The sequence below is a fragment of the Anabrus simplex genome, chromosome 5 (assembly GCF_040414725.1).
Source record: "Anabrus simplex isolate iqAnaSimp1 chromosome 5, ASM4041472v1, whole genome shotgun sequence".
In the NCBI taxonomy this organism is placed as follows: domain Eukaryota; kingdom Metazoa; phylum Arthropoda; class Insecta; order Orthoptera; family Tettigoniidae; genus Anabrus; species Anabrus simplex.
The window spans coordinates 207,774,697-207,918,875 of record NC_090269.1 but is presented as its reverse complement, the minus strand read 5'-3'; positions in this window follow the sequence as shown (position 1 = coordinate 207,918,875).

Here is a 144,179-nt window from a genome sequence, read left to right as displayed (position 1 = left end):
GTTAAATTTAACAGATTTACATACCGGTTTCTCCTGTACTGTCCAAGATCCTGTAATAAAACGAAATTTTGATAGGATATTCATATCTAATACGTTTACTGATCTACTTTATTAGTTCTATCTTTATTAGAAATCAAGATATGGATTTTTAAAATCTTGTGTTCTTAAAGTTTTAAACTTATTTATTTTCAAATAATATTTAAGATCGAACAATTGAAGATCGAACCATTGATAATCCATACATAAAAATAATAACGCGGTTAATTCCCTCTCGTGGAATTCCAAGATCAGACATTGTAATACAGTAGTCAAGCCTGAAGCCCTTTATGCTACAGAAACTTTATCTATAACTATGCATGGTCCAATGGAAAAATTGGAAATAAAGGAAAGGAAAATATTACGAAAAATTCTAGGCCCCAAATAACGAAATTTCACACATCAGCAATGAAACCCTGTATAGGAAATCAGAAAGGATTTCCGACACAATAAGGAGAATTGACTTCTATGGCCACATCCTAAGAATGGATCCGAAAAGGATAACTACAAGAATCTTCGACTATGTCCGTAATAAGAAAACCAAGCCGAACTGGTTTAAGGAAACTGAGAAGGACCTACGAGAATTTCAAATTACAGGAGAGATGCTTGTTGATGGATCTGCAAAGAAAATAACCAAAGATAAAATAAAGAGGTTCCAGGTCAGGGTGAAGCCCAAACGACTATGCAGAATTTCTGAAGAAGAGAGGAAGGCAAGATCTGAAAGAATGAAGAAGTACTGGGAGGACAGGAAAACACGACTCACTAACCATTGATAGATCTATCGTACACCAAAGAGGGTGAAACGGACAAGAAAAAGAGAGGTAAAAATCTCAGAACTCTAGCATAAATAATTTTTCAGAGATCACACTTGAAAATGTAATGCTACCATGTTTTTTACCACATTAACACCAGATAGTAAGTGATATAGTAACCAATGTAGCCAACTTATGCAGCAGGATTACTATAAATCAACAAAAATAACTGCCTTATAGATCAAATAGTTCCCGAAATATCTTGTTTTAACTGAACAAATGCTCACGAAATATGGATAAATGGCTTGTGCACTAACATATTTTTTTTTAACTTATGAACACATGCAGCCATCCAAAATCAAGGAAACATGAAATTAACGAGGAAAGTCCAAGTAACAATTTTCCATATAAAGCAAAAATCTTCTCCTAATACCACCTTTTGTACTCCCCTTAAATATCAAAAAGGAAATACCAAACTGGAACAGGTGGATCATCTCGGGTATATAATGTATTCTTCAAGTGTGGAAGTTCCTTAAATAAAATCAAACCAAGCTGTGGCAAAGTTAATCCAGTAAGCTGGAAGTTGCGATCAATAGTATTCTCTAAGAAAGGAATGAGTCTTCCGACGAAATTATTCTTATATTGGTCAATTTTCAGACCAAAACAGCAGCACGGGCGAGAAAGTTGATTGGACTCACGATATTTTACCCACAAGTTGGAAGTAGTAGTAATAATATTAATAATATTAATAATAATTTTACACTAACTACTTTTGCGGTTTTCAAAGACACCGAGGTGCCGAAATTTTGTCCTACAGGAGTTATTTTGCGTGGCAGTAAATCGGACGCCACGAGGTTGATGTATCTGAGCACTTTCAAATACCACCGGACTGAGCCGCGATTCGAATCAGCCAACTTTAGCTCAGAAGGCCAATGCTCTCAGCCCCGCTACGTTGGAAGTAGCAATACTGAAAATAGTGAGAATGATTCCTGATAAGAACAGCTAGGAACAATGGCGGTCAAAACTGAGTGCTCTTGATATCGAATCTTGGGACACATTTGTACTAGTGTCAACTACGTTTCTAGGAAATTATCGAGCTGAAAGTTATGCTGAGCTAGTATATAACATGCTTAGAGCATTTCAGAATCTGGGTTGTCGCATATCTTTCAAAATATATTTTCTCATTCACACCTTGACCTTTCTGTATCAAGTCCCGGCACTGTAATAGATGAGGAATGCATCATGACATATCAACGACGAAATCCAGGTACCACGGTGAATACGGCCCGAGCGTGATGGGCGATTTCTGCCGGTTCCTTCAGCGATCAACCACATGCAAACATAAGCGGAAATGCGAAGGACTCAAACACTTTTAACAGATATTTTAGTGTTTACTACATATTCTAAGTGTATATATTCTTTAAGTGTATTTAAAATAATACATTATAACAATTTCAAAACCTAATTTTACGGTACAGGTATATACTGAATAGTAAGACTTGTAGTATAATTAAAGTTAAAGTCACATAACTAAAACACCTGACGTGCTATCATAAATATGATTACAGATCTGGAATTAAAGCATCATTTTCAGTATAAAACACTCGAAATTTCCTCAGTATCGTACACAATGTATTCTTGTAGACCAGTGTACAGACAGGTGCAATATATGCTTTCATCCAATCAAAAGGTACCTTACTAACATTCCATGCTTCATTATTCTACAAATCCATTTCATCTCCGCCTTCCCACCACATTTCACCATCTATTACTGCTGCTTTATGACAATGTAGTTTATTTACCATGCTTTCTACTTCAAGCGTAATTTCACTAACATCACTGCCCTCCTCCCCATGAGTTCCGTTTCTCTCAGCGACAAAAGGAAGATTTCTTTTTACACTAAGATTTTCAAAATATTCCTCCCACCTGTCCGGTGCTTCCCTGGTGTCTACAACGATGCCATCTGATATATCCTAAACTCCCTCAATTTCCTTTCCAGCTCCTATTCTAAGAGTAGTTGTCCTGAAAGATTTCTCTGCCGACTGACCTATCCTTTCAAGGCTATTACCGAAGACTTCCCATGACTTCTTCTTGGATGCAACAATAATTTTGTTTCGCTCTGTTTCTTTCGTATACGTAGAATTCTGTGTGTATATCTTTTTTTGTTTGTAACCACTTCTGATACGCCACATTTTTATGTTAACAAGCTGCCCTCACTTCAACATTCCATCAGGATGTTATGTTCGCTTTTTCCCTTCATTGTACACAGTGTTTTCTAGACATTCCCTTGCTTTTTCTACTACAGTATACCTGCATGCTAACTATATCCTGAACCTCCTTATTCTACAAAATAAATAGAAAAAGAAAGAAAGAAAGAAAGAAAGAAAGAAAGAAAGAAAGAAAGAAAGAAAGAAAGAAAGAAAGAAAGAAATATGATGATGATGATGATGATGATGATGATGATGATAAAAATGATAATCCAATATCTACTAGTGCCAATGTGACGTTAAACAGGTACGGTTGCTAAAACCAAATCTTGATGCTAGTGGTGATTGTTGTGTTAAGGGAAAGTACAGATGGGCACCAAACACACCTAACTCTAACCAGAAGCGAATAAAGGAAGAGATCCGATCCTTTGAAGATATAAAGGTAAGGGCTATTTAGGACGTGAAAATGAAAACTGTGAAATGAAAAAGTTCCTTGGCCTCACAAATCTAACACTGTCCGGGTTGAAAGCGAAAATAGAGTTAACCAAGAGAGGGCGAATAGGAAAGATGAAACTGAGAAGCTTTGCAGCATTCAGTAGAAGCAATATAAGATTATTCTAGAGGCCTCGTTGTCACCATTCGATGCTCCAAGTCTTAAAAATTCTGGGGGTTAGCTCTTAGGCAGGAGAATAACGTGGAAGTATTCTACCGCCCGCACTCACATGAGATCAAACTATGTACTACATCACACAAATGTATTCAATAGATATTTCAACGTTTGGACTCACAGATGGTTTTCCCTGATTTCCCATTTTCACAATAAAAAATGCTGGGACTGTCAATAAATGAAGGACATGGCTGCTTCCTTCCCAGCCCTTGCCCGGTTTTATCCCATCGTCACTAAGAACGCTGATTTTTTTGGTGCGAGGTTAAACTACCACCAAAAGACATGTTATAATTATATCCAAATTCAGATTACAAATTCTGCAAACAACTCAGTGTACTGTAATCATGAACCACTATTCACAGACAGTATTGTGTATTCTTCTACTTGCATGTAACATTCGCTTCTGTAAAGTAAAGTTGGCCATGACACTGAGAAATATAAGATTTGAGGACCTGGTGTATTATTTTTGCACACAAGACTATTTCTTACCTCACAATGTCAGCATGGAAGGATACACAGCTTAATTTATGTCTAATCAATTAATAAAACGTAACACCACTGGCATTCTTCCGAACATTTCTCGAGTCTATATAACTACCATAACTTACTTGTGGTTTTGGTGAGGATTTTAAGGTCAGATACTGTTTCTCATATCACGTGATATTTCAGTTGAGACTTCCAACCGAAGACCTGGAGAGAGATTAGAAAGTTGACGTTGGGTGGAAAGCCATGAATCACTGCCTCGTAACGCTCAATAATACTGTACGTTTAATTCCTGGATACTCCGTAGCGTAACCCCTTGGGGGTGAAGCGGCAAGGCTTCATAAAATTTTAACCTTGGATAGAAGGGCAAGGCTGGGCTCATTGGAGACTCCTTCTGGTGGATACACATCCACAGAGGGGGAGACCCTGAGCTTACTGCTTGATGCCCACTTTCCAGGTTCGGTAATCACGAATAGTGAGGTAGAATCGAGCGGATCCTTCAGACCCGATAAAAGTGGCTGGAGGGAAGCCGCAGAGATTGTTACCCCAAGAAGGGTTAAGTGGGCATTAGAATCCTTTGCCCCTTACAAAAGCCCAGGTGTGGATGGGATCTTCCCGGCGCTTCTTCAGGAGGCGGGGGGGGGTCCTTATACCATACCTGGTCAGAATCTTTAGAGCCTGTCTCACTATGGGGTACGTGTACTCCTTGTGGCGTCAGGCGAAGGTGGTATTTATACCTAAACCCGGAAGGTCTTCATATACTAGACCTAAGGATTATAGACCCATTAGTCTAACGTCTTTTCTACTTAAGACCTTGGAAAGACTGGTGGATAGACATATCAGGGAGAAAGTATTAAGAGACTTTCCCCTGCATTCTCATCAACATGCATATCAACCAGGGAAGTCGGTTGAGACGGCACTACACCAGCTGGTTTCTAGGCTGGAGAGTGCCTTGGATCAGCAACAACTTGCTATGGTTGTATTCCTAGATATAGAAGGGGCCTTTAACTATACATCTTTGGGCTCCATAGAACGTAGTCTAGAGATAAGAGGAGTGAGCAGTATGCTCATAAAATGGATTATGGCCTCACTGCAGGGCCGTCAAGTTCTGTTTACTCTCAACGCTGTAATGTTGAGAGCTAATATAGACAGGGGGTGTCCACAGGGAGGAGTATTATCACCAACATTATGGTGTCTGGTAGTGGACGAACTACTTACCAGGTTAAATGTTGGAGGAATATACGCCCAAGGCTATGCAGACGACATAAGCCTGATGGCGGTAGGAAATTTCCCCAGTACGGTTTCCGAACTCGTACAGAGCTCTCTACGTAGGGTGGAAAGATGGTGTCACGAGACAGACTTGTCGGTTAATCCCGATAAGACGGAGCTCGTGGTATTTACCAGGAGGAGGAGGCTAGACGGACTGTCAGAGCCTTTCCTATTCGGAAAAAAAATTAGTTAAGACAACCTCGGTTAAGTACCTAGGGGTAATCCTTGAGGCAAGACTGAGTTGGAAGAAACATATAGATCATAAGGTGGATAAGGCTCGCAAGATTATGTGGGCCTGTCGCAGGGCCGTCGGGAAGACTTGGGGCCTAAGACCTAGGGTGGTCCAGTGGCTCTATATCTCCATTGTACGGCCCACGATCACCTATGCATCTATAGTCTGGTGGCCAGGCTCAGAGAGTAAAACTGTGAGCACCAAGTTAAACAGTGTCCAAAGACTTGCGTGTCTAGGAATAACAGGGGCACTGGATACTACACCATTATGTGCAATGGAGGCCATCCTAGGTTTTCCCCCCTTACATTTATATGTTAAGGCAATAGCGGGAATGAGTGCCTATCGCCTTTGGTCACTCGGAGGATGGTCCTTCAAAAACCCGAATAGAGGTCATGCCTCTATTCTTACAAGGCTTCACCAGACTTGCCCTATGACAATGATGATCGGGGATCTGATGAAGCCTAGCTTTAATTTGAATTATAAATTCACAGTGGTGATACCCACAAGGGAGGAGTGGGCCGCGGACGCTGGGGCCCGTCTTAAGTCTGGGGGCTGTACATGGTACACAGATGGCTCGCGGACGGAGGCGGGCACAGGCGCCGGGGTCTGGGGGCCTAAGACAAGGCTCTCCCTTCCTATGGGTAAATATGCTACTGTTTTCCAGGCTGAAGTATACGCAATACTAGCCTGTGCTTTAAATATATGGAAAATGCCTGGACACAGAAGACACATCACTATATGTAGTGATAGCCAGGCAGCGTTAAAAGCACTATGTGCAGTTAAAACAACATCAAAACTGGTATGGGAATGCCAAAGGATGTTAGATCAGCTGTGTGAGCTTAGCTCAGTTACCTTAGTATGGGTTCCTGGGCACACAGGAATCAGTGGAAATGAAGAAGCTGACAAACTAGCGAAACAGGGCTCAATGGGTTCCTTCACAGGACCAGAGCCCTTCCTGGGAGTGTCACTCCGAAGTGTGAGACTGGCAATATCCCAATGGATAAACCAGTCTCACCTAGATATTTGGAAGAGGTTAACCATAGCAAGACAGGCACGTGAACTTATCAAAGGGCCTAGTCAAAGCTATAAAAAGCTCCTAATGAATTTGAATAGGACCAGAATGAGAATGGTAGTTGGACTGTTAACAGGCCACAATACCTTACAGAGACACCTACACATCATGAAAATCACCCAGGATCCGATGTGTAGAAGATGCGGTAAGGAGGAGGAGACCTCCGCGCATGTGTTATGTCAGTGCGAGGCTTTTGCAGGCACTAGACATCGATACCTGGGCTCACATTTTGTGAGCCTGGAGGACATCAGGAACGCCAAAATCCGGACACTGGTATCCTTTATAGGAGCACTAGGTCTGGACTAGGCAAACCCGTTCAAGGGGCACAAAGGGTCTTCATAGACCTACGTGTGGAGCTCTGCGAAAACAGGGCTCACCCATTTCTTATCTATCTATCTATCTAACCCCTTGGGGGTTAAAATCATACATGCAGCTCACCTCCATTGAGGATGTGCCTGAACCGACTTGCACCACCTCAGGACGAGGACACGATTTTGTCCGGCTCAATGGCTAAATGGTTAGCGTGCTTGACTTTAGTCCAAAGGGCCCCCGGTTCGATTCTCTGTCGGGTCGGCGAATTTAAATTTCATTGGTTAATTCCGATGGCTCGGGGGCTGGATGTCTGTGCCATCTTCATCATTAGAATTCATCACAGCTATAGTCCCATCCTCAAAGATGTGCGCAGGTCGCCGATAGGGGTCACCTTGAAAGACCTGCAGCAACCCTTTCCGGAGGCCACACGCCATTATCAGATTATATCGTCGTTGCCGGGACAAAACCTCCTATGTGAAATATTTTAGCTTAGAACTTTGGCCGGTAAGGTTTTGTCATCTAAGGTGCAATGTTGTGTGACAGTTGTCAAGGCATTCTCGCTCTTCATAATGTATGTGCTGCTGGTCAGTATATCTCCAAAAATATTATCACATAGGTGGTTTCGTCCCGGCAACGACGATATGCTACTTTGGCTATAAGATGATCGTTAGGTAGAGCCAAACTGATGGTTATTAACATACACAGGGCATGCAATATCTTGGCATACTATTATGCTCTTTAGCTTTTAATCTCAACGGCTCTTTAATTATTAAAATATTTAAAAAGTTTCTTTCCATTGAATAAAAATACAAACAATTGAAAACAAAAATACGAATAATCACGGATCATAAATCACCATTATAAAAATTATACTGAATAATACACTCGAATAAATAGGTATTATAAACATTACAATAACATTACTGCGATTTTGTTAGATTAAACTGAACACATTCCAATAGGCTAAACTTCAAATGAAATACACATGTTATTGAATCATCCTTGCTGCTTGTTCATGAGTAAGTAGTAAATAGGTTCACTAACCGGCAGTGGATTCAATATATGAAAAAATACCCGAAACTGATGATGATGATGATGTTTGCTTTTTGAAGGCGCCTAACATCGAAGGTCATCCCCCCCCCCCCCCGAAATGATAATCCAGTGCTAGGATGAGAGACATTTCTGTAACATACTTGACAACATTCTTGTATGGACAGAAGAAATACACATACGAGTACAATACAGTCATATCCATATAGGCCATGAAGGCCCTTGGATGAGTGGTAAATAAGGCTTCCACTATTTGTAACCTGGGCACTAACAACGAACACGTCTGGAAGGTATTCGTGGCATCTTTTGATAATGTACGTAAATGATCCACTAGTTGGCAGCAACGCAAATTTTAGCTGCCCATACTAGCTGGTTACAGATAAGCAGGTGCAGGATTGTGAGCGTCTACAGGGGAACTTAGACAATGCTGTAAGATGGACAGCAGGACGGAAAACAGGATGAAAAGTAAAGTTGTAAATTTAACTAAGAAGAAAAGTCCTCTCAGCCGAATTACTGTAAGTAAGTAAGTAGCTAGGTGTTAATATAAGGAATGACCTTTATTGGGGTAAACATAATAACGAGGTTGTTAATAAAGGTTACAGGGCTTTTCAAATGATTATGGGAGTATTTGGGGGTTGTAGTAAGAATGTAAAGGATAGGGCGTATAAGTCTTTGGTATGACCCCAATTAGAGTAGGTTCCAGTGTATGGTTCCAGTGTATGGAACCTACACCAGGATTACTTGATACGAGAACTGGAAAGGATCCAATGGATGGCAGCACGAATTGTTCTGGGGGATTTCTGACGAAGGAGTAGTGTTACTAAATTGTTGCAGAGTTTGGGCTGGGAAGACTTGCAGGCAAGGAAACGAGCTACTCGTCTAAGCGGTATGTTTCGAGCTGTCAGACGAGGGATGGAGTGTAATGACATTAGTAGACGAATAAGCATGAGTGGAATTTTTAAAAATACGAAGTAGGAAAGATATGAAGATAAAGTTGGAATTCAAGAGGATCGCTTCGAGGGTGAATTCGTGTGGGATTTGCGCTTCAGTGTTGCAAAAACTGCACGTGATTTAAGAACGACTTGAGAGCTTGACAGCATCAAACACAAACACAAAATGGCTTTCAGCCAGTGTCACCGTAGCGTATTCGTTATTGCGCGATCCTGTCAGCTCCGAGGTTTGTATTCAAAGCCCTCCCTTGAGGAAGTTTTATTCTTCGTCTAGCGGTCTCATGCCTGTCTTAAGCCATGTGCAGATTAAGCAACACCACCTCACAAAGCCCATTTGAATTCGCCCACGAAGTGAACTGATTGGCTAACTTAAACAGCTGATTAAATGACAACGGTACTAAATATCGAATTACTTGTTTCAAATTACTTATCAGCATGACCAACACCTTAAGGTTTATATCGTCGTTGCCGGGACAAAACCTCCTATGTGATAATATTTTTGGAGATATACTGTCCCGCAGCACATACATTATGAAGAGCGGGAATTCCTTGACCATATTCACACAATATTGCACCTTAGATGACAGAACCTTACCGGCCAAAGTTCTAAGCTAAAATATTTCACATAGGAGGTTTTGTCTCGGTAGCGACGATATACTCGATTCACGTTGTGTCCAACCACCCTGTATACAGTAAAACATATATTATTCAAAATCAGGCAAGTGGAACAAGAGTCTTATTGAACAATGGTGGGATAACTGTCTCCCTTCCAGTGTTGTCTGGTTCTATATACATGATCAATCAATCAGCACAATCTGTTAGTAATTCCAGATAAGCACACACAGGTAAAATCCAATCCTCCCTGTGTAACTTCCCTTGTTGCACTTTTGGCTAGTTACTTTTTTGTCAATGAAAGATATTCGACAAACACTTTCCTTAGAGAGTTTTACTCCAGTATATCGACCTCCAGAGCCGTAACGCTACAATCAGTTCAGTGCTCCCATATTCAATAACATGATTAAGCATGCCTGGACGAAATCTGTCATCCGCAGCATTGGGAATGAATATCACACGTTGTTTAAAGATGAAATATTTATTTTAGTAATCGGGAGGTACACAACCCGCATGGTGGCCATGATCATTAAGGCTATATGGTTTGATACCATGATTAGCCAATTCGAGTCCCGTTGGCCGAAAACATTTTCACCTTCAGAATGTTGGCCAGCAGGGTACGAGAGGTGGTGTTGTACGATTCGTAATCACTAGATTGCGTGCGAGAAGCCTGGATTCAGTTTAACATCTCTCTGCAATGTTCGTGTGGTCCGTTGGATTATGACGTTAAGACTTCAGCAGACCCCTTGGAGTTAATCAACAGGAGTAGGCAATGTGTCTGCAGCGGATTTCACACTATCCCTTCCTACTATCATATACTACATAATTCATTTAATTTTATTAACTCTTGACATGATGTTGACGTCAGGAAGGGCATTCAGTCGTAAAAACTCGCTATGCAGATTCATCTCAACTCATGCCCGACCCCGCAGGGAAAAGGGGAAATGTTTCGATACACTATAGGGAGGAACACAAATGCCCAGTGAGAATGTTTGCATTATTAGCTTCACCTGTAACATACGTAGCGACATTTGCAGCCCAGTTGGAGTGCAATGGTGAACGATAGTCGAAATCTGGAGTTCAAATACCAATTATGCTGTTTCAATTGTCCGTATATTTTAGAAGTACCTACCTTCGTATTTTCTATGCCCACGATAAGGGCTCGATTCCCTGTTAACCTTATTGGTAGTCCTCAACTTGTCTGTTGAATGTGATGCCTTGGATGCTCCTGACAATTTTGTCTGGGATAATGAAGATTCGAGCTGCTCATTTCCCGACTGCACAGATGCATCGTTCACCCAACGTGCTGATTGTCCTTTACATTTATGCTTAACAGATGTGTACATCAAGACACACGAACAAGTTTAAGTATACGTAGTGACAGCTGAAATTCACAGAATAATGATTATTTATATCTAAGTTGCTTTTCGTATTCAGTCTCATACCAAAATCTATCTAGGCTCATAAATATGCATAATTACCACTATGGGCATTTAACATTGTTACAGAAAGCATTGATGGCAGTTGAAATTGCATCGAATTTGATTTCATACCATTATTAGTCAGGCTCTTCTGGTACGCTCGTTGAACTCCTAAGAGGGATAGAGAGGTTAGTTCTATACTCGGCCGGCTTTGCTTCCAGGAATTATCCATTACTTATTTTTTATGTGTAGGTTGAGTTTCCTCTGGGCCATCTGCCGCTCCTTAAGTAGAAATCTCATCTCTTACATTTTTCGACTCCATAACGAGGAATCAAACCCACGTCTTTCCCCCTTTATCACGCCTTTACTACCTCCGCTAGTGAGCCCTTGATACACATCAAGAGGCTGAATAATATCAGTACATTTTCAAGCACTTGTTCCAATGAAACGTAGATGCTATCTGGGATAAGAGATGTTAAAGGACCATCTCTATTGTTATACCCACAATGGTTTAAATCTCCCTCTAATTAATTCCTCAACTCTGAGCATAGTAATCTCCATACTTCTCTTTCGTTTCCGGTTCTCAGATAGATGTAAAGCCTTCGCGAGTGACGTCTCAATTACTGGTTATATAGTGTTCGACCAACATGCAGGAGCACGTCCACGTTCTCCCTGTGTCTATGAGCTTCGATACGATGCCCTTTCTACGTCGGACTATACGGCCACCGCCAACCAGACCAAATTCGTTTTTTGTGTATCTTGGTCAGCCTCGATTTTATGTCAAGCTTCCCTGGAATTGATTTATTTATGCAGAATTCTGTCCACAATTTTCCCTTCACATCTGCAGCATTAGGATGCCACGTTTCTACTCCGTAGATGAATAAAACCTACTGAGAGTACTATAGATCTATTATTTTAGTTTCATCGTGATTACGCGATCCATTTACAAATGAGATAATTGCGTCATGGTGTTCTCAGCTATAACAGTTCTTCTCCTGTTTTCAGGATCACAGTTTACTGCTAGAGATGACTGAACCAGCATTTCTGTACCATCCTCTATTTCCTAGAAAACATCCGTTCTGGTTAACAAATTTTCCCTGTCACGTACAGTTATCTTGTAACGCTACAAATTAATTTGCAATACCATCTTTTTAATAGCATTTTGACTCGAGTTAGAAGTTCTTCAGTCTCCTTTCCATTAATGTTGATAAATGGAGAGTCGTCTGTATACCGAAGATTCGAGATATTTTAACTAATTTAAAATTCGCCATTCTTCCCAGGTCTCAATAGGTGACCAATATCGATAATTAAGAACATTGGAGAGGGTATACGTTGTTAGTGGACATCGTTCAGAAATTTTTACATTAATTCTGATAACTAATTTGTTTCCATGAGAAATATTTTTTTATCAGCCAAATGAGATGGGTAGGTGCTCCGTTTTCTAGCAGGACTTATCACACTTTAGTCCATTGAAAATAATCAAAGGCCTTGCTGTAATCTTAAAAGAGGGTGATTAGCAGAAGCTTAAACTCCCTGATGAATTGTGACTCTTTCAAAATGTGCAGCATGATTAAGTACATAGTCCAGTAGTTTCCACATTGTGTGTGCAAAGATAAATGTGACCCGATCAGTTGGCCTCTTCATTGTCTTCCAATTTCGATTGCAGTCGGTGATTATACTGACTACAATTTCACCCTACTCCTTCAATAATTTAACAGTTATGTTGTCATAGCCTGGTGCTTTGTGGGCCCTTAATCTTATGACTCGTTTTGGTTCTTGGAGCAAGATTTCTGGCCCCTTTCGACGTTTTACCACTGCACTTCCATTGATGGTGCTCTTTAACAATACTATGTCCACCTGTATAATACACTTTCAAAATCGTGTTTTATTTTACCATCACCGCCTCCTATCACGATGAAGACACGAGTTTACTTTGTAGACTTCAGGTTTGGATTTGTTCGGCAGTACCGTTATTTTACAATATAAATCATGTGTCTCATTGAGATGACTTGGAACCTCATTTTCTTCAAATACCCCTGTAAGATAATTCTGACTGTCCTGGCTACAATGCCGTTCAGTTTCATTGGAAATCTTGATGCGATTATTTTTCTTTACATGCTTTCATTGCTGTGTATATGTTCATGTATGATCACTGATCCAGTTCTTACTCAGTGATGAAGTAGTATTACATAGAAATAGTTGTGATGTGGTGTTCCAAAATTTCCCATGCGATCTTAGCATCACTGCTATGATCATTCTTATGGAGAACATTTTGGACTTGGCATTTGGCAATTAGAAAATACCCAGTGTGACAGATTACGACCACACTCTCAGTGTGGTACTTCACTCCCTATGATGTTCTCGTCGTTCGTTGACTATATATATATGAATTTTCCTTCATATGCGGTACCATGTTTTTCCAGTTAGTTCTTCATTGGTGTCATAATTTTTGTTATTATTTTGTTTCTCAGAATGGGATTCAAAGTACCAATGCATACTATCAACAACGTAAAACGTATTCAGTTGGAATAAATATTGTAGTCACAGAGTAACACTTCTATATCAGTAAAGACATTAAATGTAATATTTTGAATTCAATTACTATTTTATCTGGCTTCTTGGCTGAGTTGTCAGCGTCGAGATTTTCGGTTCGAAAGATCCCGGCTTCGATTCTCGGCCAGGCTGCGGAATTTAACCATGTCTGATTAATTTCTATGACTTAGGAACTGGTTGTTTGCCTTTGTTCCAATACACTCCTCTTCGTACCCACGTAATAAATCATACTACCAACTATTACAGAAACACACAATAGACAATATGCTGCACTTCTCCACAAAGGTTTGGCATCAACAAGGACACCTGGAATAAAACCGGTCTAAATCCTCGAATGTCCGACCTATATCGCACACGAGAGTTGTGGAAAAAATTTGGGGACAGAAAAAGACGAAGAATTCACTTTTTAAATGTGATCAGTTAAAACGGTAATTTTTCTGGGATAAATGATACATAGAAATATCCCGAATAATCAGATGAAACTTTAGTTTTCAATTGAAAGGCAGAATTTATGATAAATTTTTTATCCATGCTTGATGATTCTCGATTTAACATTTCTGCATCATGGTTCAGAACATCAAAATATTGCTTCTCATTTTCTCTTATTCTTGCTTCTTCATGTTTATTCATATTACGCTGATTACCTTCGAGTACTTCTCTGTCTGAGAATCTCATGCATATTGAACAATATAGTGTCGTGTTGGTGCATAACTTCCTCATTTAACGATTTTAATTTTATATCGGCGGTTATTTACCTTTTTTATTATTCTTATCAGTAAGTAATTAATATTATTATTTATTCCCATTAATTTAAATACTGTATACATGTAGGAAGTTTAATGAACTGGAGGAGTTCACACGTCAAATTAAGTCAAGGTCTGGCGGGAGAAGTGCGTTCAGGGTGACGGGGTGTCGGCTCAGACCTATGATAGTGGAAATACACTTATCCTCTTATTGGTAAATTTACTGGAATCTAAATGAACTAGCGCAGAGAAATGTTTCCATCATCTCTGCGTTTCCTAAAACCACAAAATAAGTTAGCGGGACGGTAAAAGATTAACAATTACATTTGAAGGTCAAGCATAGAACATTATTTTACCGAGCGTGTTAGCCTTGCCGTTTGGGTCACATCATTCGGGAGATGATGCGTGCGAATTCCAACGTCGGCAGCCCTGAAGGAGTTTCTTTTTAGTGGTTTCTCATTTTCACGCCTGGCTGTATCGTAATTAACGCCACGGCGCTACCTTCCAATACTTACGTCGCCTGAAACCTTCGGTGTCTTAGTGCGATGTTAAACCACCAGCAAAATAAAAACAACATGATCTTGAAAATTTTCCTTAGCCGTCTCAGCCGTGAATACTAGGTTTAATTGACTTATGGCCCTATGTTGTTAACGTTTCGTTAAGAGCTTGCTTCCAATGGTTTCACAAAATTCAAGTTTTACCACGGTACACATTAAGAAGTTATCGGGTCAAGATCAAATATTATATAAAACTTTCTTCACCGAGTGAGTGGTTGCGTGGATTGGATCACGTAGCTGTCAGTTTGCATTCGGGAGGTAATAGGTTCGAAACCCACTGTCGACAGCCTTAAAGATAGTTTTTTCGCATCCGGGAGATAGTGGCTTCGAATCCCACTGTCGGCAGCCCTGAAGATGGTTTACCGTTATTTCCCATTTTCACAGCAGGCAAACTGGGGCTGTACGCTAATTAAGGCCACGGCAAATTCCTTCCAATTCCTAGGCCTTTCCTGTCCCATCGCCGCCATAAGACCTATCTAGGTCGGTGCGACGTAAAGCAATTAGCAAAAAAAGATAGTTTTCCGTGGTTTTCCATTTATACTCTAGTCAAATGCTGGTAATGTACCTTAACCACGGCCATGGTCACTTCCTTTTCACTCCTTGCCCTTTCATATTACATCGTCGCCACAAGACCTCTCTGCGTAGGTGCGACGTAAAGCAAATTGAAGCATAAAATAACAGTTTTCTTCGACTATTCCTAATTATTTCTTGGGTCGCTAGTTGAGCTTGATTCTCACAAAGTTGGTTGAGGTTCGAGTTCTGGGCAATGCACATTGGATATTTGAAATGAAATATCGCGACCTTATAGTTTAGAATTCACATGGATACAATATCATCATTCACGTAAAACAACAAGCTTACTTTTTTCACTTTATCACTGGAGCCACTCTGGCTCATGTTAAGTTTTGACTGGGGTTTTAAGACCAGATATCCTCGGCTGTATATGATTCCTTGGGTGAAAGTGCAACCTAGAATCGACTGAGATTCGAACTCCGGCCGACTGATTGGAAAGCAGTGATCATTGCAATATTTACAATATGTACAGTATTTACGTAGTTTACAGTATACAATGTGTGTCTTCCTCTATGGCAAAAACCAAGGAGTGATTGTATAGAATAACAAAGCGAAGATGTACCGTGCAATTCACTACAGTTTTTGTACTACAAATGTACGCTCTAAGACAGATCTGCATCTGATGACACTAGAGCAATTGTCAGTACTTAGTAACTCTCATAACATACGTAGTTTAAGTGTGAATTGTGGGTGTGGACGAGAATGTTCGTACTGTGGGCAGACTGCTGATGAGCTTGCAGCGTGTATCAGGGTCTACGCTGGGACGGGCGAGTGCATGTGTTATGGGAAAAGGTCGAGCAACGTGGCGGTAGCTCCCGCAGTGGTCCACTTTGACTGACATTGCGCGTTCTCCTCTATCTCCGATAATCCGTAATTGACAAACAGTAGTAATTCACTGAACTATGCTTGTTGGCTTACTATCTTCCTCACCATCGCCCAAGCCATCTCCTTGCCTGTTGCCATAGGGGAGGCAGGCACTCACCCTGTATACTTGTATAAAATATTTCCTTGAACACACCCATTCCCAAATTCAATCCATACATTCATGAAACCTGAATCTGCATTCAATCATTATTTCAGTCACCCACATACAACCTGTGACAATAAAGTTCGGTGAATAGTCCTGTATTATCAAAATAGATTACAATGCACGAGAGTGACCTTCCTGTCCTTCGAAATAGTCTCGTCCCATAACTATGCACTTCTGTGATCGGCGATAAATGTCCTGGAAACTTTGCAAGAAGGATTCCTTCGGGATCGTGTTTAAAAGCCTCGTCACGTTTCGTTGGATATCAGCAATATCGTCAAATCTCTTTCCTTTCACAGCGAGTTTGAGTCGTGGGAATAAGAAGAAGTCTGGAGGATTGAGATCTGGCGACTATGGGGGATGTTCAAGTGGCACAAGAGGAAAACACGTATTCCTCTTCCCTAACTTCTGGGTAACGATTTGTCACACGGATTTACGGTTAATCTGCAGTTCATCTGCTGTCATGCGCACAGTTAATCACCGATCGTTCGTGACTTATGTTCTCACCTTCTCAATGCTTTCGTCATTGACGGCGGTCGCCGGTCTTCCGCTGCGAGGGTTGTCAGAAACTCTTTCCCGGCCTCCTAGAAAACGGGGAAACCACTCGTACACACACTTCCAGGTCAGTGCTTATTCTTCATAAACACGTACCAGCATCGCATGCGTTTCTTTCGGTGTCTTGCCAAGCTTAAAACAAAATTTTACATTGATTTTTGGTCGTTCATGTTCCTGTTCGCAGTTCAGAACCAACGTACTAAACGTGCACTATGTCGAACAGGTCTTACACGGCACACACACGATGCTCAACTGAACAACGTTGGGAGCAGGTGGTCAAACCCTGCTGCTACGCAGGAGCAGCTTTGCCTGTTGCCATTGTTGCCGGATCGACCGTTCTGACTTCATTCACCGAACTTTATTGCCACAGGTTGTATTTTGCAGTTGATTTACATACTATTTTTATTAAGTTAACATCTTGTGATTAAAAGTTCTCACCGTTCATTAAGTGTATCAGTTTGAGAGCTGCCAGTGAGAGTATTTATTAAAGGCAGTAGTAGGAACGAAAAGTGGGAAATATAAATTATTCCTCGCTCTTAACTGAACGGTATTGATGTCCATGAAAGTGTTTTAAATTATCTTAGGGACGGTCATTAGACCTTTTAACTTGTGTAAGTACTGTTAGTAGCACGCATTATTAAGAGATCTAGTAATAATGTACATAGTCAACCAGTAGATCCGGCCAGAATTTATATAATATACTTTGTAAAAGGTAATGAAACACCCGTATCAGAGGAAAGGAATCAGGTAATCTGTAGCTCTACCAAGGAAATGTGACTTTTAACCACAGCTTGATCCATCCAGTTCATTCATAATGTATCATCCTGTCTTTGCTCCCACCTGTTTGCACCAGTAATCATTCTCGCTACATTCATGCCCGTTACTTCTATGTTATGAATACGATATCCTGTGTCCGGTCAAAGTTTAGTCTGAAGACAGATTGCAGTAAAGAAATTTTGTCAGAGACTCATCTCTTTCTTACAGAGAACCGTTATTCACAACTGCGAATAAGCTGTGTTTCCCCTTGAATCGACTTCACTTACCATCTAAGGAGAATACACATCCTAAATACTTGAAATAATCCTCGTGTTTAAGTCTTGTATTCTCGATGTGACATTGAATTATCTTCGACTTATTTCCGACTGCCTTCACTTTAGTCCGGGATAAGCTGCTCACTGCATCTATTTTCAAGCGCAAAGATATTAAATTGCAGTCTTTCTACATAGTTTGCCATTAAGACCAAGACATCGGCATAGGCCACGCTGCTTATTCAATTTTTAACCAGGAATATATGTATTTAATTATTAATTTAGTCTCTAATGTCACTCTGTAACTGTTAGGAATATTTGACACTTCTGGTCTACTTAAGATGTCACGAATTCCCTCTCGCTGGACAGCCGAACATTGTTTGTTCTCCTCCGTCTGCAGCCACTTGGACTGTCGGTTCATTCACGCACCGCACAAAGAGGAAATGTGCTTAATACGTTTTGCGTTTATACTGCTTTATGCGATGTCAAAGAGCTGGTCCATGGCCTGCGGCTGGATGACCTTTCTCCCTCATAACAACCCTTTGTGCTCCCCCAGTATGTGTAATGAGCTTTTTATGTATCTTTGTTGGTCTGTAATGTTCAGGTACCACACACACGGCTCCACCCTCACTGCTATTTCTCACATGAACTGACCGCAATTTTGTTGTGGAATAATGTCTCTTTGATCTGCCAGTCCGTCAATAACGAGTGGTATTCATAATGTCAGTAAGAAGTAAATAGCTTATCACTAGATGACAGCCTTTCCAAAATATTTGCTTTAACGTTAGATATTTGTTCTATGTCTCCAACAAATTGTAGTCCCTATGGCTGGCAAATTTGCTCATAAGTAGCAATAGGCTATATTTTTATGATGTAATGAATTCGAACTTCCTAGAAATATTATTTTTTCTTATTCATTTCCTTCTTTTCTTTTTACAGTTCGCTTTACGTCGCACCGACACAGAGAGGTCTTATGGCGACGATGGGATAGGAAAGGGCTACGAGTGAGAAGAAAGCGGCCGTGGCCTTAATTAAGGTACAGTCCCAATATTTGCCTGGTTTGAAAATGGGAAACAACGGAAAACCATCTTCAGGGCTGCCGACAGTGGGATTCAAACCCATTGCCTCCAGAACGCAAGCTGATAGCTACGTGGCACAAACTGTGCAGCCACTTGCTCGGTTCTACTTTTCTACTACCGCTCCTCACAAAAGTGAAGTAACCATCATGGAATAATTGTTCTTGTTGTTTGAAACAAAAATGTAAACCCTGATGTGCCTTGGTCTACCAAGCGACCACTTCAAATTCCGAAGACTTACAGATGGTGAAGCATGATCAGCGCGGCAAATTCTTGGCTTTCGATATCGGGACCACTCTCTCATCGTCCTATTCTCACGTAGGCTGAGTGAAACCCAAACCAGCTTTCAGATTTGAGTAAAAATCCCTGACCTGGCCAGGAATCGAAACCAGGTTCTCCTCCTAAGACGCAGAATCTCTAACCCTAGACCAGGGCCGACGTTGTTTGTAATAATAATAATAATAATAATAATAATAATAATAATAATAATAATAATAATAATAATTTCAACCTCAAAACCATACTCCCCCCGGTATATTTCATCTAAACTTCACTTCCTCTCTTCCTTCCATAATCGTAACACTCGCTCGGGCTCCACTTTAGCTATTCCTCTTCACCACTCTTCTGTGTATAATAAATCTTTCATTGTAACCGGATCCAGGCTTTGGAATTCCCTGCCAGTAAGTGTCAGGAGCATTGACTCCTTCCTCAAATTTAAAATATCTTGCCGAGACTTCCTGTTGAGAGATACCGATTGAAGTGTGTATTGGTGTGTATTGTGTGCGTGTGATTGGTAATTGTAAAATTAAAAATTGTTTCTGTTAGTTTTATATAATATAAACGTAAGGGTAGTTGATAAGTGTGTACATTGTAAGTGTATGTGCAAGTGTCTGTGTGAGATAGAAAAGAGGACTGAGGTAACGAGCTAATAAGATAATAAGCTGCATATTGTGTGGATGTGTAACTTAAGCTTAATTTAGGAAATAGTATAAGTAGTGTAATTAGTATAATCAGTAATAGGTAACCTTAATATTATTTATTGTATTGTGGTTAAGTGTAAGAGAGGGCCGTGTGCCCTAACTTCGCCACATGAAAGAAGCCATAATAAATAAATAAATAAATAATACTTAAACTACGAGCCCTCAGACAAAAGCCTACAGTATGCACATTTGTAGATTTCAAAAAGGCATATGATTCGATAGACAGACCCTCCCTATTCCAAATTCTAGAAGAGAGAGGACTAGATCCCAAAACCCTAGAACTCATAAGACAAACACTAACGGGCACAAAATCTAAAGTGAAATTTATGGGAGAAATTTCAGAACCCTTCGACATTCAGACAGGTGTGAGACAAGGTGATGGACTCTCTCCAATTCTGTTCAACGTCGTCCTAGACAAGGTTATGGAAGAATGGGAGAAGGAACTCAAGAAACATGAATCTTGGAAACCGATCCGATTGGGCTTTCCCAAAAACAACCTCTACGTACCATACCTTGCATTTGCGGATGATCTGGCGATTTTAACAGAGGATGAGGAGACTGCCATCAAGCAGCTTGAGATACTTAAGGAATCTGCAGAAAAAGTGGGACTACAGATTTCATTTGAGAAAACTAAATTCTTCTGTTCAAAGACAGATATCACGAGCCTGAGAACAAAATACGGTAAAATCGACCGGGTCTCGTACTTTAAATACCTCGGAGAATTCATCGAACCGACAGGCCTTGAGAAGATCTCACAGCAAAACCGTCTCCAAAAAGTCAAGAAGGCATTAGGGTTAGTTCAAGACATCTACAACAAAAAATGCATGTCAAGACAGACAAAAATTCGGCATTACAACACAGTCATAAAACCAACAGACCTTTACGCAAGTGAAACATTGTCACTTAACAGTAAACAAGAATTAGAAGAAATAAAAAAGCAAGAGAGGAAGATCATCAGGAAAATCCTAGGAGCAAGATATACCCAAGATGGTTACAGGCTACAATCAATCAAAACAACAGAAAAAGTTTCAAACATTGAAATTGACATTAAGAAAAGACGAATGAAATTCTTTGGACACCTCACAAGATTACCAGAAAATCGACTGTCAAAAAGAATATTAAATTATGTTAGCTCACTTAAGAATTCAACACCTTGGCTGGATGAACTTCGAAAGGACCTCAAAAATGCAAACATATGTGCAACAGACATTTTAGAAAGAGACACCTTCAGACACAAAGTCAACAAGTGGGAAGTTACATCAGAGCAACCAAAGCAAAAACAGTGCAGACCGAAATGGTCGGAAGAACGTAAACAAGCCTTCTCAGAGAGAATGAAAGCCTATTGGAAGAACAAGAAGAACCCAAAGAAAGCTTGATTGAGTTGTTTGCTTAACGTCTTCCATTATTGGGAGAATACGCTAATAATAATAATAATAATAATAATAATAATAATAATAATAATAATAATAATAATAATAATAATAATAATAATAATAATAATAATAATATAAGCGAGTGAGTTGGTTATGCAGTACATCCGTGTAAGTGTAAGCTTGTACTCGAAAGACAGTAAGTTCCAGTTTCACCGTCGACTGTTCTCACAATAGCTTCTCATGATTTTTAAAGGAAATGCCGGAGCTGTAGTTTAATGAATTCCAGAGCTATACTTTCCCACTCCCAGACCTGTCCTCTTCCATCGACACCGTACACTTGTATGAGACGAAGATATTAAACCCATAGCAAAAGAGCCCTTGAGAAGGAGAGAAACTGTCGAGAAGGTGTTGACGTTATACTTAAATTGTCTAGAAGGACGTGGGCTCGTTTCTTCCTCATTAGGAGGTCGAGAAACTTAGAAACGAGACAATCATTTCTTGAGTTTTCTCGCAGCCTAGAACAAACTTGAGTAGCGAATGTAAACGGAGGTGGCCAGGAAAAGGAGATGTCCATCTTATGCCAGATAACATCAAGGTTAGAGATAATTGGCACTTTCAATTCCTCCAGAAACTTCCGTGTCCTGCCATCCTCACTAACTGAGGCCCATCAGGTACAGTTACATTATCGTCACTGAAAGAACAACGCAATGAGGTTGTTCCTTCAGTCATCTTTTAGGAAAATGAGAGGGGCTATAGCCGGTGTATTATTCAGGGTGCGGCAGAAATACCTGACGAATTTCAAACGTATATAACATGGCAACGCAAAAAGCCATTTAAAGATTTATTGCACAGTTGTAAAGAGTAGTGTTTGCCATTTGCGTCACATACACACTAGGTTTTGAAAATTATGTCTTCCAAAATGCCGACCGTCCTGTTCGAAGCACCTCTGAAGCCTCTCCCCGAAGTTCCGCATGACTCGCTTGAGCATGTCTTGTGGTATTGCCTCGATTTCTTCACGTAAAATCACGAAACCTCGGTGTTCACCACTCCACGCCATGCTAGCGAGTGGCTGGCTAACTGAATAGCCCGGACGAGACGATGCACGTGTTCTCCAAGTCCACGGCCAAGACCGCGCGCACCACGACAATAACACCTGTTCGAAAGCTGTGGCCAATACGGCCTTTAGTTCAGTCTACTGTATGTGACATAAATGGCAAACCTTGGTCTTTTAAACTGCGCAACAAAATTGTGAATGGCTTGTTGCGTTGCTGAGTTATTTACGTCTCAAATTCGTCAGGTATTTCTGCCGCACCCTGTACTACTCGTTCTTATTGTTGATTATATGAATACGTTGACAATAAACTTTATATTTGGATGTTGTGTAGCGTGGCTTCAGTTTGAAAGATTAGGAGGGATAACGTTCCCAGTCAGGCTGGCATGTTGTCCACTTGGGACCATACTTCCGAATTTCGTCATAGTCACTTGATCATCTTCCTGGCCTTTTCTCAATTACTTGTAGTAGGCTCTTGATGTGAATATGGCCCCGTTTTGCGGTCGGATACCCTTCCTAACGCCACCCTTGGTGGAGGGACGCACTCACTATTGTGTGCTTTTCTGATGGTTATAGTGTGGTGTATTTTATATGTTTGAATAGAACTACATTAAGATGAACATAAACACCCAGCCCCCATACCATAGGAATTAAACATTCGGAGTTAAATTCCCCAGTTCGGCCAGGAATCGAACCCAGGGCCTTCTGAACCTAAAGTCAGTGCGCTGACCATTCAGTCATTGAGCCGAAATTCGAAGGAACAGATTAGTGGTTGAAAAAAGTGATGCTCCGAAAAGTGATGAAATGAAAGCCCCCGTAGGCCTCGAAAACATAACACTCACAAAATCATCGCCGTGAGACCTATCTGTGTCGGTGCGACGTAAAACAACTAGCAAAATAATAATAATAATAATAATAATAATAATAATAATAATAATAATAATAATAATAATAATAATAATGGTGTAAGGACTCTGGAAAAGCCAGACGCAGGTCACTGGAAGGTGGTAGCCCATGGGCAACCTGCGCATCTGAATGTATGAGGCACTACCTAGGATGAAATATAATACACAAGGCAGGAAAATCCCAGTCCTTGAGCTAAAGGAATTAACTAATGAAGATTAAAATACCCGCCCTGGGCAGGAATCAAAGTGCCTTGGACCAAAGGCCAACATGATAAGTACTTAGTCACGGAGTCCGATATAACTTACGGTGGAAAGTTTGTGTGCTGTATATTGGTATTATTGTGAATTAATAATAATAATAATAATAATAATAATAATAATAATAATAATAATAATAATAATAATAATAATAATAATAATAATAATAATAATAATAATAATAATAATAATAAGTGTTATTGGCTTTATGTCCCACTAACTACTTTTATGGTTTTCGGAGACGACGATGTGCCAGATTTTAGTCCCCAGGAGTTCTTTTACGTGCCAGTAAATCTATTGACTTGAGGCTGACATATTTGAGCACCTTCAAATATCATCGGACTGAGCCAGGATCGAAACTGCCAAGTTGGAGTCAGAAGGTCAGCGCCTCAATCGTCTGAGCCACTCAGCCCGGCTTATTGCGAATTAAGACGGCGTCCATGGACCCAAGCAATGGCTAGGGGAAAGCCCTGTCAATAGCCTAAGCATCATTCGCATTGGCCACCCAGAGGAGTGATAAACGGGTTCGAATCGTGGATCTTAACACAACACATGTTTTACATTACAGACGAATGAATTACAGGGACTTAAATAATTCTAGAATGGACAACTTTAAACGGTTCTTACCATGACTGAGTACACCGGCTGATGATTATGGTATCCATTTCACTGTAATGTTTCCGAGGCACTTGAGCCCGTCAAATACGCGGTCACCTCACTTGGTACACAGCACTGGCGCGTGGGCCCAGCATCTAACTCTCGCGCGATCAGCATCGAGACTAAAAGAAGCCGTCAACATCCCGAAAGCCCCAACTGCAAAACAATGCCCCTTTCCCCATCTCGACTTTTCCATGCAAAAATATATAAGGCTCCTTATGACGAACTTTAACGTCATTCATGTTGAGAAAAGATGCTTTTTATCACGTTCATTTCGTCTGAAAGGCGGTGGGTGAATAGACCGACCCGGAAAGCGCCACAATAAATACACTGTATTCTCCGGCGCCTTTCTCTCAGAGACAAAGACACATAATCGCGAGTCTGAGAGGGCGAGTGCTTCAAAAAGAAGGAAGAAAACCGCACTACAATGGTGGCAAATTATTTTCAATTTAACCGTGCTTCATTCATTGCACATTGCAGTGTACATGTGAGAGGGAAGAGAAGGGGGCTGAAGCTTCGCTATGAATATGGAAGTATAGGAGGAACAAAAGGGGGCGTTCATAATGGTAAAGTTTTATTTTATTATGTAATGGCTCAATTCTTGAGAAGGACGTCGGATATAATGAAATGAATTGCCAAGTCAGAGAAAGCCATTGTTCAGACAATGGTGAACGGGTTTGCTTCAAGTGGAGGGCGGTGTCGCTTAGCAGCCAGTGGATTGCACCACGCTGTCTGAAACGGTGTATGTCCTTGATGATACAGCACCTCACAAGCTACTCTAGGTCACAAGGGCAAAGGGAGATTATAGGCTATTTAAAGGCACTCTTAGTATCGCACGAAAATGATATCTAGTTCCATGAAAGTTAAAAGGAACGTTTTAGTTTTACGCGACTGTTGGAATCGTGATAAGGGCCACGGGACATCAAGTTTTACACGGAATATGAATAACAAAGAGTTTATAATAATAATAATAATAATAATAATAATAATAATAATAATAATAATAATAATAATAATGATAATAATAATAATAATCATATTCATCATCATCGAGTCATTCGACCGGGTGAGGGATGGAATTAATGAAGCCTCCCTCTAGCGGTGAGAATAGGAATTGTGCCGGCCTCTGAAGCATGTCGCACTCCTCTGGGGAAACGATTAATGACTGACAAATGAAACGAAATTGTATCGGAGAGTTGCTAGAATAAATGATGACAAGAAAAGCGGAATACCCAGAGAAAAACCTGTCTCTTCTCCGCTTTCTTCAGCATAAATATCACATGGAGTGACCGCGGTTCGAGCCACTGAACCTAACGGTGAAAGGCCGGTTGCGTCGCCCCCTGAGCAACAGAAGCTTAATAATAATAATAATAATAATAATAATAATAATAATAATAATAATAATAATAATAATAATAATATGATTGTAAATTAATCCTATTAGAAATATGAAATGAGTATTAACAGTACGAAAATAAAATGCAGTATAATTGGTACACAAGAAAGGAGAACAATAATTACGATTGTTAGAGGATAAAAGAGAAAGTCATAATGTCCATATATGTAAGAGAAATGATAATAAAGGACATGATATGGAACTACGACGTGCAATAACCAAATAAACATTGAAAGAAAATCGGATGTGTGGGAATTTAGTACGAATCTTTGTGGAAAAAACTAGGAAAGTGATTTGTATGGACTGGTGATCTTTACATTGCTGGGACTTGGACATTAAGAAAATAACACTAACGCAAACTGGAAACCTTTTAGGTATGAGTGTGGTGAAGTATGGAAAAGATCAACTGAACTGAACAATGAGGAGGTGAAAAAATAGAGTTAATAAAGGAAGGAAAATTCAGCTTAGAACTCTGATCAGAAAGGTTCTGTCATCTAAGGTTCTGTATTGCACGAACTACTGTATATAAACGAATTTTCGTTGTCATACATGTGCTGCGGGTCAGTATTTCTCCTCTCCACATAGTTTTCACGATTCTAAATAGAAAGAGAAACTTGTTGGATCAGTTCTTGAGAAGAGATTGTTTCCTTTTGGATGATACATTTTTTTTTTTGCTTTGCGTCGCACCGACACAGATAGGTCTTATGGCGACGATGGTACAGGGAAGGGCTAGGAGTGGGAAGGAAGCGACCGTGGCCTTAATTAAGGTACAGCCCCAGCATATGCCTGGTGTGAAAATGGGAAACCACAGAAAACCATCTTCAGGGCTGTCGACAGTGGGGTTCGAACCTACTATCTCCCGAATACTGGATACTGGCCGTACTTAAGCGACTTCAGCTACCAAGCTCGGTTTGGATGATACAGAAGGGATGGTGAAAGGGTAAAGAGAAAGAGGACATGACATAAGAAGGCAGACAATATGCAAGTTGAAAGATAATACATACTGATGAGATCAAGGATAACCGAGAAATATGGAGAGCTAATACAGTATTACAGTACCGCTATGTGAAGAACTGCCTATGGAAAGAACACTTTACATTCTTCGTCTTCTTCTTCTTCTTCTTCTTCTTCTTCTTCTTCTTCTTCTCCTCCTCCTTCTTTTTCTTCTTCTTCTTCTATGCCTTGTCCCAGTTAAATGTGGGCAGCTTATCTGGTCGCTCACCTCCGGCACTTCCTGTCTTGGAATCTAGCAGAATAAGCATGGAAATTTTTGAAGTCCTTCACAATTCCAGCTCTCCATCTTATTTTTGGCCGCCCCAGTACTATTCCACCTTGCAATGCCATCCTCTCAACTCGGTGAGCTACGTAGTCTTCTGGTATTATTTCAATATGAACAAACAATTTAAGATGGCTTAGTTATTTTTACTTTAGATTGGTGCTACTCTCGGAGATTGGTGAATAATGACTATTTAGGTTCGGTTCTTAACATCTCGTCGACGAACCCGACCTATAGTGATATGTTGATAGTTTATTTTGAGTACAGTGCGGACATGAAAATTTAAAATTCACAAGAAAGTAAGTGTGACAAATATCACTGCCTGCAGGACTTGCATTTAGAACAACGCTTATTAGTCGACATAATAATGTGAAATAATACCCAGTTGCTCTATCGTAAATGAGATAGGTCTAAATATAATAATATGAAAATAAAATAAATGATAATTCCATTTTCATTACGGAAAGGAAAGAATGCAAGGGAAATCCCCGCTTCCAAGTGTAACGTCATTCTTCGTTTTACTTTTCAACATATCGTCGTTGCGCCTAGAAAAACCGCTGTGTGATAATATTTCACCTTAGAACTGTGACCAGAAAGGTTCTGTCGCCCAAGGTTCCGTATTGCACGAACTACAGAATATCAACGAATTTTCGTTGTCAGACATGTGATGCGGGTCAGTATTCCTCCCCTCAACAAGGACTCACAGCGGTATTAATTTCGAGTCGCAACGACATGTAGTGAGGAAGTTTGGATACGTTACACGAACTGAAAGCTTGAGTCAGGAAGTTTTGCTCTCATTCTTTAATACGTGAGGGTTACTGCAACAAACAGGCAGCAAAGTGACGAGTGTGTGAGTGAAAGGACAGTGGACAGCTACAAGTGTGGCGCGTGGTGAGGACCTGATCTCGGAGTGGCAGACAAGGATCTCAACACAAGCTCTTGCACTCACAACCATGTTTTACACATCGCTGCAGAAGATATCGGTTTCAGCAGTAACAGCCGATTAAGGTGGATGTGGACCACAGAGCTCCGGTAACAGAAGTTAAGGAAAATATCCTCAAGGTGCTTACAGAGCACAAGATAGGAAGCAATCATGAGGAATAAGCGAAGTTTTGCATTGCTTCCATTTACACTAACTTTTTTAATCTTCATGTTCAAACTCTCTTTTTTCTGAACTAGACGGTACATGCTTGTGAGGCTTAGGGTGTCATTTATTTTGCCATATTTCATATACTTCCGTTTTCTTTAACCAATCCGCCCATTTTTCAAGGATGAAAACTAGACCTCGTCCTCTTTCGAGGGCTGATCATTCTGATATGTTCAACTTGTCATCACCACTTACCAAATACTTTGTGTTTTACACTACATCATGAGCAAACTGTATCTCAAATCAAACCACTGAAGAAAAGTTAATCCAGATTTTTTAACGTGGCAATGCAATATTCTTATGTATTTTACGTCGACTAAGGTACGGGCGGGCATCAACCTCGCACCCGGGCAGGGTTCCAACACTCGTAGACTACTCATCGGGTGTCCTTGATTTCCACACTGTCCCATTTTAGACACCTTCCTTCCTACACCTGAACAGGAAGGCATCCCATTTTTCATTCTTCATCGTGGTCATATTGTTTCTGGTCGGCATTTGTTGTGAAATAGGAAATCACACAATTCGTTTTACGTCGCACCGACACAGATAAGTCTTATGGTGGCGATGGAAGAGGACAGACCTAGGAATGGCAGGGAAGTGACCGTGGCCTTAATTAAGGTACAGACCCAGCATTTGCTAGTTGTGGAAATGAGAAAACACGGGAAACCATATTTAGGGCTACCGACAATGGGGTTCGGAAAAACTATCTCCCTGATGCAAGCTCACAGCTGCGCACTCGTAACCGCACGGCCAACTTGCCCAGTGAAATGACAAATTAATGCTAGGTAGCACCATTAGAAATAATTACTACATTAAAGCTTTGTTACACAATAAACCATTTTATTTAGCTTTAGGTACTAGTCGAAGTAGGCTAATAATAAAGCCTGGTACAGGATTTTTGCACACAGGCAAACGTGAGCATTTTTGGAGCTTGTCTTCTGTAATGTTTGGTCCCAACATCGATTAATTTATTTTCGGAATTGAGAAAGTAAATCACATATATGTATGTGAAACCAAACATCCACTGAGCGGTGAGTATGCAGCCGCATAGCAAACACTTGGAATTGTTGTTAGTTTGTAAAAGAGAAAAATAGCGTCACCTTGCAGCACTGAGAACACAAAGCAGTGTGTAATGTTTGCCCGCCGCTGGTTTGACGTCTCTTCGATTGATACAGATTTAAAAAACATCCAAATGTCGGCACTTTGTCTCGCACCGAAAGCCATCCATTTCTAACATTTTCAAATGTCACTGATATCAATTGAAATAGAAGCAGAAGGCCAGCATCTAACCTACTGCGCCACTGAAATCGGATTTTTAAAACGCCCTGACTTTGAGCATTAGCTTGAACAGATTAGTATCTTATATCGAACTGTTCCAGTTTCGTTTTTGACTTCAACAACATTCTAGGTATAGAGGTATGAGTGTTGGCAGCAATATCATGTCTCGTACAGCGATTCCCAGTGAAAAATAGTGAGAAGTTTGTCACATTTAGTATGCGGATCAGTGACTGAGAGTCTACCTGCGCAGTGTAACGGTTAGAACTATTAGCTGGCGTCCTTGGAGACCAGCGTTCGATTCCTGGCACTGCGAGAATTTAAGATTGGCAAGAGGGTTGGTATAGATATTTTAAGGGCAGTTAAAGGTGCATTCAGTACTCCATCTCACACACTGAAAGCATGTAGAAGACGTGGAACATTCTGTCCTTACTTGATAAAATTAATTAAAACTCAGCCACATGTCACCCCATTAGAATTCCAGTTTCTCTGTCATCCAGAAGTATAAATCAGGAATTTCGAAAGTAATCAGGTAGTTTACATAGCGCAAATCATGGTGACCGCACATGGTCGCTGAAATCATAGGATTATTATTATTATTATTATTATTATTATTATTATTATTATTATTATTATTATTATTATTGCTGTTGTTGTTGTTGTTGTTGTTGTTGGGCCTTGCTCGGTGAAGAAAGAGGGAAACTGTTTCATACCGCATTTTCCTAGTAAACTTCTTGTGTTACGCCTAGGTGAAACTGTAGACCCAGAAATCTACGGGCACGGACACACACACACACACACACATACACGTGACTTTTAATATTGAAGTCGTAATTCATAGTATCTATAGTTATATGAGAAAATCAACCGGAAGAACCGAGTGGAATCGCCACTGGCTTCTCATCAAGACCATTGTGGGTCGAATCCCGACTAATACATATGGGATTTCCGGATTCGGATTCAAGTAGAACTGGAGGTCTTGCGTCTATGATCGCGATATCATCAGTCACCTAAACCTTATACTATAAGCGCCTGGCTGAGTGACTCAGGCAGTAGAAGCGCTGGTCTTTGGGGACCAAGTTGGTTGGTTCGATCTTGGTTCAGTCCAATATAACTGAAGGGGCTCAAATACGCCAGCATCGTTTCAGCAGATTTTCTGACACGTGGGGCGTAAACCAATATTATTATTATTATTATTATTATTATTATTATTATTATTATCATTATTATTATTATTATTGTATCGGAGGTCCACCCGCCCCGTTCATTTGAATTAAGCTCATTGGATAAGGACCTCTCAAAAGTAAAGTTTAAACGACTAATACAAGAAATGTGGACATTTCTCAACAGCTGTCGCTGCTATAAACTCATGTCGGGCCCTCTGGGGTGAAGATGAACTATTAAAATCCAAGAGTAATTTTGTATGTAAAGGTTTCCTAAACTGTAATATTTAGTGTTCGTTTTTATGTTCAAAAGTTATCAACACTTCTATTTCTTCCCGCCAACATAAGATATGGGGCAATGAAAATTTTTGTAGATTTATTTTTCATCCAGTCAAAACCTTCTGGTATTTATTTGATTATCCAATGAGAGTTGGGGTGTGTCAGGGCCTTAGACCAGAGTTTTATGGAATTTTTCCCTCGGCTGTAAAAGCTGGCTCATTTTCGGAACAGCATGTCTTATTATTAATCGCTCCAGTCTAGAGTGTGTGTTTATAAAGGAGGTGAAGGTGCCTCGTCCATCTTCAAGAGGTCCACCAGCTCAAGGTAATGGCAGTTTAAGTTTAATTATATGATAGTCTTTGAAAGCTAGCTCAAGTGAAGGTTTCAAATTTTTAGTAATGTATTTTTATTTTCTAAAATGTAAATTTCAAACTTAAATGTAAATTTCAAACAAGCCACAAGAACTTAACCGACGTTAGCGAATAGAGAGTGAGGTACCCTCTCGTGTTCCCTCTCAACTTCATCTTGAGGTGACTATGATTTTGTAACCTTTAAAATCTGTTTTTTTTTTTATTTCTGTAACTTAAATATTTTTCACCATCTAGTGACCTCAGTAGTATAGGCTTAGCCTCTGTAACGTCGGGCATAAGGCCAAATAGGGTTTTATGCATGTAATGTAAATTTCTAGGAATGCAAGGGTTCGCCTCCTTTCCATTTTGGTTTTTGGGCCAGTAATTTAAAATTTTGTTTGTGCTGAAAGCCTTTTAGAATGGGTACTCGCTACCCCAGTTAATCTCTACGTCATTCTTTTCATGGTAAAGATATCGGACTGTTGAGCGTTTAAGACGGTGAATACTGTTTGATTTTGTAAAATGTAGGTTGTGCTTTTGAAAGGTCTGGAAGTTTTTGAAAATAGATTCCTAAGTGTAAAATGATAGAGCAACAACCCTCTTCCTATTAATGTAAAGGTGTAAATGTAATGGTTGAATGGTGCCTTTGGAAGGCTGTAATGGTATAAGCTTTGGAGAGTAGCCTCCTAGATAATTTCCTGGAGCAAAGGTGCTTTTATCATTTATTACATTACTTATATATCTCATTGTTGTACCTCAAATCTTTTTATCCGCTTAGCAGATTGTTTTGTTAAAATTTAACATCTGAAAAGAAACCAAAAATAAAGAAGAGAAAGTTAAACTTTTTTTATAAAGTTTTAAATTAATCTTCTGATTGTGTTATATCCACTCATTCATGCTGCACCTATTTCACCTCTTTGAACCACGGTATCCCCGAAACAATTATTATTATTATTATTATTATTATTATTATTATTATTATTATTATTATTATTATTATTATTATTATTATTATTATTATTATTAAGGTAGGGGGCCTAATTCCGTCCCCCTAGGGATTTCCAGTGTGCACGGTTGGTACCTAATGTTTACCCGCACACACACGTAGCCTCATCCCATTAGTTCCCGTGTACAAGGAGGATTCATTTTTCATGCTGAGCTGAGTTAGAGTAGTGCGGCATTCAAATTAAGAGAGTGAGCACTGATATGTGTATGAAATACTGTACTGCATTTTATTCGTGTGGTGTAGTCCTTGGCGTCTAACTGCTACATTATAGGCTAGTCATCGCCATTATAATAAGTCAGGGAATATTAGTAATTTTGTCCCCCTTCATTTCATTTGTTATTTGTGAAGTTTATTAGCTGATGTACCCGTGTTTCGCTACGGGGTTCTCAGAAAGACTGACTTAGTGGTTTTCCTAACTGAATTCAACATAGGTAATTACAAAAACGTCAGTAGGAATGTAGCGATTGAAAGCAATGTTATATAAAATACTCGATCAAATGAAAAACCGCATACTTTCTCACTTTCAACGAACAGTGCTACGGTGCCGATCTAACAGTCTAAATTTCCAGCGCTGGAACGACCAGGTCGCAGACTACCGTGAACACTCCTCTGCCTATACTTTCTATACTGTAGGCCTTCACATTTTCTTTCGGCTTTGTAATATTAGGGCGTCTTATAAAATTATTTATATCGTAAACTGTACTTCATTATTCTCAGACTTTACACACCGATTTTCATTAAATTCTGTTTACCCATTTTCTCGTGACTCAGCGCTGATATGGACTTAGTAAAAAAAATCCAAATTCATGAATATCTCTGTGATTATAGGCGGTGTGGTGGCAATGTATAAGACATAATAGATCGGAAATTTAATAACTTACTACGTTACTACGACTGACTTACTACATAACTAAAGTTATGTTAGTTATGTAATATATATCGATACGACCACTAATAACAAATATTTGAGAATTACATTTTAAGCCTTCTCCTAAACTACCATTTCACTCAGCGTGAATACTATTATTTACAGCCTAGATTGTAGCGACTTATTCCCCGTCTTTGTATACCGATTTCCATTAAGATAAGACCACTAATAACATAAATATTTGAGGTTTTTTTTTTTTTGCTAGTTGCTTTACGTCGCACCGACACAGATAGGTCTTATGGCGACGATGGGACAGGAAATGGCTAGGAGTGGGAAGGAAGCGGCCGTGGCCTTAATTAAGGTACAGCCCCAGCATTTGCCTGGTGTGGAAATGGGAAGCCTCGGGAAACCATTTTCAGGGCTGCCGACAGTGGGGTTCGAACCTACTATCTCCCTAATACTGGATACTGGACGCACTTAAGCGACTGCAGCTATCGAACTCGGTGAATTAAATTTTAGGATTTCCCCTAAACTACCATTTCACTCTACGTGAATACAGTTATTGATAGCCTATATTATTTCGACTTATTACCGCGACTTCACATACCGATTTTCATTAAGACATGACCACTAATACCATAAATATTTGAGAATTAAATTTCAGGCCTTCCCCTAAACTACCATTTCACTCAGCGCGAATAAAATAATTTATAGCCTACATTGTAGCGGTTCATCACTCGACTTTACATACCAATTTTCATGAAATTCGCTTCAGCCGTTTTCTCGTGATGCGTGTACATACATAAATACAGACAGACAGAAATTACGGAAAAGTAAAAAGTGCATTTCCTTGTTACTGTGGACATGACCGATACAGAAATACCATTCTTTTCAAATTCTGAGCAATGTACAGACAAAACTCTTATTATATATTTTTTTTTTCAGATGGGAAAACGAAGTGGGATAAGGAAGCTATGAAAAAGGCTATTATGACAGTAGTAATGGGTTGAAAACGTGCAAGTAATGTGTTTTACTATCCAACGAGCAACGCTGAAAGATAATGTTAAAAAGAATACCAAGAAAACATCGTTCATAAATGGCCTTTAAGTAATTCATTATAGGGAAAGTGTTTGGTATGTTTAGAAAGGATAAAATAGATTAAAAATTGCACTTTCATAAATTTGGTAGGAGACGAAATTACGAATATTTTTTGTAGTTTCGTTTTTGTAGTGTTTACTTCATAACAGTTTCAATTGTAACTTGCCCGTAAGTGTAGAATACATTCAGTAAAATACATACCAATTTCTAGCCTTGTGCATATTATTTCTGAATTTCTACAAGTCCAAATGAGTCAAGGAGTCGAAATATGAGCCCCTACCTCGTTATTGTATTTATTAAGAAACATAACGACTTTCTAGATATACCGAGCTTCTACTCGGACAAATTTTAACATCAAACAAAAGTATTAAAATTAAATCTGAACGTATAATATGAAACATCATCTGATAAATAGTTCTCTGAAAAATCTCAAAGACTAATAACACAATAATTATGAAATTGATTTTCGGTTCTATGATTCTCGTACACATTGTGCATGTTTCGAAACCATGAAGCTTTCATGAGAAGCAATAACATACCTGTCAGTAATTAAAAACAGTACTGCGCACATCCGTAAAGTTTTGATGGTTAGGTTGTTAAATCAAACAGATAATTATTATATATTAGTCAAGGAACTGTAAGCAAAGAAATTACTGAAGAAACTAAAATTAATTTTGTACAAAATCTGACATTATCAGCGTCGCTAATCTCGTGAGCGGATTCCTAACGACGATGGAGCCTGTTATGCTACACGTTCATTGAATTTCATTTCAGCAGATCTACCGTCACCATCCGCTAGTGTTACGCTTCTCGTTATGATTAACTGTCATTAAGAAAATCAGTGCGGCGTTACTGCTACAAATAACAAACAATAACAATGGTTCATAAATATTCATATTCTCACCCTCTAATCCACCACGAGTGTGCGAGAGTCTAGAACGAAACAAGCCAATTTTCGGGCCCACAGAATAGTAACAGGGGAATACCAACTGTGAATATCAACGATGAATAATAATAATAATAATAATAATAATAATAATAATAATAATAATAATAATAATAATAATAATAACAATAATTATGTGAATTAGCGCTCTTCAAGTCGTCCTGTTCAACACTGCCTCCTTTAGTTGTTCCAGGAATTTACCGAGCTCGATGGCTGCAGTCGCTTAAGTGCGGCCAGTATCCAGAAATTGGGAGATAGTGGGTTCGAACCCCACTGTCGGCAGCCCTGAAGTAGGTTTTCCGTGGTTTCCCATTTTCACACCAGGCAAATGCTGGGTTTGTACCTTAATTAAGACCATGGCCGCTTCCTTCCCATTCCTAGGCCTTTTATATCCCATCGTCGCCATAAGACCTATCTGTGTCAGTGCGACGTAAAGCCAATAGCAAGAAGAAACTCCATTATCGTAAAACAGCAGGAACAGATTAAATTAAACCTGAAATGGTGAAATGTAGTGGGAAGGAGGTATAAATGTCACAAATAGGTCTTATGGCGACGATGCGACAGGCAAGAGCCTGGAGTGGAAGGAAGCGGACATGGCCTTAATTACGGTACGGCCTCAGCATTTACCTGGTGTAAAAATGGGTAACCATGGAAAACGGACAGTGCGTTTCTAACACACTATCTCCCGAGTGCAAACTCACACCTGCACCATCCTAACGACACGGGGAACTCGTTCTGTTTATATAATAATAATATTTGTGTTGAGTGATGGTAAGGTACCTTCTGATTGGACAAAAGCAGTAATTGCACCTCTCTACAAACAAGGGAACAGGAAGCATTGCAACGACTATCGAGAGTTAGAATGTGAATATGAACTTTTTTTTCTGTAGAAAATTGAATATTGTAAGTATACCTCTTGAGCTTCCGTTTAGATTTCGACTAACACTTCAGGCAGCGTATGGTTCTGAGACGCATAATGTTTTCGAGTTGCTCTACTTTCTGAAAACTGTTTGCTCCTCAGTTAAGCTTGCTTAAATATATACTGTATTTCCTACAGTAATCCGTAAAAAATGAGTTTCCTGTTGGCGAGGAAATAACTGCGATCAATTGAGTGTTTCCCGAGAATGCCTTCCATATTCAAAGAAATTCACAAATTTATCCCTAACCGCAACTCGCCTGGTACAATGGAGTTTACTTACGATACTTTTCACTTCCTCAAGCGTAATTTCACCAGCATCATTGTTTTCCTCCCCATTAGCTCGGTTGTTTGCGACGTCACCAGGAAAATTTCATTTTATGGTGGGAAGATTTTCAAACTATTCCTTCCACCTGTCCAGTGATTCCTTGGGATATATTATGAGTTCACCTGATTTGCTGAAAACAATATTCATTTCCTTTCTCCCTCTCTGTTTACTATCCATAAATGTTTCCCTGCTGCTTGACCTACTTTTTTCAATTTCTTACTAAAACCTTGTCACGACTTCTTCGATTCAATTACTATTTGTTTCGCTCTGTTTCTTTTTTCATCTAAGTACAATTCCCTCTCTGCATCAGTCCTTGTTTGGAGCCATTTCTGATACGCCTTCTTTTTACGTTTACAAGCTGCTTCAATTCATTCCACCAAGTTCGCTTTTACGCATCTTTAAAAACAGTTTTCCCTATGTACTTCCTTGCTGTTTCTACTACAGCATTCCAGTATGCCACCCATTCTCTGTCTATATCCTGAATCTGCTTACTGTCCATTATTTCGTAACTGCTGCTCCCATACTAGCAAAGATATCCAGTAAAAGCTTCCCATTCCTATTTGCTCCTATATCCTCCCCACATTTACCTATCACCATTTCGTAACCACCAGTTTTATTTCCAACCCTGGCATTGAAATCTCGCATTAGCACTATCATATCCTTGCTGTTGATCGTGACTACGATGTCACTCAATGCTTCATAACACTTGTCAACATCATCCTCACATGCTCCCTCGCATGATGAATACACTGAGACAATTCTCGTCCTAATTGCTACAAGTTCCAAATCTACCCACATCACTCGCTCATTTACGTGCCTGACAGAAGCTATTTGCGTGCAACAGTATTCTTGATGTGCAGCCTTTCGCAACTCTCTGATCTTTCCTTTCTAACACCCTTACTCGAATATCATTAACTGATAGCACATCCAGGCGCATCCACCTTGCAGACTCAGCCAGTTCTGCTTTCTTTCTTTCTTTCTTTCTTTCTTTCATAAGCCCATTAATATTGATAGCTTCCATCGAATTCCATGGCGTTCGCCAGTTTGTTTCAAAAGAGTCTCTCGCTTGTCAAATATGAGAGGGAAATTTTTACTCCCATAGGTCCGAGGCTTGCTTAAAACGTTCTGAGAGTGCAAGGTGAAAATTCTGTGGAGCAGAATGCTACCATTTCTTACACATAATCCCCGTGAGGATCTCACTACGGGGAGATGATGCCACGGAGATGAAGGTGCAGTAGGATTTCTGAAGAAATATCACATCCGAATTCAGCGCATCAGAAGCACGTTACGCATGAAGGAGTCAGTCGTGGAGGAAGTTCAGCGTGAGCGGGTTACAAGGTTTGGGAACGTGAAGGAACCGGACGGAAGATGTTGCCAAAATATCCCTTGACCTAACAACAGCTGGGTCCAAATTTGAGGCTACAACTACTTTACTGTTTCGCTGATATTGAAACTCAAGCAGTTGCCAACAACAATGTGCAACTGCGTTCCGCTTTCTCTGGAGGATCAGCAGCAGCAGCAGATTCACAGCCAGGACGTCATCAATGCATATACATTGCTGACAATGAGAAGAAAAGGAAGAAGAATAATTGTCATGACAATGTTCTACACGTAATTTTAAAGAAGAAAGACCAATGAATCTAGCAACAGGTGACTGACATCGTTATGATTTCATCGAGTGATGCAGTAGTGCTGCTATCTTCCGGTACTAAAATAGTCGTACTGCGTAATTAAGAGTACTATTGTAGTTCTGGAAGTGCCTCCGTGGCTCAGACGGCAGCGCGTTGGCTTCTCATCACTGGATACCGTGGTTCAAATCCCGGTCACCCCATGTGAGATTTGTGCTGGATAAAGCGGAGAGGGGACAGGGTTTTCTCCGGGTACTCCGGTTTTCAATGTCATCTTTCATTCCAGCAACACTCTCGTAGCCTATATATGATTCATTCATACATCCCTGACCCGGTCACTGACTGGAAAACAGGTTGAAGGTTTTCATTTATTTTAGTGTAGTTCTGGGCTCATCGTTTCGGTGGGTTTTACGCGTATACGGAAAAATACAATGAAATAGTGAACAAGTGAGAAAATAGAGCAGTAATGAAATAAGAAAAATGTCTTTATTTAGTAACATGTCGCGATAAATGCGCAATACATATCTTCAAGATTATCGAAAGCCCATTCGAGAGAACAGGGCCGTTTGTCAGAATTTCTGAAAATCTAAAATCACCAATGACGAGCATCAAGAAGCTCTAGTGGGGAATCTAAAAATTGTAGGTTCAGAGTGTCCTGAGAGTAGCTGCCCGCAACTGGATCTCGTCTACTGCTTCAGTGGTGGAAGATGATTCAGAATTCATGGTTCTGAAGGTGTTAAATTTGTTTAGAATTAAGAGATAAAATAGCATTTTAAAATTCATACTGAGTAGATAATTAACACTCACTCGACAACATATTTCACGCGGTACGAAGTTTAAGTCAAAATTTGCATTCGTGGCCCTGACACAGCCCCGTTCGATTTTTTATGTTAGTAGAAATAACCGCAGTCCATAAGCAACTACTGTATAGTGAGAAAATTGTATTGTTCACACTGTTTTGGAAGACCGTCTCCTTGGCTGAATGGTAAGCGTAGTGACCTTCGATACTGAGGGCCCCGAGTTGACAAAGTCAGGGATTTAAATCTTAAATTGTTAATTCCCATGGCTCTGGGACTATGTATTTGTGCTGTTCCGAAAAAATCCCTGCAACTCATACACCACACAAAATACTATCCTCCACCAAAATATCTTTCAGTTACCCTTATACTGCAGATGCTGGCCACACTCGTCGCAGGATCTGCCCAACAAGGGCTGGATCACGGTAAAGTATGCCACACAAAATTATTATTATTATAAGAACATATACACATGAAATTCGACAAAGGTAGGAAAAATGTAGTTATTGGGACATTGAAACCAATAGCATCGGTTAAGATAACCCCAGAAGAAATCGAAATGTACATGTGTGACAACAGCGAGTAGAAAATTGTTCAGCATGAGTTATCAGTAACCCTGAAGACAGTCACTGCATAAAGTAGCTTCCACTGGAGATAGACGAAAACATGTTATGTGTGTTGCTACGGCCATGAAACAAAGAGATCTAAAGGTCATCACTTCAATTTGTTTCTAGTCTGACAGGGCCATACTTACATAATGGCGCACCCTTCTACAGTCGAATTCTTCTGACACCCTTATTCCATCCCCTCCCAGCTCATCGTTTGAATTAAAGTGTATATGTGTCATATTGATATTCACTACCACCAAGTTATAATTTCACTTACTCACCATGGTCTCATTAAGTGCATGTGTTTCTGGTTAATCCTCCTGCAATCAAAACCGCACATTTCATTCCGATTTTAAAGTTTAAAGATTATTTTCTTATGCAGTGGTGCAGTTCCTCAGTATTTTGCCATGGCATGTTCTATAATGATAATAATAATAATAATTGTACCGGGAGGTACACCTCAGCCCCGCACATTTAAAAGAAGCGCCTCAAGGAACACTATCTATCGAGCAGAACTTGAAACCGCTAATGCATAAAGTTGGAACATTAATCAGATATCACTACTGAATAAGTGAGTAATATGTTATTTTAAAGTTTCCTAAACTGATTGGATTTCTTTGTTTTGTTTTGATGTACATCAAGAAGTTTGAACTTTTCTCTCCATAGAGGTCTCTACAAAAGACTGAGGTCATGCACTCTGGTGCAAGGCGGAATAATTAGTGATTTAAAGAAGTTTTTTGTTTATAGGTTTTCTCAACTGAATTTTCCTTCATTTATTTTGATACTTTGAGGTTTGCAACACTTCCTGATCATCCCGCCAGCTTTGGAGTCTGGCCAATCTGAAATTTTCTGTGTTTATTTTCCATCCAATCACACGTTTCTTGTACCTATTTTATCTGCCAATAAAACTGAGAGGGTGTGTCCGGATTTAGTCCAGAGCCTTCTTGAACCTTCCTCTCGCGTATGAAAGCTGTGGTTTTTTCAAGTTGCCTTGTCTTATTGATCGTCGAATTTCTGAGTGTGTGTGTTATGACAGGATTCGAGGTGCCTCATTATTCGGTAGGCAAACATCAGCCCAGGTTATGGCCACTAGTTTTCTATCTCTGTAGCTATATACGTAAAATGACCTGAGAGTAAGGTTCCAAACTTTAACTATGTAACCGTCTCTTTTCCAAAATGTAAACTTCCTTTTTACTAATGTAAAATTTCATGGAGACTTAAACTGTATATCGGGGATAGAGAGTGCATACCCTATCGAATTCCCCTTCAATTTATCTTGAGGTGACTACGATTTTGTAACTTTCTCTCTTCCTGTAAAGCATTAATTAAACTTTCTTTCTTGTCACCGGAGTAGTGTGGGATTAGCCTCTGTATCATCGGGCCGCGAGTCCAAGTAGGGTTTTAAACTTGGTTGTCAAGGAGCGCAAGTATTCGCCTGCATGCACTTTTGGGTTTGGGCCTGTAATTTAAAATGTTCTTCTTTTTACGAAGGACCAGTAGTATGGGTACTAAGTACCCCTGTAGCAACTAAATTGTATGTCGTGCCTAGAGAGGCCAGGGATTGTAAGGTTTTGTGTAAAGTTGCATTGAGTAAGCTGTAATAAATTGGGAGCTAGTCTCCTTGGTGAATTCGGAGAGCATGTAAACTCTTTTCTGGTATTTACTGTAATATTGAGTGGTGCCTTTGGAGCAAAGTGCTCTTGAATTTTGTCTGGGGAGATGTCTCTCCTTATCTAACTAAATGCAACATTTGCGGCGTTGTAAACTTGCAAATTTGGAGCTTGAAGTTCAAAACTTGTAAATGTCCTATCTTTGGGTTTTCTATTCTAGTGTCAAGTTGTCATTGTACCTGTCATTGTACCTGTGATTGTACCTGTCATTGTTCCTTCACAAAGTGAAACATTTTGCTTGTTAACATTTAATTTTCAGAAAAGAAATTTAAACTTTTTTTCAAATTTTTAAATGAATCTTTGACTTTCGTAGATAGACCTGATCAGCCAGCACCTTCATTCAGTCGGCTACCAGTAATCCTAAAATCAAAACATTAAATGACCATCGCAATAACTGCAGCCGAAGGATTTCCCTAGTCCACAATACGTTGCATACATCGCAGGTTGCACACAGTTAATGAGCAAAATCTACATGTAAAGACATCGGCGAAGCTAAACGATTAAAAATGACTAGCGACCATATGCAAACCTGAAATTTCAACCAAACTTGGTACACATATGGCTTAATGCTATCTGAAGAAAAATACTGTGGTGATTAGACGGCCCTAAAACCCGTAGGGGTGAGAGGGGTGATGAAGGTGATTGCTTCAAGAGGAAGTACAACTGGGCAACCATCCTCTAATAACACTAATCGGGGGAAGATATGGAAGGGGGCCGACATTTCTAAAAATGAAAATTTCGGCCAAATGAAATCAAGGGCCACGAAGGACTTCAAAATATAAAATTGCTTACGATTCACAACCTAGTATCGTCGGGGTAAAAATGAACGAGAGTTGACCAAGGGAGGTCAAATAGGATGGATAAAAGGGAGGAGCTAGGCATAGGTAATTGGAAGCAATGCCAGGACTCAATTAAGGGCCCCGTGGTCGCCAACCCACGCTCCAAAGTTAAGAGCACCTGAAGCCCCTTTTAGTCACATTTTACGACATGCAAGGGATACCATCGATATTATTATATCACCCCCACCCATAGGAGGAGGAATGAAATGAAAAGGTAATCGAAAATGACCTATATTAGCGTTGAATCCATATTTTTCGGTGCCACTGAGAAGAGTTGTGACACTCCGGATGCCACTTAAGTGGAGTTCAGCCACCTTCAGCATGGGAGTTGAGAAGGGGTGAAAGAGAAAATATCCAAAATACTGAAGTTGAAGGGTAAATTATGTTCTAAAAACCGGGTGCTGGGTCAGCATTTCCCCACGCATTTTTTGAGTAATAACACTATGTGGATTCTGGGTCATAGACCTAGTAGTGTACCTATGTGGGTCCTTGGCCACATTCAATGACCTCTCGGTGAGGTTAAGACGCGGAATAACGTCATAAACTTAAGTACGAGAGCAATCCTAACCTCAGACGCTCCATTGGAGGGGCCCAATCGGTTGTCGGATGAACTGGGTTTCTTTTGGCCCCTAGATTTGGTTATGACGTCATACCCTCATGTACGAGGGCAATGTTAACCTCACTGGCCGCTTTGGAGGAGCCGAATCGGACGGGCCCCCTTAGAGGAGCCGAGTCGGACAATTCACGGACCCCTTGGAAAGAGCCGAAACGGTCGGGCTCCTTTGAGGAGCCAAATTGAATAGGTGACCTGCAGATGACGTTGAGATGTCATTATGCAGTGTTAACCTAACCTTGCGTACGAACGCTAACCTATCCTCGCACAGGCTCTTTATCAGCTCCCCTCAGTTGACGTTATGACGCCATGAAGACGTGTTAACGTAACCTCGCTACGAATAATGCTAACCTGTCCTCAAACAAGCTCTTTACTGGCTCCCGTTGGAAGATCCGAGCTGGTGAGGTGCCTTGTAGGTGTGGTTAATACTGTGTTAACCTAATCTTGCCCGCGAACGCCAGCCTAACCTTACACAAGATCATTACCGTCTCCCTTTGGAGAAGTGACGAAGCTGTGACGTTACAGCGCGGGCGATTTAAAATGCAGACTGTTGGCTAATGGTGCATGGTTATCTGCACATAACGTTATATCCTAACGCCCAGGCCTTTTCCTGACGGACCTGTGAAGTCACAGCACGTGGAATTTGAAATGCGTAACATAACGTGTGCAGGTATAACCTTGCTGACCCTAGGTTCAATCCCTTTCCCAGGCTTAAATGTACAAGGACGTTCACCTTACAGACCTCAAGACTGACATCCAAGTGTAGAAACTTAACCCGACTACACTAAGATGGTGACTGTATAGGAGGTACTTCAAGGTTTCGGATCTGAGTGACTGTGGAGTTACGTACGCTAGCCTTTGGAACACTCAGTTTTAGATGTAACGTTAGAGCTAATAGATTTAAATCCTAGGAGCATATAGCGGCCTACAGTATTCCTTGCATCAGTCAGAGACCGATCCCTTATATTCATAACACACTATAAACTTTAATTTACTAGGACAGCTTTGTCTAACGCGTGAAACAAGATAGCGAGACGGAGCACGTGTCACACTAAGGTCACGCTGTTTTGACATACAGTGATCGCGTGGATATTGTTAACTCGGCAATTCCCAGCGTCACCTACAGGTGGCACTATTTCTATATCTTCCTCTCGCTCTGATACTGACAACTAGTGCTGACCGCTGTGTTCAGTGGCATCAACTAACCTTCTCTCACAAATCTGTTTAATATCAGCTGTCTATGTGATCTATCTTCGAGTCTATGAACCACAGATCAAGATGGCGCATAACAACAATCAGGAGCCTTTGTTCTCTGGAAAAATACCTTCGTTTTCTGCCCCTAGAAGGTAAGTCATCTTTATTATAACTTCGAAAACAGCATTTGCTGACGTGAAAGTTTAATAGTATCAATAGTTTGAGCCAGTAATTTTAATTTGTAGTACTAATTCTTGATAATAATTATACACTGTCACCTACAGGTGGCATTGGTCATTACAACTCCTTTCGGATATTTATTGACTGCTGCTTCTAATTGAAATATTTGTATTTTTCAGCCTCCAAGTCCATGAAATTATTCAACTAGAAGATGAAGATAATGAAAAGGCGTTGGATTCAGCTCAGTTTATCATTATACCTCCAGAAGGCGGTCGTATAACAGACAGGAAAGTATAGATGAAGGTTTGGGTGACATAAACCATCTTCCAACACGGATGCTAAGTGCAGGTGTTGGTGGCGTCCTTGAAATGGAAACCAGACTTCCAAAAACTAGGGGACCCTACTACCTATATTTTGATAACTTTCTTACCACACTTCCATTACTGACCAAACTCTCTCAAAATGGATGTGGTGGTACAGGAACTCGTAGGGAGAATCGTATTCAAGGCTGTCCTCTTGTAACCAGCAAGGAACTGAGGAAGAAAACCAGAGGATCACTCTCAGTTCAAGTTACTGATTCTGTAGCTGTCATCAAGTGTCATTGTTGTAACAAATGCATCCAACTGCCATGGAGTAAATCCAATCTCCAAAGTTGAGAGAATAGCTACAATAAATGGAAAGCGTGTCAAAGTGCTAGTTGATTGCCCATATGCAATTGATAAATATAATAGATAGTAGATATAGTAGATAGAGCGGACGATAATGTCGATAACTTGATAACAGCACTGCGTGGCAAAAAATGGTGGTTCCCTCTCTTTGCCTTCGGCTTAGTTGCGGCTTGCCAAAATGCATGGCAGATTTACAGGGCATCAACACCAGGAAAGAGCTCAACCTACAATGATTTCAGAAGGATCATAGTGCAAGTGTATTGCGGTCTTTATGGGACAAAACCTCAACAAGGTGTCTTTTTTTGCTAGTTGTTTTACGTCGCACCGACACAGATAGGTCTTACGGCGACGATGGGACAGGAAATGGCTAGGAGTGGGAAGGAAGCGGCCGTGGCCTTAATTAAGGTACAGCCCCAGCATTTGCTTGGTGTGAAAATGGGAAACCATTGAAATTCGTTTTCAGGGCTGCCGACAGTAGGAAACAAGGTGTCTTTCGAGGATCAATATTGAAACGAGTGCCACTTGAATTTCGCCTATCAAATGATTCAGAAGAGCATGTGCAGGAAAAATGTTCTTAGCGACAATGTGCCTTGTGCTATGTAAGAACGCGCCTTCTATGTAATAAATGTAAAGTTGCTCAACATATTCATTGCTGGTACGAATTCCACTCCAGCCATTGACTGAAAATATGCTTCCAGTTCACATGGTGCTTTTCTGATTTTCAGCTTGAACTGTTCACTGGGAAGTGTTATCGAGTTGTAGAGAAATTATGTATGTACATTGCCCAACGTCATCTGTAGGTGACACCCCTCCATTTGTCACCATGATGACTTACAGTATGTTTTGCTTTGAAAATAAGTTTGCTACGTTCAAATAAATTGTTTTGCAGAAAATCACTTGATTTTTATTTTTAACCTAACTTTGGAAATTGGCGGGTTAAGCATGTTTAGACTTGTTCGTTTATCAAGATCGCTATCTCGTAAACTCAAGACTTTATGTATGCTATGAGTGAGAATACTTTCTTCAGCCTATAACATACTGTGACAGAGAGTAGAGAGGTTTCTGATTCCATCATGACAAGAACATTAATAGTTGATGTTCAGGGCTTTAAAGTGAACGGGATTGCGCTGTGTTGTAGAAGCAAAAACTATTCAGTTTAATATTTAGCCCAACTTTCCCTTACTGTTTGCAAACAGATGAAGACAGAAAGCAGACACAATGGATAGAAAAAATTAGGTCTGCAGTGGGAAGAAAAAGGAATAGCGTATCGCTTTTTGCAATGGTCATGAACGCTCATTTTTCAACAGCGTATCTTGGTTTTTTAAAGGGTTGTGAAAAGAAGAACTGGTTACATTAGTATCTGCCATCAACATGTTAGATTTTCGACTTACACGCATTAGGATGTCCATGATTTAAAACTTGTCTCAAGAAGCATAGTGAAGAAACAATTAAACAGTCTATACGCCGTTCATGTATGCTCTTTGATTGGTTGTGTCGCAGTGCATGCCGTGTGGTGGGCAACATATGTAAATTGCAGTGTTCAAATGGCGACAGTGCGAAAGAAACATTTTTGTAGAGTAAAGACATCATAGCATTCCTATCTGATACTAAGTGTAACGCAGTGTAAAAGGCTATTGCAAAGTTTTATGCTTGCACTAAAAAACTAAACACTTCTACTGAAGAACATTTAAAGGCATTACTCAAATAAGTTTTACTGAACGTAGCTGAAAATGATGAAAAGAAGATTAGGAAGAAAGTGCCTCACGGGTGGACCCAAGATCCTGTTTTATCCGAGCTTTAAACGTTTAGTCTATATCACGAACAAGTAAGTTTATCTAAGAGACCTCCAGTGAGACAGTGTCGTACGTGTCAACTGATTAAACTGTATCATGGACCTAAAATTAACGAGCTGTATTTTACTTATGAACACTTACAGTGGCTCTGAAGAAAGCATACAAGCAGACACAGAAAAACATGAACAGACGTGCTGGAAGAAAGGTGACGACACATGCTGGGAATGGGCTCATCAATAAAGCAACTGATCTTCCTTATGAGCTTCATCTTCCTACCTACCAATAATGTAGTCCTGGCACTAAACTCGATGTTCGCTTGGCGCGTGGTGATCCTGGTATTAATATGTTGGATGCTGCTTGCAAAGACCACGATCTCGCTTACCCTCCAGTAAACGTGAAAACAAACCTGAACTGAGACGCGTAGCTGATGAAAGTCTGCTTCGTAAAGCTATGCAGCGTGTGACGTCACCTAATTTTGCAGTTGCTGAAAATCGCAGAGCTTGTCGTTGCCGGTACAATGAAAGTAAATATATTACTGGGTGGTGGCATTAAGCAACCAAGACGGTAGAAATAATATATGTGAGGAAGGACTAAACAGGTTTACTTGAAGAGAGAAAAATGTACCGATACATATGCTAAAGTAAACATGATTATTGAAACATTATGCAGATGTTGTTTCATTTTTTATTTTAATTACCCTACACCAAACCCTGACTAGTAGTAATGATGTTGAATAACTTGTTTAAACGTTTTATGCAATAGATGAGGAAAGAGGTACAGGTTCTAGAATAAAAATTCAAGTTTTAAATTACATTCTCCTTATTAATACATGAATTGAAGTTGTTATTAAAACCAAGCCATTCGATACACAATGTATTACCACGACGATGAATAACACGTTGGATTAAATAGGGATCAGGATATTTTGTTTTCTGCAGCTCTTCGATGTAAAATCCTCCTTCAATAGGCTATCCTGATAGATCGTGAAGTACATACGTGACTGGATTATTAAACACTGTTGATTTTAGAAATGTCTGTACTCCAGTTAGTTGTGTATTATTTTGCGAAGACAGACTTGTGTTTGCTGATGGGAACCAGTGGCGACTCGTGACAAAATTTTTCGGGGGTTCACAACAACATTTTTGTTCATGTCTCAAATCAGCAAAAAGTAACATCGGTACAAAAATCATTTCACTAAAAGTTCCTTGTACGTTTTCTTTTTCAAAAATAATATGGTAGAACACCTGTAACCGAGAATAAATTTTATACTAGACTAATCTGTTAGAGTAGAACAAAAGTAAAATTCGTAATAAATTTACCACACTGCGAATATTGAAGGATGCGAGCATTTTGTTTTTGTTTTTAAATAGCACGAAGTTCACCTGGGTGTTAGTGTAGGACCAAACCAAACCCCATGGCCTACCAAGCGACCGCTGGTAAGCCCGGTGGCCTGCAGATTATGAGTTGTCGTGTGGTCAGCACGACGAATCCTCTCGACCGTTACTCTTGGCTTTCTAGACCGGGGCTGCCATCTCACCGTCGGACAGCTCCCCAATTGTAATCACGTAGGATGAGTGGACCTCGAACTAGCCCTCAAAACCAGGTAAAAATCCCTGAATTGACCAGGCGTCGAACCCGGGGCATGCGGGTAAGAGGCAAGCGCCTTATTCCTACACCGCGGGGTCGGCTATGTTAGTGTAGAACGAATGAAAAATTCATAATAACTTTACTGTACTGCTAACATTGAAGGATGCGAGCATTATTCTTCCTTTTTAAATAGCACGAAGTTCGCCTGGGTATGACAAGAAGCATAGAAACAATGCGTACCGCATTTCCCGGTTGATTTTTTAAAAATGATTCTTTCCGAATTTACCCCAACAGTCTCCACATTATCTCGGTAGATCAGAGTTCTACTGTATCACATGTTAATTATTCTCATCTTGGAAATTATAGTCAACACTAGCATAGAGAATTCAATACTCGCTTTTATGTGCGCATGAGAATTTTCATGTTTATTTACTTTTGCACTCAAATGATCAAAGTCTTTGCACACAGCTGAATTCCATACACATCTTTCTTTGTTGAACAATAAACAGGGCAAACATAAAAGCGCGTTCCTAGATCTTCATCCACAGAGCCACACACGTGTTTCGTACATTTCTCTCTTAAACTTACGCCTATACTCGCGTTTGTCTTTTTTTGTAACGTTTTCGATAATCAAATCTCGTTTGTCCGGTCCAAGCGTTTTAATTTCTAACTTACCCTGACAGGTTAATATTTCGCTGGTTCAAATTACCTGAATTGAATGAATTTCCTTTTACACAAAGAATACCATGGTTGCAAACTATACAAACAGAGAAGCAAAAGAACACTCACATTAATTTCACTTGAAAAGAGTTTCCAGTCACAAGGTAAAGCAAACTTCTTCCCGAGATTAGGAAGAGTTGTTCCAAAAGAGCCAGAAAATGCCTATTCAGAATTACTAGCGAAATCTGACAGTAATGTAAATGCAATAGCAGCTCCTTGGAGGCTGTGAATAACCTTAATAGGGGAGGTGGCGGACTCTTGTGGTCAACTGTAATACTGCCACTGATTTGAGGGTGGCTCTAGACAAGGCATGTACCTTACCGTGCTCCTGGCTAATGGGAATATCAGTGCATAAACCGTGACGTCATCTGCTTTGCACATGCGTATAGCCTTCAGCACAATAGCGCAGTGTGCTCGTTGCACTGTCAGTCAAAACGAAATACTGTTGGTGTAACGGAGCTTCGTTATAAGTAGAATGTTTTCGATCATTTGTCGAATCAGATCGAAAGAAAGGAAAGCTTTAAATTATCAATGAATGCGTAAAGATGTATTAAAACTGAGTGTTCACGAGCTCATGTGCTCCTGAGAGCCCACCGCCACTGATGAGAACAAAATTACCTTTTTAAAGCGATTGCACCTTGGATCAGCTGTTTTGATTACAAGACCTGTGTTTGTGCCGATGGTGTAATGAGGTGCAACTTTGTAGGTAGCAGAACAATCCAGCCATATCTACCATTTGCTTAAATTCTCACCACATCACTGTTTTCAGCGTGCGATTAAAGCGTTCTACAACACTTGCCTTGAGTTTAATGTAAGTAGAACTGTGATGAATGCCAAGTGACTCTGGGTGAGAACAAAGAAACCATGTTTTAAAACTCTTTACTTTGATCAGTTTGAAGAAGCCTTGGGCAGCATTTTGATTGTTGAACAATATGTTTAAATGCGTCTTTGATCTGAGCTGCTGTCTTAGAACGGACAGGTTGTGCAAAAGCAAACTTAGAGTACACATCGATGACACCAAAGTAGATTCTTAAACCCCTTATTCCTAGAGGCATAAGGAATCATTTCTACTAAGTCAGGTTTCCAGTGATCATCTTTTCCACGTGTGACAACCCGTCTTCGATAGCGGGTCCGACGAATTGGCTTCAGTAACTCGTGTGCGATGCCTATATTCACAGGTGGGGTCTTAGCTTGAGGAGCCTTTACTGAATAATACCCGCATGACGTAATTCTCTCTCTATTTCTAGAATTTCTGATTCGTGACCTGTGTGAACAGCACCTTGCGAAGTTCTTAGCAAGTGCAAACGATCTGCGAGTAAGTTATGGTCATTCCAGTATCTTACGTCTACATACGGAAACAAAGAATTATAAATAACATTGAGACCACGTGCAGACAGTTGACGTGTGGGAAACGGCTTGGAAATAAATTCTCGATACTTGCGAATCTTATTTGCATTTACAGCTTCTGTCCTCTTGTAATTACGTCGTGTAACTGTCAGTAGCAAAATGTATCGCCTTATATTTTTGATATCATCTTGTGAAATTATACCTTGTCGGGTATTCGAGAGAAAAGGAGTTCTAAGAGGCCATTAGTAGGTTTATAGGTAACACCTTTTAAGATGAGACTGTTGGCATTAATCTTAACATTTGCATTATCTATCCAAGAAAAGACGTCTGTATAGCGAATACCGTAGTTTGTATCAGTTTGTCTCGTAAAGAGTTCACTATATAACGAGAAGGAAGTGATCCATTTGTATTTTGAATAAAAGTCTTAAACTGAGTGCGATACTCTGGTGTGATCGTAACCTCAGACAAAGTAGGTAGATCGTGTTTTGATGTAGTAGGTGTTTCAGCAATAACGCCTGTAGTTACAAACTTAACTCGCTTGGATTGTAAAGTGACGTTAAGGTCCACTTCCTCTGAATGATTAATGAGGACGGTACTGTTTCAGTTATGTCACCATTAAAACATATTCTGGGCTTCGCCGATAAGTTCAGACGTATTATAATCAACGCAAAACAAGAACTAATTCTGATCCGTGACTGAAGTGATTTCAACTCTCTTAAAGCCGCAGAATCACCAGTAGAGTCGAAAATTACTCACCATCGTATATTGTGGAGGATTCCACATGTAATACTGATCAATAAAAACTTCGATTGCTCAATATTGTAGAAAATTATACAACATTACCTGTACGTTTTCGGTGTTAGGAGTTGCATGAGTATCCTGTGTTAACGCCTATAAAGGAATAGCTGGGCTGTTTAAGCGTCACGTTTTACCGACAAGCCTTTGTATATTATTTGTGGATTTCAAACTCATCGAAAATTCAACCATGAAAAATTGCTCTCAGTTCGATCACTGCAAATTAAGAAATATAAGACTATATCTCAACGAAATTACTTATCCCTACGAAAACATGAACATCAATTTTGAGAAAAATAGATTTGGATTGCTGTATGATACGTTTTGTAAATTGCAATCATTGTTTTTCCAGAAAGAAGACCGTTCGCTATTTCCTCCTGAAGAATTCAAAAATAAAGCACCGATTGTGATTATATAATTTTATTATCATGAAAAATTTAAAAAGAATCTCCTGTCGATATTCATTAAGAATTTGCAACATCTGAAAATATTTCTGCTAACACAACAACCTATTGTCTTATTATTCACACGATTGATGTCACTTACTATCCATTATCGAATATTGTTACAAGACCATAAATAAGGATAGGTCTACATCTTCATCATCAGTGTGTGCTTCTACACCGAATTCTATGGAGAAAAGAGATGAAAAATATTGCACGGTTACAGACAATCGTCTCGATAAAAACCAAATGGTGAATGTGCGACTTGTTTGTCCAGCAGCGAAACTAACACGCCACATCTTATTTCCTCTCTCAAGTAAGTGAGACTATTAAGATTTTCTATAATTATAGAATCTTATATCAGATGCCAAACATCTGATTCAGTGTGTATCACCAGGCTTTTTATCTGCTGCTCCTTTCGTAAATGCTTTTTGGAACATCTTACCACTCCACAGTAAGGTGTCAATCTATGTAGCTAAACGCAGACTCTGTCGACGACATTACAAGCATCGAAGTGAAAATCGTATCGATTGGGATCGACCTAATCCGAAGATTGTTAACCTTAGACAGTGTGTGCGTGAAAATTTATTCTTCTTAACAGTAGCTGATGGTGATTTTGAAAGGAACTGAACACATGAATGACATCAAGGTAAGAACAGCAACAACTTCCTTCCAAAGTATAACATGAATTGTATAAGATATTTTTTAGGAACTTGATTTCGTAAACAATAAATATCTTGTAAAATTTGAATGTTGCTGGGCTTCGCAATTTTGCGAACGTGCTACATCTTCACAGTAAGATGTTAAGGAGTACAGCAACGTTGTTGACAACATAACAAGGATTGTTGTCAAACCGGTAGTAGTTTGCATAATTTAGTAAATAATTACACCATAAATATTTCATTAAATTTAAAATGTTGTATTTATTGTATTCCCTTCGCCTCCTCTCACTTACCACATGTTTTCATAGTCATCGCCATTTTATTTTTAAGAAAATGTAGACTGAAGGACTTCTAGCCCTCTCTTCATCACCTAACCGTTGTTCGCCTCATGGGCTCAAGTGGATACGAAGCAGTAATTAGTCGCATCATTCACGATGCATAAGATTCGAATCCCGAACCCAGACAGCGAATATTTTATTTCTTAAAACATAACAGCAAAACTTGCATAAGATAGTCTAGAGAGCTAATATATATCTATAGACTGTTAGCGAACATGTCTAAACATGCATAACCATGTCCACGTGATCACTGCATGTCAAAACAGCGTGACATTAGTATGGCACATGTTCAGTCCCGCTATCTTGCTCTACGTGTTATACATAGCTATCCTAGTAAATTTAAGTTTCTAGTGTGGTCTGAACACAAGGTTTTGGCCTCTGACTGATGCAAAGAATACTGTAGACCGCTATAAGCCTCTAGTGTTAAAGTCTATAAGCTCTAAAGTTACAATCTAAAACTGAGTGTATTTTACTCCCCAGTCGCTCAGATCCAAGACCTTGAAGTACCTCCTTAATAGTCGCATGTAGTGTAGTTAGGTTAAGCTTCTCTATACTTGGATATCAAGCTTGAGGTCTGTAACGTTAACATTCTTGTGCATGTAAGACCGGGAACAGGATCGAACCCAGGGACAGTAAGGTTACACCTGCACACGTTATGTTATAACGTCATGTACCCTTCTCCAGCAGTCCGCATTTCAAATCGCCCGTGCTGTGACGTCACAACTCCGTCAGGAGAAGGCTTGCGCCTTAGATTATGACGTTATGTGAAGATAAACATGCACTCTTAGCCAAAAGACTGCATTTTAAATCGCCCGCGCTGTGACGTCACAGCTTCGTCACTCCTCCAAAGGGAGACGGCAAAGAGCTTGTGTGGGGTTAAGTTACTGTTCGCGGACAAGGTTATTTTAATACACGTGTTAACCGCACCTGTAAGTCCCCTCACCAGTTCGGCTCCTCTAATGGGAAGCCAATAAAGAGCCTGCCTTAGGTTAGGTTAGCGTTCCTCGTAGCAAGGTTAGGTTAACACGTCATCATAGCGTCATAACCTCAACTAAAAGTCACCTAACCGATTTGGCTCCTCGAAAGGGTTCCATGACCTGTCCGATTCGACTCCTCCAAGTGGGCCTGTCCGATTGGGCTCCTCCAAAGCGGCCCGTCAGGTTAGAATTGCCCTAGTACGTAAGGGTACGATGTCATAACCTCAAAAGAATCCCAGGTCATTACCTGACCGATGGGGACCATCCTATGGAGCCTGTGAGGTTAGAATTGCTCTCGTACGCAAGGTTATGACGTTATTCCACGTCTTATCTTCACGGAGAGGTCATTGAAACCGGCCAAGAACTCACACATGTACACTACTAATTCAATAACCCAGAATCCACATAGCGCTACTGCACAAAAAAGTGTGGGAAAATGCTGACGCAGCACCCATTGTTTTAGAACATACTTTGCTCTCCTTCTTACCGAGATTCTGGATGTATGTCTGTATGTTCCAGAACAGCTCTCAACCAAACTTGGTATACATATCGCTTGAAAACATATTTTGGAGGTGACACTCCTAACATGCCTACGGATGGTGATTGGGAAGGAGTGGCATGTAAAAGTAATCGAAAATGACCGATATTGATTTCGAATCCATACGTTCCGGTGTTAGTGAGATGAATAGTGACATTCTGGATGCCGTTTATGTTTCCATCGGCATGGACGGTGATAAACGGTGTAAAAGAAAATGCCAAAAGTAATCGAGATTATGAATGTAGGGTGCAGCAGAGCTCTCAACTAAACATAGGATTTACAACATGAAAAATAATACTGTGTTGGATAAGGCACCCCTAGCACTCGTACGGTTGGGGGTTGGGAGGGAGTGGCATGTAAAAATCATCGAAAACGGCAAATATTAGTGTAGAAGCAACACTTTTCGGGGTCGCTGAGATGAATAGTGACACTCTGGATACCGTTCAAGTCCTTGCTCAGCCTCCATCGGTATGGGGGTCGGAAAACGTCCACAATGACCGAATTAGTGTTGAATCGACAGTTTTAGGGCTCACTAGGCTTACTGGTGAGAGACCGAATGGCATTTGGAATCGTGTACATCACATAGGCCTATATAGCGCTACGTGTAAATACGTTCAGTTGTCACTTATTGGTTTGAAACTATCAACTACCTCCCAGACAATGTGGGCTGTTACAAGGCCAAATTTCCGCCCGAAACCACGCGATCTAAAACTACTTCAAATTAAACAAGTAACAATAACTCTAAAACTACTACATAATTGGTGAAATATAAAGAAATATACATAATTCATGTCACGTATAATTAACAGGTAATAAAGATTCTAAAAGTAAACATTGATAAAATGGCACCCGGCCATTGTATGGAGCATTCCTTAATAAGTCTCGTTATCCAACCTGTTTATAACGAATAATGCCAAGCTGCACGGGTCCTCTAGTAATATTTTAATAATACATTTCGTGATAAGGAAAGAAGGGATTAAAATAGAAATAAGACATTAAAAATCTTAAAAATTAAAATATCATAATTATTAAAAGCCATCGCACTGAAATTGAAACGAAATCTAAGGAAAATAACTTAAAATACAGAGTGTTTATGAAATGTGTAAAAATAAACTTAAGGAAGGTAGGGATAAACTTCTGCAGTTCGTAAGATAAGATTCTTAAAAAATTTTGTCCGAGGGAGGAGCTTGAACTAACGTGCGATGTTTGTGAAGTAGTAGTTTCATTTGCCCCTTGGATCATACCACCCGCCGTCCGATGCTTCAGGTAGTAAGGATGCGTAGTATTATTATCTATGAGACATTTCGCAGGTGCATCAGGTTCTTTCTAATAGTCTACTCAGACCCCGGACAATGGTCTAAAAAGGAGGACAGGGTCTTCACTGCTGCTCCCATTAGCATGCATGAGTAATGTGCAAGAAACAACTCTATCACTGCACAACAGCTTCACGTAGTATGCATGGGAAAGTTGTATGAACGTTCCACGTACAAAAAATACTGTTTATACACTGGAAAATATTGTAATGTCCAGCAAACTCCTCAATCATTCATCATTAAATATTACCTGAACTACAAACATAAAGTTGTCAACATCATTTTTATATGTCTTTTGGAATAGGAGATTATTTTGGAATGATGTGTATTCAGGGCACTACGAATAACTATCAGAAAATATATTTGTAATCAATCAATCAATCAATCAATGATCTGCATTTGGGACTATCCCTATTTCCAATCAGTTGTTTACTTAGCCTTCTCTTAAATGTTTTGAAAGAACTAGGAAATTTATCGAACCCCTTGATAAATTATTTCATTTCCTTATTCCTCGTCCTATAAATGAATATTTTCCCCAATTTTTCCTCTTGAATTCCAACTCTCGCAAACACTCTGTACTCCCAGGCACTCAGAAATTCATCAAACATTTACAAAACATTCCATTACAAGTAGTGTAGCGAGTTACCAATGTAATAGCATACAAATTCACAGATATTTCTAAAAAGTTTACACTACGTTTTACGGCACATTTAGCGGTGCAATGACTTACTACTAGTTTCACATCTGAAATACGCAACCATCACACGGATATTTGCACAAAACGTACAGGATTTTGGAGTCTATTCTTAAGACATCGTATATTTTGGGGGGGAAACAACTCTAATGCCTGTTGCTCACGGTAACATTTTCTGTCAAATTTATTGTACAATAATTTAATTTTTTAAAATTTCTGTTGCTCACGGCCAAATTCAAGTTTTATAAAACCTTTGATAAAACTTTTCATAAAATAGGACATGTTCTATTCCGTAAAATTAATTTTACGAAACGAACCAATCAGCGAAGCTGACATCACGGTGATGCTGGCGCTACGTCGTGAGAAGATTACGAAGCTCGATTGTAAACAAACACTTATTTCTAAAATGGCAGGATCCGGGTGGACTAAGGAAGCTGTTAGTGTTGTACTGACGAATACCAGAAATATCCTTGTTTGTACGAAGTTAAAACGCCACTTTACCACCGCAGAAATGCAAGAAGAGAGGCAAAAAACACAATCGGCGAATTCCTATATGAATACTGGTCTTCTAACCTCAACTAATTTTCGACCAAGGACCTTCTTCTCTTCTTTTGATCCAATCCCGGGTCTAGCATTTCCTGGCATTTCTTTTCTTCCGTTTTACCACTGTGCAACATAGAATTGAAGCTAAAGCAGCAAGTTTTGCTTTGTTTGTTGGAGCCATACTCTCAAAAACATTGTAAGTTGAACAGCTGATTCTTGGTTTAAAAGTTTATCGATAGATGGCAGCACATACATATCTTAGTTCAGAAGTAAGTTCATAGATAGCCATCCTGATGTTTCCACGGATTTTATAAAATAATTTTACCGTGAGCAACACAACTTGTTTTCACCAATTTTTTATAAAATTAATTGTACAACAAATTTTACGAAACATTTTACCGTGAGCAATAGGCATAAGACAGCTGCAGGCAATGGATTCCCAATTTCCCGATTTACAAACAAATTGTTTTCTGCGATGTACCGCTTACTTCACGTAAATGACTGATCCTGTTTATCTAACAGGGCTTTCGACTATTCAAGACTCCTCATACTATTCATAAAAATATATCCCGGTTTGTGTTTCAATTGATATTGTACAACGATTTTCCTAACCAACTTAGAATGTGGCTGACTGGAAAGAGAGCTGACCACTCGAAGGACTGCTTTATAATATGAGCTGAATTTTTGTTCAATGAATATTTTTCATCGTGTGTAGGACCTAATATTTCGGGAGTATATTTGAAGAGCAGGTGATCAGTCAAAACCATGCACTGGCACTCGTATAATGAATGCCCCCCTCCCCCCTTCCGGCGATAATTGACTGAACGTATCCTTGTAAATCATTTTACGAAATCAAATTAAATAAAAACAGAGCGCCGGATTTTAAAGTGTTTACATTGTCGAGCTACTTTTTTCATTCCATCAAATTAAAAAAAAAGGTATCGGTGGCCTGTTATAGGAAGCGCATGATGAATTACACCTCCTGCTTGCAACCAATCAGCTGCGCCCGGTAAACTATTAATGCTGGCGTGTCGTGACAGCCGGCGAGCCTCATTTGTTTCCGGCGCAGATAATGATGGGTAATTAGCGATTGGTTCCAGCTTGCGCTGTGCTCCGGTCACCTCCTCCCCCGCCTGATCGTCATTCCTTAGAGTTTGATGAAAATAGACGTCGACATCTCCGTTGGATAACGATAGAGAGTGGTTTGGAAAGTGATCGCGTCCGTCTGAAACCTCTAGATTTGAGGCAACGTTTCCTAAATATCATCGTCTCAAGAACGGCCGTCACAAATGTTAGAAATCAACATACTACCTTATTATTCTAGAAACAACAAGAACAATAAAGCTAAGATGATTTCGAAATGCTAAGATAAAGAAGAGCGAGATTGTTAAACTAAAGTCCTATATATAAGTACTAGCCATTAAAAATTATCCCGAAACATCGTTATTTAATGCATTAAAAAATTCCCCACCTTCATGTCTTTTCTCAGACACGTATCAAAGGAATGCACGGGAGTTCACAAGAAAATTATGTTTTTGTTTTATATCGAAAGCGTTAGAAGAATTGGACTGTTGTTGTGAACGGTTATGAATCTCTGTTTCGCTCGAACTGGCAGCATATTGTTTGTACATCGAATACATAACGCGTAACCCAGGTCATAGTTATAGGGAATTGAAGAACTCACATTTTAAATAATATTTAGAGTTTATACACCGCGAGTTTTGTGTGGAGTTTCACTGAAGATTTATGTAAGGAAATCTGTCGGCGTTCAGTTTTAGAGAGACTGGTGAATGAAGTGTAGTTGTATTAGTTGCACTTTTGTCTTCGTTATCTATCGACAGTGTTAGACTAAATATGCCTAAGTTATGTAGTTTGTATAGACTTCTCCTCACCAAGGAAACTTATTTCATCCTTATCTTCTACCAAGAGCCACTCCTGTAACTGGGGTTCTGATTTCATCGTAAATGTTCTAATTATCTTCCTGAAAATGCTGAGCCTTGCTTAGGAGTAGGCCTATGTTGTGTTCTACCGTACTGTACTGTTTGACAATTTTGATTATCAATCAATCAATCAATCAATCAATCAATCAATCAATCAATCAATCAATCAATCAATCAATCAATCAATCAATCAATCAATCAATCAATCAATCAATCAATCAATCAATCACCACAGATGTACATTTAGGGCTATATTCCAGGTGGTAGCTTCCCTATGAGTAGTATACCTAGTCTTTTCTTAAATGATTTTACAGAAGTTAGGAATTTATCAGACAACACCCTCGGTAAATTATTCGAAACCCTAATTTCTCTTCCTATAAACAAATATTTGCCCTAATCTTCCTGTTGAATTTCATCTTTATCTCCAAAAATATAATCTATCCTTCTTTAAAACAACCACTCAAGTTTATTCATCTAATAACGTCATTTCAAGCCATCTCTCCACTGACTGCTTGTAACATTCCGCCTAGTCGAACTATTCCTATCATTACTCCCAAGACATTCCAGCCGAAAGTATGCCACATTTTCGTGCGCAGGGAGAGTCCTGTTGGTTAATCGACTCTTACAATGTTTTGAAAAATTTGAAATCTGAAACGACTTGGTAGATTTCAAGTTAGAAGGCGTGGATTGCTCTAGAATACCTTCAGTAGCGATATTCTACTGGAAATGAACAAATTGACATACAGAAGAATGTTAATGGAAACGTATCCCTTGAACATTTAACACAGCCCTTTCCAAATGAGGTGTCGCGTAGCACCGGTGGGGTGGGAGAGGGTGGGAAGTGGCAGGGGAAGCACCACAGGTCGTCAAGTCGGCGCGCATCTTACGAAAACAATTATTTCATGAACACATAAACGAACCATTTATTCACTATAGAATTTACGTTTTCCTTCTTATTTATTTAGCATTTAAATCGATTGTTAACATCGTTTTGCCGCAACTAATTTACCAACATTGGGCACACTCGATTTGTCAGTACATATTCAAAGTACGGCCCCTAAAGCAGTATCGGACAAAGATGTGCTGGTTTTACTTTTATTTACATTCATAATTCAACACATATGCTCGAACGCATAAGTTGTGCGGAACATTGACATAAATTTTAAGGCAAGTGAATTAAGTTTGGGAAATTCCTGTGGATGAACACCGTTGTAAAATTAAATTAAATATAATCTCCGCTGTAGTGGTAGTACCTATCGTTTAGCAATTGGTTACACTGCAGCTTCATCAGCTGTGTTTGGAAATATGATGGTGATTTTTCAGGACGCGCTGAAGATGGCGTCATAAATATTTAAAGTTGAGGTGCCATATCGTTAATTTCCTTCCATAGGGTATTGAATTCATCGTGAAAATTCTGTATCGACATCTGGTGAAGGAAATCTGTAACAAAATATTGAGACCCAGCGTCCCTCGAAATCTATGTTAGTTGGAGGAACGAAACAAATAATACTATTTCTTCAGTGAGGGGAACGTGAGAATTTGCTTTAGGTTATCATTTATTTTATTTAGTCTGAGCTAATTGTTACCAAAGGAATTAATCCGAATGCTTTTCGATAGTTTGAACGTTATTAAGTTATATGTCGTTCAAAATATTTCTGAGAAATATGTAAATCAAATGGCTGTCCGGCCAAGGTAAGACCATTCGACCACAGGTTGCCCTTTGCTTTGTTGTGATGCGCGTCCTTTCTGTACTCGTATGTTACTTCTAGCCGCCTATCCTGACATTCTTTTATTTGTTCTCTACTATAAAAGCTGCCTCTGTGGATCAGTGGTAGAGTGTCGGCCTCCGGATCCCAAGATAGCGGGTTCAAACCCGGCAGAGGTGGTCGGATTTTTGAAGGGCGGAGAAAAGTCCATTCGATACTCCATGTCGTACGATGTCGGCATGTAAAAGATCTCTGGTGACACATTTGGTGTTTGCCCGACAAAATTCATTAAATCTCAGCCATAGACGCCCAAGAGAGTTTCGGTTTACTCGGTCTGCCATCTAGTGGGCCTAGAGTAAAACGGAACGTCGAAATTGACGAGCAGACATCCAGATGGCGTCAACTTGAAATGTCTGCACACGGTAGATGAGGCCATACGATTATTATTATTATTATTATTATTATTATTATTATACTATAAACAATATTATATACACGAACTGGTGATTTTAAAAAGTCAGTATCTTCCTACTAAGTATACTATCTACAGAAATATCATTCGGACACCGGTGATACATAGTTTTTGGGCTTAATTTTTATTTATTTTACGTCTCACCGACTCAGACAGGTCTTATGGTGACAATGGGATAGCACACGTCTAGAAGTGGCAACGAAGCGATCGTGGCCTTAATTAAGGTTAAGCATTTGTCTGGTAAGGAAGCGTGAAACCACGGAGAACTATTATCAGGGCTGTTGACAGTAGGGTTCGAACCCACCATCTCGCGAATGCATGGTAACAGGTACACGCTTCGTACCGCGTAGTCAAATTGGTCGGTATCAGTCGTAATTTAAACTCCTCAAATACCACTGATATAAGTTGGAAAATAAATCTGCTATCTTGGGCACAGAAGTATTGAGTATCGGTATAATAGTTTCAATTGATCGACTCCATATGCTACTATCGGTATCTGTAGTAGTAGTAGTAGTAGTAGTAGTAGTAGTAGTAGTAACCAAATATATTTAATATGTGTTTTCAACGTTGAGGTTAACGTTTTATTTACTTTTCTTAGCAATAAGACCAATCTATATAAATAAAGTTGTAAGGCGTCCGCTGTCTGCCATTTCATTTGTTTTGCAATCTTTCAAATATTTATTCGTTTTAGGCCAACTCAAGGCGGTATCGGTGGTTTTTATCTTTCGTGTCTGTTTGGTTGTTCCACCAACAGGGCGAAACGGCTGAATAGATCTCGACTAAACGTATATTTAGAGTATTACTCATCCCGGGAAAGGTTATGATATCCATATAATGTTAAAATCTTTAAATAAACATGGCGTTTATAGGAAAACCAGAGCAGTTTTCCTCCATTTTCTCTTATACCTTTGATTTTCTGTAAAATCCGTGGAGTGTATGTGAAACGTCTCTTCTTTTAAACAACGTTTGTTATGTTCTTAATTTAGCTTACTCTTAAACTGACGAAGAAAATTACTATTTTCTGCGGGTATCATGCTCTGCATTGAGTGACCGACAGACCGACAACGAACCTAAAGGTTACCATGGCAACGTCTCTGACTGCTTGCCAGCAGGGGAGTAGCGTATTGCCATTTTCGTCATCATTCCTGTAAACTCGTGGTTGTTCCTTGGGTAGAAAGCAAGAGAGACGTCAATCGGTCATTCTGCGGGATATTGGCGGAATAACACAATAAGTCATCTTCTTATATGTTTACCTAAGAATCTTTGCGCCTAAATTTATCCTCTTTTACCGCCTTCTTATAATTGTAAATCATACCATCACAATTTATTGAGGGACATTTGATTTTCCAATACATCCACTTGGTATTTACACATTTGTCCTGTCCGGCTGTCCTCAGTTATAATCCTATTTTCTATTAATTTCAACTTTCTTAACTGTATCAATTTCTTCCTTAATTTTTCCGCATGTATGTCAATGCTAATCCCGATACCTGGGCACTCTTTTCTTTGATGAAAAATTCCAAGCTGTTGAAATGTATAACTTTTGGCTCATTTTGGATGCATTTTAATGACGGAGCAGACCTTCGTTTCGGGATAATTTGTGGCTAAACGGTAAGTCGTATTACAAAACAGATAGCACAGTCGCAGTTCTATGTGGAGAGATCAGCAACTTTGGTCCTATGACTTATTGTCGTGTCGTGATTGTTGATACGCTTGATAGCGGTGTATTTCTCGATTATAATCAAAACATCGAACTCGGCTGTTACTTGCATTAGGAAAAAGGGCATCCATCTCTGTTGTGAATGGCAGTTGCCAAGTAAGCCTACCGTTATAATAGAAACTCCCGAACTTGATTTTGATTGACAGTAGGAAATGTGGCCTGCCATTATCCACAAAACTTCCCCAATGCCTACCTTACATCGAAAACAAGGTATGGTGTCCTCCCTGTTTTGTTTCTAGGATAGCGCTAAGAGGCATGCAATTTAATATAATCTTACCCACGGAGAAATTCGTATACAATGTAGAATACTGTAGCGAATCCATGGGTACATTTGCTGGTTTAATGAATAAAGATGTTCGCACTGCAGAGAACAGTCGTAAATTAGATGAGAAACTGGAAATGGGCGTGAACTAAGAACAGTTGTAGGGGAAATCACGGGAAAATAACTTTGAGGTATATGACGGAGTCATTCAAACCCCCTGTATCTCTGGAGTTCATTGGTAATGTCGTCTGCACTCTGAATGTAAAAGAATACTGGTCACTCGTGGCAGCTATTAACAACATAAGGATTCTAATGGTTCAAATACCTAAAAATAAAAAATCCATTAATCTTCATTTTCGACTGTTACTCCTTTCATTGTTCAGTCTCCAAGCTTATGAATTTAACTGGATCCACAATCCTCTATTTAATATTAACACTCTTTTCTCTTTAATTCTATATCTCGCATCTTTAAAACATTAGTCTAACCATCGTCACTTTGGTCTCCCTCTTCTTCTCTTACCCTCTATTGGCGAGTTTATTACTCTGTTAAGTAAATTATCATCCCCTAGTTTCCTCAGACGTATAATCATCATAAGATATCAAAGCCATTGTGATAAAACGGTGTTGATTCCACTGTTGCACAAGTTCAGTTTACGAGTAGTTTTAAGTTTATAATATCGAATGTCCTGTTTATATTCATCCTAATATGCCAAGACAATATACAGAACGATTTCTCTTTGGTAGTAGTTGCGTTGCACTACGTTTTCGAAAATATTTCAGAAGATTGACTGTGTGATACAGATACACCTACGTTTGTTACAGGAGACTTTCATGCAGAATCGTCAAATTTAAGACTGCAAGAGTTTCTGATGAAATATTATAATTTAGCACTGGTTTTTGGTATTGAAGCGACTACCTTGAATATTAATTCTGTAGATTTATCACTTGTATCAGACATAGATGTACAATGCATATCATACATCTCCTACTTCTTCCATTATTTACCATTTTTTAACAAAATTGCTACAAAATGTGCAAATGTCGAACTGAGTGGCTCAGATGGTTGAGGCGCTGGCCTTCTGGCCCTGGCGTGGCCGGTCCTATCCTCGCTCAGTCCGGTGGTTTTTGAAGGTGCTCAAATACGTCATCCTCGTGTCGGTAGATTTACTGGCACGTAAAATGGCTCCTGCGGGACTAAACGCCGGCACTTCGGTGTCTCCTAAAACCGTAAAAGTGTTAGTGGGACGTAAAACAAATTCCATTAGTATTAAATTAAAATGTGCAAATGAAAATCTAAATGAGTAATTGTTTTTCTTGCTAGTTGCTTTACGTCGCACCGACACATATAGGTCTTATGGCGACGATGGGACAGGAAAGGCCTCTAATGGGAAGGAAGTGGCCGTGGCCTTAATTAAGGTACAGCCCCAGCATTTGCGTAGTGTGAAAATGGGAAAGCACGGAAAACCATCTTCAGGGCTGCCGACAATGGGGTTCGAACCCACTATCTCCCAGATGTGAGCTCACAACTGCGCGTTCCTAACCACACGGCCAACTCGCCCGGTAATGAGTAAATAAAATGATGCGAAAATTTCGAATTGTCTATTATTTCATATTAAAATACATGATAGGAGTTTTAGATAAATAACTCTTGCATATGTAGTACAGCCCAAAATGTCATTTTGTAGTCCCCAAACATCACAAAATATCCTTTTTTTTAATACATAAACACCCAGAGACCCGTAGACCTACCTTGGCCAGAATCAAACCCACGGTCTTAACAAACTTGATCCACTGGGAAATCTAAGAAAATTAATAGCATTCATTAACATGTATTACGATCCTCTCTAACAACTGAGGGACCCCATAATTTTACCCCAAACCGTGGGACATAGTGTCCTTAATTTCACGATCTATTATGCCCAATTTGAAGACTGAGTAATTCAATATATTTCAAATCTTGCCCGTCTCTTTCCGCGAGGAGAATTCCTCGATCCTTGAGGCCAGGTAATGGAATATCCTACCTTTCAAGAGCAGCAGCACACACGGCGGCTTGACCCTCGACTGTGACACGCAAACAATAGCACTAAGCTCTAGTTACACATAATTTGAGCGTTCACTCTCCCTCAACTTGATGCCTATATATTTTTTCCTTAACAAAAGAAAACGCACGTTATGGTTTTCTAGAGATGGCAGGCCTCTCGGGTTACTGGAGCGCACCCATACTGTAATTGCCTAACTATTTGAAATCTTAACCTAGGTAGACCTAACAGAGGCCAATTCCCACATTTGGGCTGAGATTTCTCCAGGGGTTTGATATTTCCCTGAAGTGAATTCAATAAGTGACAGTTTTCGTCATCTGTAGAGACACCTACTCTCCAAGCCGACAGCACTTACCTCTTTAGAATATGACTGTAATTGACAAAAGTACATAATTTCTAGGACGCACTGTATAACAGAAGGATCCGCACAACTTTGAATTTTTAATCTAATGGTCATTTTGATATTCGTGTAAAACAACTGAATTGTACACTTTATCCGTAAAACTCGTAAGTCCTGCTCTCTGCTGGAATGTTCAACCTAGTGGTCTGGTCTTGGGTTCACTGTAGCGACGTTAAATCGCACCTGCGACCTCACCAGGGTGAGGGGGAAATGTCGCGTTAAAAGAAGAATAATATGAGGCAGAAGTTATGACACTTGTATTCATATTAATATCTTGGAATGTTGTGACATGGACAGCTTGCAATGGTATGATGATAAACGGGCTTAACCCGTGAGTGGTCGGTATATGAGATTTTCTCTCACATTATTTTTTATTGTGATATTACTTCACAGTGATAAAAGGGGGTGACTGTTTCCTCGTCTTGCTGAGTTTATAACTTTCGTGAGTAGAGCGATTCACATTTGAAGGGTAAGCACCCCCTTCCCTAGTCAGAACAAATGTTCCTATGTGTCCGTGCGCGCTGTGTGAGAGTTTCTCTCATCGCGCGACTAATGACGTTGGTGTTATTTTGAAGTGGAGCGGGAAACTTACTCCTGTTGTACGCGTTAGTATTTGTATTATGGGAACTTCTTGTTTTTGAAAATGTTATTGTGTTCAGAAACCTTGCTTTGTACGTAAATATTACTAGATTTAATGCATGTGTGAGATTTTATTTTTTATAACTTCAGGACGGAAGTAATTTTTATGTACATATAATATGTTATTTTAAGTAGCAATTTGTGTCTTTAATAAAAAGTTAATCATGTCCGGCTCCATGGCTAAATGGTTAGCGTGCTGGCCTTTGGTCACAGAAGTCCCGAATTCGATTCCCGGCGGGGTCGGGAATTTTAACCTTAATTGGTTGGGTCGTCTTCATCATCATTTGATCCTCATCATGACGCGCAGGTCGCCTACGGGAGTCAAATCAAAAGACCTGTATCTGGTGTGTCAAACTTGTCCCCGGACACTCCCGGCGCTAAAAGCCATACGGCATCTCTCTCTCACACACAGCTAATCATTTCATGTTTATCTAAAATATATGTTAGAACTTGCGTTTCATTTCAGTTGTAAATTTCAGCCTTACGCTCCACAAAACTGTGAATTAAGTCATATTTATTTTAATGTGAGAGAAAGTCTCACGCGCGACCACTCACGTTACATTTCGGCTAGCGACCACTCGCGGGTTAAAATTCAGGTTGTGATTTTAACTAATAGGAAAAGTCCTCTCAGTTTTAATTACTGACTTGATGGGGTGAAAGTTTCTTACGCAAGTGTTAGTGTAAGGAAGGATCTTCATTGGAGTAATCACATAATTGGGATTGTAAGTAAAGGCCACAGATCTCTGTACATGATTATGAGGGTATTTAAGGGTTGTAGGAAGGAAGAGGGCATGCAAGTCTCTTGTAAGACTGCAACTAGAGTATGGTTCCAAAGTGTGGGACCCTCACCAGGATTGCTTGATTCGAGAACTGGAAAAAATCCAAAGAAAAGCAGTTCGATTTGTTATGGGTGATTTCCAACAAAAGAGTAGCGTTACAAAAATGTTGCGAATTTTAGCTTGACTAAATTGTGGGTTCCGAGCTGTCAGTGGAGGGATGGCGTGGAATGACATTAGTAGACGAATACGTTTTAGTGGTTTTTCTGAAAATAGGTAAGATCACAATATGAAGATAAATTTGGAATTCATGAGAACAAAGTGGGGCAAATATTTGTTTATAGGTAGTGGAGTTAGGGATGTGAATAATCTACCAAGGGAGATGTTCAATAAATTTCCAAATTATTTGAAATCATTTAAGAAAAAGCTAGGAAAACGACAGATCGGGGATTTGCCACCTGGGCGACTGCCCTATATGCACATCAATGTTGATTGATTGACTGATTGAACAAATTCTGTCATCAACCTCCCTTACATATGTGCCTAAATGTTGTAGTTACCACTAAGGTGATCACGATCACAGATCCTTCGTAGAATCCTTCTCGTCCGACCTCTCTTGGTCAATAGTCTTTAATATTATCTGACCTAGAGTGCAAGTACCGAGCTCGATAGCTGCAGTCGCATAAGTGCGGCCAGTGTCCAGTATTCGGGAGATAGTAGGTTCGAACCCCACTGTCGGCAGCCCTGAAAATGGTTTTCCGTGGTTTCCCATTTTCACACCAGGCAAATGCTGGGGCTGTACCTTAATTAAGGCCACGGCCGCTTCCTTCCCACTCCTAGCCCTTTCCTGTTCCATCGTCGCCATAAGGCCTATCTGTGTCGGTGCGACGTAAAGCAACTAGCAAAAAAGAGTGCAAGTGAAAAGGAACGCAAGAAATATACTTTCCATTAACATTATTTTCAGCTAACAAGGAAATAGCGGTCAGATTACATAGCTCAGACGTTAGAGTGCTGAAGTTGTGGGCGTAAGTTGGTAGGTTCGATGCCGGCTCATTCTGGTTTAATTTGAAATCTGACTTTCTGACATACATCCTATGGGACAAAATTCTAGAACCTCGACGTTCCGAAAACCGTAAAATTTGTCAGCATTACATAATATACCGTAATAATAATAATAATAATAATAATAATAATAATAATAATAATAATAATAATATACACATACATCTTCATTAGAGAGTGTTATGCCGTTTAGCGTTCAGTCTGCAAGCGTCTGTGAATTTACAAAACGCCTCCACATTCCTTTGTTTGTAACTAGGTCAAGGGCCACGTTTAATTCCATACCTCTCCAAACCAAACCAAACCAAACCAAACCCAATGGCACTACAGCCCTTGAAAGGCCATGTCCTACCAAGCGACCGCTGCTCAGCCCGAAGGCCTGCAGATTACGAGGGGTCGTGTGGTCAGCACGTCGAATCCTCTCGGCTGTTATTCTTGGCTTTCTAGACCGGGGCCGCTACCTCACCGTCAGATAGCTCCTCAATTTTAATCGCGTAGGCTGAGTGGACCACGAGCCAGCCCTCGGTTCAGGTAAAAATCCCTGACCTGGCCGGGAATCGAACCCGGAGCCTCCGGGTAAGAGGCAGGCACGCTAACCGCTACACTACGGGGCCGGCTTTCATACGTCTCATCTTTAAGTAATTAGAAATTGAGCAGACATTCAATTCCCCTAGGATTCTTCCCTACTGACTTCACTTTAGTCTTGGAAAGGCTGACTTTCATATCGTTGTATTTGTTACGGGAATTTCGTGGAGCACAGAGGTGTAAAAAGGTACCGGGGTGAATAGGCGGACAAGGAAATGACCAGAGCATATCTTAAGGCACTAAATTTTGAAATGTTATTTCTTTCTGCTTTTTTTAGTTTAAAATTTGACAGATAGAAAATTTGAATAAATAACAACAATATAATAATGAGCTCGTCAGCTCCAACAACAACAATGAATTACCCAATTCCAATATCAGGTACAAAATTAGAGATAATTATCAACAAGATAATATACAAGTGGGTGAGCAGTGTAGCCTCGAACAAGTACACTATTTATAAGAGCATGTTAGCTCCACTCATTTACATCGTCTAGGAGTCTGAGCTCCAGAAGTTAATATAGTCCATCCTCCCAGAGGCACAAGTTCCTTACAAGGTTATGCCTGTCAAACTTCAAATCATGCATTTACAGTCACTTCTGCTCAACAGTTTGTTACACACTGGTCTATAAACAATTACGAAAGGCAATGAGTACCCATTCTAAAGGGCCTTAATGTGAGAAAGAAAAGATTTAACATGATCGGCCCACAAAAGGCTAGGAGGCGAAACTCTTGCACTCCTTCTAGAAAACTCTTAAAACAGTAAGTGGGCTTATGGCCCGAAGTTGCAGAGGCTAAGCCTATTCTACAAAGGGGTGACTAAACGGGAAGTATTAACTGCCAAAAGTGTGTTAAGAATTTAGAGGTTCGGTAAATTTTTGTCACCCTATAGTAAGTTGAATGGAAATCAACAGGGAGTAATCAAACTTTGTTCCCTTGGTTTACATGTTTCCAGGCCCTAATTTGAACAGCGTCTTCAGACTTGCCGAAAATCTACATTTAAACCATGAAATAAAATAAAATATTTACATGCATAAAAGAAGTTTGAAATCTTCTCCTCAAGCTATCTGCCTGGAGCTATAACATATTACGAACCTCTGCCATTACCTTGCTTGGCTGGGCCTCCCGAACGCCGACCTGCGGCCCCTGCCTCCTTAGTACACGCCACACACAATCAACTGGAGTGATAAATATGACGACACAGCCCTAATGTGCCCGGCTTTTGTAGCATTTCGGGGAGAAGTTTCCAGAACTCTTTACACATGGACTGGATTCCTGTGCACACCCCCAATTTAAATTGCCTAGAGAAAATATTCCAAAAAATCCTGGTTGGTTGGTAACTAAGGAAGAAGGAAGCAGTAGAACCGTTGACAACTTTGATACATGAACAAAACAATCTTCAAAAAATAATTTTATCCTACTTTCAAAATTCGATTTTCTCTTAAGAATTAACTGTCCTCAATCACGACAGAGGAGTACTTAGGCCGATGGAAGAGGCATATAACTGCTGAAACCCCAAGTATCTTACATTACATTAGTTCAAGTTCAATAACATAGATAGCCTTAGAGAAGGCGCGCAGTTTAACTGGACGGGAAGGTATACCCCCGGCACAGTATTCATTGCACCGATCTTCAAGTTCCAAAACATTACATAGAAGGATTTATACGCACTCTGCCATTAAGACCAAATCGTTGGCATAGCCCAAACTGCGTAACTGTCACTCTTTATCTTTTAGTACATGATCCGTGTACTATGAACAATGGTGAAGGATTTAAAACCTGTAAGTACCTTGAGACAAAAACTCATTCTACCATCAAATCTCACTGCAGCCCAATTGTCAACACACTGTAGATGCCTTTGATTGCTTTTAATAATGCATTACGGCTAACATCGCTTCCCTCGGCACTCTGTCACATGCCTACCAAACATAAACATAACTGCGTTTTCCTCTTTCAGTATTTTTAATTACATGGTGGATACTGTGCATACTGAATCTGATTCTGACAGCCCGTCTTCGGTATGAATCCACTCTGGTTTTCACCCAACTTACTCTGAACTACTTATCGCATCCTCTCATCCAAAATGCCAGTGAACACCTTGCCTGGTATACTGATCAGGGAAATACCTCGATAGCTGTTGGAGTTCTTCCTGTTCCCTTGCTTCCATTTCATCCCTGCCTACCCATCACATTGTACCATTTCAGTGGTGTTCAACGAAATGTGATGTGCGCTGTGTTGACAGTTCCACCTTAGGATACAGCATGACCAGCGATGATACCTTCGGCAGCGGATACCACTGTCGACATATCCCTCACCCTACCTGGTTTCTGTCAAATTGTCATTGAGAGTGGATATCCTGAGTTGTACCATTCATGTGAAAGACGCAAATCTATTGCCAACGGAGTCGGAAGAATTCATGAGTTGACCAAGGGAGGTCAGATAGGAATTGTGAAAATAAGGAGGCTGGCTGATATAATTAAAACAATATTATACTCGGCTAAGAGCACTGTGTATGCCAAATTACGTTCTCAAGTGAGAGCTACTGGGGGTTACTCCCTTTAGCCGTCTCTTACGATAGGCAAGGGAAATATTTGATGTATTCTTCGCCACCACCCACAATGTTGTTACAAAAAAAGGGATACTAGGAAAATGAAAAGTGAAGTGATCTCTCGTTGCTGTCCTTTTTTTAGCTGTGAGGTGATATTATATTATAGATCTAATGATATATTACATCAGTCTGACAAGCCCACGGCCGAGTTGATTGGCTCAGATGTTAGAGCGCTGGCTTTGTGAGCCCAGTGTGGTAAGTTCATCCCTGACCAAATCCGGTAGTATTTTAAGGTACATCAAATAGGCCTACATCAAGCTCTTATTGGCAGAGTTTCTGCCACGTAAGAGAACTCCTATGGGATTAAATTTCTGGCAAGTCGGTCTTTCTAAAATGCGTAAACGTAGCTGGTGGAAAATAACTATTGACATTATTTTTATTGTTATAACAATGTAGGAATTAAGGCAGTCGGTCTCGGAGTTGGACGAGGTAATTACGAGAAAAATCTTTTAAAATATAGCTAATGTATGAGGGCTGATTAAGAAATCATGGCAACTACTGTTTTCCATCGAAGAAACTTCAACACAGGAATTCGAAAGTATGCAAGGTCTTTTTTTAAGACTGACACCACATGGGGTAGGGATACACGAATTTCAGGTAAATTAAAAGGACAAATACGGCATTTCTAAATAATTGTTTTATTGACGTACAACGTGCTATACAATAATTTTGCACTTATTGTATAAGTCTCCTCGGTTGTCCATGGTTCGTTTTCATCGATGAGGAAGACGAAAAATACAATCGGCTGCATGACATTCATCTATGTTCACTAACTACCTCACGTCGAAATGCTCGTACGACTTTTTGTTTGTTGACAGAGCGTTCCCACGCAATGGCTGCTTCGCTTTGGGAAAAAGATCGAAGTCACACGGGCTAAGATGTACAAACGCTGTTCGACTTTGATTACTTCCATTGCGTACCGTGTCAACAGACAGCTGACATAGGGGGGGGGGGGTGATTATGGCCAGAATGATGCGCCCATATCCTATCCGCTGGCAACATTACGAAGTTCATGCATCCTATTTCGAAATGTGTATATTACAAGTTCGGCGTTGGCAGAATTTCTGGAAATACAAAAAATCATTGCCATGACCTCTGAATCAACCCTCTTATTTTAGGCCTAGTTCACATACTGTATTGTTTATTATTTTTTTGAGATATCCAAAAGAAATGTAGGCTATACATAAGTTATATTAAGAAAATTGCAACTGAGTAAATAAATAGATATCAAGTAAATTTAACTATAGGAACATTGTAAGTGCCAAGCTTAAGGTTATTCGAGAGCCTGTATCAGAAATACGAAGGGCTTATTCTTTTACAAGTTGTTTTAGGTCGCACCGATACGCATAGGACTTATGGTGACGATAGGACAGGAAAGGGATATGAGTGGGAAGGAATCGGCCGTGGCCTTAGTAATGTACAGCTCCCAGCACTTGCCTGCTGTGAAAATGGGAAACCACGAAAATCCATCTTCAGGGCTGCTGACAGTGGGGTTCGAACCCACTATCTCCCGAATACTGGATACTGGCCGTACTTAAGCAACTGCAGCTATCGAACTCGGTAAATAGGAAGCTAATCTAATAACAATCATCCTAAGAGAATTCAGAAGAATTTGTTCCAGAACGGGGATGTACACACAATGGAATTACAAGTACCATTTTACCAGGTAGACCTTATACCTTCACTTCTCGTAAAGGGATATTTGAATCTTGGACCCTTGGTTGTTCCAAACAATGAACCACTAAGCTGTTCCAGCATTTCCTAAATGAAAAATGCCTCCCTCAAATTCAGGAGCTAGACTCACGCTATACTAGGCTTATAGGCTAAAGGGAAAGACAAAGACCAAAAATAGTTTTGGAAAGATCCTGGAAAATAGTAAAAGGTTAATAATAGCAATCCCAAAATAATGATATAAGAAAATTTTGCTAATGGGGCAAGAATGCCCAATTAAATAAAGGAATAAGCCCAATTTACATTGTGACTGGGAGGAATGAAAATTAAGAACCTACACGGTTAAAGCAGATTTTAATTTAGAATATATATCTTATAGTCTCAGTAAGAGAAGAAATTAGGATTCCTATCCAAATACTGACGGGATACGAACTTCATGACGAAAATGAACTTGTCTCATTGTCTTTTAAATGGCCCTAATATTCCTAACATGCTTTAATAGAAAATCCGATGGTTCTGTCGTAACGTTAATATGACTATAATATAAGAAGTCTCTCTCAACCAGGACAGGAGTCGCGTTGAACATACAGCAGGTCTTTACATGTTCAAGTTTGTTCTTACCTTGCCAGCAGCCGGCCACGCTAACATTTATGTTCCGTTTCACACGGAGAGAGGACCGAAAAGACGACCACTAAGTGAATCGTATTCTTACAGGCAGCAGGCTGACAAGTGATTGGACACAGCTGGTACCATAATAATAGTTCAGGGCGGGGTACCAACCCTAATAATTACATTTGTCATTGTGGCATAAGATTTCAAGGGATAATGCAAGATGACGTATAGAACACGAGCAAGGAGGGTAGACTAAACTAAGGGGTGACCGTATTTTCACATCACATTTACATTATTATTATTATTATTATTATTATTATTATTATTATTATTATTATTATTATTATTATTATTATTATTATTATTATTATTATTATTATTATTATTATTATAGTCCGGCTCAAACTTATATTCGGTTCAGAGGGTAGCAGATTCGATACACGGCCAGGTTGTGAATTTTAACCCCGTATTGTTTATTTCCCTGGCTCGGGGACGGGGTATTTGTGGTCGTCTTAATACACATCTTAATCTACATTCAACACACCACACGGCCAACCACCACAGAAACACGCACTAGTGAATTCGCCGCTTCACATAAAGTTGCCGTCAAGAAGGCCATCCGGCCATAAAATGGGGCCACATGCAAAGGAAGTGTGGACTCTAACAAAGGCGAGGAAGATTGAATGAAAAATAGTTATTACAGTGTTATCTACTTCTTACATGGAGGCTCCGGGTTCAATTCCCGTCCAGTCCAGAAATGTTAATTCTTGACTGCGAGTTGGAACGGGTTTCAGTCCGTCTCACGTGATCAGCTGAGGAACTGCTTGATACAAGAGGTAGCGGCACCGGTCAAGAAAGCCAAGCAATACGGCTATGGATATCCTGATGATCACGAGACACTTCAATATCTGCAGGCCCTCTGACTGGGCAGCAGTCGTCTTGGTTTGTCAAGGTCCTCGTTGGGTACTGTGTCGCGAGTTTGCTTAGGTATTATTATTATTACTATTATTATTATTAATATTATTATTGATCAACTTTTGTAAAAAATACGTAGTTTGAAGGAAAAAAGATTAAAAGAACACAGGAAATTGTATATTTCAAAAGGAGATTACTACGAGCTACTGCTCTACATACTACTGCATTTTTTTATTATTATTATTATTATTTTTTTTTTTTGGATACGGTTTGCTTAAGTCGCACCGAAGCAGATAGGTCTTATGGGGGCTATGGGATAAGCAAGAGCTAGAAGTGGGAAGGAAGCGTCCGTACAGCCCCAGCATTTGCCTGGCGTGAAACTGGAAAACCACGGAAAACCATCTTCAAGCCTGCGATAGAGGAGTTCGAATCCATTCTCTCCTGAATGCAAGCTCACAGCTACGCATCCATTCCCGCACGGCGAACTCCCTCTGTTATCTTATTCTTCTCCTTCTAGCAATTTTCCCCACATCTGTGGGGTCGGGCGTTCGAACTGTGCCGCACATATGAATTTGATCCTGTTTTAAGGCCGGATGCCCTTCCTGATGCAAACACTATGGGGAGGGATGTAATCACTATTGGTGTTTGTTAGCGTGGCGTGTTGTCTGAATATAAAGGGTCGCCGAGCCAGAAAGATTAATAACACGTGATTGAAATCCACGACCCAGCCAGGAATCGAACCTGGGGCGCTCTGAACTGAAGGCCCCAATGCTGACCATTCAGCCAAGGTAGTATCTGCACGATCAAAACCGGAGGCTAGCAGTGGTGGCCAGGTACAGGAGCGCTGGGCTCACGACCCCCACTGAGCCATTGTTGTACTCTGCATCATTAGCCCCCAGAATAAAGTTCTCCACGGCGGAACAATGCAATCGCTGACACCCAATCAGCGTTCAGGTTAATATATAATTACTGCATACTTGAGTGACGGCGCTCAATTCGACACCCTGGCCTGGCTGTTGATTAGAAACAGGTGAAGACGATATGTGTCACATTCTACCTTGCTCTTGGATGAGGCAGGCATTGACCAGCTACAAGGACTGCGGATAATAGGTATAAGTAGGAAGAAAACAGAGAAGTATGCATTTTTCAGCAGAATAGACTAGTCTTAAGAAGTGGTCAGGTTCTAACATTTCCTTTTTACCATACTGATATTACTAATCTGTTGGACCAAGCACACTGAAAAGCAATGAAGATGACAGTAGCTCTAACAGGGAAGACATCTAGCTTTAAATTCAATGACTCTTAACTACAAGCAAATGCTAGGAAGGCCATATTCAAGTCAATTCTTCGCGTAGTCGATTCTAATTTTATATACCGAGGGAGTTGGCCGTGCGGTTTGGGGCGCTCAGCTGTGAACTTTCATTTGGGAGACAGTGGTTTCAAATACCACCATCGGCAGCCCTGAAGATGGTTTTCCTTGGTTTCCCATTTTCACACTAGGCAAATGCTGGGGCTGTACCTTCATTAATGCCACGGCCGATTTCTTACCACTCCTACACTTTCCCATCCTTCCGTCGTCGAAAACCTTCGATGTGTTACAGCAACGTTAATGAGTAGAAAAAATTCAAAAGTCCACATAGGGCTTTCCACAGCATTCAGTTATAATAATAATAATAATAATAATAATAATAATAATAATAATAATAATAATAATAATAATAATTTGAAAACATCACCACCACAATAAAAAGGAGGAGATTGATATTCTATGGACATATTAAAAGGATGGGATCGGAGAGACTCGCCAACGGGATCCTCACCGTCCAGGAGAACAGGAAGACACAAGTCCCATGGGTAAAAGAAGTCCACCGAGATTTAGAAAAATGTGGGATCACGGCAGAAGATATGACAAACAGAAAAATCTTCAGGCAGAGAGTTGCGGAGGTGAAGGACCTAGCTGATGAGAAAACGACGAAGAATAGAGTATTCTCGGCAGAAGAACGAGCACGAGCAAGCCAACGGATGAAGGAATACTGGTGATAGAGGAAGGAGAAAGAACTTGAGAAAGCAATGGAAGTTACGTAATCGCAGCCCATAGATGACCGAAACGAAAATAATAATAATAATAATAATAATAATAATAATAATAATAATAATAATAATAATAATAATAATTGTTACCGAGTTTTGTGGTAGTTAAGCATGAAAGAAGGTGCTGGGTGGTGAATAGGTCTCAAGCTACTAAAGAGAAATTAAATTTTAAAATTTAACAAGGTTATATTTTCTTTTCAAAATTAGGTAACAACAAATAGAACAGGTACTTAGTAGCCGAAATACAACTTGAAATGTACAATTACAGGGATTAAAGAATTTGGGCTTCGAGCCCTGAAAACACAATTCTTGAGCAACTAGCTCAACTTTACGATATACCAATTTCAACAAAAGGGGCAGAAGACCCCACTCAAACCCTGGAGCCCTTGCTCCAAATTACACAGCAAAGCCTCCTCGAGGCATACAACTCTCAATTTTAGAAAAGAGCCACTCGCTCTTAAAGTTAAGCCTCTCCCAGGCCACACCAAACTCAACTTTCAAGTTGTCCTCAAAGGACATATACACAGGGGTAAAATACCCAACCTACTGAGGTCTATTAGGTGAGAAAAGATTAATACATGACCTCTAAAATACAACTTGAGAGGAGGCGAACTTGCACTCCTAATACACTTTGCTTAAGACCTACTTGGCACTAGGCCGTTAATACAAGGGCTAATCCCATACTACAGAGGTGACTTAAAGGCAATTTACATTACATTACGGGAAAATTGGTTGAGAAAAATAAGTTCACCTCAAGACGATGTGAGTGGGAACTCGAGAGGGTTAGCACTCTCTATCCCATAATGTAGCTTTACAAGAGAATAGAAGAAAAGAGTAGTTACATTTTAGGAAAAGGTTACATGATGGAAAACGCTTCGAACCCGCCGCGAGAGTTAAACTGCCGACCTAGCAAGAAAAGAAGATATTAATAGGCCATTACCTGGTGTTGAACGGCAGAAGAAGAAAGAGGCGCTTCCCGCCTCCTGCTATGTACTTAATACACTGAAAGATGGAACAGAAGTGGCCCGGAGACCCCAAAATCAGCAGTTTATATCCTCTCGCGGAAGATTCTAGGCGTTAGGGGAAATAAAACACCCTCCCTCAAAGTTTTTATTGGCTAGGGAAACGAAACCCCTACATAGAGGAAGAAGAAACACATTATTGGTGGAAAATTAATTAAAGAAATTCGGGATTGGCTAGATCCAAAATAAGGGGAAAAAGAGGGGTATACAGCCAACTTAAACCATGACAGAAAGAAATTTAACAAAGAACAAACTCTTGAAATAAAAATTTCTCCAACAAAATAGTTCTTTGATTTCGCACTAGGTTGCACTATTGTAATTCTTCAGTAGTGTCCTCTAGAAGAGAAAGTTCACACTTCTTACTTCAAGCGAAACAAAAACACATCAAAAATGACACAGTTCACAAACTCAAAAATTTCCAGGTAGTGACATCTTCTGAGAAATTAGTAGATTAATAGTGTAGATAAAGTTCAGACTTCCTCCAGAAGAGGAGTTTCAACTGGCGCAACTTTTAAATAAACAGAGTAGAGGTGTACCGCCCGGTACAGACCTCCCCCCCCAAAGGTTCCTCCAGGGGTGACACATGAAATCAGTTTGAAACAAAGTCCAAGTAATGACGTTGATACGAAGATAGATAGCAGAAGCATTTACAAGATTTCTTAATTCAGTTTCAAAATATTGTTGTTGCAGGTGAAAGTCTTTATGTTTGTAGAATTTGAATTTCTGAAGATAAACTTTTAATACTTAAAGGTGAAGAAAAATTTTGCAATGTCCACCAAATATTGTAGTTGAATGCCCAAGTGTAGTTATTGCTTATGGTGACTGTCCATATAGTTGATGTAGATTGAGTCGAATGGCCGGACCGGCCGTTGCAGCTTGCGTCCAACGGAGGCCGCTCGGACCCCTCAAGTACCCTGAGATACCGCTCGCCCGCACTATGAGGGGAGCAGAGGTGTTGAAGTACGCCGCGCCCGCGGTGAACAGATACAGGCTGCGGGCATGTAGTAGGTCGTGCGCCGCACATCAGCCTTGGCCGGGAGGAGAGCTCCGGCTCGCCGTGCACATGTCGTCCTCGCTGGAGAGGAGGGGGCCCATCCCCCTCCCCAGTCGCTGCACGGTGCTGCGCGGCTGCGGGGACGCTGAAACATTAAAGCTAGGCGGCAGAATTGTGTTGGACAATCATTTTCTTTGAGGGCACAGGCTTGTAGAGAGAGTGAGGGGCCAGCGGCGTGCAGATATTCATGGTATTCATTAAGCCACTGTGTAGAGTGGAGCAGGAGACGGGAGCGTGGTAATGGCCGTGGCAAAGACAGGATGGCAGTTTAATGGGTCGGGGCAGGTTTCACAAACATGCTTACATAAGAACAAAATCCTATAGAAGGGGCAGAATGCCTTAAAAGTGAAACTCAAAAAAAAAATATAACCTTCATATCCTTTCAAAATAATATGGAGCAAGTTAACACAGAAATTACACCGGTTTCACCTGGGACAGGTGAACTCTAAATATCCGCTCGGTGGCTGGATTACTTAGCAATAAGGTAACCGGCGTAAGAAAATCGAGAATGATACAAGGCCCATGAAATCTGGGGGCAAGCTTGCCCGCGGGAACAAAATTTTTGACCATAACCTGGTCACCTACCTTCAAAGTGGTGGGTCTCCGTCCACGATCATACCTTTCCCTAACCTTTTCATGAGACACTTTAAGATTGGCTTTAGCCTTCTTCCAAAGATCTTTAATGTTGTCCGGATCTATTGTCTCGGGCAGAATGTCATTCAGAGACCAGAGGTTAGAGAGCGGCGTGTTGGGAACGAACTTAAACATCAAAGAAGCTGGAATAAATTTGTGAGATTCATGAACCGCCGAATTCAAAGCAAAAGCTAACCAATGCAGGGACGTGTCCCACCTAGAATGATCTTCATGATGATAGGCAATAAGTGCGGACCTGAGATTACGGTTAACCCGTTCAGCCAGAGATGGTTGAGGGTAATAAGCAGATGTAGTTACATGAGAGATGGACAAGTCAAAACAGAATTTACGAAACAGATTAGATGTAAAAGCCTTAGCATTATCAGATACAATATATTGGCACGGACCAAAAGAAGCAAAAATAGAATTTAGGCAAGTAATGGTGGACTGAGCGGTAGCCAGCTTAGTCGGAAATAACCAGGAAAATCTTGTAAAACCATCTACACACACAAAGATGAACTTGTTAGCATTGCCCTTTGACTGGGGGAAGGGTCCCACATAATCAATATACAGGCGTTCCATGGGGCGCGACGCTTGATGAGAAGACAAAAGGCCTACTTTAGTGGACATGGTGGGTTTACTGATCAAACAAGATTTACAAGCTTTTACGAGTTCCCGAATTTCACCGTCCATACCTTTCCAGATGAACATTTCACGAATCTTTTCACGAGTTTTAAAGATACCCAGATGCCCTCCTAATGGGGTCTCATGATAATACTTGAAGATCATAGGTACAAGAACCGCTGGAACAACAACTTTCATCAACTTATCATGCCTCGAAGGGCAACATAGAACACCATTCCTCAGAACATAAGGGACAGCATGTTCCCCAGAAGAAAGGGTTTCCATTATAGGAGCCAGCGTCGGATCTTCACGTTGGTATTTCTCAATATCCCTAAAAAGCATGGGAGCATCTGTTAAGATGGCATTAACACCAGATAGTATGGACTCGGAAGGTGATGAACTGTCGACCGGTTCGTGGGTCTCTACGTCGTTATGAAACATACGGCTGAGTCCATCGGCGACAACATTTTCAGTACCTCTGATATGCCGTACATCGAATTGGAAGGCAGAAATACGGATGGCCCAACGGGCTATACGACCTGTACGACGCGGCCTACCTAAGACCCAGCTTAAGGCTTGATTATCTGTCTCCAGATCGAATTTGACGTGTTCCAGATAGAGACGGAACTTTTCTAAGGCGAATAAGACTGCCAAACCTTCAAGCTCATATATGGAGTACTTTGCTTCTTGAGCTGACAATGTTCTAGACGCATAGGCGATGGGTCGCCTCCCTAGTTCAGTCTCTTGAAGAAGAACTGCAGCCACTGCTGACGACGATGCGTCGGTTTGGACGATGAATTTCTTCGAGAAATCAGGCATAGCAAGTACAGGGGCATTACAGAGAGCTAATTTAAGATCTTCGAAAGCGGCTTGTTGAGAAGGTCCCCACTCGAATTTGATGCCTTTCCTACGAAGAAGGTTTAAGGGCGCCGCTCTATTAGCAAAATTAGGAATGAACTTCCTGAAGAAATTCACCATGCCAATGAACCTGGCGATACCTTTAATGTCCTTGGGAGGTTTAAAATCACGGATGGCCTGTGTTCTAGAATGATCGACTGCTACACCATCAGGTGACACAATATGCCCTAGGAATGACATAGAGGGCTTAGCAAAGGCAACCTTGGACAACTTAACAGTTAACCCAGCCTTACGAAGGCGATTGAGAACTTCTCGCAAATGATCTAGATGTTCTTCAAAGGTTTCGGAAAATACGACGACATCATCCAAGTAGTGATATAAGTACTCAAATTTGATGTCGGAAAAGACCCTATCTAGTAGCCTAGTGAGCACAGCTGCCCCCGTGGGGAGCCCGAAAGGCACGCGGTTGTATTCATATAAATTCCAGTCCGTGGCAAACGCTGTAAGATGTTTAGACTCTTCGGCAAGGGGAATTTGATTATAGGCCTGATTCAAGTCCAAGATGGTGAAGAACTTGGCCTTACGAAACCATGAAAAGCAAGAATGAAGGTCGGGAAGGGGCACAGATTGCAACACCACCTTCCGATTGAGAGCCCTGTAATCAATGACAGGCCTGAAGCCTCCTTGGGGTTTCGGGACTAGAAAAATAGGCGAAGAATACGCTGACTTAGAGGGCCTAATAATACCATCCTTCAACATCTGATCGATGATTTCTTTCAGAGCCTTCATTTTAGGTGGAGATAGCCTATACGGTGGAAAACGGACAGGAATTGAATCCGTGACCTCAATTTTGTATTCAATAAGGTCAGTAACACCAAGAGTATCAGAGAACACCTCGGGAAACGACTGACACAGTTTGCGAATACTATCAGCCTGCTCCTCAGGTAGATGTCTAAGGTCTAACAACATCTCATCCTGGGTAGGCGAAATAGATGAACATGATACAGAATTACACTTTAACAAGGGAATTCTACAATTGGACGCAAATTTGAATGTGCACGACCTACTCTGGAGATCGAGCACAAGACCAGTGTGAGAAATGAAGTCCGCTCCCAATATGATGGGGCAAGACAAACGCTTGGCCACAAACAATTTGATCTTCCATGTAAATTTAAAAACCCGAATTTTGACATGTAAGGAACCTAGAATTTCTAATGGAGATGAATTAGCCGAAACACATTTAACAGGAGATGAGTCATAGTCAGGGAGTTTACAAACAGATTTCAATTTAGAATACCAATCAGCCGAAATAATGGAACAAACACTGCCTGAATCTAAGAGAGCTGTTATAGGCTCGTTATTTAACTCAATCTTAAGAAAAGGAACAGGTGCGGGGGTATCCGCCGCAATCCTAAGACACTCTTTAGGGCATTCAAAAGATGAATTTGAAGGCTGGTCGATCTCTGCATTTACAACCTGTTTACTAGGGGCTGAGTCTCGGGAAGATGGATTAGTCGGCTCAGCCGACGCCACTAGTCACTTTTTATTATTGGCATAGCTGGAATTTGCACCAGAAGTTGAGCAGGAGGGGGTGCTATTTGAGTTTGGGCAATTCTTGGCGATATGTGAGAAGGCCCCACACTTAAAACAGCCTTGTGATGACTCTGCTCCATTCCTTGTCCCACTTGACTTGATCAGAGGACACTTATTCCGCAGATGGTCAGGCGACCCACAAGCATAACATTTACGGGGATTGACTGATCGGCGAGGTGGAGGCCGAGTATTACTAAAGGAAGGCGGGGGTTCTTTCGCCACACACAAGGAATCGGCATACCTAACTCCTTCCGCAGAGACGGCTAATGCTTCCAGTTCAGAGAAGGTTTGCGGGCACGCCGCGAAACACAAATATGACCTGTAGGGTGGTGAAATCCCTTCGACAATAGCTTGCACGATCTGATCCTCAGGGAAGTGGAGAGCAAACACCCTAGTATAAAACTTAATATCTTGGATGAAGTCTGCCAGGTTTTCATCCAAGCGCTGTACCCGATAATAGTATTTCTGAATAAGGGAGGACCTGGCCCTAGCCGGGATGAAGTTAGCTAGCAAATGGGCATGGAAATCCTCAATAGAAGATTGCTCGGCGATGGCTCTAACTATTTTGTCAGATAGGACACCAATAGCATAAGGATAGATAATTTGCAAAATTTGACATGGGGAAAGAGAAAACACAAGGGCATGATCCTGAAATTCCACTAGAAATCTTAAAAATGAAATTACGTCACTGGTGGTGTTGACGGAAAACTTAGAGATACCTCTAAGCAACATTGCCAATGGATGAGGCAAGCTGCTGAACCCAGGTGACATAGTCGTTAAAGGTTTCAATGGCAAAGAAGTTAATTCAGAGCGGATGTTACTCAATGACGCACGGCGTTCAGATTCGTTGTTCGATGGGGCAGAGATAGTTGGAGCAGCAACGGTTATCCTATTGACTTCTCCCTGAGGAGGAGGCTCTTCATCGCTACCTACGTTCACTGTGGCGGGTTGATCAGTTTTGGGAGGAGCTTCGCCGGTTAGCAATTGAGTGACCTTATTAGACAATTCAGAAATAGTTTCAAGGAGCGTATTAGCTTGCTTCCTCTGAACGTCATTCACCTTTAGAGACAACAGATCATTAACTCTATTTGCAAAGTGATACAGCCTGCCTTGCACACGCTTAATTTGATTAGGAGATGGATCGTTTTCATCAAAAAAACTGACTACCGATGCTAGCCCAGTAATATTCTCGACGATCGTGGAAAGAGAGTCATCAATTTCTTTCTCTCCCAAATTGGGGATGGAAATGGGCAAATCAAGGGACTCTCTAAGCTTGTTAGTGTCTATTGCAACCGTGCCTCCAGATTGAACGTTTCTGATAGTTAACTCATATATCAACTCCTCTTTGCGCAAGTAGTTAAGGAGGAGAACATCGCGAGGGCCGGGCATGATGACAGAACAATTTTGAAAAACTCAAAAAATTCCAGCAACTGAGAAAATTGTTAGAGTTCGAATTAAAGCAATGTTTAGCCGTCAAAAGGGGCTAAATTGAGACCCATTCAACCACGCTCTGCTACCACTTGTTACCGAGTTTTGTGGTAGTTAAGCATGAAAGAAGGTGCTGGGTGGTGAATAGGTCTCAAGCTACTAAAGAGAAATTAAATTTTAAAATTTAACAAGGTTATATTTTCTTTTCAAAATTAGGTAACAACAAATAGAACAGGTACTTAGTAGCCGAAATACAACTTGAAATGTACAATTACAGGGATTAAAGAATTTGGGCTTCGAGCCCTGAAAACACAATTCTTGAGCAACTAGCTCAACTTTACGATATACCAATTTCAACAAAAGGGGCAGAAGACCCCACTCAAACCCTGGAGCCCTTGCTCCAAATTACACAGCAAAGCCTCCTCGAGGCATACAACTCTCAATTTTAGAAAAGAGCCACTCGCTCTTAAAGTTAAGCCTCTCCCAGGCCACACCAAACTCAACTTTCAAGTTGTCCTCAAAGGACATATACACAGGGGTAAAATACCCAACCTACTGAGGTCTATTAGGTGAGAAAAGATTAATACATGACCTCTAAAATACAACTTGAGAGGAGGCGAACTTGCACTCCTAATACACTTTGCTTAAGACCTACTTGGCACTAGGCCGTTAATACAAGGGCTAATCCCATACTACAGAGGTGACTTAAAGGCAATTTACATTACATTACGGGAAAATTGGTTGAGAAAAATAAGTTCACCTCAAGACGATGTGAGTGGGAACTCGAGAGGGTTAGCACTCTCTATCCCATAATGTAGCTTTACAAGAGAATAGAAGAAAAGAGTAGTTACATTTTAGGAAAAGGTTACATGATGGAAAACGCTTCGAACCCGCCGCGAGAGTTAAACTGCCGACCTAGCAAGAAAAGAAGATATTAATAGGCCATTACCTGGTGTTGAACGGCAGAAGAAGAAAGAGGCGCTTCCCGCCTCCTGCTATGTACTTAATACACTGAAAGATGGAACAGAAGTGGCCCGGAGACCCCAAAATCAGCAGTTTATATCCTCTCGCGGAAGATTCTAGGCGTTAGGGGAAATAAAACACCCTCCCTCAAAGTTTTTATTGGCTAGGGAAACGAAACCCCTACATAGAGGAAGAAGAAACACATTATTGGTGGAAAATTAATTAAAGAAATTCGGGATTGGCTAGATCCAAAATAAGGGGAAAAAGAGGGGTATACAGCCAACTTAAACCATGACAGAAAGAAATTTAACAAAGAACAAACTCTTGAAATAAAAATTTCTCCAACAAAATAGTTCTTTGATTTCGCACTAGGTTGCACTATTGTAATTCTTCAGTAGTGTCCTCTAGAAGAGAAAGTTCACACTTCTTACTTCAAGCGAAACAAAAACACATCAAAAATGACACAGTTCACAAACTCAAAAATTTCCAGGTAGTGACATCTTCTGAGAAATTAGTAGATTAATAGTGTAGATAAAGTTCAGACTTCCTCCAGAAGAGGAGTTTCAACTGGCGCAACTTTTAAATAAACAGAGTAGAGGTGTACCGCCCGGTACAATAATAATAATAATAGACTAGACTATAATAATAATAATAATGTATGTGTACTGAACATGACCTAATAGGTTGAAAGTTTATTTCGATTACAATACGGTCGTGGCAATTCAATATCTAACGACGTGGCCCACAACAGGCGACTTGCATGCACTGTACAGTATGATGGCAGTAGTGTTAGATCCATAGCTGGCATCCTTTTCAATAGAACAAATATGACCTAGTCCACCATAGCACAATGGGAGAGTAACCGACGTCAAATGGGGGGGTTGTGGGTTCGTATCCCAATGATGTCGAGTTGACCATTTCTGTTCTGTATTTAACATTTCTTCTACGCGCACTATATGTTGAAAGTTATCAAAATATGGATGTCGGTGACACCCACCTGAACCAGGGACCACTGATCAGGCATCAGTAATCGGAGTTTGCTTGCAGTAGGGTGGTCAGCTCATTTTCGCTCCTCCTCTAACCAACAACAAGTGAGCTACCCATCCTTGTGGTGACAAAGCCGAACGTCATTTAACTTCAAAGATCCCACTGTATATGAGACATCAGCATGCCTACATCGTTGGAATTTATTTTTATATTTATTTATTTATTTATTTATTTATTTATTTATTTATTTATTTATTTATTATTTTTTTACAATGTTCTTTACGTCGCACCGACACAGATAGGTCTTACGGCGACGATTGGTAAGGGAATGCCTAGGAGTGTGAAGGAAGCGGCCGTGGCCTTAATTAAGGGACAGCCCAGCATTTTCTTGGTGTGAAAATGGAAAACCACGGAAAACCATTTTCAGGGCAGCCGACAGTGTTGTTCGAACCACTATTCTCCGGATGCATGCTCACAGCAGCGCGGCCCTAACCGCATGGCCAGTTCGTCCGATGAATTTAAATTATCAGACGGACTGCACAAGTGTCAATAGACTAAAGTGTGTATAATTTAGTTACTAATCACCTACTCACCAGAGTGATTAGTTTAAATATTAACATTTACACAATCCAATGAGAAAAAGGGAAACTCAACCATTCGTCTTTCATTCTCAAAATAAAACTTAACAGGGCAATAATATCACAGTGCTCATTATTCTTCTGATTATAATCCCCCTATAACATCCTACCTACCTCTTAGTTAGATTATTCCTTATTATTTAATTTCATCTCTTTAACGTCCAAGTTCGTCTTTTCCCAAGACACGGCAAGCGATCCCACCTCTACCGCTGCCTCACATGCTATGCTGGACAGGGTCCTTACTGAAGGGTGAGGAGATTGGAACGGAGAGACAAGGAATACGGAAGGAAGTGGCCATGGCCTTGTGTTAAGTAACATCCAATCATTTGCCAGGAGAAGAAGTGGGAAACAATGGAAAAACACTTCGAGGATGGCTGAGGTAGGAATCGAACTCCCTCTACTCAGTTGACCTCCCGAGGCTGAGGAGGCTGAGTGGACACCGTTCCAGCTCTGTACCACTTTTCAAATTTCGTGACAGAGCCGGGAATCGAACCCAGGCCTCTATTAGTGGCAGCTAATCTCAATAACCACTACGCCACAGAAGCGGACTTGTTCCTTAATACACTGCACATTGTTGTCCACATTGGGCAATTATTCCTAGTTTCTGTGGTTTAATTGGAAACCGATATTTAACTATAATGACGTGGTGCACGAAGGTACAAACTGACAAGTTCTTAATAAAATACAACGCGCACAGAATGGCTGTGTAAGATTTATTTGTGATTTTAAATATTCCGAACATCTTACCCAATCTTATGGTGAGTGTATTGTATCAAAATCTTAAACTAAAATTTTCAGTCTATTTTTACGAACGATTTTATGGACTTTAAGGACAACATAAAACGCAACACTTCTTATTATCACCAAAGACAATTCCTCGACGTATAACTCCTTTATTGTTATGGCCAGCCTTGAATGGAACCTTACCGGGAGTGTTGGCCGCGCGGTTAGCAGCGCGCAGCTGTGAGCTCGCATCCGGGAAGTAGTGGGTTCGAACCTCACTTTCGGTGTCGGCAGCCCTGAAGATGGTTTTCCGTGGTTTCCCATTTTCACACCAGGAAAATGCTGGGGCAGTACATAAATTAAGGCCACGGCTGCTTCCTTCCCATTCCTACGCCTTTCCTCCCATCGTCGCCATAAGACCTATCTGTGTCAGTGCGACATAAAGCAACTAGCAGGGGAAAAAATGGAACCTAGCCCTGGAAGAGATGAAAGGTATATAAATCGCTGGAAGTTTCAAAAGAGTGTGCTAAAACTATTTTGTCTGGTTCATTGTCTGAATGATCAGTTTGGTTCAGATGGCCCCGGATTCGATTCTCGGGAAAGCCATGCGTTGTATGAGTGTTTGGTTAATTCCTGGGTTTGGGCTTTTGTGTTCGTCTTGATACACATCTACATACAGCACAGCACACTACGAATCACCACAAAAACACACGGTAGTGACTATATACATTCTTCCATATAGGACTGGTGTCAGGAAAAGTACCCGCCGTAAAACTGAGCTTGATCCACATTAGTTCGGAAAAGGCCAGGAATAATAATAATAATAATAATAATAATAATAATAATAATAATAATAATAATAATAATAATAATAATTGTAGTTTCTTTTTTCTATTTGCTTGACATCGCATCGATACATATAGGTCTGCTTTACGCAGCACCGACACAGATAGGTCTTATGGTGACAATGGGATGGGAAAGGCCTAGGAATGGGAAGGAAGTGACCGTGGCCTTAATTAAGGCACAGCCCCAGTAGTTGCCTGGTGTGAAAATGAGAAACCTCGGAAAACCATTTTCAGGGCTGCCGAGAGTGGGGTTCGAACCCACTATCTCCCGGATGCGAGCTCACAGCTGTGCGCCCCTAACCGCACGGCCAACTCGCCCGGTGAGATAAGTCCTATGGCGACGATGGGATAGGAAAGGTTAAGGACTGGGAAGGAAGCAACCATGGCCTTAATTAAGGTACAGCCCCAGCATTTTCCTCTTGTGAAAATGGGAAGCCACGGAAAACCATCTTCAGGCCTGCCGACAGGGATTCGAACCCACTATCTCCGGGATCCAAGCACACAGCTGAGCGTCCCTAACCGCACGGCCATCTCGCCCGGTAATAATAGCAGTAGCGCTATTTCTATTCACTATGGTACTATTACTATAGGTAGTCGTAGTAGTAGTAGCAGTAGGCATAGTAGTAGTAGTAGGAAGTAGGAGAGTAAACTCGTACCCTATGTTGTCATATCATCAAGGTGGTGCAGCCCTTTTCAGACGCACACCCAAGGGACGTGATGTGAATGTACAATCGTTCGGAAAGAGAACGAGCGCATGGAATCGTAGAAGTTCCACAAGGGTACACAATTCTTTGGAACCACAGGGTTTTTATCTATGTCTGTCTGTTAGGTCATCAGCCCAGAGGCTGGATGGATCCTCAAACAGCACCACAAAAGGCAATGCAGTTATTGGGAAACCACAAAAACCAATGGCAGTACCAAAATGAGGCGTAGGCCTACTAGGCAAGACGAGGAGTGAGGTAGTTTGCCATTGCTTTCCTCACTGGGCCAGTGCTATTGTAGCACAGCTAACCCTATGAGCAACACCTTTCATGACACTCAGACACACTGGTTGTGCTCTAAATGTCATTAATCAGCACCATCCATATCCCAGCAGCTTCCATATTGTCACAGCCATGGATGAGAATGGGACTTCAGTGGAAGCTACACTTTGCTCTGGCCTGTGCCAAGAGATGGTTGCAAAAGTACTGAATCCATCAAGAAATGACAGTAGGCAGATTTTAATCTATATGTGATGTAAATCAAAGTTTGATAATAATTCAAATTAAGTCTTACAAAATATTAAATGCAAGCAACATACAATACCATCCACTCATTCTTTTCTGTTTGTTGACAACGGTACCTTTTTTAATTACGTACCAGCCCTCATGCCTATCTTACACCACTGGCAGTAACGGAAGTCGAACCCGTACTCCTGAGGAATGCAAATACTAGCGCTACCCGTAACACTATGGAGGTGGACACTATTAGCAGTATGAGAATTACTGATAGAATGTCTGCCTCTGCACATCACGATTGCGGGAGGAAACCTAGGAGAGTCAGGTCGTCAGATCATTTGAAAAACGATCAAGTTTCATTCAGCAGATGTCGGTATGTTAAGTTCCTTGGTGTTTAAACGAACAAAATTATTTAAAAATTACCATAGGTCACCCAACAGATTTCCTATTCACCTGCAATGCCGTAGAGTAAAACAGAACATCGAATCGCACACGGTATCTGAGGTCATACGATAATAATAATAATAATAATAATAATAATAATAATAATAATAATAATAATAATAATAATAATACCGGGCGAGTTGGCCGTGCGCGTAGAGGCGCGCGGCTGTGAGCTTGCATCCGGGAGATAGTAGGTTCGAATCCCACTATCGGCAGCCCTGAAGATGGTTTTCCGTGGTTTCCCATTTTCACACCAGGCAAATGCTGGGGCTGTACCTTAATTAAGGCCACGGCCACTTCCTTCCAAATCCTAGGCCTTTCCCATCCCATCGTCGCCATAAGACCTATCTGTGTCGGTGCGACGTAAAGCCCCTAGCAATAATAATAATAATAATAATAATAATAATAATAATAATAATAATAATAATAATAATCGTCATCAACATTATCATCTAGCTATTGATAACCATATGCATCATATTATATTAATTTTCCGCTCAATTAAAATATCTTCTGCTTATCCCAAGTATTTATGATGCTCATTTTGGTGCTGGTTTGGAGTTTAAGACCGGATGCCCTTCTGACGCCACGTGACTTTTGAGCTGACCGGGATTCAAACCTCAGCCTTCCGAGTGTGAAGCCAGAAGCCAACTGGCTGAAAGAATCGTGTCCCCATTCTTCTTTCCAATAATATGGTTAGATTAAGTGAACAAGATGTGAACAGCCTATCAGGCGAAAACCGTCACAATTTACGGTTTATTAGTGGGTGCGAGGGAGGGACTCCACCGTTAGCTGACATCTGGAGTAGCAAACAACAATAACAATCGTATGGCCACAGTTACCGTGTGCAGGCGTTTTGATTTTATGCCATCCAGGCAGATAACGCGTCATTTTCGACTTTTCGTTTAACTACCACATGACAGAGTAAATTATATCTATCTTGGGCTATCTATGGCTGGGTTGTAATTTAATTTTATTCGGGTAAGCACTTTAGGGAATCACTGGCCGAGGCGGTCAAAGGCGTTCTCGCTTCACCAGGAAAGACGTGGGTTCGATTTGTCGTCAGGAGGTCCAAAATGTTAAGAAACGAGATTGCCACTTCTGGAGTTGCTTATGGCCCTGAAGTTCTTCAGCCTATACCAAAAATGAGTACCAGGTTAATTCCTGGGGGCAAAGGCGGCCGTGAGAGTTAACCACTCTGCCCCATCAAGTACAGAGGTAGCGGACGTCTTTACCTTACACACCTCCCAAGGCTTTACGGCCTGTACGGAGATGACTTGCTTTGGTTTGCTTGGGTAAACATTGTGTTATCAGAGATCTTTCGTACGATATGCAGTGTCGCATGGATTTTTTCTGCGCTTCAAAAATACGACTATCTCCACTGGGTTTAAACCTGCGATCTTGGAATCCGGAATCCGACGGTCTACCATGGGACCAGTCGTAATTTCAATTAAAGGAGAGGTTCCTAGCAATGATTGTCGCACCGACTATAACAAAATTAGTCGTCCTCCTGAGAAACCGTGTTTATTCTATTTGTTTAACAATGCCGGGCTGAGTGGCTGACCTTCTGACACCAACTTGGCAGGCTCGATCCTGACTCAGTCCAGTGGTATCTGGAGGTGCTCAAATACGTCAGCCTCGCGTCGGTAGATTTACAGGCACGTAAAGGAACTCCTGCGGGACTACATTCCGGCACCTCGGCGTCTCCGAAAACATTGAAAGTAGTTAGTGTTACATAAGGTTATTATTATTATTATTATTATTATTATTATTATTATTATTATTATCTTAACACTATACTGTGTTCAGCGGCAAGCTCGTTGAGGGTCCGTTTCTGTAGTAGAGAATTATATAGTTAACCTCTACGTAGAAATTCGATCATTATTACATTTACTGTAGGCAGCAATAGGCAGGCTTCACTTATTTTGAATGTTACGCAGTATTTTGGATATACTACATATCTTAGAGAATATCGTAGAAACGACTAGAGTTCCATTGATGTAAGTCATGTAAGTCTGTTAATTGATTAAGTGTAACAGCGAGAAGCTACGCGGTTCGCGTCACGTAGTTGTTAGCTTGCATTCGGGAGTTAGTACTTTCGGACTCCACTGTCGGCAGCCCTGAGGGTGATTTTGCATGGTCTCCCACCAGGAAATTCTGGGGCTGCACATTCATTGAGGCCACGGACGCTTCCTTCCAAGTCCTACCCCTTTTCTATCGCATCGTGACCATAATACCTGTTTATGTCGGTTTGAAGTAAAATACATAAGATGAAAAATAGAGAAACTTTCACCAAGTACCAAACGCGTATTTAATACAATATTTTACCGAGTTCGATAGTTGCAGTCGCTTAAGTGCGGCCAGTATCCAGTATTCGGGAGATAGTGGGTTCGAACCCCGCTGTCGGCAGCCCTGAAGATGGTGTTCCGTGGTTTACCATTTTCCTACCAAGCAAATGCTGGGGCTGTACCTTATTGAGGCCACGGCCGATTCCTTCGCACTCCTAGCCCTTTCCTGTTCCAACGTCGCTATAAGACCTATCTACGTCGGTGCGACCTAAAGCCACTTATAATAGACCCCACAGTATCTTATATGAATACAAACACTTGCCTGCAGACCAGCAGCAAGTAGCAAACAAACTAGATGTTACTATCTACCTGCGTCTCAATAAAGTGGCCAATGATACGTATCTCTACTTTATAACGATGAATAGCTTGGTCATTTGTATGAAAGGTGCCATTGTACATATTCTCCAACACTTATACTGGGAAGAAGAGGGATTTGCATGCAATGATGGCCGGATTACATGCGGCGTTCTCAATGGTCGTGTGACACTTAGTTTCAATGAGCCAGCACACCAGGCAATAGGGAGGAGGTTCAAGCTGAAGTCACGCCAACAGAAATAATAAATTTTCAGCAGGGGGTGTGAGTCAACGAGAATGGAGCTAGGCGCAAGGCAGTCTGGGAAGACTTGTTTACATTCAAGGCTGTCTTCCAGCAAGCCAGAGATCCAGGTGTCCTTCTACCTCGCTGGAACTCTGGAATGTGGCGAAATAAATTACAAAAACCCAACCCAGAAACGAAACTCATCCCCAAGGTGGGAAAAGGACAAAACTTCGAAGCAGCCCATTCAATAAAGAGGGGAGACAGAAAAAAAGGGTCTGTTCCCATGTGAAAGCTGGGGTGGGTTATGGGCCCGGAAATGCTTGCTTACCTGAGATGGGTTTCGGGTCCGTAATCCGCGCCTCGGCTTCTCGTCTTACCGCCTGTCAAGCCTGCGCCTGTATCGCTAGTATCAACAACTACTGCTCTTCCCGTTGACCGAGTGGCGGCGTTCAAATATTGTTCATTATTTAACAATAATTGGATTTCCTTGATCAAAGACAAATATGAAACTACAACCGTAGATCAGATGCACATCATTATCTTCTGAGTAAGGAGTAACTCATCGTTTCATCGAGGCTACTGGGGCCAACATTTCTATCGAGTGCAACCTAACTTGTTACCTAGTTATTTGTGCTCGTAATCTGTTTTATAAACATTTTCCTTGGCCATCCTTTTGGTTTCTATCCGACAATATAGCCCTGTGCTCTCATTTTTATCATCAACGATTGTTGTAGGATATGGTCCAACAATGACATGGGCGCCGGTTTTTAATTGTTTTCAGCTGAGATTTCCTCTACTTCATAATCTGCAAAACTTGGGAATTTGTTACGTTTGTTGTCAATGTAGTTTTAAGCATTCGTCTCAAGCACTACATTTCAAATGCTTTCAAGTCATTGCTGTTAGCACCTTTATTTACTGTCCATAGGACATGTACGTGTAGTGAAGTCGTTTGGTACTTTCAAGAAGAATTGTTAAGGAATAACCCACTGTTATTTAAAATTTTACGTAGTGAAATAAGTAAATTAAATACGCCAGAAAAGGTTGACAGCATGGTTTGAAAAACGTAGATATTAGTTACCATTTTGAGGTTTTAATTCGATTTAATTTATCTTAAAAACCGTGAAACAATGAAAATCTTGTTAACAGCAAATGTAGTTGTTGAAAATTATTATCCACAAAGTAGCCTAATTATTTCTCATTTTAGGGACTGAAAATTCTGTGGTCATGTTCAACTGCTACATTCAATATGAGTATACGTGAAACCTAAGGTCTTGTACTGTACTTTTCATTTACATGAATTTGATTATTATTGTTTCAACAGGCCTAACATTTATGGTATCAACCCTTACGCAATTTTATGTATGTATTGTGTAGGCTACATAACATAGATAAGGATTTGGAAGATAATCAGCCACTGTCATGGATGATAGTTTGGTCATTTTGCGTAGCTGTTGATTTCGTAATCATAACCAGGTGACCTCCACTTTGACAATGATTCTAAAGCACCTGGACGTGACTATTTCATTTCGAAAATCCAACGTTCATTATCCGGGATTCGAACCATCAACGATAAAACTCTACCAATAGGCTGTGACCTCCACTACTAATATCGTCATTATAGCTAACGGACCTCCAGTTTTACATAGAACTCGAACCACTAAGATGTGACATTCTCAGTTTAGAAAGGTCACATTGGTCGGGATTGAACCCACAACCACCTTAGCAACAAGCCAGAGATGACACATTCTGTTATTACGATGTTATCTACGAATTCTCACGGCCGTTATTCTTGGCTTTCTAGACCGCGTACGCCATCTCACCGTCAGATAGCTCCTCGATTGTAATCACGTAGGCTGAGTGGATCCGAAACAGCCCTCAGATCCAGGTAGAAATCCATGATCGGGCTTGGAATCGAACTCCTACACTGCGAAGACAGAATTTCTATTGTAGGATTACGTAAACATAATTAGTGACTAAAACACGTTAATAAAGGAAACCGAGGAATGTACAGTACAACGCTATATGAATCTTGGTCTCAGAAAAGGGAACGAAATTACCTCAGTTTTATTGTATACAGGAGTGATGACTCGAGAACTTCTACTTGAGTATTATTATTTCTGTCGTTATTTTGCTTTGTTAATGTCTTCTGACGAGCAAGCCTACTGTTTTAGGCAGTAGTCAAAGGACGGCATGGTAACAAAGTGCATTCAGTAGTCCATTATTGTCAGTTGTATCCAACCGAGCTAGCCACGATTAGAATATTTAGGCTCATGCATTCTATTGGGAGGCTTGAACTTTGTGTACTTGCTGCATGTAATGTGTGATTGTGGTGCCTCGATTACTGTGTTTATAAAAAGTTTACACAGAGGGTTATGTAAGAGGCGGATAGATTGCAATAGATGTTCATACTACATTTACAGTTGTAAGTATCTTATGTAGTATGTGCCTATTAGTTTATTCGGTACACAAGCAGTAAGTGTCGGATAACCACTACAAAGCTGTCCAAATAATTGAAATCCATCTTCTAGGAATAGCCATAATGAGCAACTGGCCGCTCTGAGGTATAGATAAACCAAGCGAGTTGGCTGTGTGGTACGAGCCACGCTTAGATGTAGACGTGAGTGCAGGAGATAATGGGTTCGAACCCCACTATCGGCAGCCGAAGTTTGCTGTGGTTTCTCATTATTACAATAGGCAAATTTTGGTGGTATACCTTAATAAGCTTTCGACCGTTTCCTTTCCAGTAAAAACCATTTCGTAAGAAAATAAACTTAAAATACAAATAGAACTGGTTCCTTTTAAGCATAACAAGATAGCGATAACTGATATTCGATGCGCTTTTCGTGTATATTAGGACCGATGACCTAGTTGTTAGGCCTCTTTAATGAACAATCAACATCATCGTGTATGTTACAAGATACTACACTACACGTATTTTACTGCAATTATACTCGTATTTCCTAACATTGGAATCTAAACTAAGCACGCCCCTGGATGAAATACTGTAGAAGATGTAATACCAATGACAGTTATGACCATAACACCACTCTCCTTTCAGTGTAAACTGCAAGTTTTTGAGAAGGACTTCATTGCACATAACTCACTCCTGGAAATCGATTTGCACACTAGACGGCCATCATATAACTGGAGAGAGAGGTGCAAATTAATCATGTTTCATTTGAACGGTGTAGAGATGGGGATTTTACAGGCGTCGTGGCGAGCTGCTGTATAACGCTGTGTCATGCCAACCTCCCCCACAACATTCCATTCTCTGGCCTCTGCCCATCACGCGCCTGATTGGGCCCCATTCCGTAGTAGCCGCTGCTGTCAGACCTGGCCCACATAATTATTTTCTTCGTCCAAGTGACGGAAAAGTAATTTCAGCCTGTATAAGATCTCCTCTCACAATTCCTGGAATTACGTAGTCTAGTAACCCTGCATCACGACTTCAACAGAGATTTATTTAAGCTTATATGTATTTGAGTTCATTATATTTTAATAAATTGCAGTAAAAGGTTGTAAAACTGGTAGGTGGGATAAACGTTCAGTTGTTAAGGAGATGATTATGATTAGTACCTTCTGGACGTGCTATTAACGAATAAGCATATCTGAAAAAGTCATGAGTAGTAAAATATGAGGTAATTCAGAAAAATGCTACCACTGAGTACAACTAAAATGGTTTAGGAGATCCCGACGTATAAAATAGAGTAAATCAGAATACCCTCTTCCTCTAATTTCGCGCCCCTAGAGAATGAGAAGATTTTATCATAATTCAAAATTACACTATATCTTGTTTATGACTATCAGTGTTAGTATCTGTTAATATAATCATAATGATTACAACTACATACATTAGATTAATTTATACGCTAATAGCCTTCATTCTACATTCCCAAACTTCAATTAGGCTGCTTAAACCTCTTGCCCTTTGGGGCTGCCAGTCTCAGGTTGCCATTTCCTTTTCTCTTTTCTTCACTTTTCATTTTCTGGTATATAGTCTACTCTTTAGACCCGGATAGAGCCATTATTTTAAAATACTCATATGGAATTCACAATAACGTTTTCATCATTTCTTAAAAATTGCATATTCCTGAAATACAAATCAGTTCCCCAGAGGCATGTACAATTACAATATTAGAGTGCTGCCATCTGGATTTGTTTTCAATAGCCACTGACTGACATAACACCCTACGCTTTCACGTCCGACATCACGATTATAATAGCCGATTTTCAACCTTGTTGGCCATGGTCGAATTGTGATTACAGTATAGCTCTCAACGATTCACCGGATATTACGCCCAGTATTGTCAAGAGTACATATTTGCAATGATAAGTTCCTGACAATTAGTAGATGTAATGTTGATTATGATGGTTATGATGCCAACGAGCCATTTTGTATGTTACAGGACTTCTGATATTGTGATCATAATCATGGCATTTCCAGTTTTACGTTGAGTCCGAACCATATGAATGTAACATTTAAAAAATTCCTCTTGCATTAGATGGAATTTGAAGTTCGACTCCTTGGCCTTCGGTTAAGAGGGCCCCAAGATCGGTTCCAAGCTGGTTTGAGAATTTTAACTGCGTATGGTTAACTTCTCTGGCACGGGGACTGAGATTTTGTGACCATTTCTCTGCATTTACACATAACACCCTACTCTACCAACCACCACAGAAACACCTACATATTCCTCCATATACAGTCGGCGTCAGAAAGGGCATCCAGCCGTACAACTAGGCCAAATCAACTTCAAGTGCCGGCCGCAATGAACTGGGGAAAAAGGCCAGGAAGAATAAGGTATTAGAACCACAGTTGACTTGCTGAGAAGCCAGCGATGATGTTACTAGGCTATCACGTTCCTCTGATGACGACGACGACGACGACGACGACGATGATGATGATGATGATGATGAAGAAGAAGATAATCCCTTATTCAGCGGCCGACTGCAATCTTACAGCACCTGTGCGACGTGTGTATCTAATTGGACTTTCCGCTTCAATAATCGATTCGCATCGCTACTAGCAGCGAAATCGTGAGCACTAAATAGATGAATTTGCAATGTTGGGAGTGAAAAATTTGTCAGCCATGACACTTAGTGCATGCGAACATAAAAACGTAGGCTATACCTTCCTTATACTTCCGTCAACTTGGGTCATAAAATTATAACACGAGAATATAAACTTACTAACCACTCAGTCAATGGTATCATGATGGCGGTTATTATTATTATTATTATTATTATTATTATTATTATTATTATTATTATTATTATTTGCTGTCTGGCCAGATTATCCTGCTACGGTAGTAGAGTAGACCGTACAGCCAGCGTCTCAACGCCGAGTGTTGGGTGGTGGAAAATAACCTAGCACTCGAAAGGGGCCAACATCTTAAGATGTATGAGCTCCTTTAGGTGGGTAATGATCCCTCAGTGGAGGAAATGTCACTGTATCCCATTCGGTAGCGGCTGTACTCTATGTTGGGGGCGGCTATAAACAGCGTCTGTTCGCCAGGTCAGGGGTGGCTGAATTGTAACCAGAGAAGACAACGGTGAGGAAAACCTGGATGATACTTAGTTTGGATATCGGAATGGATATGGAACTCGTGGGTCTATTTTCAGTACAACGACTATTCTCATGAATATTGGGATCAACAAAAGGATGTCTTCGCCTGTTTCATAGATTATGAAAAGGAGTTTGATAGAGTAAAACATACTTACCGAACTCATCAAACCACTGCAGCAAACTGGAAATGATGATGAAGATATAATAATTATTGAAAAACTGTATTGGTATCAAAAGGCTGTGCTGAAGGTTGATGTTGATACAACGGACTACACAGAAATCCGACGAGGAGTTCGTTAAGGCTGTGTTTTTTCTCCGTTATTGTTTAACATCTATTCAGTTGCCATATTTAAGGCAGCATCAGCCGATTTGGAAGTGGGAATTAAAGTAAATGGAAAACTAATAAAAGTTGCGATATGCAAAAGGCACAGTAATTCTTGCTATGAGAGTCGAAAACTTGCAACTATTCCTGGACAAAATTAATATAGTTGGGGAAGAGATGGGTCTAAACATCGACCTCAAAAATCAAAATTAATTGTTTTCAGCAGAGAAAGAAATAATGCTACTCTGAAGCTTGAAGACCAATAAATTCAACAAGTAAGTAAACTTAAATATCTTGGTTGTTGGATAACGGATGATTTGAACCCAGAACTAGAAATTAAGTGCCGAATAGTTTTTTTTTTACAAGTTGCTTTATGTCACACCGACACAGATAGGTCTTACGGCGACGATGGGACTGGAAAGGGCTAGGATTGAGTAGGAAGTGGCCGTGGCCTTAATTCAGGTACAGAAGTTACCAGGTTTTCGCCTGGTGTGAAAACAGGAAACCACGAAAATCATCTTCGGGGCTGCCAACAGCGGGGTTGGAACCCACTATCGCGTGGTGAAAAATAATTAGTTTTACATCCATTTTGAATGGCAAAATTGAAGGGCGCCGAGGAGTAGGCAGGAGGAGGACAACATGCCTTAGGAATATTAAAGACTGGACAGGCATCAAAAACACTGAAGAACTGTACCGTGTTGCTGAAGACAGAAAAGCACTGTCCACATTGATCGCTAACGTCCGGGAGACACTCGCGGGCACATTGAAAAAGAATATTATTATTATTATTATTATTATTATTATTATTATTATTATTATTATGTCCGAATCGTTGACTGAATGGTTAGCGTACTGTCCTTCAGTTTAGAGGGTCCCGGGTTCGATTCCCGGCGGGTTCAGGGATTTTAACCTTCATTGGTTAATTGCAACGGTTCGGGGGCTGGGTGTTTGCGCTGTCCCCAACATCCCTGCAACTCACACACCACACATAACACTATCCTCCACCACAATAACACGCAGTTGCCTACACGTGGCAGATGCCGCCCACCCTCGTCGGAGGGTATGCCTTACAAGGGCTGCACCTGGCTAGAAATAGCCACACCAAAGTATTATTATTATTATTATTATTATTATTATTATTATTATTATTATTATTATTATTATTATTATTATTATTATTATACCGGAGGTACACCTTCTCCGCGCATTTGAACTGAGCGCCTTTTAGAAGGCCATCTGTGTTATCAATCTGAAACTATGTATTAGAAGAAGTTTTGGAATAATCTTCAGATGCCACTACTATCGACTAATGTGTCCCCTTCTGGCGGGCGTATGGACAATTAATTTTCCAGTGAAAATCTACTCTATATATTTGTTAACCTGAAGTGTTTGTAGACTGTTTTTTTTTTTGTGCCGATGTTGTCAGCACTACTTGGATTCCTTCTTCCTTAAATTATTAGCCAATCAGAAATTGTTGTAATATATTTTGTGTAGCCAATTAGAATTGGGAGTGTGTTCAGTTCTGTAACTTTCCCCTCTGCTATAAAGCTGGGCGCTTCTGGGCCATTTTGTCTTCTTCATCGCTCCAGTCTAGAATGCATACGGTGTTAGTGGAGGCAGTGGTAATCTTGTCCGTCGTCGGAAGGCCCACCAGCTCAAGGTAATGGCAGACCTCTTTTAAATATGTGATAGCTCCAGAAAGTTAACTTCAAGGGAAGGTTTCAAAATTCTTTCTTAATGTAAATTTCTAAAGTTTAGTATCACCTTTTAAATGTAAATTTTCAGGCAAGTCTAAAGGACTCTATTCAAACCCCTGCTGAGAAATATGTAACTTAGGGGATAAGGAGTGTTCACACCCTATTAATTCCCATTCAACTTGATATGAGGTTGACTATGTTTTCCTAAACTCTGAATTTTAACATTATTTTGGAACTATATTTTTCTCCATCTAGTCACCGTCTGTAGTATAGGCTTAGCCTCTGTAACTTAGGGGTATAAGCCCACGTAGGATTTTAGGTGGTTTTCGAAAGGTTTCAAAAGAAGTGCAAGTGTTTTGCCTCCTAGCATTTTGTTCATGGCCGATTTTCTGAAATCTTTTCTCTGTACATTTAGACCATTTATTACGGCCACTTATTGCCCCTGTTTAAATTCTAGTTATTTATAGACAATTTGTGGAACAGACCGCCGAGCAGAAATGACAGTAAATACTGTTTTCGAAGTGATCTAATGTAAAATTTTAATAAGAAACTTGTGCCTTTGAGAAGCCGGACTGTGGTATATTTTGGAGCTCGGTCTCCTAAGGTGAAATCGAGTGGAGCAATTATGCTCCTTGTTGTAGTGTACCTTTACAGTTACAACGCTATTCCTCGTAAATTGTTGTGCCAATTATTTTCTTTGTTGTACCTGATTAGGACTTATAGTCCTACCTTGTTATACGAGCTGACGAGCTCCTGAACTATTATTTTTGTTACTTATTCAGATTATCTATTAAATTTTAAAGTCAGAAAAAATTAAAGGATATAAATAAAATTTCTGAATTTAGTGTTTAAAACTATGCTTTTTATCTTTTCTCTGTCCTCCCATTCACCCCGACACCTCCTTACACCTCTGCAAACCACCAAAAAACAGTAACAATAATTATTATTTTAAATTTGCTTTACGTCGCGCCGACACAAAGAGGTCTTATGGCGACGATGGCATGGGAAAGGACTAGGATATGGAAGAAACCAGCCGTGGCCTTATTTAAGGTACAGCTCCAGCATTTGCCTGGTGTGAAAATGGGAAACCACGGAAAACCATCTTCAGGGCTGCCGATAGTGGGATTCGAACCTACTATCTCCCGGATGCAAGCTCACAGCCGCGCGCCTCTACGCGCACGGCCAACTCGCCCGGTCACAGTGGAGTTTAAGCCCACTATCTCCCGAATGCAAGCTCGGAGGTGCACAATCCTAACCGCACGGCGAACGCGCACAGTATGTACTGTGTATATTCTAGCATAGCTCTCAACCAAACTTGGTACACATACTGTCGAAATAGTAAGCTACTGTGGGGTTTAGACACCCCTAGTACTCCTAGATGAAGGGAGTGACATGTAAAAATAATCGAAAATGACTAATGATAGCGTCGAATGCACAGTTTTTGAGGTCGCTGAGATTAATTATGACTCTTCGGAATTCGGTTTAAGTCCAATGTCAGCCACCACGGGCATGGCAGTGACAAGAGACGAAAAAGGAAATGTCGAAAATGACCGAGATTGGTGTTGAATACAAACGTTTCGGAGTCGCTAGGCTGATTGGTGGGAGTCCCAACGACAGAAGGAATGGTGTACATCGTATCGATAACTAAGTTGCATACAGTTAATACTTATCTTTTGATTTATCTTAAAGGATCAAATTCTTCCCAGACAACCTTTGCTACCACAACGACAAAGTTTAACGCGAAAGAAAATAATCGAAAACCGAAACTTAGAATTAAGCACATAACAATAATGTTACAAAGGAGTTCGTACTGTAAAATATCAATGAACGTCACAATACAGAAATCTACAAAAATTACTTAATAAATTATTAACGGTTGAGCGGCGGAGCTCCAAATTTTCCAGAATCTCGATGCGATGTAAATATTTAAAAAAAAGGCAAAGTCATCTCAGCACAGGCAATAAAGGCCCTTCGAGGAGTGAAAGGTAAAGACTTCCATTATCCGTAACCTGAGCACTTGATGGGGTAGAGTGGTTAGCTCTTTACCAATAGGAATTAACCTGGTACTCATTTTTGGTGTAGGCTGAGTGAACCTCAGGCCATGTGCACCTCCGGAAGTGGAAAACTCGTTTCTAAAATGTTTCCACTTCCTGACGGGGATTCGAACCCACATCCTTCCGGGTAAACCGAGCACGCCTTTACCACTTCGGCCAGGCAGCCCCGATGCGATGCATATGAATTAAAATAATGGAACGATTGCTATTTTATCTCAAGAAATAAATTACGAGTAGGCTACAAATTACAAACTTCGTGATAAGTAGTGTTCAGAAGTAAAAAAAATAAGAACTGTGAGCAATTTTATTGGGTTTATGTCTCAATTTTTATGGTTTTGCGGAGATGCCGAGGTGCCGGAATTTTGTCCATTAAGTCTACCGACACAGATAAATCTTATGGCGACTATGCGACTGGAAAGGGCTAGGAGTGGGAAGGAAGTGGCCGTCGTCTTACTTGAGGTACAGCCTGGTGTGAAAATGGGAAGCCACGGAAACCATATTCAGGGCTGTCGACAGTGGGGTTCGAACCCACTATATCCCGGATGCAAGCTCACAGCTGCGCGCCCCTAACCGCATGGCCAACTTGCACGGTGCTGACGTATTTGAGCACCTTCACGTACTACGAGACTGAGCCAGGATCGAACCTGCCAAGCTCGGATCAGAAAGCCAGCGCTGTATCGTCTGAGCAACTCAGCCCAGCTAATAATTACTAAAAAGTATTCGTTACAAGTACTTCGATTGCTTTCACCTCAACTATGTGGCATATCCGGCCCCGCGGTTTAGGGAGGCAACGCGTTCGCCTGTCACCCTATAGCGCCGGGTTCGATTCCCGGCCGGGTTAAGGGTTTTAAATTGTAATTGTTAATATCCCTGGCCTGGGGAATGGGTGTTTGTGACGTTCTTAATCTTCCTTTCCTCACACACAACATTCCACACTACCGCCATTCCAATTACACGCAGCTTCATACAATATGCTGCCAGTAGGGACAAAAGATCCACATGGGTCGACGCCCCGAACAAGTAAAATTAAAAAAAAAAATGTATATACCTACTAGCCCTACTCATTATTACTTACTTCGATCATCACTGATTATTTTACTTCTCAAATGTCAACATCAATTCACGATTCGTAACTTCATACTGAACCCATAATTCTACGAAGTTCAAGGGTTCAATACTTCGTTAATTTAATCGGGTAAATGTACATAACTTCCGCTCAAACACAAGAATGTATTCTTTCTGGCTGGTCGTTACCCATAAACTGCAGAACTACGTGTGGGGTCATGGAATACTTCCTTCCACTCCCCAATGGGGCCTCATCTTAAACTGTGTACTAACACCCGTAACACTTAGCTTCAAACCTTGCCGGAAGGTGAATCGTATCCCTTTTCCAAGAGAGAGCAGAATTTATCTTATATCATGAAGCCTTTGTTCGGCCGGGAAATACCAATATCTGCTATACTCTTACATGACTGCCGATACAGTTGTACAAGCTGTGACCTTCATGGAGAGTGACTGAATATAAAGGTCGAACCTCTTCCCTCAGTTACTAGCGGTTTGAATGAGGCCACCCACGTATTGCCAGGTAGATCCCTACAGGCTGTGGGGTCGCTCATTTCAAGAATATATCTTTAACTTCTTCGACAACACAACAAAGACTGTGAAGTTTACACAGTGATTAAGTTGTTGTTGTTATTGTTATTATTATTATTATTATTATTATTATTATTATTATTATTATTATTATTATTATTATTATTATTATTATTATTATTATTAAGCCTTAGAACAATAGTGAAAATCTGAGAAAATATCACACAGTGTTTGGAAAAGACTGAAATTCTATGGCCATAAACAAAGAATGGTAAATGAGGGACTTTCATTTTTTGTTTACTATTTGCTTTACTTCACACCGACACAGATAGATCTTATGGCGACGATGGGATAGGAAAGGACAAGGAGTGTGAAGGAAGCGGCCGTGGCCTTAATTAAAAGAAAATTCTAAAAGAATATTTCACTAGGCGCCCTTACTAAAAGTTAAGAAACATTGAATAACAGAAAAGCAAAAATTGTAAAAAGATAAAAAATATATGTACATAATCTCGGTTATTTTAGATATTCTTTTTCCCCCTCTCCTGAACCTCCGATTTGTATTTAAAGGGTATCTGGATTGCAACTGTTCATCTCAACGAAAACTATGTATTCATTGCCAATATTAGCTTTTTCGATAGCATTTACCTGTTACCTCTCCTCACCGCTAGGGATATACAGGTGTATTAACTACACATTATTTTTCTTCCAGATAGTAAGACATGTTTACTAAGTTTGGTTGAAATGCATCGATGCGTTCCAGAGCTATCTTGGAAAACACACACACATTCATCTGATATCTTCCTTGCCAAATATCTCGTATTGCATGAAGCTTGCAGTCCTTTCATGTTTGCTCATCTTATCTGCTCCTTCCACTAACCGTTAGATGATCGTATATTCCATAGTATTATATTTTATTGACTACTTCTGATTCTACATCTTCTATCCGCCACCTTTCTTTTTTTCCTTGTTTTATTTCGCTTTACTTCCTTGTACTCCCCTTTAGTTTTACTTTCCTTTTAATGTTAACTTTTTAAATTCCATTTTGTACAATACTCGGCAGTTTTGTGTAGCTTTTTTTTTGTACGCTAAAGACAGTAGAAGGATGTCGACTGCAAAAACCAGGCTAGGCATTCCTTTATTGTTAAAACATGGCTTTCTCATGTTCTCCTTCCCTTAATTTTCCAACATATCGTTAATGAATCGTATAAATAACATAGATGATTATTTACAACGCCGCTTTACATCAATATATGAATAGATATCTCCCGCCGCTAAGCCTTTCTTTAATTATTACTTAATAATTAATCTGGACAGATAGAGTTTCAATATGCACTATATAATTAACAATAACAGTTATTTAACCTGTATTTACTGGTATTTAACTGCAGATCATCTCCAGCGGTACCATTTTTGTCACCAAAAGACGTTGACAACTATTTTACAGATAATTTAATGGGAATACAATCAAAATGATGCAAGATTAAAACTTCCTGTACTTATCTACCAGAGATATATACTATGTAACATCAAAGTCTGAATTTCCACCCTATACGTCCGATGAGAAGTCGTCTTCAGCAAAGAGACCTTCAAGGTGCTGAGAGTCATTTCACTACACGATTTATGACCCTGAGCCAAATATTTTTGTTTTGAGCTGCAGAACGTACAAAGTGGGACACATTTACGTTTCTAGGAAAAATCAATCACTATTTAAAAGATAAATGCATTGAAGCTGAAATTGGCCGATATAATAATGAGCTAGGATCCCTTCAAGACTCAATGATAACAGTTGCTTTTAAATGTCTCCCTACAGCTGCGTTGAATAATAATAATAATAATAATAATAATAATAATAATAATAATAATAATAATAATAATAATAACAATAATAATACTTGCAGTCGCTTAAGTGCGGCCAGTATCCAGTATTCGGGAGATAGTAGGTTCGAACCCCACTGTCGGCAACCCTCCGTGGTTTCCCATTTTCACACCAGACAAATGCTGGGGCTGTACCTTAATTAAGGCCACGGACGTTTCCTTCCCACTCCTAGCCCTTTCCTGTCCCATCGTTGCCGTAAGACCTATCTGTGTCGGTGCGACGTAAAACAACTAGCAAAATAATAATAATAATATTAATAATAATAATAATAATAATAATAATAATAATAATAATAATAATAATACAATGCCATTGGTTTTATGTTCCTCTAATTTATTTTATGGTTTTCGGAGATACAGAGGTGACAGAATTTCGCCCAGTAGGAGTTCCATTACGTGTCAGTGAATCTACTAACACGGAGCTGGCGTATTTGAGCACCTTCCTATTCCACTGAACTGAGCCAAGACCGAACCTGTCAACTTGAACCAATCGGCCCGGTTATTTTGTAATGTACGGAAAGTATGTTTGCCAGCGGTGTAGATATAGAGTCCCTACCAATTACCCGGAGGCCCCGGTTTCTATTCCCGTCCAGGAGGGCTGGAACAGAGTTCACTCAGCCTTGAAAGACCAACTGAGAGGCTATCTTATAAGACAGGCAGTGGACCCGCGCAGAAAGTCAAATAATGCGGTCGAGAAAGTCGTCACGTCAACTACGTGTCATTTGTGTATCTGCAGGCCATCTGCTTGGCCAGCAGTCTTCTTGGCAGACCATAATCCTTACTGATTTAAAAAAATGCTTTGTATCACACCGACACAGATAGGCCTTACGGCGACGATGCGATAGGAAAGGGCTAGAAATGGGAACAAAGAAACCGTGGCCTTAATTAGGTGTGAAAATGGGAAACCATGTGAAACCATCTTCAGGGCTGCCAATATTGGGGGCCCGAACACACTATCTCCCGAATGCGACCTGATGGCCACGTGACCGCACCCCGCAGTCACTTGCTGGGGAATCCTTAATGAACTTGTTTGTTTTATACAATGGATACTTCTGTTTCGGTTTTCATCCAGATAATGTTTTAATATAAGGTGGGGGAGTAATATGAACATCATAGCACAATCTAAAAGTGAGTCTGACAGAAGAGTTCATGTACAGTAACATTCATGTTATGTGCTGCCCCTCGTAATAGGCAACTGGCTCGCACGAAGTGGAAGCATGGGTTCCCTAGCCGATTATGGCAATGCTTCCAATTTCTTGTGCTTTGAACTTTTCCATCTGACCTCCTATGGTGTTCCCTGAAATGAAATGGCGTATGGCTTTTAGTGCCGCGAGTGTCCAAGGACATGTTCGGCTCGCCAGGTGCAGGTCTTTCGATTTGACACCGTAGGTGTCCTGCGGGTCGTGATGAGGATGAAATGATGATGAAGACGACACATACACCCAGCCCCAGTGCCAGTGGAATTAACCAATGATGGTTAAAATTCCCGACCCTGCCGGGAATCGAACCCGGGACCCCTGTGACCAAAGGCCAGCACGCTAACGATTTAGCCATGGAGCCGGACATGGTGTTCCCTTAAGAGTAGATAATGGGCGAAGTGGTCAACTCTCGTTTCCTTATCATCCCAAGAGTTCACAAGACCTAGTGTGTCTTTCATTTTCGCGTTCCTTTTCTCTTTCCGATACCTTGATTCTTCGAATGATGGGACTAATTTTTCCTTTCTGATTAAAATTAAGAAGAGATGGTTGACTAGTTGTACTTCCCATTAAAACATCGCCACCGCCAAGTCTACATGATAAGTAGACCGCGATTTGCATATAAAAGCACGATTTATTGAAGCGCCATATTTGAGAAACACCGGGTGTTAAAATTAACAGGATCTGTGTGGAAAACGAGCGATTGCATGAACAGGAAAATTAAAATGAACATTGTCAAGGACATGGGGAAGAGAAATAACGAATAAGCAATGCCAATGAAACTATTTCAATGAGTCACTGGCTTTTGTGTCCGACTCGTTGGCTGAACGGTCAGCGTACTGGCCTTCGGTTCAGAGGGTCCCGGGTTCGATTCCCGGCCGGGTCGGGGATTTTCACCTTAATTGGACAATTCCAATGGCACGGGGATGCTGAAGATACCTTGGACAGCTAAAATGACCAATATAGACATTTTGCACCGTATGAACAAAGAACCAGAAATTCTCACTACCATCAAGAGAAGGAAACTAGAATACTTTGGTCATATGATGCGGAACTCTAAATACCACCTTCTGCAAGTAATACTCCAAGGGAAAATTAATGGAAATCGTGGTCCGGGGAGAAGTAGGACATCATGGCTCGGCAACTTGAGCCAGTGGTTTGGGGTGACAAAGCTTGCTCTGTTCAGAACAGCTATGAACAAACAACAGATCATGCTACTGATCGCCAACGTTCTGCGAGGACATGGCACATTAAGAAGAAGAAGAATGGCACGGGGGCTGGGTGTATGTGTTGTCTTCATCATCATTTCATCCTCATCACGACGCGCAGGTCGCCTACGGGAGTCAAATAGAAAGACCTGCACCTGGCGAGCCGAACCCGTCCTGGGATATCTCGGCACTAAAAGCCATACCACATTTCATTTCATTACTGGCTTTTGTAAGCACAGCGTCCATCACACTACAAAGTGTGCTTGAAACTGTGTTTATCTGTATCCCGAGCAGTCTGCAAGCGTAGAGCGGCTTGTTGCTTGGCTGCACGAAGCATCCAGCTTACCTCACCTAGGCTTCTCTTCAGGTCAGCACAGATGGGAACGTTTCCCTGATGAACCCTGTCTTTGAGGTACGCTGAACCATGCTAATCTGGACATTAATTCAATAGAGTCTTGTACGCGTACTACGAATGTTTTTCTGTCCAGAGTTGGTTAATTGTGTAAAGTTTAGATGTAACCATCCGGTATTTATATAGCTTTGCGCTTCGAAAGACACGTAGACATATATGGAGCTTATTTCGCATACAATGAAATAATTTTCCTATTTTTCAAATTTTTTGTATAAACTCAAATATCTATACATATCTATTAACTTGAACATTTGTCAAAATATGCGAAGTAAAATCATTTGTTCACACTTTTTGTACGTACTTGAAGAAATTACCTAAGTACTAAATGGGATAGAGTGTACAAACATGTGCCCGGCACTCTTTGCCGCCATAAATTAACCTGGTACTCTTTTCTGGTGTAGGCTGAGTGAACCTCAGTGCGAGGTGTCGCTTAAGAAGTGGGAAAGCACACAATACCATTTTCAGGACAGCCAACGGTGAGGTTCAAACCCACTCGTCTCCCGAATACAGAGCTTGGCTACATAGCCGTAGCACGTTAACACACTTGGTCACTCCGCTCGGAAAAGGTACGGTGTAGATTTTTAATATGGGAACTAAATTAGGTTAAGTTTACTAAATTGTCTCTCTGCATAAAAAAGTTCTAGTTGGTCCGCTCTCTGTAATTTCGTTAGTTTTGCCAATTTTTCAGATATTTATCCGTTTTTGGTCAACTCAAGACCGTATGAGTAGTTTTTAGTTTTCGACTCTCTTTGCCTGTTTGTTTGTTCTACCATCACGGCGAAACAGTGGGATAGATCTCGACCAAACTTCATATATAGATTATATTCATCCAGTGGGAGGTCCAGATAAGTATAGATATCATTAAAAATCACTGAACAGACTTGGGGTTTATATGAAACCTACATCAGTTTTCTTCCAATTCCTCCTATACTATTGACTTTCTTTAAAATCCGTGGACTGTATGTGTAAGGTCCCTTCATTTTGTTATGTTAATGATTTTCCTTACTCTTCAAATGACGGAAAAATTACTACTTTCTGCGGGTTTCATACTCTGAATTGAGTGGCTGACAGACAAACAACGAACCTCCCCGTTATCATGGCAACGTCGATGGCTGCTTGCCAGCAGGGAAGTAACGTAAAGCCATTTTCGTGATCATTTCTGTGAACTCGTAGTTGCTCCTTGGGTAGAAGGCGAGAGAGACGTCAAGCTGCCATTCTGCAAGATATTTTTGGCATACCGTTAGAGGTTACAATCGCCCTCGAATAATACTAAGTGGGGCTGATAATTTTTGAATAGTACCGCGGAGTTTAACCCATTATTTCACAACCTAACGTGTTTTCTTGCATTTGCTGTCATTTTTATTGTATTTCTTTTCTACGTCAGTTTACCGCTTTAATTTCTTGCACCGGGCGAGTTGGCCGTGCGCGTAGAGGCGCGCGGCTGTGAGCTTGCATCCGGGAGATAGTAGGTTCGAATCCCACTATCGGCAGCCCTGAAGATGGTTTTCCGTGGTTTCCCATTTTCACACCAGGAAAATGCTGGGGCTGTACCATAATTAAGGCCACGGCCGCTTCCTTCCAACTCCTAGGCCTTTTCTATCCCATCGTCGCCATAAGACCTATCTGTGTCGGTGCGACGTAAAGCCCCTAGCAAAAAAAAAAAATATATAATAATAATTTCTTGCCTCTGACTTGCCTCTTTAGGCTTAAGTAATAACACAATAAGTCATCTTCTTACCTGTTCATATAAGAATCCCTGCACCTTAACTTCTCCTCTGTTACCGCCTTCTTATATCCGTAACTCATATCATCACAATTTAGTGAGGGACATTTCATTTTCCAGCACATCCACTGGATATTTACATATTTGTCTTATCCGGCTGTCCTCAGCTATAATCCTATTTTATGTTAATTTCAACTGTCTTCCTTAATCACTGCGTATGTATGCGAGTGCAAATACCGAGACCTGGACACACTTTCTTCTGAAGAAAAATTCCAAGCTGTTCGAACGTGTAACTCTTGGCCCCGGATTATATCGAAATATGGATGCAATTTTAATGACGGTGCAGACCTTCCTTACGGGATAATTGGCGACAAAACGGTAAGTCGTACACAAAACAGCACAAGAGCCGTTCAATTTGGGGAGATCTACAACATTGGTCCTATGACTTTTTCTCGATTCTTTATACGTTAGATAGCGCTGCGTTTCTCGATTATAATAAAATCTCGACTGTAACTGTCATTAGGGAGTGGGTCCTGTCTTTATAATGAAAACTCCCAATCTCTATTGTGAATGGCAGTAGGCCAGTGAGCCTGCCGTTATAGTAGAAACTCCCGAACTCGTTTGTGAATGACAGTAGGACATGTGACCTACCATTATCATCAAAGCTTCCCCAATGCCCACCGTACATCGGAAACAACGTATGGCGTCCTGCCAGTTCTGATTCTCGGATAGCGCTAAGAGACATGGAATTGAATATAATCTTACTCACTGCGTGTACAGTCATTTACGTACAAATTCGTATTCAAGGTAGAATACCGTACCGAAGCACGGATAGATTTGCTAGTTAATAAATAAAATCAAACAGACATGTATTTCAATCTTTATCGTAGGGACGACGGAACTTATTCATGGACGTAATTAAATCTGATAGGTTAAAAACATTCAACCTTCAAAACTTCAAGACGACTACCGTAGAATTAATGTTAGGAATTTTTAGTGTTGTTCTTTCTTTCCTTCTCTTGTGATTTTCCGTAGTGTTAGAGTACATTTCGTCTAGTCTCTAATAGATCCGGATTTATGTATAATTACTGGAAGTACAAGTGTAGCGATGCTTAAAAGTACGTATAAAATGGAAAGGATGTCAGTTTTAGTTATTATTCCATTTAATTTTGTATTGAAAGGCGGATAATTCCTCTCGTATTCTTGTAATGAGTCTCTTACAGGCATCCTAGAAACTTCAAACGTGGATACCTTAAGATCCCTAGAAAAATTCTACATTTGCGCTTCGGGACCACGCTCACGGAGTTCGAAATTGGAGCTTAGACAAAACAGCATCAGTACGCAAGCATTAACACTTTGTCGCCAAATGGAAAATATGTTTTCTGAAGCGATAACCTACAGTTTCCTTCGGCTTAAAAGTTTCCTGAAAGTCCAAATTAATTTTTAAACATCGAAGACAGGAAAAATATGGAGATACATTTTCGAGATATTAAAGAGGTTATCTATAGCAATACAAAGTAAATGGATGTCAAAGTGTAGCGATTGGCAGGCAGCTAGGTATAAAAATGAAAACAGATACGGAGTACTGAGGAGAAACTATTTACCAGAGGAACAGACACCATTACATTCCTATAAAAATAGAAAATTCTTGAAATTACCCACCTAGGGAGTTTTTAATTGGGGTTTAGGCGTAATACAGAATAAGTGATATGAATTTAACCTTGATCTTTCTATATTGTTATTCACTATAATGTGTACAGTTGAACAATCAAAAATTCATGCATTAAAAGTGTTGAAGTCCTGTATCGGTTATCGTCAGTGAAGCGGTACAGCTACAGAAACATGTGATGCAACTCGCGTATTTTTAAACGACACGTTCCTGTCAAAACGCGAGTGTCGTCAGTACATTGCACGCATTTCAGAATAACAAAAGAACGCAATGAAATGGGCAAGTTGGTTAAATAAATGTGTGAAGGGAGGGACACGCCTGGCAAGTGAAGCTCGATGTAAAGCACTTCATGGCGTGTAAGTGTAGAGTAAAGGTCCTCCGTGGTTCGAATACTGGTATCGACATTTTTTTTTTTTTTTTTTTTTTATTTTTATTTTTTTTACAGGACTTCGCTACTCTATTATATAACTGCAGTCTTTTCATTTTCACTCCGAATGCTTGCAGTGAGCGCGCAGTTTATTACCACTGACCCCTCGAAAGATTGTAATGGAGGTGTAAATATGCTATTTGCGGAGAATAGCGTTACAATAGCAAGCGTGTTCATGAGAGCACCAGTTAGCTCCGAGGAAGCGTACCCGCCTGTCAAGGCGAGAAAGAACCAGAACTCCTTTAGTGTGTTACGTTAATCAAAAACATGCGTATTTCTGTTCATTGCGAAAGCTGGCATTGTGCTTTTAATCATGTCCTGTGAAGGACTGTTTTAATATCTCAGTCAAACTTGGTGTGATCGTTGCCTGAAGTCGGCACGGAGTATTCGTTCGAAAAAAAAAATAAAAAAAATAAAAATAAAAAATTAAAAGAAAGAAAGAAAGAAAGAAAAGAAAACTTTCACGTCGACCTTCGAATGTTAGCTATTTTGATAGGCATGACTCGTTGGCTGAATGGTCAGCGTACTGGCCTTTGGTTCAGAGGGTCCCGGGTTCGATTCCCGGCTGGGTCGGGGATTTTAATCGCTTCTAATTGATTCTTCTCGCTCGGGGACTGGGTGTTTGTGTCCGTCCCAACACTCTCCTCTTCCTATTCATACAACACACCACTCTACCAACCACCACAGAAACACGCAATAGTGATTGCATCCCTCCATATTAGGTTGGCGTCAGGAAGGGCATCCGGTCGTAAAACAGGACAAAATCCACACGTGAGACGCAGTTGGCACCCGTGACCACACAAGTGTGGGAAAAAGCGGTAGTAAAAGAAGAAAAAGAAGGTTGTAGCCTACAACTGATCCCACTGCGCTACGTGGGAGCCTGCCATTTGCTAATAATTTCAGAGTGCGAAATGAAACTGCATGTAATGAGGGGGAGAAGGAAGAGTTAGAACTATGGGCCGTATCGCAAAGCGCATCTAGCTGACTGTACAGCACGGATACCACTAGTTCAGTAATAACAGACAGAAGTGATGATAATAAGCGGGCCAAATTTTGTAATGAATATATTATTTAACCGAGATTGTTAAGCTGCATCTAATATAACAATACTTTTCGGCCAAATTATCATGCAATAGTAAATCAGAAAAGCTTAAATACTACGAAAATATAACTGGAAAACCCGCGTTGCTTCAATTTTTGTAATTTAAAATGTTATAAACTAAGAACTGAAGTTACACGACTCCGTTTGGTAGATTCGTGTTGAAGTTGGGCGTGGAGTGCCGCCACTCACCGGCTCCTGTGTGTAGCTTTAAAAGATCCAGTAAGTCAGTACGAACAAGATGTGGAAGCGCGATATTTCCTTATGATAATAACCTCCACACATCATTGTAGCAAATGTGTGCTACTGTCCCCCGGAAAGACATAAATACTGGACTAACAAGTGAGTGTAGCGATGACATTCCTGTGTTACAGCGAGCGGACCAGGGGTGGACAGTTTTAAGTATGCAGTCTACTGTCCGAAGGCTCTTGGAGCTACAGCCCGTACGTTCCAACATGCGATGTTACTTCGGTAATTCTTTAAAACAATGTATAGTCTCGTTACTGCCTTTACACAATATATAGCCTCGTTACTGCCAAAAAACGACGCATAGTCGATAATTTCAATGTTGCTCATTGATTCTTGTTAAATTCACACATGCACAATCATTATTGTACACATCTTGTTGTTGTTGTTGTTATTGTTTGAGTCATCAGTCCATGGACTGGTTTGACGCAGCTCTCCACGCCATCCTATCCGGTGCTAACATTTTCATTTCTAAGTAACTGACGCATCTTACAACTGAACAAGTCCTGGGTGTCTTAAGATGCGTCCTAACATTCTACGTCTACTTCTGGTCAGATTTATTCAAATCGATGTCCTCTCACCAATTCAATTCAGTCTTTATTCGTGATTCGATCTGTCCATCTCACCTTCAGCACTCTTCTGTAACACCACATTTCAAAAGCTTCTCTTATCTTCTTTTCGAAGCTAGTCATCGTCCATGTTTCACCTCTATATAGAATGCCACGCTCCAGCCGAAGGTCTTGAAGAACATCGTTCTAATTCCTATATCAATGTGCGAAGTGAGCAAATTTCTTAAGAAAAGGGCATCCTCGCTTGTGGTAGTCTGCATTTTATGTTCTCCTTACTTCCGGCATTGTAAGTTATTTTACTACCTGCATGTTGGGTATTCAGCCCGAAGGCTGGTTTGATCCTCTACAGCTCCACCAACATCTGTCATGGATAGCCTAGGTGTCACTGAAGAGGCATACTAGAGAAATGAGGAGTGAAGTAGTTTCCAGTTGCTTTCCTAACCGAACCAGTAGTTGATATTACATACCAGTCTGTCAAACTCACTGAAATGCATTCGCCAACCAACCCCATGAGCGACATTTTCACACCGTTCATAACAGGGACTGGCTGCATAAGGAACGGTATTACTGGCATCGCTCACACCCCGGTCACTTTCATATTGTCAAAGCCAATGATGAGACTGATGCAGGTCAATGAAAGTAACAAATGTACTCGAGCCCATACCGGAAGACATAGTGCACTGTAAACACTACATCCCGCCAGCAAATGCATATTTTACTACCTAAGTAATAATATTTATCTACTTCCTTTAAGACTTCATTTCCTAATCTAATATTGCCTGCGTCGCCTTATTTCATGCGAATGCACTTCATTACTTTTGTCTTGGACTTATTTATTTTCATCTTGTACTGCTTACACAAGACTCCGTCCATACCATTTAGCAATTTCTCCAGATCTTCTGCGATCTCATGTTGAATGAACGGTGTATGAACTGCGAATAGGCGTAGTGCACGTCTTTCGGTCTGACACCCATAGGCGTGTTGAACGTCTGTGAGGATGGTCACTACCTATGATGAATTAGGCCTATGATGCTGAAGATGGGAAACACACCCAATCTCTGAGCCAGAGTAATTAACCAAGGAAGGTTAAACATCACTGAACAGGCCGGGAATCGAACCTGGGACCCCTTGGACCTACAGCCAGCACGCTAACCAATATTTCACTGTAGTTTCAACGTGTCAACTATTGTTCACTATTTACATGTACTCTACTACAACGTTAGGCTTGTACGTAGTTAGTATAATTCTTCTTCTTACTCTGTTTACCCTCCAGGGTCGGTTTTTCCCTCGGACTCAGCGAGGACCCCACCTCTCCCGCCTCAAGGGCAGTGTCCTGGAGCTTCAGACACTGGGTCGGGAATACAACTGGGGAGGATGACCAGTACCTCGCCCAGGAGGCCTCACCTGCTATGCTGAACAGGGGCCTTGCGTGGGGTTGGGAAGATTGAAAGGGATAGACAAGGAAGAGAGAAGGAAGCGGCCGTGGCCTTATGTTAGGCATTTACCTGGTGGAGAAGTGGGAAACCACGGAAAACCACTTCCAGGATGGCTGAGGTGGGAATCGAGCCAACCCCTACTCAGATGACCTCCCGAGGCTGAGTGGACCCCGTTCCAGCCCTCGTACCGCTTTTCAAATTTCGTGGCACAGCCAGGAATCGAACACAGGCTTCCGGGGGTGGCAGCGAATCACGCTAACCACTACATCACAGAGGCAGACGTTAGTATACTTGGTGCATGGTTAAACGCGCTGAGTTTCGTTTCCATTTATTTGTTTTTATTCTACCGGGTGGTTACAATGAAACTTCCCCAACTTAATCGTCTCTAGATGGAAAACGAGTGATCGAAAGTGTGTTGAAACCCATTACATTTACTACTTGTGACCTGACTTTATTACTGCCAAATTCACAAACTTATAGTCTCCTTGCGCGGTGCCACGAAGCGTTCAGAACAGTTCGTAACTTAATTTGGTTGTTTTTATTGGTACCAAGTAATTGTTTTTTATTATCAAATATTTATTTCTTCATTTATTATACAGTAGGTAATGAAGTAGCGAGAATTGTAAATCATGATAGCATACCTGCTGAGGCTCAACTGAATATAAAAAGGCAATACTCCGTGCAAAGAAACGGTCCTAGTTCTTCCATACGTCAAACTGGAGCTATTTTGAAAAGTTGCATAATCTGCATAAAATGGACATGAACCTTTAACGAACATTCCTCATACTTCTAAAATATTAGAAACACAATTTACTATGGAAGGCATTATAAGCGTAGAGCGCAGAATGAACCGAAGTTGGCATCAGAAATCATCCTCAGTGAAGAATTGTTGAAAATTGAAAGTGTTTGACGGAAATAACTTTGATCTTTCAGATGACAATGCAGTGGGTGCTTGTGGGGAGATTGAAAGCTTAGGATAGTTTGCAGCGTGACTGCACGGGGAAACTCCTTGCGAATGACTGATACCTCTCTTGATATACTTCTCTTGAGATCAAGACATGTGTGAACGTTCCCCTGACAAGCCCTGTCTTCCACGTACGGCGAACTAGGCAAATACTGTTGCCTATAACTTGAAAAGTATTCCTACCGAATTCCTACCAAATTTTAACCGCCTACTTAAGACAACAGTACACCAAACTTACATTACACTGGCCTCTCTACGCACGATTTACAATTGAAATTACTTTTACACAGGGGTATCTATTACCCAACCTATTGGGCCTTCATAGAAAAAGAACAGGTTAGATTAATGGCTCGAACACAAAATGAATGGAGGCGTATACTTGGACTCCGAAATGAAGAATAAAATCCTAACGGAGCTCTCGGCCCAGTGATACAGGGGCTAATCCCAAGCTACTGAGGTTACTGGATTGAAAGTTACTTTAAGGCATTACAGAAAATAAGAAACACAGTTATAAAGTCGTAGTCACCTCGAATTAAGTTGAAGGGGAACTCGAGAGGGTAACGCACTCTCTATCCCAGATTTACATTTAAAGACTTTGTGAAAATTTTACATTAGCCGAACGAAACTTTACATTTTAGAAAGGTTGGTTACATAGTTAGAAATTTGGACCTTCCTCTCGGATAAGTATACGGAAACAGCAAGAAAGATAGAATTTAGATGGCCATTACCTGGCTGTTGTTCTGCCTGCCGAAGAATGAGGCGCCCCGCCTCCTGTCTTAACACACACACTCTCAGAAAGCCGACGATCAATGAGACTTGAAAAGCCGCAACTTACATACCCTCAGGGAAGGTTCGAGAGGATTCTGGACTAGTCCGGACACACCCTCTCAATTTTATTGCCAAATTCAAAATTTACACCCAAAACCGAACAAGAAGCCTGGGATAGGCTGAAAATTAATTACAACAAATTTTCATTGGCCAGATTCAAAACTGGCGGAATGAGAAAGAAGTGTTGCAAACCTAGAATTATATTTAAAAAAATGAAAGTTCAGAAAACCTATAAACACAAAAAATATATTTCAATAACAAATTGTTCTTCCTGGCACCAGAGTGCGTGACCTCAGTTTTGTAATGACATCTATGGAGAAAATTTCAAACTTCTTGAAGTAAACAAACACAAAGCAAATAAATTCAGTCAGTTTAAGCAACTTCGCAATAACACAGTTACTCACTGCTTACGTAGTGACATCTTCTGATTAAAGTCTCAACTTTATGTAGCAGTAGTTTCACATTTGTTGGATAGATAGAGTTCATTAAGGCGCTCCTTTTGAATGTGCGGAGTTGAGGTGTACCTCCCGGTACAATTATTATTATTATTATTATTATTATTATTATTATTATTATTATTATTATTATTATTATTATTATTGTACCGGGCGGTACACCTCCACGACGCAAGTTCAAATCTTGCGCCAATTGAAACTCCTCAATAGGAGAAGCTCTGAACTTTACATATTATTATTATTGTACCGGGCGGTACACCTCCACGACGCAAGTTCAAATCTTGCGCCAATTGAAACTCCTCAATAGGAGAAGCTCTGAACTTTACAACTGAACTAGTTCTACGGTTTATCAGAAGATGTCACTGAGTGTTTGTGATTTACTTTTGTTTTTCATGGATCAAGAAGTGTGGACATTCTCTAACAGATGTCTCTACAAAAAACTATGGTAATACACTCTGGTGTAATGAAATAACTTTCCTGAAGAAATTTTGTATTCATAAATTTTGTTTTTACTATATTTTATTCTGTTATCTTTGGGTTGGCAAACATTAATCCTTTCCATCCGCCTGTTTTGAATTTAGCCAATCCCGAATTTCTTTAATTTATTTCCAACCAATCATGTATGTCTTCTTCGACATAGATATGTTGCTCTAAGCTATCCAATAAAGTTGAGGGGCTGTGCCTACTCATTCCTGAAAGGTCTCGAATTTTCCACGAGGGTATAAAACTGCTGTTTTTCTTGTCTCGGGGCCACTAGTATAACATCTAACTCAGTGTGTGGATATGTAGCGGGGGGCGGGAAGCGCCTCTTTCTTCAAGCAGCAGCTCTTCAACATCTTCATTTCTTGCTAGTTCAGCAGTTTAACTCTCGGAGAGGGTTCAAAACCTTTAGTGTGTAACCTACCCTTTAAAATGTAAATTCCTTTTCTGTCTGTGTAAAATCTACAAATCATTTTTACTGTAAAGCGGGGATAGAGAGTGCTTTACCCTCTCGAACTCCCCTTCATTTTGAAATTGAGGTGACTACGTTTTTATAACCGTTTCTTCTCTTCCTTAATATATTAAAGTTTTCTCATACGGGTCACCTCCTTAGCTTGGGATTAGCCCTTGTGTTTCGGCCTCGCGCCACATAGGCTTTAAAACAAAAAAACTTTAGTGTAGGAGTGCAAGTAATCGCCTCCATTCAAGTTTGTATTTTGGGCCATTTATTTAATTCGTTTGGTTTTCCTTCCTGAGAAGGCCCAGAAGATAGGGTACGAGGTACCCCTGTACCGTTATATGTGTGCCTTGAGGGCAGTTAGGAGTGAAGTTTGTTGTGGCCTTTGATAGGCTTGTAAAATTGAGAGCGGGTCTGCTCTTTCCTAAATTTGATCTCTGCGTGCCTCTAGGAGGCTTAACATTGTAATTAGGGGCAAGTGCTCCTTGGCATGATGGGGTTTTCTGCCCCTTTGTTTAATTTTGTACCTTGGTAAAGTTGGGCTAATAGCTCAAGGATTGTAATTGTGGGGCTCGAAGCCCAGATCTTATAATTATCCCCTAACACTTATAATTTCTTTGTACCTGATTTTGGCTTGTTGTTGACTTGTTAAGTTTTCAAATTCTATGGCACCACTGTTAAGTTTTGAAAATATAACCTTTGTTGAAATTTGAATTCATCTTTAGAACTTGTAGTTAGACCCATTCCAGCCCGCACCTTCTTTCACATCTGCTGATCCACCAAACTCCGTAACAATAATTATTATTATTATTACTATAGTTATAAGAAAGGAAGATGTATAAAGAACTAAAATAATTATTCATTATTCTAGATCATGAACAATCAAATTATATTTTGAAAGATCTCTCTGCAGCAATGGATGTATAAAGAACAAAAATAGATGTCAATACGATGTTTGAGAGATTCATTTAAAGAAAATATCAAAAGACGAGAGTACAACCTACAATACACGTCGTTAGGGATTTCTAGGAAACGTAGCTTCTAAAGTGCGGTGAAGTCAATCCAGCCGTCCCAAATATAATATTCCAAGTAAGTTACTACGTTAAGCAAGAGGCCAAGAGCCGTAGAGTTGGCGGTATTTATGTCCCTTTCGCTCAATGTGGTCATGCTATGAAGAGCTTTCTAAGAATATTACACCCAGCAGGTATTTCTGCCACACGTTTTACTCTCATGTCTCACGTGAGCCTAATTTCCTTTAAACACCCAAAACTGTACAGTCATAGAAAGTTGCATACCTTCCGTCAAAGAATTCATAATAAGAAATCCACCCTAAAATCTGTATACACTAAACGACAGCCACTGCGCTCAGTTAAATGATATGCACTTACACTAAAGTGGAGTGGAAAAACACGAAATTTTTCCTGGCAACCAGCACCAACCCCGTTGTAGTTTAACATACGTCCTAAAGTGGTTCTTTGGAATATTGGTTTTGTGATGGCATATATTTAAATAATTAACATACTATCAATACAAATGTGAATGTACGGTATTTAAATGGCTCCTGAGATAAAGAATAGGCCTACATAATGTATATTTCCTAATCATTTCATTGACTGATTTTTCTGTTTTATTGCATACAATAATTTTGTCGCGCTAGATTGCAATGCTGCACCAATGTGCGACGTTTACGGGCAAACCAGCTCTAGAGCCTTAACATCAAACAAGCAAACAAATAAGTTTGTAGTCTTACTCTACTGTCAATATCACGTGATTCAGAATTATATGTGATATATACAAGGCTGCCAAATTTTCTTTGTGTGTTTCTACACTGCTAAAAAGTAATAGAAACAATAATTTGATCGTGTGTACCATGTAACTAATCCTTTTTTTTTTTTACAAATTGCTTTACTTCGCACCGACACAGATAGGTCTTATGGCGACGATGGGACAGGGAGGGGCTAGGAGTTGGAAGGAAGCAGTCGAAATGAGCTATCTGAATGAGGCAGATCGTGTTCGAGCCGTGGCATTACTCCAGGAAGGTTAGGCTATTTGTGCAGTGTCTACACAGCTTAATGTGGTTTTATCTGTTGTTGGGGAGGTTTGGAAACGGTTTCGTAAAACTGGTACATTCACACTGAAAACATCGGCCAGAGAAGACCGATATGTGGTGAATTGTTCTCTCCGCCGGAGCCCCGCGACTGCCGCGACTGCCCGCGACTACAAAATGATCTGAGAACAGCAACTTGTTACAGTGTCAGTGACCAAACAATACGCAACAGATTCCTAGAGGCAGGTTTACGGCCAAGAAGACCTCATCAGCTCCCTCGATTAACTGTTCTGCACAAGAGAGAGCGACTTCAATTTGCTGAGGATCATAGGAATTGGCACCTGGTCACTGGCGCAATGTATTGTTGACAGACGAGTCCTGCCTTCGTGTAACACGGTGCGACGTACATATACGTGCGTATCGCCGTCGTGGTGAACGTTATAATGAAGCAGCAGCTTCAGCTCAGCATCAGCTAAGCTGTGGTTCAGTCATGATGTGGGATGGCATCACAGTTGATTGCCGAACAGACCTTCAGATAACCGTGCGGTTAGGAGCGCGCAGTTGTGAGCTCGCATCCGGGAGATAGTGAGTTAGAACCCCACTGTCGGCAGCCCTGAAGATGGTTTTCCGTTGTTTCCCATTTTCACACCAGGCAAATGCTGGGGCTGTACCTTAATTAAGGCCAAAGCCGCTTCCTTCCCATTCCTAGGCCTTTCCTCTCCCATCATCGCCATAAGACCTATCTGTGTCGGTGCGACGTAAAGCAACTTGCCAAAAGAAAAAACCTTACGCTCGCTCTGATGCCGGCTGAGAATCCAATGAACGTCAGTGATGCCGGCTGGGAATCAAATGGTCATCTTCTATGCTAGCTAGGAATTCGGTGGTCGTGGTGACTATAACACTGATGACTGCGTGCCAGCGTTTCTTTCAAGATAGTCTGTCGCTCTCGTAAATATTTATGAAATTGGAAGTTGAACTGTATCATTACAGCAAATTTAACAACAGTTTCAAAATCATGAGCTATTTCTAAATATATAATGACAATTTTTACTATGAATTCTATGAAGCTGCTCATAAGTTTAAGCCGGGGTGAGTGGATCGTACGGATGAGACACTGGCCTTCTTTTCAGGTTCGATCCTGGCTCAGTCCGGTGCAATTTGAAGGTGCTCAAATACGACAGCCTCGTGTTGGTAGATTTACTCCTTACTGGCCCTCCAATCCTACGACCCACCCTCTAACGGAGGAAGACGGGCATCTTCGAACCAAGTGTTGCTGTCAAGTGCATTTCCTCCTGTACCACGACTTCGGTGTATCCTAGTATCTAAAGAGTAAAGCAAGCGTTTTGTACAAATGAAAACCTGCCGGCTGGAGTTCCAATGGCCGTAGCGACTATACCTCAAGTGAAGACAGTCTGGATACTGCCTATACCATCGTGACCACCAGGTGGTAGGCTTGCACCTTTTACAAAGGTAGTTACCTGCTTATCGAGTACCTCGCATTACATTGTTCTGATCCTATCAGACTAGAGTTCATTTCATTGAAACTGATTAATTACAAGTCATTTATTATACCTTCATATCCTGTCAATATTACGTGAGCTAATTAAACAAATTAAGGACACATCTGACAGGTTACTATTTAGCAGCAAGGAAATAGAAGAATGGAGAACAACAGGGGCTGAAAGTGTTCTACATTGGAGTGCGGTAATAATAATAATAATAATAATAATAATAATAATAATAATAATAATAATAATAATAATAATAATAATAATAATGGGCAGGCCACTGGCCTCCCGTGTTCAAATTTGAGGGGGATACCCCCACTACATTAACTGCCTCGGCCCAGGTGGGGGGGGGGGGTGGCGTGGATAGAACTCTTCTAAAGACCGGTGCAGTGAATTATCCTCCTCCAGGTTTCTGTTATCTACACAATTACCGTGCCATGTAATAGTCACTATCACCGAGCATCTTGTTGTGTGTTAGTATGTCTATACGCTCTCACAGTACCACGTATTATGATGTCTGAGGTCGCTCTCACCGAACTCCTTCACAATACCTGTATTGCGATATGGTATGTTGATGACAGGGGTCAAATGAAGTAGGCCTACGTAAGCATGCATGCAAACAATTTCGTTGATACCCTCTATTGTTATTATTGAAAAATGAAAATCCACAGCCAGTTTGCAGTCATTCCACCAGGTCAGGAATGGTATGAATGAAGCCCCCATCTAGCGGCGAGGATGGGAATTGTGCCGGCTGCAAAAGCCTGTCGCACTCCTCTGGGCAATGATTGATGAATGGCAGATGAAATGAAAATATATTGGAGAGTGTTGCTAGAATGAAATATACCGAGCTCGATAGCTGCAGTCGCTTAAGTGCGGCCAGTATCCAGTATTCGGGAGATAGTAGGTTCGAACCCCACTGTCGGCAGCCCTGAAAATGGTTTTCCGTGGTTTCTCATTTTCACACCAGGCAAATGCTGGGGCTGTACCATAATTAAGGCCACGGACGCTTCCTTCCCACTCCTAGCCCTTCCCTGTCCCATCGTCGCCATAAGACCTATCTGTGTCGGTGCGCCGTAAAGCAACTAGCAAACAAAAAAAAAGAGAATGAAATATGACAGGGAAAACCGCAGTACCCGGAGAAAAACCTGTTCCCCCTCCGCTTTGTCCAGCACAAATATCACATGGAGTGACCGGGATTTGAACCGCGGAACCCAGCGGTGAGAGGCCGGCGCGCTGCCGCCTGAGCCACGGAGGTTCTCTATGATTATTATTATTATTATTATTATTATTATTATTATTATTATTATTATTATTATTATTATTATTATTATTGTTACGGAGTTTCCGTGGAACAGAAAGAGGTGAAAGAAGGTGTGGGCTGGAATGGCTCTATCTACGATATCAAAGACTAATTCAAAACTTTAAAATAAAGGTTATTTTTGTTTTCAGATATCAAATTTTAAGAAAACTCTTCACTTGGTGAAATAAGAAGTTTTCAGGTACAATAGCAGTTTGATACAAGAATAGAGAACCCAAGGATAGGTAATTTTCAAATTTTGAGCTTCGAGCTCCAAAAATACAAGTTTACAACGTCGCTAATATCGGTGTACAATTTACAAGTTTACAACGTCGCTAATATCGGTGTACAATTTACAAGTTTACAACGTCGCTAATATCGGTGTACAATTTACAAGTTTACAACGTCGCTAATATCGGTGTACAATTTACAAGTTTACAACGTCGCTAATATCGGTGTACAATTTACAAGCTTACAACGTCGCTAATATCGGTGTACAATTTTCAAGCTTACAACGTCGCTAATATCGGTGTACAATTTACAAGTTTACAACGTCGCTAATATCGGTGTACAATTTACAAGTTTAAAACGTCGCTAATATCGGTGTACAATTTACAAGTTTACAACGTCGCTAATATCGGTGTACAATTTACAAGTTTAAAACGTCGCTAATATCGGTGTACAATTTACGGCCTTCCAAAGGCATACAAATATCAGAAAAGAGCTTACATGCTCTCCAACTTTTACAATAGAGTAAAATAATATATTATTATTGGTCCACCTTTTCAATACAAAATGAAAATTACATAGGGACTAGTTTCGACCTAGTAATAGGTCATCATCAGCCTGAAGTAAGTCAAAGATCGAAGAAAACATAAACAATGTAAACACACGTACAGTCTCTTTAAAGGTACGTGTGTTTACATTGTTTTTGTTTTCTTCGATCTTTGACTTACTTCAGGCTGATGATGACCTATTACTAGGTCGAAACTAGTCCCTATGTAATTTTCATTTTGTATTGAAAAGGTGGACCAATAATAATATATTATTTTACTCTATTGTAATCACAGTTCAATACGGATCTATCATTATGAAACTTATTTCTCCAACTTTTACCAACGAAATTGCGCTCCCAAAATTCTTACAGCCTACTCAAGGCAACTTTACGCAATATCTTACAATTTCTGGGCTCTCTAGGCACAACCTACAATATACAATTCCTTTTAATTTCCACAGGGGTTTCTAGTACCCATTCTACCAGGGCCGAGAAAAAAGAACAGGTTAAATTACTGGCCCAAACTCAAAAATGTATGGAGGCGTACACTTGCGCTCCTAGAAAATCAAGTTTTAAAACCCTACTTGGGCTTGTGGCCCGATGATGCAGAGTCTAATCCCACACTACTGAGGTGACTAGAAGGACAAGTTAATTTATGATTTACAGGAGAGAAACAGTTACAAAATCGTAGTCACCTCAAGATAAATTGAAGGGGAGTTCGAGAGGGTTACGCACTCTCTATCTCCGATTTACAGTTTAAGTCTTTATGACAGTTTACATTAGAAAGAAGAAAGTTCACATTTTAGGAAACAGACGGTTACATAGTTAAGGATTAGAACCTGCCTCTCGGGTCAGCTTGTGGAGATAACTACTTAGATGGAAAACCTGTTGGCCATTACCTTAGCTGATGTTTTGCCTGCCGACGATTGAGGCCCCCGCCTCCTGTCTCAACACACACACACTCAGTAAGGCGACGAGCAATAAGACAAGTTAACTTGAAAAAGCCGCAGATTTTATACCCGAGAGGAGGGTTCCAGAAGGTTCTGGACTAAATCCAGCCACACCCTCTCTTTTTATTGAATAATCAAAAGGTTACAAGTAACGTTTGATTGGCTGAAAAATAAATACCGTACATGAAATTCCTGATTGGCCAGACTCCACAGCTGGCGGGATGAGAAGGAAGTGTTGCAAACCTTGAAGTATCAAAATTAGTGAAAGTCAATTCAATTGAGAAAACTTCTAAACACAAAACTTCTTTAGATTTTTAGTTATTTCACTTTGCACCAGAGTGCATGACCTCACTTCTTGGATAGAGACATCTATGGAGAAAAGTGCGAATGTCTAGTGATACACCAAAACAAAACCAGGAAATCCAGTCAGTTTAGGAAACTTTAAAATAACATATTCCTCTGTTATTTAGTAGTGACATCTTCTGATCAATGTCTCAACTTCATGCACTATCTGTTTCAAGATTTGTTCGATAGATAGTGTTCCTTAAGGCGCTTCTTTTAAATGCACGGGGATGAGGTGTACCTCCCGGTACAATTATTATTATTATTATTATTATTATTATTATTATTATTATTATTATTATTATTATTATTATTATTATTATTGCTATTTGCTTTACGTCGCACCGACACAGATAGGTCTTACGGCGACGATGGGATAGGAAAGGTCCTGGATTGGAAGGAAGCATCCGTGGCCTTAATTAAGGTACAGCCCCAGCATTTGCTTGGTGTGAAAGTGGGAAACCACGGAAAACTATTTTCAGGGCTGCCGACAGTGGGATTCTAACCCACAATCTCCCGGATGCAAGCTCACAGCCGCGTTCCCTAACCGCACGGCCAACTCGCCCGGTGGAATGTGTTAATGAAGATTGTGGTTAGTTTTGATCTAGGTGTTCGAGACAGATGAATAGTATACCGTCTGAACTCTATAAACAAAAAGCGAGGCATCATTAATATAAATTTTGAAGTAATAATAATAAGAAGGTGGTGAAGAAAGGAGTGTGACAGGGATGTAATTTGTCACCAGTGTTGTTCAACCTGTATATTGATAAAGGCATCGAGCAATATGAAGAGGATGTGGAAGGGATAAAGGTCACTGAAGTGGAAGTCAAAATGATAAGATTTGCTTTTTTTTGCTTGTTGCTTTACGTCGCACCGACACAGATAGGTCTTATGGCGACGATGGGACAGGAAAGGGCTAGGAGTGGGAAGGAAGCAGCCGTGGCCTTAATTAAGGTACAGCCCCAGCATTTGCCTGGTGTGAAAATGGGAAACCACGGAAAACCATTTTCAGGGCTGCCGACAGTGGGGTTCGAACCTACTATCTCCCGAATACTGGATACTGGCCACACTTAAGCGACTGCAGCTATCGAGCTCGGTGATAAGATTTGCTGATGACATAGCTGTCACTGAGGAATACGGAAAAAAAAAAAAAATTACCAAGAAACGAACAAGATATTGAGAGAGAAGTACAACATGAAAATGTCCGGCTAAATGGTTAGCGTGTTGCCCTTTGGGCACTGCGGTCCCGAGTTCGATTGGCAGGGTCAGGAATTTTACCATAATTGGTTAAATCCGCTGGCACGGGGACTATGTGTATGGGTCGTCTTCATCATCACTTGATCTTCATCACGACAAGCATGTCGCCTACGGGCCTCAAATCATAAGGTCTGCATCTGGCGAGTCGAACTTGTCCTCAGATACTCCCGACACTAAAAGCCATACGCCATTTCAAATATGAAAATGAATACAAAGAAGACTGAAATTGTGGTATGCAACCGTCAACATGTTGCAGTCGACATTAGAATTAATGATTAACCATCCAGACAAGTAACTGCCTTTGCCTACTTAGGAAGTAAAATCACTTCAAATTTAAATAGTTCAGCCAACATAAAGAGCAGAATTGCACAATCAGAGGGCACCTTGCTGGTTACATCAAGGAATGTAAATGTGGAGACTAAAAACGTCCAGAGGCGTTTGAGATGTGGTGCTGGAGGAGGAAGGTGAAGATCTCATGGAGAGCACAGTTCTCAAATGAAGAAATTCTTCGAGGAATAGGCGGAAAAAAAGACGTTTGTTATTAACAATACCAAGCAGAAGAGACCACTTAATCGGCCATCTGTACAGGAACGATATTTTAAATAATTATTGTCATGGAAGGAATGATTCATGGCAAGAAAGGAAGAGGAAGCCATGTACTGTAAAATTATAGAGATCAGATATGTAGGAGCAGGCTCATATGAAGAAATGGAGAGATTAATAGAATGCAGAGTGGAGTGAAGGGAAAGAATTACTGCCAACCAAACTTCGGATTGAGTAATAATAATAATAATAATAATAATAATAATAATAATAATAATAATAATAATAATAATAATAATAATAATAATAATAATAATAATGGCGTGTGGCCTCCACAGGGGCCTAGTGCTGGTCTTTCGAAATGACGCCGTATAAGAGACCTGTGCGTCTGTGAAGCTGGGACCCCACCTAAGATAATTTAGAATGCTGAATACGGCAAAAACACTCGATCCCTGAACCAGAGGAATCAACTAATGAAAGTTAAAATCCCCGGCATGGTCGAGAATCGAACCCGGGGTTTTGGACCAAAGAGCAGGATCATAACCGTTTAGCCATGTAGCCGAACACGAAGAAAATGAAATCTTAAGTTAAATAACGTATTTTTATAGCTTTATGTATAGTTCAATGTCGTGTACTGTAGTGCAGTACAGGGTGAGGTAATGTTTTCTTCCTAATCACATTCAACGTATCTGTAAAATTAGAATTTTTCAAGATAAGTGCTCCCCGTGGGATTTTCCAAAACTATATTATCGTCGTAAGCAAATTCAACGGATCTGCAAAATTTGAGTTTTGGTTTTAGTGTACCCGCTTAGTTTTGCGGGTGATTTTCAACAACTTTACAAAGCCAAATTGACGTATCTGCAGCCAACCTCCAGACAGACGCACTTTTTAGCCTTTATGACGACTTAAAACATACTCGAAATGGCGAATGTTGCATTTCCTTTGGTTTATCCACGTAGGATATCTGCGAGAAGTTGAGGTAAGTGTGCTAAGGAAATGGCAGAATCGCATATGCGTAAGAGAGCTAAGACAGCTCAGAATCTAAAATGTCATTTATTTCAAAACAAGTATTGTGCACATACGTTGAATTTGCCTAGGACTGCGCGGTATGTTGAGCCACAAGGAGATGGACAGTAGATACATCATACAGAACTTGTTATATATTTTTTCTCTCTTCTTATTTCTTTCGTACATTTTGCAGGAGCTGATTCATCTGTGGTCTGCTGCACTGTACCATTAGTTCCAGCGGGCCGAGTTTGGCCTTCCATGGCTGGACAGCCCGCTCCATCGGTGAATAGAGACTAATGAAGCTGAGGGCCGGGGGGTGGATGGTACGGTAGCCGCCACCTTATTTATACACAGGGACCAATGTGCAGCACCACGCCCGCCTCGTATCCACCGTGTGACCGTCACAGGTGACAAGTTACCAACACAAAGATCTGTGGTTCCACTCTTTGTCTGCAAGAATATTTGATTGAAAACATAACTGACATAAACGTCGTGTTGTGGCCTATATTTATAAGGATACAGGGGAGGTACTTTTCCGTAACGTGATGCTTAGGAACCTTGGATGAGAGGATAATATAGTGGAGGCATTAGAGATAATGGTCTAACAAAGGTACTGTTCGGATTGAGAAAACTGGTAGCCGAATTAGACCATTTAGAACAGAATACAACAGTATATGCTTGTAAATGAAACAGTAGTTCAGAGCACAAGAATAAAAGTTATGAGAATTGAAAAAATGTTTTGATTTCCGCTATATTTTCTTCGTGTGTGTACACATTTTCACCCAGAACTGAGCAGACTCATGAAGAGAAGAAGGTGGCTTTTAGCTCGAAGGGCCCTGGGTTCAATTCGCGGTGTGATCGGTATGTTTTTTTGTTTTTTTTTTTAGAATTTGTTTTACGTCGCACCGACACAGACAAGTCTTATGGCGGTGATGGGACAGGAAAAGCTTAGGAGTGGGAAAGTAGCGGACGTGGCCTTAATTAAGGTACAGCCTCAACATTTGCCAGATAGGTCGGGATTTAAACCCCCTCCGGTTAATATCTCCGAGTCGAGGAGTGAGCTTTCGTGTTTGTGATGATGCTTGTTCTTTAAAGGGGCCTAACATCGAGGTCATCGGCCCTTTCGTGTTTGTCCTAACACATATACACACAATACTCCACAGTATCAACAAGCACACGAACAGGCCTATAGAATCGTGAGTACATCCCTCCACATGGGGTTGGCGTCAGGAAAGGTATCCAGCCGTAAAACAAGGTCAACTGTACAAATAGTACCCCCTCAAGGTGTGGGAAAAGTGGAATAATAATAATAATAATAATAATAATAATAATAATAATAATAATAATAATAATAATAATAATAATATCTACCTCTACAGGTTTTGGAGGCACCGAGGTGCCAGAATTTTGTCCACCAGGAGTTACAAGATTTTACGCGCCGATGATTCTACCGATACGATGCTGACGAATTTGAGCACCTTCGAATGAACAAGGTTTCCTCCACTATGAATTATTTACAACTAGTTCAGCGGCCTCGTTTAGCTTCACAATTATTATCCCTAACGAATTAAAACTGAGCCTAACTCATCGTCTCATTGGTCCCTCCCTGCTTCTCTTCCCATTTAACTAGCAAAGAAATGTCGATGATTATTTATCTCACTATCACCACGAATTTATAATAAGTTTTCGTGTTCTTTCATTTTATCTCACGGACAGTACGTGCAATCGTTTTTATACAAATGCATAATAATATAGCACTGAAATATCTTCAATATATTTTAGCACAGAACGCAAATCAACTGTGTTACTCTGACGTAGATCGCAACCTACAAATTTGGAGAATGCAGCCAATGGAGTTTAAATGCAATAGGAAAACAGTAGACTATATTTCCGTGCTAAAGGGTTTGTTCTCTGCGTAGGTTGCAAATACCTATGTGTTTCATTTGTTTTATATTTATGTACTTTTATTAGCATTAATTATATAAATTTTGAAGTTATTTGTTGAATATTTAAAAAATCAAGATTATCTCTAAATAAATTCTATATATTATCTTGTTACATTATTTAAAATCCTAATATGCTGCCCTCTTCCCGTCCTGCTTGTATTCGGGGACTTGGTTCAACACGCACATTTCTTGATGGGTGAAGTATTTTTGTATCTATCTCTTGGTAAGATCAAAATGTAGCTTCCACTGAAGTCGAAGACTCATGTATGTCCGTAACAATATGGAAGCTGCTGAGTTGTGTGTGAACTGAGCAATAACATTCGGAGCACGACTTGTGTGTCTAAGTGTTATGAAAGGTGCTACTCATGGGACCAGTCTTACTGCAATAGCAATTTCTGGCCCAGTGTTGTATACGATGGCAAACTGCCTCACTCCTCATCCTGCCTAGTACGTCTCATTTTATCACTGCCATTGGTTGTTGCGGTTTCCCTATAACCACATAACCGTTGATATTGCTAACTGAGGATCCAACCTGCCCCAGGCTGACGACCGAACGGACTGTCAAGAAGATCAGTTTATAAATGCCAGCTTTTTTAAAGGTGTATTTTGTAAATAATATTTCCATAGTTGACTGGCATATGTACCCGTCCTTCGCACGGGATTTGATAATCGACTCACGATTCCTTCACGAATTTATGGGAAGTTATATGCCTGTATTCAAACGTTATGCGGCATGATGATGATGATGCTTGTTGTTTTAAGGGGCCTAACATCTAGGTCATCGGCCCCTGATGGTACGAAATGAGACGAAATGCAATGACAAAATAAAAATCCGAAATCCTCCACTGACCAGAATTCAAAGTGTGAGGACGAAAAATGAACGGATGGATATGAAGTTAAAACAATCAGTGGAGCCGACCCGCAATGCCTCAGTCTAAGAAAGTGACGGAAAACATTAGTAATACTGACCAAGGGACTGCTTCTTTAGCTCAATATTGAATCGAGGATGCTTGCAAGCTAAAGAGGTCCAAATATAGGTCATCGGCCTCTCATAATGGTACTTATCGCTTGGACAGTAGAACCATGGTACTAATTAAAAGTATCGTAGACTCGCGGTATTCCACACATTGTGGTACTACTGACAGGTAATGAAATTCGCACATATAATACAGACCTATGGTGTTTCGCACATAGCGGCGCCATTTACAGGCAACGCAAACCTATGGTTTTCATCGTACTATCCCGTGGTGTTCCTTATATAGTGGGTACTAATCATAGGCAAGCCAGAACCCTGGTGTCACTCATATAGTGCTACTAATCACAGGTACCGTAAAAGCCTGACCGCACGGTGCTCCTGATTGCTACTAATCATCACAACCTATTTGGTACCGAACATAGTGGTACTACGCCCAAGTAACAGCGACCCATGGTGTTCCCCGCGTGGTGGTACTAATCACAAGTAGTTTCATGGTTCTAATCCAATCATCCCTTGGTCGCCCCTTTTAGTCGCCTCTTACGACAGGCAGGGGATACCATGGGTGTATTCTTCATCTGCGTCCCCCACCCACAGGGGGTTGTGTGTTTTGTCCGCGAGAAGTATTTTATTTCTCTCAAGTCCGCCAGCAAGCCGGTTAGGACCCCCCTATCCGCCACCTGGGACGCGCCACGTGGGAGTATCACCTCTCCCCCTGCTACGCCAACGTAGTAGGTTCGTGGTTATGCGGCATGTTTAACTGATATTGTTCTACGAAAGCACGTGGCAGAAACGTGAAGTATGATAAAACTGAACAAAGTGGAGACAGAATGAGGACGTTCACAGAGTTTATTGTACGGTACAGTTCCTGGTCCGAAGTTGTGCATGATACTCCGTACCCCTCGGTTACATATTCTTGTTGATCTGAAACCGGCAGTGGCGTATTTTATTGATAGTTTACTTTTAGGTATTTTATCCCCCCCATGGCACTACAACCCTTCAAGGGCCTTGGCCTACCAAGAGACCGCTGCTCAGCCCGAAGGCCTACAGATTACGAGGTGTCGCGTGGTCAGCACGACGTATCCTCTCGGCCGTTATTCTTGGCTTTCCAGACTGGGGCCGCTATCTCACCGTCAGATAGCTCCTCTATTCTAATCACGTAGGCTGAGTGGACCTCAAACCAGCCCTCAGGTCCTCCAGGTACAAATCCCTGACCTGGCCAGGAATCGAACCCGGGGCCTCCGGGTAAGAGGCAGGCACGCTACCCCTATACCACGGGGCCGGCAGGTATTTTATTACCTGTAATTATGCGAGTTTCTTTGAGAGTGGATGAGCGGGTATGGGTAAGGGCACTCTATTGTCCTGGGGAAAAGGAATTGTCCCCAAAGGCGGAGGAACCAGTTTGGTCAACGGCATTAGGATGCAGAAGGCAACAGGAAACCACTGCATTAAAGATCCTGAGAGATATTCCAATAAATCCACATGGCATGGCTGCAACGTCAAGATCGGAGCTGGCCGTGTGGATCGTCTACCTCCGTTTGGAGACGACGGCTTAAGAATTATGTGTGAAGGTAATTGTTGTAGATTTCGTTTTTGTGACGTTGCCCGATTAAGAAGTATTTTGTAGTTAAGAATTTATTGTTATGTGTTTAATTTCAAGTCTGGTAGATTATTTGGTTTCTCGTTAATTAAACTAATCTCGGTAAGTCTGGGCATTTTCTTCATCACCACTTTTCGCCATGCCTACGCAGCTGAACTGGTTCTTAAACGGCGTCCAGAGTGCCACAATACAAGTCAGCGACTGTGAAAACTATGGATTCGACGCTAATATTGGCCGTTTTCGATTATTCTTGTACGACATTCCCTCCCCTAGCTTTGCTAGAAGGTGTTTTACTCCTCCAGTACCTTTTCGAGACAGTAATTCGTATTTGTACGATGTTTGGTTGAGAACTATTCTGGAAGGTACCATGCACACGTACATCTACAATTTTGGTAATTTTCTCTTTCACACCTTTTACTTGTAGGATTTGTATTACCTGTTTCAAGTGCTTTTTTTTTTTAAGTTTTCTTAATTTTGACGTTGATTGATTGTTTATGACCACTTTTCGTAAACTTATCAATTTAGAAATACTGTTAAATGTATACTGACTGACAGAGCAAATGCAACACCAAGAAGGAGTGGTCAGAACTTTATGCCAATTGCAGGGTAGACTGACGTCACTGAGGTATGCTCATGATGTGAAATGCGCCGCTGTGCTGCGCACGTAGCGAACGATAAATGGGACACGGCGTTGGCGAATGGCCCACTTCGTACCGTGATTTCTCAGCCGACAGTCATTGTAGAACGTGTTGTCGTGTGCCACAGGACACGTGTATAGCTAAGAATGCCAGGCCGCCGTCAACGGAGGCATTTCCAGCAGACAGACGACTTTACGAGGGGTATGGTGATCGGGCTGAGAAGGGCAGGTTGGTCGCTTCGTCAAATCGCAGCCGATACCCATAGGGATGTGTCCACGGTGCAGCGCCTGTGGCGAAGATGGTTGGCGCAGGGACATGTGGCACGTGCGAGGGGTCCAGGCGCAGCCCGAGTGACGTCAGCACGCGAGGATCGGCGCATCCACCGCCAAGCGGTGGCAGCCCCGCACGCCACGTCAACCGCCATTCTTCAGCATGTGCAAGACACCCTGGCTGTTCCAATATCGACCAGAACAATTTCCCGTGGATTCGTTGAAGGAGGCCTGCACTCCCGGCGTCCGCTCAGAAGACTACCATTGACTCCACAGCATAGACGTACACGCCTGGCATGGTGCCGGGCTAGAGCGACTTGGATGAGGGAATGGAGGAACGTCGTGTTCTCCGATGAGTCACGCTTGTGTTCTGTCAGTGATAGTCACCGCAGACGAGTGTGGCGTCGGCGCGGAGAAAGGTCAAATCCGGCAGTAACTGTGGAGCGCCCTACCGCTAGACAACGCGGCATCATGGTTTGGGGCGCTATTGCGTATGATTCCACGTCACCTCTAGTGCGTATTCAAGGCACGTTAAATGCCCACCGCTACGTGCAGCATGTGCTGCGGCCGGTGGCACTTCCGTACCTTCAGGGGCTGCCCAATGCTCTGTTTCAGCAGGATAATGCCCGCCCACACACTGCTCGCATCTCCCAACAGGCTCTACGAGGTGTACAGATGCTTCCGTGGCCAGCGTACTCTCCGGATCTCTCACCAATCGAACACGTGTGGGATCTCATTGGACGCCGTTTGCAAACTCTGCCCCAGCCTCGTACGGACGACCAACTGTGGCAAATGGTTGACAGAGAATGGAGAACCATCCCTCAGGACACCATCCGCACTCTTATTGACTCTGTACCTCGACGTGTTTCTGCGTGTATCGCCGCTCGCGGTGGTCCTACATCCTACTGAGTCGATGCCGTGCGCATTGTGTAACCTGCATATCGGTTTGAAATAAACATCAATTATTCGTCCGTGCCGACTCTGTTTTTTCCCCAACGTTCTTCCCTTTCGAACCACTCCTCTTTGGTGTTGCATTTGCTCTGTCAGTCAGTGTATAATTTTACATTTTAGCTAGAAATTATTGTGTTTTGTCTTAAAGTATTTCCTTAAGGTAGCCCAGATTGCCTGGGAAGTTTTTGATCCTTTCAAACAATAATAACAATAAGTTATAACGTAATGTATATGCGCGTCGCATTATAGATATGATGTACACGATTCTAACTGTCACAGGGACTGTCACTAATCAGCCAAGCGACACCGAAGTGTAAATAACATTAATCTCGGTGAATTTGGACATTTTCTTTATCACCCCTTCTAAATTACCATGCCGATGGGTGCTGAATTTGGACTTAAACGACACCCGGAGAGAGTGTCACTATTCGTCTCATTGACCCCGAAAACTATGGATTCGACACTTATAACCGCTGATGATATTATTCTCTATAGAGTGATAAATAAGTTACAAGATTGTGAGCAACTGCAGCGTGACCTCGAAAATGTTGTGAGATGGACAGCAGGCAATGGTATGTTGATAAACGGGGTTAAAAGTCAGGTTGTGGGTTTCACAAATAGGAAAAGTCCTCTCAGTTTTAATTACTACGTTGATGGGGTGAACGTTCCTTTTGGGGATCATTGTAAGTATCTAGGTGTTAATATAAGGAAAGATCTTCATTGGGGTAATCACATAAATGGGATTGTAAATAAAGGGTACAGATCTCTGCACATGGCTATGAGGGTGTATAGGGGTTGTAGTAAGGATGTAAAGGAGAGGGCATATAAGTCTCTGGTAAGACCCCAACTAGAGTATGGTTCATGTGTATGGGACCTTCACCAGGATTACCTGATTGGAGAACTGGAAAAAATCCAATGAAAAGCAGCTCGATTTGTTCTGGGTGATTTCCGACAAAAGAGTAGCGTTACAAAAATGTTGCAAAGTTTGGGCTGGGTAAAACTGAGAGAAAGAAGGAGAGCTGCTCGACTATGTGGTATGTTCCGAGCTGTCAGCGGAGAGATGGCGTGGAATGACATTAGTACACGAATAAGTTTGAGTGGCGTTTATAAAAGTAAGAAAGATCACAATATGAAGATAAAGTTGGAATTCAAGAGGACAAACTGGGGCAAATATTCATTTATAGGAAGGGGAGTTAGGGATTGGAATAAGTTACCAAGGGAGACGTCCAATAAATTTCCAATTTCTTTGAAATCATTTCGGAAAAGGCTACGAAAGCAACAGACAGGGAATCTGCCACCTGGGCGACTGCCCTAAATGCAGATCAGTATTGATTGATTGACTGATTGATTGATTGATTGATTGATTGATTGATTGATTGATTGATTGATTGATTGATTGATTGATTGATTGATTGATTGATTGATTGATTGATTGATTGATTGATTGATTGATTCGATTATTTTACATGTCACCCCCTCCCCCCCAGGGATGTCTTCAACCTATAGTATATTTCGAGATAGTAACTCATATCCATACCGAGTTTGGCTGAGAGCTGTGATGGGGTATGACATTCAACTTAGACATTCGGAGTGTCAGTATTCATCTAAGCGACCCCGAAAACTCGTCGTTTTCGATCACTTTTAATATCATCCCCTCCGCCAGGCGTGCTAGGGGTGTCTTACCCCTTGTAATTTTTTTTTCCATATAGTATAATAAGTAATGTGTGCACCAGTTTCAGTTGAGAGTTATGCTGGAATATAATACATACATAGAAAATCTCGGTCATTTGGACATTCTTTTTTCACCCCTCCTCAACCTCCATTCCGACTGGGCCTGAAGTATGACTTAAACGGCGTCCAAAGAGTCACGGTGTTAGGGGAGTCCTATCCCCACAGCCATTGTTTGTTTGTTTGTTTGTTTGTTTGTTTGAAAGCTATGCTGGAACATGCATTCATCCATAATTTCGGTTATTTTGGATACTTTCTTCTTCACCCCTCCTCACCCCCGTGCCGATGCGAGTGAACTTGGACTTAAACATCTGGAGTGTCAATATTCATCTCAGAGACGCCAAAAACTATAGATTCTACTTTAATATTGGTCGTTTTCCATTACGCTTATACTTCACCCCCTTTCCACTCCCGCTCAGAGGAGTACACACACATAAATCCATAAACTGGGCCAGTTTGGACTATTTTCATCCCTTCTCACTCCCATCACGATGGAGACTGAACTTAAACGACATGCGGAGTGTCACTATGCATCTCAGCGACACCGAAACCTATGGTTTCGACACTATTTTAGATTATTTTTATATATGCAACCCCTCTCGACCACAACTCCTAGGAATGACTTACCGCCCCCCCCCCACGCAAGTGCTTTCTTCGAAACAGTCATGTGTGTAGCAGAATCTCTCCTTGGTCAGCCTACATTTACGCACGTGCCTACTTCGAAAACCAGGCCTGTATTCTATTGCAGAATCCTTGAGCTGACGTTGCCATGGTTACTGCTGGTCTTTTTTTTCATCCAATTCCTGGAGCGGGGTAGTGTGATGCCAATATCTCCAAAACGGTTGGTTTTAGGCCATTAACCGAGTTTTGTTCTACTCGTCATGAGGCTTAAAATGAGCTTTGTCTTGTTCTTGTACGACAAATTGAATATTTCGCCTTTGGGAGTCGATAAAAACTTAACCTATGTTTAACAATGTAAAATGTAGCCTATAGCACTCTATTAGTAAAATAACTTTTATAATCGGTCCAGTAGTTTCTAGATTACCCTCCAGATATACACAAACTCACAAAATTGGCACTCTCCCTATTTATAATATTAGTATAGATAGATCTACAACCTTTGTCTTGTATTTTATAAGTCGTTACGTCCCTTTTTTGGGTTATGATTTTTTATTAAATGTGCAGTAATTTAACAAAATTGCAATATTTACTCCCCATAATTTCCTGAATTAAATCTGTGTGGTGACCACGATTCTCCGAATTCACATAGTTGGTGGCATTGTCCCTTCGTGCTCAGCATTTAATAATGCTTTACTCTGTGAGCATACTTTCGCCACTTAAACAGACGACTCCCTCGTGAGACATCTAGAAACCCTTACATATTTGGTACATACACGATTATTATTATTATTATTATTATTATTATTATTATTATTATTATTATTATTATTATTATTATTATTATTATTATTATTATTATTATACCGGGTGGTACACCTCCACGCCGCTAATTCAAACCTTGCGCCAGTTGAAACTCCTCTACTGGAGGAAGCCTGAACTTTAACTACCAGGTTAATTCTCAAGTTTATCAGAAGATGTCACTACTTGTAAATTTTGAAGTGTTCTGAACTATGTCAATTTCGATTCAATGTTGTTTTCTCTGTGGCAAGAAGTGTGAACATTCTCTTCTAGATGACACTACTTACGAACTACAATTGTGCACCCTAGTGCGAAGTGAGGGAACCCTTTTTTGAAGAAATTTAGTATTTATAAGTTTGTTCCTTATTAAATTCCTTTCAGCTTTTGTTTAAGTTGGCAATGTTAACCCTTTCTTTCCGCCAGTTTTGAAACTGGCCAATCATAATTTTCTGTAATTAATTTTCCACCAATCCTGGTTTTCTTCTTCAGCTTTGACATGTACTCTTTTGGTCGTCCAATAAAAGGCTTGTGGGCGGGTGTTCTCATTCATGAAAGGTCTCGAATGTTCCGCGAGGGTATATAAACTGCTGATTTTCGGGTCTCCGCGCCACTTCAGTAACATCTATCATAGTGTGGCGGGAAGCGCCTCTTTCGTCGGGCAGCAGTTCTTCAATAAGGTAATGGCCTTTTAATAACTTATTTTCTTGCTAGCTCAGCAGTTTAACTCTCGGGGCAGGTTCGATACCTTTTACCATGTAACTTTCCTCTAAAAATGTAAAAGACACTTGGTATAGATTCTATCTCTTTAAACTACACATTGGGATAGAGAGTGCTTCACCCTCTCGAGCTCCCACTCCTATTGCTTTGAGGTGAACTTATTTTCACAACCGTTTCTTCCCTTCTTAATGTAATATAAATTATTTTCTTATATAAGTCACCTCTTTAGTATGGGATTAGCCCTTGCATATGCGGCCTAGTGCCAAATAGGTTTTAAAAAATGTATTAGGAGTGCAGTTTCGCCTCCTCTCAACTTGGTATTTTGGAGGCCATTGTAATTGTCCTGTTTCTTAATTGAATAGGCCTCAGTAGGTTGGGTATTTTTACCCCTGTTTTCATGTGCTTGGAGGTCAGCTTGAAAGTGGAGTTTGGTGTGGCCTTTGATAGGCTTGAACTTTAAGAGCGAGTTGTTCTTTCTTGAAATTTTGATTTCTGTGTGCCTCGAGCAGGCTTTACTGAGTAATTGGGAGCAAGAGCTCCTGGGCATGATTGTGGTTTTCTGCCCCTTTGTCAAACCTGGTATCTGGCTAAAGTTGGGCTAATTGCTCAAGAACTATGTGTCTGGCTCTCGGAGCCCAAATCCTGTAACACTGTAATTGTACATTCTCGATTTGTTGCTAGGCTACTGAGTACCTGTTATATTTGTTATTTCTTGATCTTGAAAAGACAATATAACCTTGTTAAATTTTAAATTAACTTTAATTTCGTAAGTTGAGACCTGTTCATCCCAGCACCTTCTTTCACCTCTAACTACCATGGAAACCTCCGTAACAAGTGGTAGCAGAGCGTGGTTGAATGGGTCTCAACTTAGCCCCTTTTGACGGCTAAACATTGCTTTGTTTTCGAACTCTAACAATTTTCTCATTTGCTGGAATTTTTTGATTGTTCCTTTTTTTTCAAAATTGTTTCGTCACCATGTCCGGCCCTCGCGAGGTTCTTCATCCTTTTTATTTGCGTAAAGAAGAATTAATTTATGAACTATCTCTCAGAAACGTTCAATCTGGAGGCACGGTTGCAGTCGACTCCAATAAGCTAAAAGATTCCCTTGATTTGCCTATTACCATCCCGACTTTGGGAGAGAAGGAGATTGACGACGCTCTCTCCACGATCAATGATAATACTACTGAGCTAGCATCTGTAGTTAGTTTTTTTTTAAGAAAACGATCCATCACAAAAATCAACTCAAACGAGTACAGGCTAGGTTGTACCACTTTTATAATAGGGTGTGTGATCTATTGTCTCTGAAGTTAAATGACCTTCAGGGTAAGGAAGCTAGTGCCCTTGCTGAAATCTTGTCCAAAATGTCTAGTAAGGTTAGTCAGTTGTTATCAGGATCTGCGACTCCCAAAATCGACCAGGCTATGGTCGTAAATATAGTAAATGTGGAGGATTCCTCCAAAGAGGAAGGAAGGGATACTGAGGCGACTACTCAACGAACATCTGTCCCATTGGGAACCGAGTCCGATCGTCGCACGTCCATTCCACCCTTTGTGTTAAATAGGGCAACTTCGGAATCTGCTTCTCCGCCACTTAGGCCCCTTCCTACTATGTCACGTGGTTTCAGCAGTTTGCCCCATCCTTTAGCAATGTTACTTAGGGGTATTTCCAAGTTTTCGGTTAATCTTTAATCTTTTTTGAGATTTTTGGACGAGTTCCAAGACCATGCCCTAGTATTTTCCCTCTCTGCTTCCCAAACTCTTCAAATTATTTATCCATATGCCATAGGTGTCATCTCAGACAAAATAGTCAGGGCAATTGCTGAACAATCATCTATTGAAGACTTTCACGCACACCTTCTCGCAAACTTCATTCCGGCTCGAGCTAGGTCATCACTTATTCAAAATCACTACTATCGGGAACAGCGTCTGGACGAAAGTCTTGCCGACTTCATCCAAGACATTAAATTCTATACCAGGGTGTTTGCTCTTCATTTTCCTGAAGATCAAATTGTTCATGCTATTGTGGAAGGTATTTCACCATCCTATCGGTCATATTTGTGTTTTGCGGAGTGCCCGCAAACCTTTTCTGAACTTGAAGCATTGACCGTCTCTGCGGAAGGAGTTAGATACGCCGATACCTTGCGTGTCGCGAAAGAACCCCCTCCATCCTCTAGTACTCTTCGGCCTCCAACTCGCCGACCATTCTCACCTCGTAAATGTTATGCCTGTGGGTCGCCTGACCATCTTCGGAACAAGTGCCCATCAATCAAGTCTAGTGGGACAAGGAATGGAGCAGGGTCATCTCGAGGCTGTTTTAAATGCGGCGCGTTTTCCCATATCGCCAAGAATTGCCCAAATTCAAATAGCACCCCCTCCTGCTCAACGTCTGGCGCAACTTCCACCAATGGCAATAATAATAAGTGACTAGGGGCTTCGGCTGAGTCGGCGAACCCATCTTCCCGAGGCTCAGCCCCAGGTAAAGATGTTGAAAGATCGGGGAAATGTCAGTCTTCTAATCTATCATTTGAAGGCCCTAAGGAATGTCTTAGGATTGCTGCGGATTCCCCCGCACCCGCACCTTTTCTTAAAATTGAGGTGAATAATGAGCCTATAACTGCTCTTTTAGATTCAGGCAGTGTTTGTTCTATTATGTCGGCTGAATGGTATTCGAAATTGAAATCTGTTTGTAAACTTCCTGACTATTGTTCGTCTTCGGTTCAATATGTTTCGGCTAATTCATCTCCATTAGAAATTTTAGGCTCCTTAAATGTCAAAATTTGTATTTCTAAATTTACTTGGAAAGTTAAATTGTTTGTGGCTAAGCATTTGTCTTGCCCCATTATTTTGGGAGCCGACTTCATGTCCCATACTGGCCTTGTGCTCGATCTTCAGAGTAGGTCGTGCACTTTCAAATTTGCTTCTAATTGTAAAATCCCCTTATTGAAATGTAATTCTGCACCATGTTCATCTATTTCGCCTTCCCAGGATGAGATGTTGTTAGACCTTAGACATCTACCTGAGGAGCAGGCTGACAGGATTCGTAAGTTGTGTCAGTCGTTTCCAGAGGTGTTCTCTGATACTCTTGGTGTTACTGACCTTATTGAATACAAAATTGAGGTCAAGGATTCGATTCCTGTCCGTTTTCCACCTTATAGGCTATCTCCCCCTAAAATGAAGGCATTGAAAGAAATCATCGATCAAATGTTAAAGGATGGTATTATTAGGCCCTCTAAGTCGGCGTATTCTTCGCTTATTTTTCTAGTCCCGAAACCCCAAGGAGGCTTCAGGCCTGTCATTGATTATAGGGCTCTCAATCGGAAGGTGGTGTTACAATCTGTGCCACTTCCTGACCTTCATTCTTGTTTTTCATGGTTTCGTAAAGCTAAATTCTTTACCATCTTGGACCTGAATCAGGCCTATAATCAAATTCCTTTGGCTGAAGAATCCAAACATCTTACAGCGTTTGCCACGGATTGCAATTTCTATGAATACAACCGCGTGCCTTTCGGGCTCCCCACGGGAGCAGCTGTACTCACTAGACTGCTAGATAGGGTCTTCTCCGACATCAAATTTGAGTACCTGTCCACTATCTGGATGATGTCGTCGTATTTTCGGAGACTTTTGAAGAACATCTAGATCATCTAAAGGAAGTTCTCAATCGCCGTCGTAAGGCTGGGTTAACTGTGAAATTGTCCAAGGTCGCCTTCGCTAAACCCTCTATGTCATTTCTAGGGCATACTGTCTCGCCCGATGGTGTCGCTGTCGATCACTCTAGAACACAGGCCATCCGTGATTTCAAGCCTCCCAAGGACATCAGAGGTATTGCCAGGTTCATTGGTATGGTGAATTTCTTCAGGAAATTTATTCCAAATTTCGCCAATAGAGCGGCGCCCTTGAACTTACTCCGTGGGAAAGGCGTCAAATTTGAGTGGGGACCTTCTCAACAAGCCGCTTTTGAAGATCTTAAATTAGCTCTGTGTAATGCCCCTGTTCTGGCTATGCCCGATTTCTCCAAAAATTCATCGTCCAAACCGACGCGTCGTCGTCGGCGGTAGCTGCAGTCCTTCTTCAAGAGACTGAACTAGGGAGGCGACCCATCGCCTATGCCTCTAGGACTCTATCGGCTCAAGAAGCCAAGTATTCCATCTATGAGCTCGGAGGTTTGGCAGTCTTATTTGCCTTAGAAAAGTTCCGTCTCTATTTGGAACATGTCAAATTCGACTTGTAGACTGATAATCAAGCCCTAAGCTGGGTCTTAGGTAGGCCGCGTCGTACTGGTCGTAAAGCCCGGTGGGCCTTCCGAATTTCTGCCTTCCAATTTGACGTTAGGCATTTCAGAGGTACTGAAAATGTTGTCGCAGACGGACTCAGCCGTATGTTTTCCAATGACGTCGCGACCCATGTATCGGTCGATAGTTCATCACCTCCCGAGTCCATGCGATCTGAGGTTAATGCCATCTTAACAGATGCTCCCATGCTCTTTAGGGATCTTGAGAAATATCAACGTGAAGATCCGACGCTGGCTCCGATCATGGAAACCCTTTCTTCTGGGGAACATGTTGTCCCTTATGTACTGAGGAATGGTGTTTTATGTTGCCCTTCGAGGCATGATAAGATGATGAAAGTTGTCGTTCCAGCTGTTCTTGTACCTATGATCTTCAAGTACTATCATGAAACCCCACTGGGGGGGCATTTAGGCATCTTTAAAACCCGTGAAAAAATCCGTGAAATGTTTATCTGGAAGGGTATGGACGGTGAAATTCGTGAACTAGTAAAGGCTTGTAAATCTTGCTTGCTTATTAAACCCACCATGTCTACCAAGATAGGCCTTTTGTCCTCTCATAAAGCGTCGCGCCCAATGGAACGCCTGTATATTGATTACGTAGGACCCTTCCCCCAGTCAAAGGGAAATGCCAACAAGTTCATCTTTGTATGTGTAGATGGTTTTACAAGATTTTCCTGGTTATTTCCGACTAAGCTGGCTACCGCTTAGTCCACCATTAGTTGTTTAAATTCAATCTGTCCTTCTTTTGGTCCGTGTCAATATATTGTGTCTGACAATGCTAAGGCTTTCACATCCAATCTATTTCGTAAATTCTGTTTTGATCTGTCCATATCTCATGTGACTACTTCTGCTTATTATCCCCAACCATCTCTTGCCGAAAGAGTCAATCGTAATCTCAGGTCGGCTCTTATTGCTTATCATCATGAAGACCATTCCAGGTGGGACACGTCCCTGCATTGTTTAGCTTTCGCTCTGAATTCGGCTGTTCATGAATCACATAAAGTTACTCCAGCTTCGTTAATGTTCAAGTTTGTTCCCAACACGCCGCTCTCCAACCTTTGGTCTTTGAGTGATATTCTACCTGAGATAATAGATCCAGATAATATTAAAGATCATTGGAAGAAGGCTAAAGCCAATCTTAAAGTGTCTCACGAAAAGGTTAGGGAAAGATATGATCGTGGACGGAGACCCACCAATTTGAAGGTAGGCGACCAGGTGATGGTCAAGAATTTTGTTCCCGCGGGCAAGCTTGCCCCCAGATTTCATTGGCCGTGTATTATTCTCGATTTCCTTACACCCGTTACCTTATTGTTAAGCAATCCAGCCACCGAGAGGATATTTAGGGTTCACCTATCGCAGGTGAAACCTGTGTAACTTCCGCGCTAACGTAGCTGATTTTTTTATTACTTTAACATTTTTGAAAGAATTCGGAAGGTTATATTTTAGTTTCATTTTCAGGCCTTCTGCCCTTGGAGTCAGGTTCCTTGTATTTAAGCATTTATTGTACACCTTCCCCGACCAGTTAAACTGCCATCCTGTCCTTGCCATGGCCATTACCATGCTACCGTCTCCTGCTCACATAAAACTGTGGCTATTTGGGATGAAATAAATATTTCCACGCCGCTGGCCCCTCAATTCTACTACAAAGCCTGTACCCTAAAATCATTATGGTCCAACAAATTCTGCCGCCGAGATCTTAATGTTTCAGTGCCCCCGCAGCAGCGCGGCGCCGTACCGCCACTGAGGTGGGGTATGGGCCCGCCCCTCTCCAGTGAGGCCAACCAGTGTACGGCGAGCCGGAGCCCTCCTCCAGGCCAAGGATGATGTGCGGCGCATATCCTGCAACTTGCCCG